This window comes from Elgaria multicarinata, chromosome 8 (assembly GCF_023053635.1).
Source record: "Elgaria multicarinata webbii isolate HBS135686 ecotype San Diego chromosome 8, rElgMul1.1.pri, whole genome shotgun sequence".
NCBI lineage: Eukaryota > Metazoa > Chordata > Lepidosauria > Squamata > Anguidae > Elgaria > Elgaria multicarinata.
This window is the reverse complement of record NC_086178.1, coordinates 12,760,490-12,904,056: the sequence shown is the minus strand read 5'-3', so window position 1 is coordinate 12,904,056 and position 143,567 is coordinate 12,760,490. Positions and strand designations below refer to the sequence as shown.

The following is a 143,567-nucleotide window of genomic DNA, read 5'->3' as shown; positions in this document are numbered from 1 at the left end:
AGGGTTAGTCTGGGAATTAACCCTTCCTGTGACACTTCCTAGTTTTGTTTCTTCTTCCAGCATCTCATTCATTGGGATTCTCTTTTATCCCAGCTGGTTCATCTCTGAGTTGCTCTTATTGATTTTGCTGCTCCCGCTCTCTGGTGTGTGCGCGTGCATGCGCGCGTGTGCTGCCTGCGGTTATTCTAGATGCGAGAAAGTAGGGGGCAGGGGAGAGTTTCAGCAGAGCAACTGCAGGAACGGAGCTGCTAGAAATGCCACCATTTCACTTGGAAAATGCTTGCGGCTGTTGTAAAGATGCCTCTGGTATCCTGGGTGTTGTTTTAGTTAGGATTTGTGCCTCTCGTTGCTAGGACAAAACCAAGATGCCCATAAGAGGAATGTTAGACACAGAGAAGCCTTTCCTATTACAATGGGCAAGAGACCAATTCCCTGAGTGAATCTACCTTCTCACCACCATTGCCACCAGTGGCTATTGCTCCCCATCCCTCTTTCACATCATTGCTAGCTTTGGAAAGTCTGGTGTGACTTCCACCAGAATGGGTTTATACGGGGAAAGTGCAGCAACATGCCATTTAGCATTGGGGGTAATAAATGTATTTAGCATTGGAGGTAAATAGATTTGAACTTCTTTTAAATTGGCTAGAGCCTAATGAATACATGTCTATATGCATTTCATAGAATCATAGAATCAAAGAATAGCAGAGTTGGAAGGAGCCTATAAGGCCATCGAGTCCAACCCCCCACTCAGTGCAGGAATCCACCCTTAAGCATCCCTGACAGATGGTTGTCCAGCTGCTTCTTGAAGGCCTCTAGTGTGGGAGAGCCCACAATCTCCCTAGGGAACTGATTCCATTGTCGTACTGCTCTAACAGTCAGGAAGTTTTTTCTGATGTCCAGCTGGAATCTGGCTTCCTGTCACTTGAGCCCGTTATTCCGTGTCCTGCACTCTGGGAGGATCGAGAAGAGATCCTGGCCCTCCTCTGTGTGACAACCTTTTAAGTATTTGAAGACTGCTCTCATGTCTCCCCTCTATCTTCTCTTCTCCAGGCTAAACATGCCCAGTTCTTTCAGTCTCTCCTCATAGGGCTTTGTATCCAGACCCCTGATCATCCTCATTGCCCTCCTCTGAACCCGCTCCAGCTTGTCTGAGTCCTTCTTGAATTGTGGAGCCCAGAACTGGACGCAATACTCTAGATGAGGCCGAATAGAGAGGAACCAGTACCTCACGTGATTTGGAAGCTATACTTCTATTAATGCAGCCCAAAATAGCATTTGCCTTTCTTGCAGCCATATCGCACTGTTGGCTCATATTCAGCTTTGTGATCTACAACAATTCCAAGATCCTTTTTGTTTGTAGTATTGCTGAGCCAAGTATTAGGAGAAATGCAGTCGTCAAAAATGCATACAGTAGTCAAAATGTGTACAACAATGGATACATGTCCATTTGTATTTCCCTTAATGTTTGCACTTTTGCGCACAATATCTCCCAATGTATGTATTTTTTCTCCACAACGGAGAACCGCACTGAAAAAGCTGGAGAAGTACAAAAACCGACGGATAATTGTTTACTGATTCAGTTATTAGCTTGGGAAATGCAAATTAAGTCAGTTTGTATTAAAATGCGAACCAAACGAGTTTCTCCAAATCCAATGGGTGTTATAGTGCAGTAACATCTGGAAGGCTGCAACTTCCCCACCCTTAGTTTAGAGCATGAGCTATAAGTCACAAAGGTCTTGCTTTAAATGAGCTGAGTCAGGAACTCAGTCATGGCAGAAGGCAGCTTTTAGCAGAGCACATGATGGCATCCATTTCACTGTGAAGCAAAATCATTACAGCTTCAAGAGACTGATGGCAATCGAGGATTGTAATTTTAATTGCTTATTTGCATATATATTTTTTACATTGAAGTAAATATCAAGTCTAGACGATGATTGGTTAGTAACGTTCGTAATAATTATGAGACCGTGCAGGGTTGGACTTTGTCTTGAACTTTACTGTTGAGTAAATTCAGTAAGTCTCGAACTGTGTGATGCGACGTTTGCTTAATCCACAAAGGGGTTTAGAAGATATACATTTTTAAAAAGTTAAAACACCTTAGAAGCCTAAATAAAAACACACAGTTAAATAAAACAACAGTCTAAAGCAGTGGTTCCCAAAGTGGGTGGTATTGCCCCCTTGGGGGCGGTGGGATTGCATAGGGGGGGCGCTAACAGGCAAAGGGGCGGCAGGGGGGCGCTCGAGGTGGTCTCTCCAGAAAGTCCTAAAACCCAGGGACCGAGCAGGAAAGAGCGGCAAATTCAGCTGCTCTCCCCACACTGTTCCTGCTCAGGAAGGACTTTCTCATTCACGCAGCCGCTCCCTCCTCCTATCTCGAGCCCACAGCAGCCCCACCAGAAGTAGTGGGTGGGGGAAGCGCCCACAGGAGGCAGCAGAGCAGGAAACAGCGGCGAATTCAGCTGCTCTGCCCACTCTTCTCCTGCCTAGGAGGGCCCAGGGCTTCTTTCCTGCTGGAGCCGCCGCTGCCTGCTCGCTCTCTCACTTGCTCCCTCGGCCAGAGCTGCTCCCTCTTACAAGCTGCCCCGGCAGACCTCTCGCGATAGTTGCTGCACAAGGCAGGAGCAGCAGCCCTGCAGCGGAGAGGAAGGAGCACGTGGAGGACGGCGGGCAGCAAAGCACCTGCCAAGAACAGCAGTCAGCTGGCAGGCTGGGTGGGGAGCAGGACTGCTTGTGCTGCTGCAAGGTATCACCAGGCTCCCTTCCCCTGTCAGGAGTTGCAGATTGGGGCCATCTCCCCTCTGAGCTGCTGCCCTCCTGTCGTAATCAGCCCGGCAGCTATTGTGAGGCTTGGGGGAGGGGGGGTTGGAGAGAGAGAGGGGGGGTCTTGGAGGGAGGGGGGTTGGAGAGAGAGAGAGAGATGCTGTGTGTCTCTGTGTGTGCTCCCACCCCCAAAAAAATCTGGACTACAACCCTGTGCCTGCTTACCCTACCCTGTGCCTGTTTGCATTCTCTTCCCCTCCTTATTGTTTCATTATGATTTTATTAGAATGTAAGCCTATGCGGCAGGGCCTTGCTATTTACTGTTTTACTCTGTACAGCACCATGTACATTGATGGTGCTATATAAAATAATAATAATAATAATAATAATAATAACAACAACAACAACAACAACAACAACAACAACAACAACAACAACAACAGGATTGGGAGAGAAAAGAAAAGGGGGGAGGGAGAGAGAATTGCAATTCCCCAGGTCCTTCCTGGCTAAAGAAGATTCAGCAGCACCTTTTTCCAGAATGCTTGCTGAAACCATTCCTATCTGCCCTTGCTTATTTCAGGGTGTCCAACCCCCTTTTTTCAAGCGTTCTTTTGGTAAACATGGTATGTGTGTATCTTGTGTCACCATAAAAACAGAGCTGCAACACAATCCTAAGTATGTCTACTCAGAAGTAAGCCCCACTGAGATCAATAGAACTTACTCTGAGGTAAATGTGCATAGGATTCAGCCTGAAAACGAAGAGAGGGTGAAGAAAAGACAGGAGAAAATGAATTGTAGAAATAGAATAGCAAGGTAACTGTGGGATATTTAACCATATTTAAAGACAATAAGTACAGTAAAATTAGTGCCCCTCTACTTCAGTCCCAGCCAGATTTTCCATAGGAAAACTCTGTACCAGGTGGCAGATAATTATTTTTAAATTTTAATTAAAATACATTATCCTTTCCTATAATGGTGCTATATAAATAATAATAATAATAATAATAATAATAATAATAATAATAATAATAACAAAATGGTGCTTACTCCTAAGTAAGTGTGTTCCACTGAAGAAGGAAATCCTATTTGATTCTGTATTCATGCTAGTGTGACATGATAAGTTAAAGGCACAATTTTATGCATGTTTAGACAGAAAAAGTCCTTCAACTCCTAGAATCCCCTCTAAATGGGAAGCACCTGCCCCAGGCTTGCCGAGGGAGGGAGGGAAAAGAGAGCGAACACCTCTGTTTGCAACCAGCATGGCAGGGCACACCAATTGGATTTTGAATAAAGTATTCAATTAATTGTTACTGTTTTGAATTTTATTGTTATTATCTTCCTTGGTGGGTCGTTGAAAACCACTATTCTGAATAATGATTTTTATAGTGTAGGGTAGGGGGGCGCTGGGCATGAGTTTGTGGAACCAAGGGGGCGGTGACCTGAAAAAGTTTGGGAACGAGTGGTCTAAAGTCATGATAATTTACTTGCCCATGTGGTATTTGTGCATCAGACTTGGTTTTAGTGCAATGTTATACATGACCATTCAGAACTAAGTTGCAATGAGTTCAATTAGACTTATACACACATAACTGTGTATAGGACAGCAGTATAAATCAGATATTTTGAGCTGGAGATTTGGGCTGAGGGTATTTTCCCCCTATTGACCCAACACTCTAATTTTCCAGGCACCAGTAGATGACAAGCCAAAAATCTATCCTCAGATCCACTCACTGACAAGTTATTTTATAAAATCACAAGTTGTGAACCCAATGAGTACCTTCTGCCATTATTTTATTTTAATTATTAAATATAAAGCTGCAAAATAGATTGCTAACTTCTAATGGTCATTACAACTCCTAATTATCCTGCCTAGCAATTTAAACTTCAGAATTTAAATTCAGAATCCACTTCAGGGTGGATTCCTGCATTGAGCAGGGGGTTGGACTCGATGGCCTTATAGGCCTCTTCCAACTCCGCTATTCTATGATTCTATGAATGCCGGGGAAGGCAGGGAATGGTTATTATTCAAACGCACAAGAAAATATGGACAACTTCATTATATTAATTATGGACAGAACTATGAGCCACCTTGAAATACAAGCAATCCAGAAAAATGTGAATGCATAGCAGCCCCATGACCTGCTTTCACTCAGCCTTGGTCCCAGATCTGCAGTATGGGGATAAGAAGACTTTTGGCCTACCTTTCAGGATTGTTGTAATGTTTGCTGAATTAATTCAGGAAGTCCTAAAGTGTGTGCTGCAACAGAAATATTCAAAATTCCATAAGAAAGAAAGAGTTTATTTTAGATTCTATACTTAATGGTCTTATGGCATCTACTGCCTCCCTCTCTGGAACTAATTATTTGATGAGAGGGGCCTTCTTTAGATGAATTACGGTGCAATCAGTGGAAGCTGGTGGCATTGATTACAGTGGGGCTGTGAATCAATTTTGGGATTCAGTAAGAACCAGCCAGAATTCTAAAGAAGCTCTCCAAGGTGCTTAACCCTATCCCCAAAATAGGTTCAATATCTTAGATAGCTTCTTAGAGTTCTGGATGGTCTTGACTGAAACCCAGAATGGATTCACAGTAGGGATGTGCTCCGCTTCTAATCGGACCGGAGAAGCAGGAGCGGAGCGGGGGGCTTCGCCTGCCCTTAAGGTGGAGGCGAAGAGGATTGGGGGGCTGGCGGAGTGTGGCGGAGAGGATCGAGGTGAAGGCGGATCCTTCGCCTCGATCCGGAGCTCCGCCGGAAAGGTAAGTGGGGTTTATCGGGCCCTGCCGCTGTTGCTGTCGCCCATGCGGCGACAGCGGCAGGGCCCGGTAACCCCCACCCACCCTCCTCTCCCTTACCTGCCTCCGTCCGCGGTCCGTCAGCGTCTTCAATTGAGCTCGCGGTTACACCAGGAAGTCTGGGCCGCTTGCGGCCCAGACTTCCTGGTGGAACCACGGGCTCAATTGAAGACGGCGACGGACCGCGGACGGAGGCAGGTAAGGTCCCCCTCTCCCTTGGTCCCTTACCGGGCTCTGCCGTCGCCGCCGCATGGGCGGCGATGGCGGCAGGGCCCAGTAACCACCACCCCCCGCCCTCCTCTCCCTTACCTGCCTCCATCCGTGGTCTGTCAGCATCTTCAATTGAGCCCGTGGTTCCAGCAGGAAGTCTGGGCCGCTTGCGGCCCAGACTTCCTGGTGGAACCGCGGGCTCAATTGAAGACAGTGACGGACCACGGACGGAGGCAGGTAAGGTCCCCCTCTCCCTTGGTCCCTTACCGGGCTCTGCTGCCGTCGCCGCATGGGCGGTGATGGCGGCAGGGCCCGGTAACCCCCCCTATGGGGGGGGAACGGAGCTCCGATCCGGATCTGGAGCTCTGAGCGGAGCGGAGTGGGCAGAGGCGGAGTGGGGGTGGGGCGGAGCGGCCCGATCCGAAAATGGCAGATCTGAAAGTGAAGCGGAGTGGGGGGTCCGTGCACACCCCTAATTCACAGCCCTACCGAGAACAGAGCCACCAGCCTCCAGGAGCGCAATCCTATGCATGTTTAGACAGAAAAAAGTCCTACAAACCCCAGCATGTCCCAGCCATTGACCCACCCAGAGGGAGGCAGTTAATGAGGGCACTAGAAGGAACACACTCCATTTGATGCCTATAATCATAATGGTGCTATGATTTAAGTGAGTTTCAAATGCAAATGAGCATATGCTCAGAGTCGTTGTTGTTGTTTAAATAGGGTTGGTAGTTTTGTTGTTATCCTAGCAAACCAGGACTGTAAAAGTAGTTTTAAAGCATGGCATGACTGTTGGAGGGGAGAAGAGAAATGACCATTAATACACACGGCCATCATTCCGACGGTTCTTTCTCCTTCCACCAGAACTGGACTAGATAGCCTTTCAAATAGAGGTCATCTTCAACCAGAGGGGGATCCCCCAGTAGCCCTTCAAAAAGGCGCAGTCCTCTGGAAAAACAAAAAGACACATGGCCACCCTAATGGTGTGGTGGTTCTTTATAGGACATTCGAAGATAGGCATTGGACAAATTCCAGCAGACACTGGAAAATGTTAGCTATATTTATAAAGGTTAAGAGAGTTACAATTTTTATGAACATTAACCGCAAAACTGAAAGTACTCTAATATCCCTGTATTCTCTAATAACCCTTTAATTATTGTAGCAGTTCAACCTCTGTCTTCCCTGGTCATTGAAGATCTGTATCTTGTTCTTTTAGGCCGCTGGTGATCGGTGCCTTTCTCCGTTTTGTTCTTTAGCTGCAGGCCGCCCAGGCCATAGCTAGACCTAAGGTTTATCCCTGGATCGTCCAGGGGTCAAACCTGTTCATCTAGGTGACACACAGGGGATCCAGTGCTCAGGCAGGGGTGAACACTGGATGATCCCAGGAATAACTTTAGGTCTAGCTGTGGCCCCAGTCTACCTGCTCCTCATGTCCATTCCGTCCCATGTCATTCCCTCCAAATGCAGTCCTTTCCCTGTCCCACGGACCCACACACCCTCCACTTCCCAGGACTAGGGTAGTCTCCTTCCCCTTTTCTAACCACCACTTAACTGCCCCCGCCCCCGTCCATCCTCCTCCTCTTCCCCAACATTCCATTATTATAGTACTATTGTAGTACTTGCCGCAATCCCTTCCCCACAGCTGATTTACATGTATTTTATTTTTAAAGGCTGGAGAACCTGCCCCTGGAACTCTTGCATCACCACTGGCTCGGCCCCTGGGGTGGCAGGCCTGAGACAGGACCCAGGCTGAGCCCCGGGAGAGCTTCTCCCTGACTGAGGGTCAGATGGGCTAATGGTCTGATTCGGTATGAACATAAGCAGTACGACAATGGAACCCATGACCTAGGGAGGTGGTGGGCTCTCCCACCCTAGAGGCCTTCAACGCTCTTCCAGAACATTTGAGAACTACAAGCTCAACCGCAGCTTTTAAAGCTCAGCTAAAAACTTTTCTTTTTCCTAAAGCTTTTAAAACTTGATTTTGTTCTGACTTTATACTGTTAGTTTTACCCTATCCAGTGCCTGTTTACCCTACCCTGTGCCTGTTTGCTTTCTCTTCCCCTCCTTATTGTTTTATCATGGTTTTATTAGAATGTAAGCCTATGCGGCAGGGTCTCGCTATTTACTGTTTAACTCTGTACAGCACCATGTACATTGATGGTGCTATATAAATAAATAAATAAATAAATAAATAAATAAATAATAATAATAATAATAAGAGGCAGCTGGACAGCCATCTGTCAGGGATGCTTTTAGGTAGATTCCTGCATTGAGCAGGGGGTTGGACTTGATGGCCTTAGAGGCCCCTTCCAACTCTACTATTCTAGGATTCTATGAACTTATGGGCCTTATGGAGCTTTGTATGGTGCAAAGTCTGATACTTATGGGACTTTGTATGGGTGCGAGTTCTGATAACTTATGGGACTCATTGTCTCAAGATGTTAGCAACCGTTAGCTCAAATCACATTTTAGGAGATTGGCCAATTGTCTTCAACCTTTCCGGAAATAATCAGGCCCCACATTTAAACTAGGGTGGCCAGGTGTCCTTCCTTTTGCAGAGGACCATCCTTTATTTGAAGGGCTCTCCAGTCCAAGCCCACTATAAAGATAAAGAACCATCACAACTGCTTACCCATCACCAGTTGGCACCTATTTATTTATTTATTTATTTATTTATTACATTTTTATACCGCCCAATAGCCGAAGCTCTCTGGGCGGTTCACAAAAATTAAAACCACAGTAAAACACCCAACAGTTTAAAACACAATTATGAAATACAGTATAAAAAGCGCAACCAGGATAAAACCACACAGCAAAGTTGAGATAGGATTAAAATACAGAGTTAACAGTAAAATTTAAATTTAAGTTAAAATTAAGTGTTAAAATACTGAGTGAATAAAAAGGTCTTCAGCTGGCGACGAAAGCAGTACAGTGTAGGCGCCAGGCGGACCTCTCTGGGGAGCTCGTTCCACAACCGGGGTGCCACAGCGGAGAAAGCCCTCCTCCTAGACAGCAGGTTGAGCAGGTAGGCACACAGGACACCTGGTCCCCACGATGGTGAGTGGGGGTGGACTTCTTTTTAAATTACGATACTTATTTTTAAGTATGCATCCATACATATAAGTTAGCAGATGCAAATGTTATGCCAACCATTCAACTCTTCTGTCCTCTTTTTTGTTGATGCGTTTCTCCTTTGGCGATTCCAAAGCGGCCACCATGATTTCAACCCAGCTTCCCTCGAAGATCATTTCTATTTTATTTGCTCCGTCTTTCTCCTTGGCTTGGATCGTCCAGAGGACAGGGCAGAACTCCCTTTGATGCCGGTATAAGTGAGGGGACATCAGCCATCAGCGCTTGTCATGCAGGGGTTCGAAAACCTGCGCTGTCCAAAATCCCTCCCTTCGCATGGGTTAAGGGCAGAGAACCTCTGTTCTCCTTTGCATCTGTTAGTTATGCTTTTTTAGGAATGGGCAGTGGTGGCCAATGGGTGCAGCATCACATTCCAAAGTGTGTCCCCTAACCAGGCCCTTGTCTTGACGGCGTCGGGTCTGTAGTGTGGGGTGGCGCGCCGGGACCTCACTGCTGCGCCCGTCTACAGTGAAAGGAGCGCAGTTGCGGGCTTTCCTGGAGGTGCCGCGACCTTGCCACTGCGCCCGCCCACCTGAGCACAGACACGGCAGTTCCAGGGTGCCTGGGAGCATCTGTGCCCCCTCTTCCATGCTTAGGGTTTGCTTGTTTTTAAATTGTTTAATTTTCTTTCTTTCTTTCTTTCTTTCTTTCTTTCTTTCTTTCTTTCTTTCTTTTAAAGCTGTAAATGTGACGGATCCCATTTAAAGTTAAATGGGGGGGACAAGGGGGGAGGACCGGGGTGCTCCCTCCCTCACAGACTATCCAACCCCCCCCCCTTTATTTTTTTAAAACAAGGTTCCACAAAGCTACAGAGCCTGGCTCCAAGTTAAAAAAAAAATCAGGGCAAGTGCCCCGACTTTTTTAGAGCAGATCTTTGGGGCTTTGCCCCTGGATTGCTTCTGAGTGAAGGATGCATCACCTGCCGCCACTCCGAAGCTACCACAGGGGAAAAGCGCCCATCTAGACAAGCCCCAGGACACCACACACACTCCTGCCGCCCGCCACATCCTACGGGGGTGCTTCCTTCCCCGTGATGCATGGATTAAACCTATTCAGCTTGTCAGACCAATGAACTATCACTGAACAGAGCTGAATGGGCTGTGCCGAGGGCTCACCAATGCCCCCACCCCCTCAAAGGCTTTTGCTCTGCTCTTTGGAAATCAACACAGCACAACACACACACACACCCCAAAAAAAACCCATGTCACAACACTGGGGCCCGGGAAGAATGTTGGGGAAGTTGTGACAGGAGAGAAGAAACACACGAAGAAAATTGCTTGGCATTTGATCCCTGTGTATTGACGTACTGCAAAATCAAACAGTGTTGCCGGAAATAGCAAATACGTCCTTTGCAAGCCGGAGATGCCAACCTCTTTGAAAAATCAGAAGTGCATCTTGGGGCAGGGTGAAAGGCCAAAAGAAAGGCTTTTTAAAGTATTGGGGGGTTTGAATCAGGAAGAAAGTTGATATAGCAACTACGCCCTTATCTGGACAGAGATAGCCTAGCTACAGTTATCCATGCTCTGATAACCTCTCGTTTGGATTACTGCAATGCGGTATACGTGGGGCTGCCTTTGAAAATGGTCCGGAAGCTTCAGCTGGTACAAAACAGGGCAGCCCGTTTACTTACAGGGACTGGCGGGCGAGTTCACATTACGCCAGTCCATTTACAACTTCATTGGCTGCCAGTCCAGGTCTGGGCCCGATTCAAAGTGCTGGTATTGATATTTAAAGCCCCAAACGGTTTGGGGCCAGGTTATTTGAAGGAACGCCTCCTCCCATATGTACCTGCCTGGACCTTAAGATCATCTACAGGGGCCCTTCTCCGTGAGCCCCTGCCAAAGGAAGTGAGGCAGGTGGCTACTAGGAGGAGGGCTTTCTCCGCTGTGGCACCCCGGTTGTGGAATGAGCTCCCCAGAGAGGTCCACCTGGCGCCTACACTGTACTCTTTTTGTCGCCAGCTGAAGACCTTTTTATTCTCTCAGTATTTTAACACATAATTTTAACTTAAATTTAAATTTTACTGTTCTAACTCTGTATTTTAATCTTATATCAATTTTGTTGCGTGGTTTTATCCTGGTTGTGCTTTTTATACTGTATTTTGTAATTGTGCCTTTAACATGTTGGTTGTTTTATGATGGTTTAAACTTTTGTGAACCGCCCAGAGAGCTTCGGCTATTGGGCGGTATAAAAATCTAATAAATAAATAAATAAAATAAATAAATATATTATATAATTTGACTTGGGAATATTTTGTTGGTTATTCCCGAAGATCGTAAAGGCTAGAGACATGAAACTCTCATTTCTTGTGTTGTGGACTCCAAGAATAAAAATCCTCGCTACCGCCCCACCCCCCATCTCCCAGCTTAGCACTTTCAAAGCTGTGCACTGCTAATTTTTACTAAATCTCTGCGGTATGCAAATATAGAGGGTGCTGCTTTCATTCCCATTTTGCAGGTGGAAAAATAGTGGGCTGTTCGGGATGCGCAGAGAGCAACCTCGCCGGAATGGAAAGCTGCAGCTTTATGTACTACATTCCTACTCCTGCCATAAATGCCTTGCTGTTGCGCCTTGTCTTCTGTAGCCATTGTGGGTGGCCAGATTTTTTCGGAGTTCCTCCTCAAGGCCGAAACAGACATCTGTGTCTAGCAGTGCATTTTTAAAGTTTTTTTAAAAAACTTTAGAATAGGTACAGGGAACTTGACCCAGATCCTAAAAGCCCCTTACCTAACCCCAGTAGGGTCCCAATCCAAATTTTAAGGCCCTACTCCTACTCTAGAGTAAAAATGAAGGGGAAAATAGCTGCTAAACACAGGCTATAAGTCATTTCTGTTTTGGCCCTTGATGGGGAGGGGGCATAAAGCCATGACAGTGGGGTGGCCCCGTGGGATGAGGACTGTAGGATCTGATACGGATTGTAGTTTTTATGGCAGAACTCATGCACCTATCTCAGGCAGGAATTCAACAGGTGAAGTCTTTGCGCTGACTGCATCTCCGTGCTTGAAAGAACAGCCTGCCGATGTATCTTCGTCAGGCCTCCTTTAATATACGCAGCATGTATGGAAGCAGGCCTGCCGGAACTACATGGAGCAGGCCGCTGCAGGGTAGATTTTTGCAGCTGCCTCACGGGACACCCAAGTGCGCGAGCCTGTGCGCTGGCAACATGCATAAATGCACTAAGACAAGAGCAACAGTGGCTGAGATATTTTGCTGGCAACTGGTCAAAGGGATAAAATGTCAGCTGAGCCAGTAAAAACTCTGGGTGGCAAACCTAAACCAGGCTCCCATTCCAAGCAAACATTCATTTCAAAACAGGATTGTATTTTTTTATTATGCCATGCAGCAAACAAACAGATACTGTTACCAAATGAGTAAAGACGGCTAAGAAACAGGAAATCCCCAGGCTGAATCTTACTCATTGCCATGAACTGACTAGGAAGCCTTGTGTCCTCATCCCGCTGTCTGCAGTGTTAAAATAATACCAGCCTACCTTACAGGATTCTTGTAAGGATTACAGCAAGAACATGTGTTTGAACTTCGAAGCACTTTAAATGCTCTAAAGGGCCAGGTGAGTGCAAAATAACGTATTGCACCTATGCTGAGTGTTTGACCATTTCAGGGTGGAACTAATGATTGGGGGGAAGGCTGAAACATTTCATATGTCCACCCCCCGAGCTGTGAGAATTGGGGGCTCACATCTGTCAACATCCTCTGCTGCTGCTTCAATGTCATTGCCACCCCCCCTTTGAGAGAGATTCTCTCCCCACTGCGTGATCCCAACTAATCAAGGATCCCGTAATCATGCCGTCACAGTGATGGGCAGCCAATCATTTGATGGCCAACAAAATAGTTTGAGAGAGATAGAAATGCTATCAGGACAGGTGATTAGAATCATCCACATGCGTAGGTTCACCAATTGTCCTCACTCTGAATAAACATTTAGATCAGACTTCCTGAACCTGGGTGGGAATGATGGGTCATACAGGCTGGGGATGATGAGAGTGCAATCCAACCCGTTTGGAGGGTACCAGGTTGGGAAAAACTGACTTAAACCATCTTCTGTGGTTGCCCCACACAACTGCTGAAGGGAGAAGTGCATTTCACTGCTGCTGAAAATGTTTGCAAAAAGGAATCACCGTTACCACTGCTACCACTGTTCAGTCCTCCTGGAAAGGCTAATCCTATAGATAGGTTGAAAGGAGCAAATTCAGCAAGCATCTTGGGTCTGCTGGAGAGAGTGAGGGACATTCAGGGCCTTGCTAGACTACCAGATAATCTGGCCGGGGGTCAGGGCAACGGCACGCTACAGCTAGCGCGCAATGGTGCCCTTTTCCAAACGTAAGACGCGACGGGCAAGGGAAAACCCCGTCGCGTCCGCCATTTTTTTTCCAAGTTAAAGGGCCATGTGCACAGGAGCACACCGCAGCACCAGGTAAGATTTTTAAAGGGGCCCCCGCTCCCCCGCCCCTGATTCCCCCCCACAATGCCTGATGCCCCCCCTGCCCGCTCGCTCACCCGTCCTCCCCCGTCCGCCAGGCCCGTCCCCGTCCCCAATCTTCTCCCCCCCCTACTTGCCCGTGCCCGTGCCCGTTCTTCTCCCCCACCCGCTTGCCAGGCCCGTGCCAGTGCCCATTCTTCCCCCCACCCCTGTGCCCGCTCTTCTCCCCCCGCTTCCCGTCCCTGATGTCCATGCCCATTCTTCTTCCCCCCCTCTCTCCTGCCGGCCTTTTGGGGAAAGGATGCTAGTCCCTTTGTAGAATCTAGCTCAGGGATTGCGTTCTCTATTCCATTTCCATTCATCCATTTCTTTCATTTGTATACCACCCAATACAAAAAAATTCAATCTCAAAGTACATCATAATAAAAACATAATATAGAAATTTGTATCTGGGGCATGGGAGTATTTGGTTATTGGGTTTGGGGTCAGGATCAAATTCAGTGCATCTGTCTGCATAATTATGACCAAATACCATCATAGAAAGGCGATCCAACCATAGTGTCCCCTGAAGCTCTGAGAGATACTGAACTAAATATTAAAGCACAGGTCGGTCGCTCAGTGTGTGTAGCTGGGGCTCTTCATGTCAGACCCCACGGGGGACAATCTCAATTCATGTGTGTTCAAAAGGAACCTGAGTGACACCCAACTACCCTGCTCACCTCCAGAAACTCCACTCAACTCCAGCCTTGGATTCGTCAAGCCCAGCAAGTCGCATGATGTGTTCTGCATACAAGTTGAATAGGTAAAGTGAGAGTATACAGCCCTGCCGTACTCCTTTCCCAATCTTAAACCAGTCCGTTGTTCCGTGGTCTGTTCTTACCGTTGCTACTTGTTCGTTATACAGATTCCTCAGGAGGCAGACAAGATGACTTGGTATCCCCATACCACCAAGAACTTGCCACAGTTTGTTATGATCCACACAGTCAAAGGCTTTAGAATAGTCAATAAAACAGAAATAGATGTTTTTCTGGAACTCCCTGGCTTTCTCCATTAACCATCGGATATTGGCAATTTGGTCTCTAGTTCCTCTGCCTTTTCTAAACCCAGCTTGTACATCTGGCAATTCTCGCTCCATGAATTGCTGGAGTCTACCTTGCAGGATCTTGAGCATTACCTTGCTGGCATGTGAAATAAGTGCCACTGTCCAATAGTTGGAACATTCTTTAGTGTTTCCCTTTTTTGGTATGGGGATATAAGTTGATTTTTTCCAGTCTGATGGCCATTCTTGTGTTTTCCAAATTTGCTGTCATATGGCATGCATCACCTTGACAGCATCATCTTGCAAGATTTTAAACAGTTCAGCTGGGATACCGTCGTCTCCTGCTGCCTTGTTATTAGCAATGCTTTTTAAGGCCCATTCAACCTCACTCTTCAGGATGTCTGGCTCTAACTCACTGACCACACCGTCTGAGCTATCCCCGATATTATTATCCTTCCTATACAGATCTTCCGTATATTCTTTCCACCTTTTCTTGATCTCTTCTGTTTCTGTTAGGTCCTTGCCATCTTTGTTTTTGATCATACTCATTTTTGCCTGGACTTTACCTCCAATGTTTCTAATTTTCTGGAAGAGGTCTCTTGTCCTTCCTATTCTATTGTCTTCTTCCACTTCCACACACTGCTTGTTTAAAAATAATTCCTTATCTCTTCTGGCTAACCTCTGGAATTTTGCATTTAATTGGGCATATCTCCCCCTATCACTGTTGCCTTTTGCTTTCCTTCTTTCTTGGGCTACTTCCAGTGACTCAGCAGACAGCCATCTTGCCTTCTTGGTTTTCTTTTTCTTTGGGACATTTTTTGTTGCCACCTCTTGGACAATGTTGCAAACTTCTGTCCATAGTTCTTCCGGGACCCTATCTACTAAATCTAGTCCCTTAAATCTATTCTTCACTTCCACTGCATGTTCATTAGGAATATTAGTGAGCTCATATCTAACTGATCTGTGGGTCTTCCCTATTCTCTTTAGTTTGATTCTAAATTGTGCAATAAGAAGTTTGTGATCTGAACTACAGTCAGCTCCAGGTCTTGTTTTTACTGTCTGTATAGATGTCCGCCACCTTTGGCTGCAAAGGATGTAGTCAATCTGATTTCAGTGTCGGCCATCTGGTGAAGTCCATGTATAAAGCCATCTTTTCGGTTGTTGGAAGAGAGTGTTTGTTATGCACAGTGAGTTGTCCTGGCAGAATTCTATCAGCCTATGTCCCGCTTCATTTTGTTCTCCTAGACCATGCTTACCTGTAATTCCAGATGTCATTTGACTGCCCACCTTAGCGTTCCAGTCTCCTGTAACGAAAATAACATCTCTTTTTGGTGTATTATCCAGTAGGTGCTGCAGATCCTCATAGAACTGATCTACTTCTACTTCTTCTGCATCTGTGGTTGGGGCATATATTTGGATTACTGTGATGTTAAATGGCTTACCCTGAATTCGAATTGAGATCATTCTATCATTTTTTGGATTGTATCCAAGCACTGCTTTAGCCACTTTATTATTAATTATGAAGGCTACTCCGTTTTTTCTGTGATCCTCTTGTCCACAGTTGTAGATCTGGTGGTGATCTGATGTGAAGTGGCCCATTCCAGTCCATTTCAGTTCACTGACACCCAATATATCTATATTTAATCTTGACATCTCACCAATAACCACATCCAATTTGCCCTGGCTCATAGATCTTACATTCCAGGTTCCTATGGTGTGTTGATCTTTAGAACATCGGATTCGTCGTTCACCACCAGCACCGTCGGCCGCTAGACGTCCTTTCGGCTTTGAGCTAGCTGCGTCATCACATCTGGGGCTAGTTGAACTTATCCTCTGTTCCTCCCCAGTAGCATTTTGACCATCTTCCGACCTGGGGGTCCCTTCTTCCGATGGTATACCGACATATCTCTGGTTGTACTGATCCATTTAGTTTTCATGGCAAGAATACTGGGGTGGGTTGCCATTACCTTCCCCAGGGATCGTATTTATTCTGACCTCTCTGCCATGACCTTCCCGTCTTGGGTGTCCCTTCACGGTTTAGCTCATGGCCTCCTTGAGGTGCTCCAGCTCCAGCACCACGACAAGGTGCTGGTGCTTTTATTGTTGGCTTTTATTGTTGTGTCTATTGCAGTTTTATTGTGTTTATGCTTTCACTGCTTTTAATATTTTAACTGTTTTTAAGTATTTTGTCGCTGTAAGCCACCTTGGGAGGGCTTCTTCCCTGAAAGGCAGCAAAGAAATGTTTCAAATAACAAATAATAATTTAAAAATCTACCTTCCCCCCCCCCCCCATGACTTGCCCAAGTCAATTTAACCTCCTTAGACTCGCTGCTGGCACCACTGTAATAAGCAGATAAAATTCAGCAGCTCAGTTAGAGGGCAAAGCAGCCCTTAAGAAAGAGAAGAGGGAGGGGAACCATTCACCTTTTAAAGGCCCATCATATGCATAGTGCTATACAAACTCACCTGGGAAAAGGTAAGAGTCTAACCAGGCACCGAGGGAGGCCTTTTGCACATTTAGGGTGACCATGTGGAAAGGAGGACAAGGATCCTGTGTCTTTAACAGTTGGATAGAAAAGTGGATAGGGAGACATTTTCCTCCCTCTCCCATAATACTCTCTCTCTCTCTCTGGGGTCATCCCATGAAGCTGATTGGTGGGAGATCCAGGACAGATAATAGGACATCCTTCTTCACACAGCACATGGTTAAATTATGGAACTCACTACCACAAGATGCAGTGATGGCCACCAATTTGGACGGCTTTAAAAGGGGGTTGGATAAATTCCTGGAGGAGAAGGCTTTCAATGGCTACTAACCCTGATGTTTGTGTGCTATCTCCAGTATTGGAGGCAATAAGCCTGTGTGCACCAGTTGCTGGGGAACATGGGTGGGAGGGTACTGTTGCACCATGTCCTGCTTGTTCATCCCTGGCCGTTGGCTGGTTGGCCACTGTGTGAAAAGAGTGCTGGACTAGATGGACCCTTGGTCTGATCCAGCATGGCTGTTCTTATGTTCTAAAAGGGAATTTCAGCAGGTGCCATTTGCAGGCATGCAGCACCTGGTGAAATTCCCTCTTCATCACAACAGTTAAAGCTGCAGGAGTCCTACCCTCTTTTGTATCTGGTCACTCTATCCTAGTGTAGCTCATGCAATTGTTAAAGATACAGGAACCCTCTCCTCCTTTTCATATCTATCCTCTATCCTAGTGTAGTTCATGCGATTGTTAAAGATACAGGAACCCTCTCCTCCTTTTCATATGCTCACATTGGAACAGTGTAAAAAACAAAACAAAAAATGAAACATGCACACTGGAGGCTTCACAGGTTTTTCTCCCATGAGGTGAGCTCAGTTCCCTCCCGCCTTTGCAATGAAAATGACAGATGTACTTAACAGTGGTTTCATATGATGATTCAGTTGTCACACCTGCCTCTGTATTTATGCAACAGGTGTGCTTACCGCTATATATATCTGCCATACATGTTAATTTGTTTTTAATGTTCACTGTTTTAATCGTTGTGAACCGCCCAGAGAGCTTCAGCTATTGGGTGGTATATAAATGTAATAAATAATAATTATAATAATATAATCAGTCACACTGGCATCACATCAAAAAACTATACAGAAAACCTTCAGAAACTGAGCCTACCAAAATACATCCACACCAACATCCAGAAAGCAGTCATACTTAAAACATGCTCAATTGTCAGGAAATTCCTGAATCTGTAAAAGACAGCATGACTTGGCAATGCCCATCATGTCCATCTAGAAAAACCGCCATGAGCGAGAAATAATAATAATAATAATATTTTTTTAAATCTTCATTTGTCACCTTCAGATATCTATCTATCTCTCTATATAGATATAGATATATTTCTAAAGCACACTTAATTCAAAGAGTTGCAAAACTGGGAGAAGTGGTTTGATAACATCACGGGCACCAGCCTACTAGAACTGTGTAGAGAGGGCTTCCACTCCAAACTTGCATAACCGGGTTTTTCCTGAGCTCAACTCCAGAGAGAAGGCTGTTTATTTTGAACAGAGGGCAATGAGTGTGCTTCCAGTGCAGCTTCACCACTCAGATCATGTTTTGTTTGTACACACAACCTAGGATACATTCATTTACAACAGCCTCCCCTCCCCGCCGGGATCTGTCCCAGGAAAAGTTGGTGCAAACATTCACCATGTCCTGGATGACGTCACTGATCACTGCTCCTCTTCCAGGTCAGTTGTGAAAGAAGTGAGTTTCTCTTTAAAGAGGATCAGCACTTCCTTGCAATATTTTGAAAGATATCATTCTGAACAGATACTGACAGAACTGATCTCCTTGCTGGGAGCCCCCTGGGTTGCTGAGCCTTTTCTAATTTGATAGATCTGTTGCATATGATTAGATCTTATGGCTGACAAGGACTCCATTTCAAGTGGGAAGCTAGGGCCTCCTCTGCAAGTAGATCTATTATGAGTAAGCACGCAAAGGAGGGTATTTATTTTTCTCTCCTGAAAAACAATAATGGCCTATTGCATACGCACACATACATACACTCAGTTAGTCAGAACTCAGTAACACACCCAAATATGACATCATCTTCCAGTGTTCAAATTTTTGTTTATGAAGTTTAGATGCATGCAACAATTTAATTGCAGCTACCTATTAAATGAATGGAGAATGCAGAAAAGGCGAGACCACAAATTTAAAAGATCCTCCCAATAAATGTAATGAGTTGGTGGAAAACACTGCCCACGTCTCTTGTTTGGGGCATGTTACCGCAAGGGACGAGAGCCTGCTGCTGATATGTTTGCAACGTTTAAGGCGATGCAAAAGCCAAAACAAAATGTGTGTCACTGGAGAAGAAAATGGCATTTCAGCATGTGTCTGCCAAAAATGTTCAGACATCACAGAACACGTGCTTGCCTTTGCCTCGTTCCTGATTCCCAGTTCAATTTGCACCAATTTTCTCAGCAGACTGAATCAGCTCCGCTTTAATCTATTGATTTATTTTATTTTATTTATTTCATTTCTATACCGCCCAATAGCCGAAGCTCTCTGGGCGGTTCACAAAAAAAATCTAAAGAGGAAATTTGTGCAAACTGGGGGAGAGTTGGGCAAATCTCTCGTTCGATCGCTGATTGATTTGCACGAGATTCCTGCTTGCAGAAAGCAAGTCGCAGTTGCAAAGGTAAACTGGAATCTGGCACGAGATGAGCGGCGAAATGGGGTTCGGAGAATCCTAGCGGTCCCGAACATTGCTCATCCATCCATCCTTACCTGTGGTCGGATGGTGCTGCACCAGTGAGAAAAAAAGTGCTGGGATGGTATAGTGGTTGAGTGTTGGACAGTGGAAGCTGCAATGTCAGTGGGGCAGTGAATCCACTCCAGGTTTCAGTTAGAACCAGCCAGAACACTAAAGGAACTATCCAAGGTACACCTTGGATAGTTCCTTTAAAGTTCTGACTGAAACCCGGAGTGGATTTATCATCCTACTGACATCGAAGCCACTAGCTTCCCCTGGTGTTGGACTGTCTTGGGTTCAAATCCCCACCCAGCCAACAAACTTACTTCAGGGATTCAGAACCTCTGGCCCATGGACCTTCTTGGATTCCCCCTTGAGAAACCCCACTGTTATCTCCCACTAGAGGGAATATATATATCACTGATATTAACAGTTTTCCTTTGGTTTCCAAGCATAAATTCAGAATGCTGGCTACACAGTCCTAAATTACCTGTGATCAGAGTTTCTGAAGGACCTCCTCTCTGATATAAACCAGACCATAAATTAGGATCATCAGTGGAGATCTTGCTACAGGTGGCTCCACCAACTGGGATTAGATAGGTGGCAACTGGAGACAACAGAGCCCTGCCCTCTTTTGTATCTGGCCACTCTAGTATAGCCCCTGCAGCTTGAGCTGTTGTGATGAAGAGGGAGTTTCCCCAGGTGCTGCATGCAAAGAAATGACACCCGCTGAAATCTCCCTTTTTATGCAACTGTTAAAGATACAGGAGCTCTGTCCTCTTTTCCATAGGGTCACCTAGGGTGACCAAAGGAAAAGGAGGACAGAGCTCCTGTATCTTTATCAGTTGTATTGAAAAGGGAATTTCAGCAGGTGTCATTATTATACATGTAACACCTGATGAAATTCCCTCTTCATCACAACAGTTAAAGCTGCAGGAGCCCTGCCCTCTATTGTATCGGGTCACTCTAGTATAGCTCCTGCAGCTTTAACTGTAGTGATGAAGAGGGAATTTCGCCAGGTGCTGCATGCATACAAATAACACCTGCTGAAATTCCCTTTTCGATGCAACTGTTAAAGATACAGGAGCCCTGTCCTCCTTTCCATATGGTCAGCCTAAGCAGTTCCCCTGCAAAACCTTTGGGCTAAATCATGGACGGTTTTAATAACTTTTTCAGCAACTCTGCAAAGTCTTTTCTGGGTAATGCTTTTTCTTTCTTTCTTAATTAAGGGGAGAATTGTATGAACCACCAGAATTTATTTTCTCTATAATTTTCTCCTTGATTATTTTGCCACTTTGCAAATTGTATTGGATTTCTCCTGCAGTCAAGAGATTTTGCATCTGAATAGCTTGGGAGGGTCTCCTTTATCTCCCAGCTAATTGCAGATTGCAAGCAAAGCCAGGGTGGCACTGCAGCCTCCTCTTCCTAATGACACGCGGTTCTGTCAGTTTTACATTCTTACTGCCGGGAGAGGAGTTTGCATTGCATCGAAATTGCCTTCATTTCTCTGTCTTCATGGTTTGTTTGTTTTTTAAAAAAATCTTCCTTCTCCCTTTTGGGGGTGGGGAGGAGCAAGATCTAGTGCTTATTGTATTTACATTAGAATATGGGAAATGGCAATAAAGGGAGACATCCTCTACTTATTTAGCATTTATATTGCACTTTGAAGCATCCAAAGCTCCACACAGAATTTTGTTGTTGGCCCAAAAGTCGCATGCCAGAGGTGGGCTGCCCAGCCTGTAAAAAGTGAGTGTGGTCAGGTCTATGTGGAACCATTCCTGCACCACAAAAAAGAGCATCCTTAAGAAAATAAGAAGTTCCCTGCTGGAGCAGACCAAGGGTCCATCTAGTCCAGCATTCTGATTTATTTTTATTTATTTATTTAAGGATTTTTATGCGGCCATTCAGCCAAAAAAGGCTCTCATGGCGGCTTACAAAAGTATTTCTTGAAAGTCCCTGCCCACAGGCTTACAATCTAAAAGACATGACACAAAAGGAAAGGGGATTGGGAGGGAGGAGGAGGAGGGGGGAAAGGAAAGGAAATTCAGGCACTACAATCTTAGTTGCAAAGTTCAGCAGTTACAGGTGACAGCAGGAGGGAGGGGGCTCTGAGCTGGAGCTGGACCCAGGCACGGTGGAGAGGTGCCTGGCTGCTGCTTCCTCCCTCACTGGTGGCCTCTGCAGAGACAGTTGGTAGCAGGAGGGAGGGGGCTCTCAGCTGGAGCTGGACCCAGGCATGGTGGAGAGGTGCCTGGCTGCTGCTTCCTCCCTCACTGGTGGCCTCTCCAGAGACTGTTCACACAGTGGTCAAGTAGCTGTTAACCAGGGACCTCCAAGCAGGACATGAGTGCAACAGAACCTTCCCACCCATGTTCCCCAGCTACTGGTGCACCTAGGCATACTGGAGGTACCATATAGCCAGTGTGGTGTAGTGGCTAAGGTGTTGGACTGGGAACCGGGAGATCCAGTTTCTACTCCCCACTCGGCCATGGAAACCCACTGGGTGACTTTGGGCCAGTCACAGACTCTCAGCTCAACCTACCTCACAGGGTTATTGTTGTGAGGATAACATGGAGAGGAGGAGGATCATGTACGCCGCCTTGGGTTCCTTGGAGGGAAAAAGGTGGGATATAAATGTAATAAATAAATAGCCAACAGGAGTAGTAGCCATTGGTAGCCTTCTTCTCCAGGAATTCGTTTAATTCATACACATACACAACACAACCACACAAGTGGGAGACTGAGGCCGTAGCTAGACCTAAGGTTTTTTCCAGGATTGTCCTGAGGTCAAACCTGTTCATCTAAGTGCCACACAGGGCATCCAGCGCTCAGACAGGGACAAACCCGGGATGATCCTGGAATAAACCTTAGGTCTAGCTCAGCCTGAGTCAGGTTCCTTCCTCCTTTATGAGAAGCAAGTCAGGACTAGGGCTGTGCACTGCCTCGGGCCAAATCTTGCTTCAGCACTGCGGTGAGGTGGGCAGTTCCAGAAGCACCCCGAATCAAATCGGGGCCATTTTGGAGGCTCCGAAACAGCCTCCAAGAGAGATTGGGTTGCTCAGCCAGAGCTGTGTTGAAATAAGAAGCCTTCTTATACTCCTTCCTATCCAGGAGGATCCAATGGGCAGTCTTGGAAGGCGGAGTCATCCAGGGTCACAGGGTATGTCACTAAGATCCCACCCCCTGCAGTTCAATGACTCCCCACAGGGGGCAGTTGTGCAGGGATTCCAGCGGCTTTTGACAGCCAGAAGGTCAGATAATCTGACATAGCATAGGTAGGGATGTATGAGAAATATGGGCCTGTTCAGACGACACTTTAGGCTCTGTGGTTAGCGAAACTGTGGTTCTCTGGGATTAACACCAACCCCAAGCTGTGCTGTCGTACACAACACTTTAAACACTTTTTTTAAAAAGTCCTGAGCTGTGTGGAATTCTAAAGGAGCTATCTGCTCTTTTAGAGTTCTGACTGGTTCTCGTGGAAACCTGGAGTGGATTCACCACTCCACTGACCGCAGCCACCAGCCTCCACTGCCTATTCCCTCTCAAACAGGAGGGTGAGTAAGACTAGAGCCGGAATGAGAGAAGGCGGGTGGGTGGGGGAGGGGAGGCCAGGGAGATTCCTGCTTTTATTTCAAAACCAACCAACCACTTCGGATGCCCCTTCATCCCAATCCACATCAGAAAGATGGAGCACCTCCTGCAAGAAAAATGGCTTAAGAAGAAGGGGAGGCTTTGAGATGTAGCGAGAAGGTGAAAGAAAGCAGGGATATGGCAGGGGGTCACAAGAGGAAGGGTGGCCTCGGAAGAGGGAGAGAATAGTGGGGGGGAATCCCCTCGGAGTTCTAGAACTCACAATCATCTAGTCAGATTGACTAGAAATGGGCACAGGATGAACAAAAGGAAAGCTTTAATTATACAATGCATAATTAACTTATGGATTTTCTCGGCTGCAACAGCAATCCATTGTCGCGGCCTGAAAAATTGTGCAGGACATGCATGCGAAGGGTAGATCTATTGGCAGCCCCAGTCAGAGGTCAATAGATGCAGCTGAGAAACCAGGAAAGATGTTTTGTCCGTCATGACCTGCGTGTGATTTTCCCAGAATCCCTGGCTGCCTGCTGGTGGGCATCTGACTGTTGGACCTTGGCTAAGGTGACCATATGGAATGGAGGGCAGGGCTCCTGTATCTTTAACAGTTGTAGAGAAAGGGGAATTTCAGCAGGTGGCTTTTGTATGCATGCAGCCCCTGGTGAAATTCCCTCTCCATCACAACAGATAAAGCTGCAGGAGCCCTGCCTTCTTTTGTATTTGGTCACTCTAGTATAGCTCCTGTAATTTTAACTGTTGTGATGAAGAGGGAATTTCACCAGGTGCTGCATGCATACAAATATAACCTGCTGAATTTCCCTTTTCTATACAACTGTTAAAGATACAGGAGCCCTGTCCTCCTTTTCATATGGTCACCCTAACCTTGGCTTTGAACCAGCAACTCTAGGCAAGTCTTACATTCAGTAACGTGGAAAGGGCATTTGAATATAGTTTGCAGCGGTGAAACTAGTAGGGGGGAAAGAATATATCTTACAGGTACTGTTAGGCCTAATCTACACCAAGCACTATGAAAGCACTGAGAAAGCAGGATATAAAAGAGAGCCAGTGTGGTGTAGTGGCTAAAGTGTCAGACTGGGAGCCGGGAGATCTGGGTTCTAGTTCCCACTCAGCCATGGAAACCCACTGGGTGACTTTGGGCCATTCACAGACTCTCAGCCCAACCTACCTCACAGAGTTGTTGTTGTGAGGATAAAATGGAGAGGAGGATTATGTACACCGCCTTGGGTTCCTTAAGAGGAAAAAAGGGGATATAAATGCATTAATATATAAAAGTAAAATAAATAAAAGGCAAAAGCCACATAAAGAGTGTGGCTACTGCTTTATAGCAGTATTGAAGTGTTGGGGCCCATTGACACATACCATATACCACTTTCATACTGCTATATCCAGCTTGGTGTAGCTCCTGCCTTTTATATACCGCTTTCATAGTGCAATGTCCTGCTTGGTGTAGAGTAGGCCTTAGTCTTAGCTCAATAGGTCCAATTTTTCTCCTTCCATCGCATCAAACTCTAGCTTGTCTTGTATTCCGGCACCCAGTGAGTAGTTAAATGTGACTCCTTTAATACAACCCAGCACTGAGGCCAGATCTACACCAACAGCAGACTTCTACTGTTACTTTCTACTGTTAGTTTTTCCCTACCCTGTGCCTGCTTACCCTTCCCTGTACCTGTTGGCATTCTCTTCCCCTCCTTATTGTTTTACTATGATTTTATTAGATTGTAAGCCTATGCGGCAGAGTCTTGCTATTTACTGTTTTACTCTGTACAGCACCATGTACATTGATGGTGCTATATAAATAAATAATAATAATAATAATAATAATACACCAAGCAGGATATAACACTTTACAAGGGGTTTGAAAACGGTATGTGAAATGTCTCCTGGGCCCCAACAGTTGTCAGTACCATTATAAACTGTTATAAAGCTGGGGTGGCTATATGAAAAGGAGGGCAGGGCTTCTGTATCTTTAACAGTTGTATAGAAAAGGGAATTTCAGCAGGTGCCATTTGTAGGCAGGCAGCACCTGGTGAAATTCCCCTTTCATCACAAACTGCAGGAGCAGTTTGTACCTGCTTTTGTACCTGCTATACTAGAGTGACCAGATACAAAAAGAGGGCAAGGCTCCTGCATGCATACAAATGACACCTGCTGAAATTCCCTTTTCTATAGAACTGTTAAAGATACAGGAGCCCTGTCCTCCTTTTCAGAGGGTCACCCTAATAAAGCTGTAGTGTAGGTCGTACATAGGACTCCCACTCTCACTTGCTGCAGTAGAGCCCTACCAAGGAGCTGTGGTTAGTTACCAACAATAGTGAGGAACTTAAATCCAGAAGTCGAGATAGTCCTGGCTCCAGGTTTTGAAGGCTCCTTGGGCCTTAGCTAGGCCTACCTTTTGTTCCGGGGCAGAGGAGGGGAGATCTCACCTTGGGATTAATGGGAGATCTCTCCCCCCGGTTTACATGTAAGGTGCGACGACCTCAGGAAGAGAGGCGTCGCGCCCGCCATTTTTTTATTTTTAAAGAGGATGTAGCGCACGAACGCTACTTTTGTCGCCAGCTGAAGACCTTTTTATTCTCTCAGTATTTTAACACTTAATTTTAACTTAAATTTAAATGTTACTGTTCTAACTCTGTATTTTAATATTATATCAATTTTGCTGCTTGGTTTTATCCTGGTTGTGCCATTTATACTGTCTTTTGTAATTGTGCTTTTAACATGTTGGTTGTTTTATTATGGTTTTAATTTTTGTGAACCGCCCAGAGAGCTTCGGCTATTGGGCGGTATAAAAATGTATTAAATAAATAAATAAATAAATAAATAAGTCTTTTTTAAAATTTAATTTGGTTTCGCCACTGCCCCCACCCAACCCCGATGGGCGCAGAGCGCCTGAGGAGTGCTGTGCCCTGTGCGCGGCTCCCGGCTCCGCGTGAGTAATCGCACGGAGCAGGGTCAAGCTGAGGAAATGGGACAGGTTTTTCACGGCAGAAAAAGCAGGGCCAAAGGGGAGAACTATATCCCTGGACAAGGGAGGGATCATCCCTCCCTGATCTCAAGATCCCCTGTGCGTCATCTGGACGCAGAGGGATGATCCCGGGGTTCGCCCCAGGATATAGCCTGGTCTAGGGTGACCATATTTTGGAAACCAAAAAGGAGGACAACATGGTCGCCCCCAAGGGGGCGTGTCCAGTACCAAGGGGGCGTGCCCACCCGAACATAGCCTTGGTCACATGTCTGATTTTACAGCACACATTTAAGAAAAACCTGTTCTACATAACATCTTAATGTTAAAATCACTGAAATAAAGAACAAGTGAGAGATTCAATGTATCTGAAATTAACTTCACTCACTCCTACTTTTGTAGGTTTTGCTGTACTTTGAAGCTTTTGCTATACTCTGTGTGTTACATTCTCCCCTTCCATCAAATACCTTTTCTGACTGTATCTTCACTCATTGCAAGCTGCTGTTGTTATTAACAGGGTTTGCTACTGCCCCCAGATCTGTTTCAAATTTGGTACAGCTAAAGCTCTACCTAAAAGCTTTCATGGTGCCAACTTTCAGCTCTTTATCTTTAAAAATGACAGTTTAAATAATAATAATTTTAAAACCTCATTTTTAAAAAAAATCCTAAAAAATCAATGGATAAACGGATCTGTTTCAAATTTGGTGTGGCTAAAGCTCTACCTAAATCCTATCATGGTACAAAGTTTCATCTCTTTATCTTTAAAAATGATGATTTTAAAAATAATAATTTTAAAACCTCAATTTTTAAAAAATTCCTAAAAAACCAATGGATGAACAGATATGTTTCAAATTTGGTGCGGCTAAAGCTCTACCCAGATCCTATCATGGTACAAAGTTTCATCTCTTTATCTTTAAAAATGACGATTTAAAAAATAATAATTTTTAAACCTCAATTTTTAAAAAATTCCTAAAAAAATCAATGGATGAACGGATCTGTTTCAAATTTGGTATGACTAAAGCCCTTCCTAAGAGCTACCATTGTGCCAAGTTTCATGTCTTTATCTTAAAAAATGACAGAGTTATAAGCATTTTTGTTAATTCCCATTAGAGCTGCTCTTTGAAAAAAATCCGGATTTCCCCCCTCCCGGATTTGCCATCAAAAACCAGGACAAATCCGGTTATATGGTCACCCTAGGGCCTAGTCTAGCTAAGGCCTTTCTCTGCACTTTTTCCAGCTCTGCAATATCTCTTTGGGGGTGATGGGTTCCTGTTTCTGACGACAGGCAGTGGCCAACCTAGCCTTTGCAGAAAAGTGTCCTACTACCAGCAGCTGAGGAGGCGGCAGGCCTTGGCAAGCCTCCTCCCTCTCCTGCCTGCTGAGGCATAGAAACCCTCCAGACCGGCCTCTCTCTCCTTCCGAACGCGCTTGACACCTGCGGGCTGGAGGGGAAGGAAGTGTCAATAACTTCCTCTCTCAACTCCCTCGGTGCCGAATGAGCTGCAAGCCTCATCTTGGGCTCTTGGCAGATGGAGGAGGAGGCAGGGACAGGTCAGGTTTCCGTTCGCCCTCGATAAAGGCAGGCTTCCGGACGCTCCCCAGGTTCACCGGCAGGAGCCTGCCAAGGGCAAGGTCTCCAGGAACAGCAGCCGCTTGGGGGACGCTTTCTCCGGGCCGAAGGCCACAGCCGGGCAGCTCAGTTTCTGGCAGCCCTCTGGAGAAGCCAGAGGGGCCTACGTTGAGCCACTCAGCGGACTGCAGAAATGCCACACTGGGCGATTGTTTGTCAGGGAAAGAGCGAAACAACCTGTTGTCCATTCAGGAAGGGCTTTGGGCGGATTCACACGTGCTTATCGAGGGGAGACAGCGATTAATCTGTTGGCAATATGCAGATCAGAAGAGTGGCCCAGCGGTTCTGGAAAAATAATTCTCAGTGTTTTAGGACAATATTTCTCAAGCCTCGTCAGGAGCTGGGGCAGAATGCAGTAGCTCAGCTGTTGTCAGGAGCTGTAACTCCTTTGCTGAGGGAACTGCACTGGCTTCCTATTCGCTACCAGGCCAGGTTAAAGTAGGGTGACCCTATGAAAAGGAGGACAGGGCTCCTGTATCTTTAACAGTTGTATTGAAAAGGGAATTACAGAAGGTGTCATTCGTATATATGGAGAACCTGGTGAAATTTCCTCTTCATCCCAACAGCTAAAGCTGCAGGTGCCCTGCCCTCTTTTAAATCTGGTCACTCTAGTATAGCTCCTGCAGCTTTAACTGTTGTGATGAAGAGGGAATTTCACCAGGTTCTCCATATACACAAATGGTACCTGCTGAAATTTCCTTTTCTATGCAACTGTTAAAGATACAGGAGCCCTGTCCTCCTTTTCATATGGTCACCCTAGGTTAAAGGTTTGGGTACTAGTGTCCAAAGCTCTGAACAGCTTGGGACGAGGATACCTGAAAGAGCGCCTTCTCCTTTACCAACCAGCCCGGTCAATGTGGTCATTAGAGAGCAAGCTCCTGGTGGTTCTACATGGACCTATGGTCCAATTGGAGTCCACCCAGAGAAGAGCCTTTAGTGTGGTCCCCCCCCCTTTTTTTTTTGGAATTCCCTGACTCTTGAAGTCAGACAGGCACCAACACTGTGGCCATAACTAGACCAGGCCTGCATCCCGGGATCATCCCGGAATCATCCCTTTGCATCCAAGGCAGGATCTACACTATTCATTACACCGTTGTTTAAGTGCATTGTTGCGTCCTCCCTTGCTACGTTACAAAATGCAACTTGAGCCCAGTCAATCGAAATACCTTTTCTTCTATCGTTTTACCCCAGCACACTCTTCTTTAGAACGTTCTTCATTATGCTCATACCGGCTCTGAAGGAAACCTCCTTCTTCCGGTGACTCTGAGCTAGACCTGCCTGGATAAGCCGGCAGGGAGGCGGGGCGATGCGTAGGGACGAGGGAAGCCCTGCAGCGTCTTAAAGGGGCCACGTGCGCCCCGAAAGATAAGCGGTTTTTTAAAAAAAATTAAGCCTCTGTCCCCTCTTTCACCGCCCTCCCTCCCCCTCCCCCTCCCCCTCGTCGCGTTGTGCCAGCTCTCCCTCCCCTAGAAAAGCCCTCACTTGTCCTAATCAGGAAGTAAAGACCATGGTCACGAGACATGACTTTGAAAGACGGCATTGAATACAACGAAAGGTTGGGGCACGTTGTTAGTTTTAAAATGATTTTAACAGAAAGTGGAACTGTTTTAAAAGTCAGAAGAAACGTAACAACAACAGCATCACGTGACTGCTGACGTCATCTCTGCCAACTTGTTACGTTTCATCTAGACAAGTGTAGACGGGCCCCATATAACACACAGGGGATCCCGGGAACAGGCAGATACGACCCCTCCATTTGCCTGGGATAATCCTTAGGTCTAGCTAAGGCCTGTGTTGTTTCTGGCATCTCCTGTAAATATCTTCATTTCAGGAAGCTTTCCATGACTGACCAGCCACGATTTTTATTGATGTTCTTTTTAAAATAAATATATTTTAAATATAGAGTTTTATTCTTTTATCTTCTTATCGTTTATTGCTCCCCACTCGGGACTCTCTCAATGTGGAGCAGTGTAGACATGTTGTAAATAAATAAACACATGTGCAAGGTATGTTTCCCTAGTAAATTCATAGCAGGTAGCCTGGCCAACAGGGCATTATTTTACTATTTATATATCTCGCTTTCCTTTACAATCCAGAAACTCAAAACGGGCTAGAGAAACAGAAATGAAACACAGAAATGCAAACGCCACAAAGCGGTGATCACAAATAAACCTCACTGATTCCTGAGAAAGATGAGAGAATTTGAGAGTTGGGAGCACCGCTGGAGTTCATCTAGTCAAACTGCTCAGGACAGGAATCTTGAAACTACAGCATCCTCGACGGATGGCAGTCCAGCCTCTGTTGAAATAACTCCAAGCATCAGGGAGCCCACCACCTTCTGGGGCGGTGTGTGTCCACTGATGAACAGCTCTTTCCATCAGGATGTTTCTCTTAAAGCTTAGCCCAAATCGTCTTCTTTGCCATTTCTACCAGTGGGTTCTTGTCCTGCTCTGCTCTGTCTTCTGAATGGCGACCAGTTCTGATACTTCAAGAGCGCCGTCAGGTCTCCCCTAGTGGAGGCTGGTGGCTCCGAAGTCAGTGGGGTGGTGAATCCACTCCAGGTTGCGATCAGAACTCTGTAGGAGCTCTCCAAGAGCTCCTTTAGACTGGTTCTGACGGAAACCCAGAGCAGATTCATTGTGCCACTGACATTGGAGACACCACCTCCACTGGTCTCTCCTTAATCTTTTCTTCTCCGGGTTCAATGTTCCCAACTGTTTTAATCAGCAGCTTAGAGCACTGATTATGCACACACTCACACACACACACATGCCCGCCCCCGCTCCCAAAACAGGAAAAGCCAAGGAAGTCAGGGAGCTTCCAGAGGTGGCATCGTGAGCAGCAATCCCCGCAAGATGTGTGATGCTTTTCGCACCCGGGATCAAAAGGAAATGAGATGTGATCAGCCTGGCGCTCAGCTGTCATTGCGCACGAGGCTGAATCAGAGCCACAGCCCTGTTTATCTTGCTCATGTACCCGGGAAGATGCAAATGCGTGCCAACGCAGGCAGGGCAAGTTCTACCGCTGTTGCCAAAGAAGGAAAAGCGGAGCGGAACAGTCCGGTATCTGTCAAGCTGGCAGGTGGAGCTCGGCCAAAACGGAGTCAGATCGCATCTGTAAATGAAGTTTCATTTCCTTCACCTGCCGCACGATCCTGACCCAAGGTTGATTCTTGCAAGCTGCAGCACGGGGATCTGCTGGTGTCTCCCAGGTTTCATTTGCAACATGCATGCCTTGATGCCTGCTTGGTTTTCAGTGTCAGATCATCGCTTCCACCCTGGAAGCTGTGAAGCAAAATGGAGCAAAAGGCCTCTGAGCATGTGCAGCGTGCCTTTCCGTCCACCATTGAATAATTGCAGTCCACTCCCCTTCCCTTTCCCTCTACTCCTTCACTGCCTGCATTTATACTGTAAGCGCCTCAAGGCAGAGACCTGTCGGTCGCTGACGTTACCCTGTAACCCACCTTCCATGCACAGTTGTGGCTCTAGAAAAAATGATAAACTGGCATACGTAATACAGAGGTGGGCTAGAGGGGAGGGCTTAAATTTTACCTGGCATTGTTTCTGAGTGTCAAGGTGCAATCCTGGCGCCTATGTCTTAAGTTGATGGTATTGCCTCTGAGCAGGTACAGAGTCCATTTTTTTCTCACCAAGGAAGGCCAGTCTGGGTGTTACATTAAATCAGGGATGCAAATATACTGCCTTTCAGATGTTGACGGACTGCAATGCCCATCAGCCCTAGCCAGCATAGCCAGTGGTGGGGATGATGGGAGTTGCAGTCCAACAACATCTGGAAGGCCATACATTCCCATCCCTGACCTTGAATGTGTGGCTGCTGTGGTTACTGTGCCCCGTCTTCTCCATGTCGCCTGGTGACACATCCAGCTGAATAGATGTGAGGTTGTCACTCCCTTCAGCAGTTTCCGATCCTGAACGACTCCGTTTGCTGCTGCGTGAAGGTGGGGGGAAGGGCCGGCCCTACCATTTGGCAGAGTGAGGCGGATGCTTCAGGCAGCAGGTGATGGGTGGCGGCAGCAAGGTTTTAGAGAAGAGAGCTGTGGGTTTCATGATCTGCTCTGCACCCACTACAGCCAGATCTACCCCAAGCAGGATATAACACTTTGAAAACAGTTTGAAAATGGTATATGGAGTGTGGCCTGGGCCCCAGGTTCAGCCACCAGCCACCAGTCCAGCTGGCTTTTGTACATGGAATGGGAGGGGGCGCCATCTTGTCCTTTGCCTCAGGCAGCAAAGTGCCAGCCCTGGGGAGGGATGCTGATTGCAACCGTGTGCCGAGTGTGTCTAAGGATTTAGGGACAAGCCAAGTTAACCCCTAATATTATAAGGAGGACTCTAATATGCTGGAGATAGCTAAGATGAAATAGTTTTGGCTTTAGTCTGGTGGAAAGTCTGGTGTGATTTACAGCAGAGTTGCCTTTGACAGACAAAGCGTGGCAACACCGCGTTTAGTATTGGAGGCACTACGTGCAAACTAGAGCCAGTTTAAAAGACGATGAAATCATGTAACGTTGCTAGTGCTTTTAAACACATCTTCAGAGAAGGCTGTCTAACATTATCTACAAGCACCCCCCCTTCCGTTCCCCTTCCTATTATAATACAATACACTCCCTTCCCCACTATTGATAATTATGGGCCTCAGCAGCATGTCTTAATCCGGCCCTGCTTAGATATTACCTCAGGGATGTTGAGCCTCTTTCAGCCCCAGGGTTGAATGCGATTTCAGAGAAGCTCTCAAGGGCTACATTTCAGTGGTGGGTGGGGCCAAAGGCAGAAGGGGCGTGGCTAAAGTTACCCAACATACCAGCAACGTTTTATCTTAAGCCCAGTAATGAAGCCTTAGGAGAGGCATTTCAGCATTTTCGACTGGAGGGGGTGGGTAAAGAGAAAACCAGGAAACTTTCAAATATTTGGCAGTCAAGGGGGAAGGAGGGTGGGGACAGGAAAACCCGGAGTGGGACACATCTCGGATCCCCCATCTTCAACTGCCCTGGGACACACTGGGAAGGGATTTGGATCCCTGGTAGCCGCACACTGAAGCCAGGGGTGGACAGCAACTTCAGATGTCCTTGGAGTCCAGTTACCATCATCTCCAGCCAGCATGGTCAGTGGTCAGGGATGATGGGTGTTGTTGGAGCCCAACAACATTTGCAAGGACACAGATTCCTCGCCTCTGATTTAAGGCAATGTCTAATTTGGAGCTGAGCGACTACGGACCCTGTTGTAAGGGAGAAAAGCTTCCAGGGCGTTGCTGCGGACATAGGTGTGCACGAAGGGTGTGCCAGGTGAGCCCAGGCACACCCTAATGTCTCAAGCAATAAGCGCTGAATTGAGGGGGCCATTGAGTAGGGCACCAGAGGAGGATCCGGACACAGCGCAAACGGTCCCCTGGCCGCCCTCCAGCTGCTTCACGGTCGCTGCCATTGCTCCCTGCAGCAGGAGTGAAAAGGAATCACTCCACCGGAAGCTTCTCTGCCAGGATCCAAACTTCAAAGAGGCCAGGAGGAAGTCCCCCCCGGAAGCTAATAAGCCCCTCCTCCAGCCAGTGTCGCCACAAACCCCCACCTGCAACGGCCTTCCTGCGGCCAGACAAGCTGAACGCAGAGCAGGCCTCAGTGCCTACAGTGTTTAACAAATAAATGAATAAAAATAATGTCCTTTATGACTGAGTATTCAATAAATGTTCACCTTTAAAGGAAAAATCCCAGGGCGCACACCCTAATGAAATGTGCTGCGGATAGATTTGAGTGCTGGATCCCCTTTTCCTACAACAGGGGGGATTCCACACATCGTACTGAGAGCGCTTCCATGCGCCCCCCAGTGCGCCCCCAAAGCGATCGTGTAGCTTGCCTGTTCGAAGAGACGAGGCCGCCGCCACCCACCTCCCTCCTCGCCGGCCGGGTCGGAGAGCTCGGCGGAAGAAGGCGGGGTGAAGGCGGGGTGGAGAGCGGCTTCTTCCGCCGAGCTCTCCGACCCGGCCGGCGAGGAGGGAGGTGGGTGGCGGCGGCCTCGTCTCTTCGAACAGGCAAGCTACACGATCGCTTTGGGGGCGCACTGGGGGCGCATGGAAGCGCCCTCAGTACGACGTGTGGAATCCCCCCAGAAAACACCCCCCTCCCTCCACCGCTGTCTCATCCCATCTCAAGGGCAGGGTGAGGCTGTGGCTGTGGCAGGAGTGTCTTCCACGCGCTTCCTCCTATGCAAGACGCCCGGGCATGATATTTCCTTCTTTTCTCCACCCGCTCCGCATTCCTCCCACCGGCTTTTCCCATCTGTTTCCGTCTCTCACTTGTCGTGCCGACCGGCTGGGATTCTCCTTTGGGGATCCGAGATGTGCACAAATGCGGAGCTCTGCTTTGTGGTCACTGACTTGGAATTTGGATCGGTTGTGGGGTGTGCTTTGCGAGGCTCACCTTTAGTAACCTGCACATTCCACTGAAGTGAGGTCAGGAGCCCCACCTGCTCAACTCTGGGGAAATCATGGGTTTCGTGTGGAATTGCTCCCCCACCCCACCGCAAATGGGGGCGTTTTGCCACCCTGTGGCCACAGGTAGCTAGGAGGGGCTTATCCCCCCAAAAAATTTTCTCTGCCCCTCCCTCATTTTTTTTATAAGCAAATAATTAAAACAAGTTTATAATTTTGTCTCTAAAAGGCCTGCAAACCAAATGAACGGTCCTCTCCTTTTTTGCCTCCCCCCCAAAAAAACTTTTAAGACGGCTATGGGCCTGTGTTTTGCTACTCAGTTACCTAGGGAGGTTGTGGGCTCTCCCACACTAGAGGCCTTCAAGAGGCAGCTGGACAACCATCTGTCAGGGATGCTTTAGGGTGGATTCCTGCATTGAGCAGGGGGTTGGACTCGATGGCCTTGTAGGCCCCTTCCAACTCTGCTATTCTATGATTCTATGATTCTACTCAACCCTTCCTTTACCCCTCACCCCCCACCCCCACACCAAGTTCAGCAGATTCTTGGCACCAGAAGAAAAAGGAGTCCCGGATCTCAGCTTCATGACAAGAACAGAAATGATTGCACATGCTTCCTGTTTGCCTGCCTCAACGCTTAGTAAGCTCCTTGGGGCAGGGAGCTGTCCTCTTGTGTCCCAAAGAGAGCCCTGAACAGCGCTGGTACTTATATAAATAGATGAAGCAGAAACAGAAGAGAACGTTATTGAGCAGAATAAAAACATAAGAAAGAAAGATGGCGATGACTCTCTGACATCAGTGTTCCAGAAAGGGACCCGTGGTAGTTTCTTTCCCCATGGAGGCAAATCTTATTTGATTTTAAATGCTAATTGATTCACAATGGCATGATGTGTGTGTGTGTGTGTGTGTGTAATTGTTAGGTTTTTATCGCATTTGAATGTATTGTTTTATTCTTTCAGTCAATGTTAATTGATCCTGGAAGCTGACTTAAGTGCCATTTTTGGGTAGAAAGGTGGGGTCCAGAATAAATAGATAAATAGACCGGAAGCTACTTTGTGGAAGGCTGAGATGTGACAAATGGCACAGGCCACAGAAGTCTGTACCACCCCGGGAGGGCTAAGCTTAACCCAGCGCTGCAGGGTTAAGACCTGCACACCTCCCTCCCCAGCGCTGTGGTGGTGCCTCTTCCTCTGCTGAAAAGACCCCGCAACCTCCCACGTGCTGGGGATAATAGGAGTTGGAGTTCAACTCCTCTGAAGAACACAACCTTGCCTGCCCTAGTACTAGAGGCACAAATCGTCAGACCGAACGAAAGGCAGCTCCCTAAGTTATGGGGAGAAGGGCCATAGCCCAGAGATAGAGCCCCCTGCTTTGCATGCGGAAGATGCCGGGTTCGGTCCCCAGCATCCCCCAGGTAGGGTTGGGGCAGACCCCTGTCTGAAGCCATGGAGAGCCGCTGCTGCCGGTCAGTGCCAACAATGCTGGGCTAGATGGGCAAAGGGTCTGACCCGGGATGAGACAGCTCCCCGTGTTTCCCACGGTGCTTCTGCACGGGGCATTGTTTGCACGCTTCCAGCACACCCGATACGGCAGCGCATGGGCTGGCCCAGCTGATTGCAGTTTGTACTCAAGTGCTACAGTCTACCCAGGAGAGGCTTTCGGTGGGAGGACTCCTCCTCCACTGCAGCCCTTTCCTAAAGAGGGAGGTGGGCTGACTTCTTGCGTGTTGAAATGCAAAACTGGGAATGCCTCCTATGTGGGAAAGCTGTCCTTGCCCACCAGACTTAGAGGCAGGGGAGGCCAGTGGCTCCGCTGTCAGTGGGGCGGTGAATCCGCTCCGGGTTTCACTCAGAACCAGCCAGAACTCTAAAGGAGTTTCCACACCTTGGAGAGCTCCTTTAAAGTTCTGGGTGGTTTTAACTGAAACCCGGAGTGGATTTACCACCCCACTGACAACGGAGTCACCAGCGCCCACTATGCTACTACATACATACTACATTTCGATGCATTTCCTTCCTTTCAGAATAACGACTTACTCCTTCCCCAACCTGGCGCCCCCTCACATATGTAGGACTATACTACTCTCATCATCTCCCAACCATCATGGCCATTGGCTGGCTGGGGAAAATTGTATTTTGTAGTCCTGGGGGGCGCCAGGTTGACGAAGGCACTTCTACCTTATTGGAATCCCTTCCCCTCCCCCTCCCCATGAATGTGAGTAGTGGGAGCCGGAGGGCGGCATACCCATTAAGCGGATACTTCCACTCTCGGCCGCTAGGTGGAGCGCTCTCCTCGCTGTGCTCATGGCTCGGCCAATGGGGGTGGATGAGAAGAGGAAAAGGGCGGTTACAGACCCCGTTGATTGGCAGGGCGTCCCCGCCTCTTCTAATTCATTTTTCTCCGGAGCCCAGCCTCTTGGGCGGAGCCCCTCCTTCAAAGGCGGCAATCCAAAGAGCGCCTGCCACCCAATCAGCGGGGCGCTTGGCGTTGCCAGGGGCGTGCCCCCGGCCTGCCACTTGCGCCGAGTGGGCGCCTGGTTGCCAGGGGCGTGTTCGGGAGCCTGATGGGCAGCCGCGCCCCGCCCCCTGGGTCTGAGCCGCGGCGGCGGTGCTGGAGCCCCCAGAGCGAGAGCGTGAGCGGCCGGGAGAGGATTCCGGAGCGGGGTTGGGGGCAAGCTGCGTCCAGAGCCCGGGGGTCGCTGGCAGCCGGCGTGCACGCAGCCGCCCGGGTCTCTCAAGCCGGGAAGGACCTACCGCGGGCGGACCAAACCGGGGAGCCCCCGCCGAGCCCGGGTCAAGGCTCAGGACCGACCCCAGCCGCCCCAGGGACGCCTTGAATTTCGCCCGCGCCCGGCACCAGAGCGGACTGCGCTCCAGGGCCGGGAGGAGCTCGAATCGGTCCTGAGCCGGAGCGTCCGCAGGATCAATCGCGGTGCAGCCTCTGCGCGGTACAGTTTGCAACTCCCCGGTACTGGCCACACCGGCATGCCTGGATAAGCCCCTCCGGTCGGCGCCGGCCCTGGACCGTTCCCAACGCACCGGACCCGGCCGAGGAGGTCCCGCTTCGGCGAGGCTGGCCCGCAGTGGCCGGGCTCGGCGCGCCTCGAGAGAGGAGCGGGGCGCTCGCAGGACGCCCGGGCGGCCCAAAGCCCCGGGGCGCTCCAAGTGCCGCCCTAGGTCCGGGCGGCCGAAGGGGAGAAGAGCATCCATCCCGCCGTGGGTCTCGCCCAGCGCGGAGGGAGCCGCGCGGACTACGAGCCGCCTTGCCTGGGCAGCCCCGCGCGGCACCGGCCGGGAGTACCGGATCGCCCGCAGAGGAGTTTAACGCCGGGAGACGCCGAACCGGGAGCGGGGGCCGGATCCTCCTCCGCCCGCTACCAGCCGCGGCAGCGCCGAGATCCAAGCCCGCCCGGGGCTCGGGATTGCGTAGCCGCCCCGCCGGGCTCCGGGCTCGCGATGGCCGCAGCCCGCCCGGGGGCGCCCCTGCCGCTGCTGCTGCTGCCGCTTCTCCTCCTCCTGCCGGGCGGCGGCCGCGCGTTGGAAGGTGAGCTCCGCCGAAGGGGAGGCCGAGGCGAGAGTCCGCGGGGTGGGTGGGGGGGTGCGCGGGGGAGGGCCCGCGGGAGCCGGCGCCTCTCCCTGGGGCGCCCCGAGTGGCCCGTCCCGGAGGGGCAAACGAGCCACCTCTCCGCTGCTCAGCCGCTGACCAGGCAGCCTGTGCGCGCTTACTTCGGAGTAAGTCCCATTGAACTCAGCGGGACTTTCTTCTTCGTAAACATGGCGTGGGGTCGGATTGTGAACGCCAGGACTTTAACGAACTCTCCCTTTGTTGTGTGTTTATGAGGGCGGGGGTAGTTTTGGGTAAGCACCCCACTCTTTCCAGCAAGATGCCCAACTTTGGACCGAAAGGCCGCCTCCAGGGGCATTTAGTGTCCAGTGTCCATACACACACGCCTTCGGACCCATAGCCATTGTCTTGGACAGGCGCCTGAAGAGAAGCCATTGTTCCTGTCTTTTGGGGATGGGCCCTGGCTGTTCTTCTCCCACCCCTCTCTCAGGACCACCCCATAATTAAGCCTCTGTTTCCTGGGCCTTTTCCCCAGCCCCTTGGACTTGGTGGTCCCTGTCCAGATCTCCGACAGTCCTCAATGAAAATAGGAATGTCCCAACCTTGGCCAGAGATCCAAACCATCTCCAGTTGACGTGGGCTTTCTTGGGTCTTCCGACCCCTGTTCAAAGAGAGGCATTCGGTAGGACCCCAATAAACTTGGGGTTTCTGATCCGTGTTACAACCTTACGCAGTTAATTTAAAAGGTTCAAGGGAAGGCAGCTCAGAACCCAGCTCTGTGTCCTTCCTAGAGAATGATGGCTTTCCCCTTTGCGTGGGTGGTGGATAGTCGAATTGGTTCGGTTTCGGAGGTGATGACTGTGTTATGAGTGGCAGGTGAGAGGGAAGAGGCCTCAAAACTGTCAAGTAATACCGACGAGTCCTTGGCAAACCATATTTCAACCGTGTGCAAGTTTAAACCGCTCCGTAGCTTAAGGTTCAAGTTGCATTTTTGCCAGATAGCTAGACTTCTCTGCCTGTTCCTGGCTGTAGCAGGGCACGGCGTCTTCCAGCCAGAAGGAAAGGAGGCACACCGGGCCTGGCCACTTCGCCTGTATTAAATAGGTGAAGCGGCTGGTCCATCAAGTTAGCCGGTGCTAGCCTTAATAACAAAAACAGGACAAATTGGGAGTTCAGCCAATGCTAATTTTTTAAAATTGTAGTTACTTCGAATGGTCCTGTCGGAGCTGCATGGAAGCCTCAAAATTGTAAATGAGCGGAGAAAGCTCCTGGCTTAATTCTAATTGTTGCTCATCTTAGCACGGAGAAGGTGAACATTGTTCTGCCAGTGGAAGCTCAGATTCTGTGGAAGCCACTTGAAGAACGTCTATGGGGTATCTCTGCAGCCTGGTTCTGTCCCGTTCCTGTCTCAAGTCCGAAGGATATTTCTGTAAAGCACAGAGCAATTTAGTTTAGGCAGGGAGGCTTGCATTCCAAATGGAGACCCTTCCTCCTAATACTTTCTTATCTCCACCGAAATGGCAGTAGCCTTTCTGTCCTTCTCCTTCTCTTCTTGGTACAGCTGAGCTTCAGATTCTTTCTCCTTCATCTTGAAGAGCAGAAATACTGCTGATGCTTTTAAAAAGTCTCGCAGAATTCCTGAAGGCTGATGTTTCAAGAACTGGGCGGGCATGCTTACAACTCTGTTGGATCATTCACCGGAGACGAGGGCTGAGATGGTGGGGTCTCGCCCTGCCTCTTGCAGAGCTGATGGAAGTTTTAATTTCAGCCCCTTGCATAAGGCATGCTGATGTATCCTCGTTGGAAAAGGTGCTGAACATCCGATGTATCTCAAGAAAGCTCTTGTCCTGTGTCGTCCTGAACCTTAAAGCCAATGTCACACAGGAAGAAAGAAATTCCAAAGCACGCTTTCAACATATTCAAGGGGAGCGCTATAGAAGCTGGCAGGTTTTAAGATGTCGTTTGATGTATTCAGTTTTGATGCAACTGAAGCTGAATTTTAAGGCTCAAACTGTATTCTCCAAATGCGCCCCACACCCACCAACTTATAAGGCTGTAGCATTAAAATTGGTTTCTGGGAATTTCCTGAAATACATCAGCCTGTTCAAAAGACACCTTAAACCAGGGCTTTAACCCCGGTTAAAGCCCTGGTTTAAGGTGTCTTCTGAACAGGGCCTAAGTGTGTCTCCCTGTTCGCTGAAAACGTCTTTAAACCATCCATCATCAGCATCTTTTTTCCTTGGGATTTGTTCAAAACATGATTTTTGACTTCTCCTTCCCCCCCCCCCCCCCTCCTTCCCTGTTCAATGCTGGCTTTAAGGTTCCTTTCCCAGAAGCATTCTGTTGCTGGGATAGCAAAAGCGCTTTATTTCTGGTGAAATGGAAGTTTGCGTGTGTGGCTGGGAAAGGAGGATTGGGAGGGGGAAATGAATCCGCTTCCAAGCTCTCTTGTAACTTAAGAGTTTCCTAGAAAAGTAAAGAAACAACCCTTCCAAATTACCTTGGCTCTTGTAGAGAGCCGTGTTCGAGGATTTTCTTTCTTTCTGGAAAAAGCATGATCGCTATGCATCCTGTAGAAATCATGCTGCCACCTTCTTTGTGGACTACCTAGCCAGCGAGGCTTCACCCCCTCAAATAGTTTAAGGCCTGTAAGAGCTTTTTCATGCAGGGGCCCTTATACTCATAACTGTATTGTTGGAGAGGAACAGTTTCTCTTACACATATATGTAGCTACAGCCATCCAAACCTGGAGGTGGGAGAGATCCTTGTCCTAGCCATGATGATAAAGTATATCTAAAGCTCTCAATACCCAGTAAAGTTTACTGCCTCCGTGAATGGGACATAACACAGTACTAAAATTGGTGTTGGTATCCCCGCCCAAGTTTGTTCAGTCTTATCATTGTCTAGGTTCTCCTACAAACTTGTATATTTGTTTTTAATGTTCACTGTTCTTAACTTTTGTAAACTGCTCAGAGAGCTTTGGCTACGGGGCAGTATATAAATGTAATAAATAATTATTATTATTCTCTGGTTGACATGTTTTATGGGTATGGCGTTCCCCTGTTCCATAGCCTATTCCTTCAGTGCTGAGCCTAAGACTTCATTGTGGAAGGCCTACCTGTGCTCCTAATTTGGCCCTGTTTTGCTTGACTCACTGGGGTGACGGCGGCCTCTTATCTGTGAAGTTCGGAGCCTGTTGGCCAAACTCTTTATTCCAGACGGGTAGGCGGCAAAGTGCAGGTTGCAGAATTTGGAAAGATTCGCTTAGCAATAGCAAAACAGGCCTCACGAGAAGCTCGTGTTGGGTGGTGCCAGTTTGGGGTCTATGCATTTGCATTCGAGGCGGGAGGGGTGGCTCTGAAGGTTGGCTTTCTAACCTACCCTGCTTTGTTCTGCTTTTGTTCCAGCTGGACTCCATGTAAACTGATTGATCGTGCATATTGCATATGCTGTGACTTAACTCTGTGAATCAGGGTCACTTGACCCTAGATCAGCAGAAGTGTGTGGCTTTTGCATTTTTCTTTTTTCTCTCACTCTTTGGCTTTCTTTCTTTCTTTTTTTTTTAAAGGTACATAGGTTAAAAAAAATAGGGGTGGGGGAGGCTATTCACAAAGCTGCTTCCTGACGCAGACTTGTAGCTTTCGAGCAGTTACTGTAAATCCAGTGTATACATTACTTTTAATGCTAATAATAAATCCATAGCAGCAATAAATCCATGCGCGCACACTCTATATAAACCGCAGCTGCTAGTAACACAGGATCCTGTCACTTCGCTCTGCCCTGTCAAGTTTGGGTGCCAAAAATGTGTAACTCCCAGCTAGTTTTGTTACCTTCCTGCCTCGACCCGTGAGACTTGGGAGTTTGTGGTCGACTGGTGTGCGTGTGTGTGTGTGTCTGTGTGTATGCACGTTTTTAGACTTGTCTGGCATTTTTTTTTATTGCAATGAGAGTCTGTTGCATTGTGCTCCTTTCTCTCCACCCCCCCTTCCTTAGCCTGACCTACAAGGGTAGCGTGGAGTGTCCGGTTTCTTTGCAAGGGCGTGCAGGAGGGTGGGTGGGGGGGACGACGACAGTGAGGGTTTTCGGAGGGGGACCCGCGTTTCAGCAGCAATTCAGTAAGAGCTTTGTACGGCTGGGAAGAAAATGGTTTCTTCCCCTAGGTTTCTGCCTAAGCGTGCTGGGTCTGTTTGAAGTTACAATGTGTTTTTCTTCTCCGGTTCAGCAGCGCCTCAGCCTGCTGGAGAAGGAATGCTTTGGCGCAAAAGCAACCCCAGCGGCTTTCTCTGGCAGAGGAGCCTGAACGCAAAGAGGAGGCTAGCTTGGCCAGGGAGCCAAGGGCCCCTTCGGAATAGCTTTTTTTCCTAGCTCGGCCAAAGAGCACGGGAGGGAAAGGAGCTCTCTCCTTTTCAGTCTTTCAAAAAATGCAAGCTTTTTTTTCTTTCCCTTTTGCCCAGTTGTTGCTGGCTGCGTTGCCTCGGGCTGGGAACCCCAATCCTGTGTCCCGGGAAGCCAAGCCTCTAGTCTGAGAAAGGAAAAATGAGATGGTATTAATTTAAAGTGCATCAAATCACATTTTCTATAGCTCTTAGAGCTTCTGATGCAATTTCCAGGCGGTGGGGTGACCCCCCTTGCCCCTTCCCCACCCCACCCTGGGGCTGAGCATGAGGGAAGGAATTAATGTTGGTTTGGGAGCAAAGGCAAGCAGCTTTTGCCAGTTTCTCTCTGGGTGCAGGTGAGTGGACTTGTAGGGAGAGAGGACTGAGGGCAAGGCAGACAAGATGAGCGCCTCCAGATCCCTGCCTGATTTTGGAGGGTTTCTCTTCTCCTTTGTCTTCTTTGGGCTGCCTGGCTGGGGCAGATTTCAAAGGACTGGTGCTGTGCAAAAGCCCCAGGTCCAATGTGAACTAGCCCACTTTGCCGAGTGGGTTTCCTGTACTCGCTCACGAGTGGATTCATCTTTTCTGGAACACTGGGAAAAGATGGATATTTGGGACGAATTGGAAGAACGGAACCTTTTGGACTGTATTCCAAAACGTCTGAGCTTCAAGGCACCTAAGTAGCATCACTTAACACAGAGAAGTTATCTCTTAAGACCCTTTAATCACTGTCGTGGTAGTTAAAGAGTGCTTAAAAAGATGGATTTCCCATACCTATTTGATGCATATTTGTGGGCGCAGTGGGAATTCAGACGCAAGCATGGAACCGGATGGTGGTAGAAACTATCCCAGGCTAGTTTAATGTGGAGCAAGAGGGTGTGTATGGGACCTGAAGGGGGTCACGAGGAAGAATAATTCTATCCCTTTCCAGTTTTGCTTGGGTTGGAAGAGGCACAGGCAGATAAAGGCTGGTTCGGACGACACCTTTTAGCTCTCTAAAGGCTGGCTGATTTCTGCCACATCTTTATTTCTGCCCTGATAAACTCCCCAAATATAAACACGTTTGAACGTGATGCACACACATTTATGCACGCACTTGATACGGTGTAATGCGCACGCATATGTATGTGCACATACGATACGGCATTCTCTCCTCATGTATATGCTGTCAGGTATTTTCTTGATGGACGGAGATTTGCTTTCTTTTTAATTACAGTTCAGTGAACTGCCTCCTCTCTCAACAGGGATGTGAGGCCTGCTGTTTGTTGATGCTTTGGGATAAAGCTGAGAGATATCTGGTCACAGAACTCTGGAAGCCCAGGCCGTGCTCATTAAATCTCCCATTCCTTGCAAGCTGGCTCATCCATATGGGGGAAGGAAAGGCTGCTTCTTTGTGCCCGGAAAAGCAGACAGTTAATTGGCGAAGAGGGCAAACTTGTAAGGCACGTTGCAAGCGCCTCTCAGGCTCCCCCCCCCCGCCCCCCGATGCTGTTCTCTGTACTTTTCTTACTCTCATCTTTTTCTTTCTTTTTTTGGAGCCTAACGAAGCTTCACCTTGGGTTACGCGGGCAAAATGCTGAGCTGCCTGGGGGGCGCTGAAACTCTCCGGCTAAATTGTCGCACGTTTTCTCCGTGTGCATCTTACGATAAGGACCGCTTGCTGCTAACGACTGCTTCCCCTAGCTGCCTCGGTGTTTTTCCTACGAACTTGAGCTGAGGCTGACACATCGCGCGAAATATTTGGGGAAACCAGTCGGTTGCCGTTTTTCTTTCCACAGGCCGGTTTGGTTGTTTGCCGTGGCTGGCAGTTGGGTACTTGGGAGCTTTTAATTAAACATACCAAGGAAATCTGAATCAGAGGCTCAGATGTTGGTGGTGTGTGTGCTGTTGTTGTTATTTCATCTTTCGCTCTTTTGAATTGCAGCTCAGCCTGTTGTGCTCCCACAAACTGGTTTGTCCAGATTATGCGTCTCCTCCTATTGGTGCCAGGCATGAGGGGAGGGGGAGGCAGGCGTTGGTGCGCATGTGCGGGCAGCCAGATCCTCGTCATTCGGGAGCATGGAGTAGAATGTTCCAGAACCAGCTTAGGTTGGCCGCTGGGTTGCTTTGTTTTCACCAGTTTGGGGTACGACAGCATTGCCAAATAGGCCAGTAGGTTAAACCACCCGCTTTTCTACTTCAGCTTTTGAGCCACACTGCGTGCTTTGACCCTTTAAAGCAGCCTTCCTCAACCTGGGGCGCTCCAGATGTGTTGGACTGCATCTCCCAGAATGCCCCAGCCAGTGGCTGGGGCATTCTGGGAGGTGCAGTCCAACACATCTGGAACGCCCCAGGTTGAGGAAGGCTGCTTTAAAGTGTCTGCTCAGAGTTTGAGAAGGTTGCCGGCACTGGCTAGATTCCTTTACGTGAGCTCGGATACCCAAACCATCTTCCATAGGGAGCCTGCCGTCTAGAAATACATTCAATAAATCAATGCAAACGCATGGCGTGTGTGGCAGGGTTTTTTATTAGTCGAGCAGGAATTTTTAAATTTTTATTTTGCTTTGTTTTGTTTGTTTCTTCTTTAAAAAAAATAATAAAAAATGGCGGCCTTCCCTTAGCTGTGCTTTTGTGTGTCACTAAAATGTCGCTGTGAGGAGACACAGCTTTAATGGGGAAGCAGGTGATTGAGCTTCACAAAGGATGCGTCTGGGGAACAAAAGTTGGTGGGATGATTGGTCTTGTTGGAGAGGATTGGCTTGGGGAGTTGTTGTTGTGTGCTCCACTACTGGGTTTTTAATACTCGGTGCTTTGCTAAAATTAAACAAAAGCAAAATCTGTTCGCTATCTTGAAGGCCTGCCCTCCTGTGTCCTTAGGTGTGTGCGTGTGGGGGGGGGGCATGCTTTACAGCAGAAGAGGCCCACTTAGCTGTGGTGAAGGGGTTCTGAAGTAGAAGCCCTCACAGACAGAAACAATGGGTTGGGGGGAGAAACAATTATTTCTTGTTCCTCTATGCCTTTGTACCTTGGCTGTGGTCTCAGTAAGATTACGAGTCCAGTTTGGTTCAAGGAGGACTGGTGTCTTCATTTGTAGTCCAAAAGCCATCTGGGTCTGCTTTGTGGGCAGCAGTTGACCAGGGGAAACATGGTTTGTGTGTGTGTGTGTGTGTGTGTAAGTAAATTGAAAGGATCTCTGTTGTATTTTCTGTTGAGATTATGTGAGGGACCAAATGGAAACCTGCAGGGCTTTGAGCAATGGGTTGGTTTTTTTTGAGTCAGGCGAGCTGCATGGGAACGACTTGCCGCTGCAACTGAATTATAGCTCGGGATCCCGTTTGGCTACCCCTGACCAGTGCTGGCATCTACCGTCTTTGCCTGCTCCTTTCCTAAGAGCTGCGCTTCGTGCATGCAGTGGAGCCAGTGGAAAAGAAAGAGCTCTTCCGTGGCTGTTGATGGTGCTCTCGCATTGCCGATGCTTACCTTCAGGTCGGGGGAGGAAAGATGGGAAGTTTGCAAGGAGCTGGAAGTGTAAATCCGTTCTGGAGAAATGGGGGTCTGAGGGTCTGAGGTGTAGCATTTGGACACTGTCCTCAATGCCGAAAATGCAGTTTAAGCCATATGTTTTCAGCCGTGCCGTTGTGTAGGAGCCCTGTGTGTATATGTGTTTGTGGTTTCTCCGGCCCCCCCTCCATGTCTCTACGAGCCCGCAAGCTTCCAAACACCTGTTCCCCAGCCCCCACCTTGGAATGCAAAATGTCAGAAACGTGTAGGGAGTCAAGACCTGGTTTATAACCAACAACATGCATGCACAACCCTGGGTTTGGGAGCGGAGGGCAATTGATGTGAAAATTGCGTGGATTTTCCCAAGGATTCAAAGGAATCTTTATACTTCTGAGCAGCCCTCTCTCCGCCACCCACCCACCCACCCCGCTCTTCAAAGATGGCTGGAGAGGCCTGTCAGTCATAGCGAGCCCTTGTCATCCCAAAGCCGCCTCTTTCCTTGCGGTATGGGGAGGCGGAGGCGGCAGCTGCTTCGGCATTTGCTCTGGCTAGTTTTGCGAGTGAAATCCATGCTAGTTTGAGGGAGGGAGGGAGGGAGGGTCTTCCTTGCAACTCCAGTTCTTCTCTTTCCCTCTGTCTGCGTTTCTTCGATTTGCCCCAGCAAAAGCCAACGAGAGAGAGAGAGAGAGAGAAAGAGAGAGAGAGACAAACTACTTCAGGGATTCGTGGGCAAGAGGGAGCATAGGTGTTGTCACTGGTGGTGTCATTCTGTTCTGCACACACCAACAGTGTGGAATCTGAGCCCCCCCCCTCTATTAATGAGAAAAATGTGTGGGGCTTGACCAATTGCCAGGACCAGATTTATTCTAGTTCCCCAGAAATTAAACTGAAAATGAAGAGTAAAGAGAGGGAGACAGCCAGGCCCTGGCACTGTTCTCTGCACTCCGTCTTTGTGCTTGTTTTAACTTTGGAAGAATCTGAGTTTTGACTGGGGGTGGGGAAGAGAAGGATATTTAGGTTTAAACAGTTCCAGATGGGTTTAGCGTTCGCACGTTGGGAGGAAGTGAGCTGAGAGCCGCGTGGAGATTTGGGTAACTGCCCCAGGCACAAGACGGGAGGGAAGACTTGGCAGAGGGTTTTTCGACCCATGTGCTTGCCAGCTAGTTGTTGACTCGCAGAGTCACTCTGTCTGTAGGGTGAGCCCTTCTGATAATGTCTCCTGGCACCGTCTTCCCTCTTCCCCACCCCCAGATGCTTATTTTCTTCCTCCTCCTCCTTCCCTGGACGGCTTCCAAGAGACGAACCTGCAAAAAAGAACTGGAGAAGGAGGCCTCTCTCACCTCTTCAGTTCAGAAGTTGCCGAGAGGCCAGCAAAACGGTGCCCGCTTTGGTGTTCATACAGGCCCTGTTCGCAAGTTACGAAGGAGGCATAGGTGGATGTTGGCTTCTGCAGTCTGCCAGCATCGGGCTTATCACTGATCACAGTATGGATGCTCCTTGCCACCACCACCCCTCACACGTGGCCACTGTGGCCCAGTTCTGAGAGAGGAGTCAGAGAAGGAGGCTTTATCATTGAACGCTTTGTGTGAATATTATCAAAGCAAGGCCATCCTCCACCTTTCCCAGGGTGCCTCTTTATTCGTCGAGAAAAGGATTTCTTTCTTTAGAAAGCAGAATGAGGGAGAGTGTCAGGATATGCTTGCATGTGCTCCTGTACTTAGAGGGAGAGTTTATTCAGCCTTCCCCCTAATCTGGGGCTTCTAGATGTGCAGAACTACAAGTCCTGTCATCCCCAGCATGCTGTCTGGGAGTGGGGAGAGTTGTGGTCAGACATGTCTGGTGGGGAAAGGCTGAATTTAGAAAGACACTGACTTTGGACAGGAAGGTTCTAATTGAATTATCATGGCCTTTGATAGCCTTACCCATGAATGGGTCCAATTCTCCTTTTAAGAAACAAAAGAAAGAGAAAAGGCCACCTAGGCTACTGGCCATGACTTGTGGCAGCAAAATTTCAGAAGTCTATTTATGCTCCAGTAGTTCAAGGCAGCATAATTCATATGTGCGTTTCATGCAGCATTTCCTTTGGCCCCTCCTGGATCTACCAGCAATCAATGTCGTTTGATGACTCTTAAGTTCTAGTACTGCAAGAAGAGGTGTCTGTTCACTTTCTCCATCTCATATACAATTCTATAAACCTTTTATCATCTCGTTTTCACGGTCTCCCCATCCATGGTTGCCTGTAAACCTAAAGAGGCCACAAGCTGTCTTCACACCAATGATGCAGTTCTGTTATCACTTTTGATGTCCTTTTCTACACCTTTTCCTCTTGAATGATGCTGAAGGGCAGCCTTCTCTAGCCTGGATCCCTTTAGATATTTTGTACTAGGGATGTACGAGTATTTTGTCTCTGTTTGCAAATCATGCAAATTTGTCCTATTTGCAATCCTGAACTGAGCATTTTCACGCTTTAGTCAATGGAGGGAAAGTTTGCACTTTACAAAAAAAAAAAAAGTGCACAGAAATGCACACTTTTCCTGTTTGAAATGCACACTTTCCCCATTCAAATGAGCTAAGAAGCAGGTCAAAAATGAAAATGGCAGGAGTCAAACAAGCTTTGAACTTCTTTGGGTGTTTTTTTGGAGAATTTAGGTGAGCTTGAAAACTGCTGGTCCTCTCCTTACTATTTTGGGCTATAATTCAGCCCAGCTATTATAGCCATTGTCCAGGAATGATGGGAGATGTAGGCCAAAAACACCTAGACCAGCCTTCCCCTAACTAGTGTTCAATGTATGTGTTGGCCTTCAACTGCACCAGCAAGCATTGGCCAATGGTCAGGAATGCTGGGAGTTGTAGTCCCAAAAAATCTCAATAGACTCTTGACAGTGCAATGCTATACATGTTTACTCAGAGGCAACGCTGACTATGTTTAGTGGAGCTTATTCCCTACTAAGTGTGTTTGGGATTGCAACAGAAGTCTCACCTAAATGCATTTCCAAACACCTGTTCTTCCTTTTCACACCTATAAGGCGTACATTTAATTTTAGGTGCAGACCAAAACGAATTGTATGAACACACCCAAATGCAACCTTTCTCAAGATAGTTCTCTCCTGTCGAAATTATGTGCCCTCTCCGCCCCCATATAGGCCTACAAGTTGGCTTCTAACAATGAGAGAGAAACAAATTAGGAACAAAAACAACAGGAGCGATGTTAAATTTAACAATGAAAATCTTTAATGAGGATAACCAAGTCAGTACAAAACTGTCTACAGCAAATTAAATTAGCTAAAAATAGCTGTAAATGCAGCAACCGGCTAACTTAAACGCTTTCCAAATACCGTACTCTCTTTCGAGGCTTTGAAAAGACAAGCCAAAGCATCTCGCTTTCTCTGTTAGAAGAAATTCCAGAGGTCAGGTACTGCTGCAGAAAATGCCTTCTCTGTTTCCGCTACCGGAGTCTTGGGAGGCTGAAGCAGTTTGCTCAGGGCCCCTCTTAGCTTCCTCATCTTCATTCCCTCGCGTTAAAGTCTGGGTTTTTCTTATGGACCGCCTCTGTATTCCTTGCTGAGCTCGTATTGAATGGTTTAGCATAGGGAAGAAAGGTGTATGTGGTATTTGCAGAGGCTGGTGGTTTCTAGCCCACCCCACCCCCAGAAGCAGGTATAGGCTAACTGACCCTCCTCCAACCATGGAGCTTCAGTGCTCTCTTCCCGGAAAACATTGGCTGCACTTCTGCAAGCGTCAGGGCATGTTCACCGTTGTTTTGACTGCTCAGCGGCCGAACAGTTCACCACAAGTGCCGTTTTTTGTGATGGAAACGACAGAGTTTGATTCGGCAGGGGGAAATCCTTGCCCAGGGCCTCTGAGGCAGCAGAGGAGAAGGTGGGGCTGTGAGGGGGAGGTTTGGGTACGATGGGTCAAGGTGTCAAGCAGTAGCCAGGAAGGCCAAAAAAAGTCAGGGTGGAGTTAAATTCCGCACACTGATTTGAATTAATGAGACAGAAGCTTGGCTCCCAAGTTTCTGATCGTTGCTTCTTTTGTAATGAAATAGAATTTTTTTTAAAAAAACAACAACCACTGCTTTGGTGAAATGCGCCGCTTTTGTACCGGCTCGTGTTATAGGCGGGTTATTTCTGTGGCAGAACTGGGTGGGGGGCGATGGATGTTTCTTAGCATGAGGGCGACTGCAAATCACTCCCTTCCTCAGCTTGCCTAGTGGAGCTTGGGAGGCCGCCACGGCTTCGGAAGGAGGGGAAATGTAGTCTGCGAGACTGAGGGAACTGAAGAGAATATGCAGCTCCCCTCCTGCCTTTCCCACAGCGCAGGGGCAAGTCTGTGATTGATGAGTCGGAGGTGGTGGTGAGGTCAAGCAGGGGGAGCTACGGGTCAGTGGTAAGAGAATAGCGGGAGGGATGGATGGGCTGGAACCTGACTCTGAAAGCATGCAAGCCAAGAGGAGCGAATGAGAATGGGGCATAACGTTTCCCTCAGCCGTGGCTCAGGCCTACTTCTGCCTCCGACTGAACCTGCGGGAAGTAATGAGCGGCCACGAGGCAAGTGTGGCTCCTCTCGCCAACCCAGAGTTTTGGCGGAAGGAGGAAAAGCGTACGAATCCTTCTTCACAACTTCTGGCACGCGTGTGTGTGGTTCCTCACCAGGTTTACCCGAAAGCTGTTCGTATTTAAGAAGCCGTCGTGGCACAGGGTCGTTTTCTACGCCTTCCTTTTCCTTGGCCGTATTTCGTAACCCTTGTTGCGTCTCTTGGAGGAGCCCAAAATGGCGGCCGCAGCGCTTCCGTAGAGAGACAGTTAATGGCGGCCGGAGAGTGCTAAACTATGCATGAGCCAGAGCGACTTGGCGCTGTGGAGATGGGAGTCAAAGATTTCACGTTGATGCATGCTGGGGTTATGGAAGCAGAAGGCCAAATGCCCGATATCTTGTTAATTTGTGGTTTCCAAGGCACTGATTGGGCCCTGCAAGCAGACGCTGTTTCTCCAGGAACCTGCTGTGCTTGTAGCTTTCTGGATTCTTTTCTGGCGTTGTTAATGCAGTTCTCTGCTAGAAATTATTTTTAAAATGGAACGGACGAAAGAGAGTTTGGCTCCTTTCTCTGTACTGCTTCATCGAGCAAAGGAAAGCAGTGTAAAGGCTCACCTCTTCTTTGGGTGGTGCTTTGACCTTCCTAGTTTTCGTCCCTCAGTATTTTTAAGTGATCAGCACCCTGTTGGTCGTGGAGCGGCTAACCTTGGTTGTCTCCTAGGCCTTTGAATTCAAGGCCTTTGAATTTGGGGCTGACTTCCTGTAGCTGGAGGTGTGTTTCTTTTGGATATCTTTTAGGGACTGTATGTTTGATATTCCACAAAGCGTTTGCTGGAGAGTGATGTTATTAAAGGCCTGTTTCTAGGTATTTGGCTGGCCAGTTCAATGTATATCGAGACTGTATATATTCAATTGGCCAGGCACAAAATCATAATTTAAGATCAGGGCTTTTTTTCAAGCTTTCAGGATGATGTAGACCAGACACCCAATTTTGCCTAAACAGGTAAATATCATGTGTATTGGCTCCGCTTCTAGTTTCCCCCCCGTGTAACATTTTCGACCATACATGCTGCAGAAATTATTTCTTGATGCAACTGTGTCTACCTTGACAATTAATAATATTTAGAGTATGATCCAGTGTCCTCCGAGTCTTCCTGTCGGTTCCTCTGTTTCTACAGGGGGGGAAATCTGTAATGGAAATTTTCCCACTGCTACATATTCCTGTTACATTTCTTTTTCTTCTTTTTTTAAATAGCAGTTTCATAAAATTATTAACATAAAGAAAGGGTACAACGTGGATCAAATTAGGTCATTTTAAAGTTGTACCATTGTACACTTGCATGAGGCCAGTTTTCAGTGATCCCCTCCACCAGCCCACTGTGCCATATCCCAAACTCTTCTAGAGGGTCCCCCAATCCAGCTTTTTGGGGTTTAGAGTTGCAGTGGGTAGGCAAAAATGGGGTACTCCACATTTTAAGAGCTGGATTGCTTTCTGAGAGCACAAAGCCATCATTGGATGCAACCCATAATTAACTTTTATTCAGATGAGAATCTTTGGGAAGTGTGTGTATATATATTATACTCGTTAATGGTAACATACAGCCTTATTTACTTGTACAGATGGGATGGGGTAGGAAGGGTGCTAAATTAAAACAAGAAGGATGCATACCACAGACACGCATAATTCAAGCATGCTTAATAGATTCCAATCTGTTTAGACCATCCTTCCCCACTTTGGTGCCCTCCTTACGTGTTGGACTACAGCTCCCAGCATGCCCCAGCCAATCATGCTGGGAGTTGTTGTACTCCAACCCAGCTTGAGGACACCAGGTTGGGGGAAGGCTGAGCATGAGTGGGCAGAAAGTAGGCCCCCGGATGTTTTTGACTTCATCTCCCAGCATGCCTGACCACTGGCCATGCTAGCAGGGGCTTCTGGGAATTGAAGTCCATACCACTGGAGATCTGCCTTCTGCCCACCCTGCTCTAGAGTAACGGCATTCTCTAGGCTGCTCAAAAGAAGGGCACCAGGTTGTGGGGAAATCAACATGAGGGCAAAGGCTTGAAGTCCCTGTGCCACAGCCCAGATCAGGGGTCTCTTCTCTCTCTCTCTCATATTGCCCCCCTAGCTGCTTTTTGAAGAAGAAAGGTACTTTGGGAATCCCAACCTAACGTGTAGTTCCCTAAGTTGAGCTAAGCATGGCCTTATAAGCTTGCCTCGAAGACCAGGGTGGGCAACTTGTGACCCTCCAAATGTTGGTGGACTTCAACTCCCATCAGTCTTATCCAGCATATCCAGGGGTGATAGGAGTTACAGCCATGCCTGCTGTAAAAAATTGCTTGAGTCAGACAGAAGGAAATGTGAGACTCTAGTTCAGTCCTGGTGTCCTCCAGATGTATTGGACTTCAACTCCCATCATCCCCAACCATAATGGAGAATGGAATTATAAGAATTGTAGTCCAACACATATAGAGGGCATCAGGTTGAGGGAGGTTATGTCTGTAGGCCTCTGGTGACTTTTTCCAAGGTCTTGTACATGAGGTGCTGAAGGAGGATACTGGGGACGGGAACCCAGATGGTAGAAATTAAAAGAGATTGTATATGTATATTGCATTTATATCCCACCTTTTTTCCTACTTAAGGAACCCAAGGCGGTGTACATAATCCTCCTCCTCCTCTCCATGTTATCCTCACAACCACAACCCTGTGAGGTAGGTTGGGCTGAGAGTCTGTGACTGGCCCGAGTGGGGACTAGCACCCGGATCTCCTGACTCCCAGTCCAGCACTTTAGCCACTATACCACACTGGCCCTCCCACTATGCCACACTGGCCAGAGATTGGGCAGCTATTCCACCTTTTCCTCTTTAATGGGTAGTTTCTGTTTTTTTGTTTTTTTGGGGGGGGGAAAGAAAAAGAGGGAAGAAGCAGTGGAAAAATAGGGCAGAGCTACCAATTTATTTATTTATTTATTTATTTATTACATTTTTATACCGCCCAATAGCCGAAGCTCTCTGGGCGGTTCACAAAAATTAAAACCACAGTAAAACACCCAACAGGTTAAAACACAATTACGAAATACAATATAAAAAGCGCAACCAGGATAAAACCACACAGCAAAGTTGATATAAGATTAAAATACAGAGTTAAAACAGTAAAATTTAAATTTAAGTTAAAATTAAGTGTTAAAATACTGAGTGAATAAAAAGGTCTTCAGCTGGCGACGAAAGCAGTACAGTGTAGGCGCCAGGCGGACCTCTCTGGGGAGCTCGTTCCACAACCGGGGTGCCACAGCAGAGAAAGCCCTCCTCCTAGTAAAGCCCTACACCACTGATGAGGTGGTGTAAAATTCTGTGAATGGGGCCAGACGATTGCACAGTAAAAGCAACGGTGCTGTGGCACCCCTGTTTGTCTTACCTAGTAAGTCCACTTTTGCCAAGGTTCCAGGACAACTTCCTCTCTTTGCCTCTGACTCTAGGTGTGTCCTTGGGCAAGTAACTTAGCTCCTTTCTTGCCCATCTAGCAAAGCAGCTACTAATCCACCTTCTCTTTCTTCCGTCAGCCCATTGTCCTGTAATTAAAAGAGTTAGATGCAGGGACCAGCACTCATTGTTTGGTTCATAATGGGATTCTGCCGGAGCCGGGCCCTTTAGGCGCTGCTGTAATATGAGAACGAATGACGAAAGACTGCTTTTAAAATGCTCACCTTGTTTTGTAGCTCTAAATGGAACACAACCTTCCCATGCTGCAGGTGGGGCATTTGACTTGGATTTGGGCCATCAAAAGTTTGTGCTTGGGACAAGGGCGACCTCAGTTGGGACGCGGGCTGGCTTGCTTGCTCTGCTTAGGGCCAACTCTAAGAATTTAAAGGCGTATCGCAACGGCGGTTTATGCTAGCTGGCCGTACATGCCATTGCCTGATCATAGGAATGAGCATTAATGTGTTTTTACTTGAAGCGTGTACATAGGCAAGAGCCCTACTCTGGGGTGATGTTTGCATGTTCCCTTGTTAACCCCGTACACGTGTATGAGGTCGTCTTCCAGACCGGAGACAGAGTGATGTAGACTAATGCAACTTCTCTAAGCACCGTATGTTGTTGACTACAGTTTGTAACATCTCTGTCTGCCCTTCCTATGGGCTGCCTCATCCCCGCCGATTGGAACACCGTCCAGGAATGTGCTTGCACGAGCATACATAATTAGGGGAACAGAGCATGTGGACAAATACAATTGATGCATGCGCACTGTACAGTGAGAGTTGCTCCGTCCCATGAATACTCTTGTGTGCAGTATATGTTGTGTTGGTAGCAAGGGTTTAATGTAGGGGCTTAATTCCATCCATGGCTCGCAAAATCTCCAGGGAACTTCTGCAAGTCCTGGCTCCAGAATATATGATGATTTCCTTTGAGAGCACCCTTTCCCTTCATAGTCCGGAAACTTCAACTAGTCCAGAAACTTCAAAATATGGCAGCCAGGCTGGTCACTGGTACACCTAGGGGTGACCATATTACATCAGTTTTAAAATCTCTTTGTTGGCTGCCAATTAGTTTCCGGGCAAAGTATAAAGTGTTGGTTATCATCTTTAAAGCTCTACATGGTTTGGGTCCAGCTACCTGCGGGATCGCCTTCTCCCGTACAATCTGCCCCTCACACTCAGGTCCTCTGGGAAGAATTTACTTCCGCCAGTAAAAACTAGATTAACAACTGTTACCCAGAGGACCTTCTCTTCTGCTTCTCCCAGACTGTGGAATGGCCTGCCGGAGGAGATTCATCAACTTTACAGTCTTTCAGCATTTAAGAAAGCTATAAAGACTGATCTATTCTGGCAGGACTATCCAGTGGAATTTTAGGATGCTTTTAGGGGTGTTTTAACAGTGTATAATATGTTTTTAATCAGTATTTTATACTCATTGTTGTTCCCTGCCTTGATCCAAACGGAGAGGCAGGTAAGAAATAAAATTATTATTATTATTATTATTATTATTATTATTATTATTATTATTATTAGCCTAACCACAGCCTGTCTTGCATAACTGTGTTTATTGCATGTGCCTTTTAGGCGAACTTGTTCCCCAATACTTTCCCCTTAGAAATTAACCTCTGGCTGCGTGAGGGGTAGTGGTGGTAGAGTAGCCAGGACCAGTAGCCAGCCAGAATTCATGGTCACCATTGTCTGTGTTACCCTTGTGATTCAGGCAAGGGATGTGGGATCTTGTCTCTGAGGCTGGTCTGAGATTCGAAGGCACTTGGCAGCAGGAAAGTCTCCTTGGCCCCTTTCTTGCTGTGGGCTGGGACAAGCTCCACAAATGCGCGCTTCAGAATAAAATATGTGCTTGCTGCTGGCAAGTGTGTTTGGGTATCCTTGGGGATACTGAAGGGATCTCAGCCCTGCTTAGTTTGGCCACGTAGGCATCATCAAAAAAGAGAAAATGCATCATAGCCATTGATATGAAAATGACTAGGAAATTACTAGTAGGCGCTCATAGTTTTATCCTCCCTGAATTTGTCTAATCCTTTTTTTAAGCTAGCCAAGCTGGTGGCCAACAGTTTATCTTTTGGTAGCAGATCCCACAGTTTATGTGCTGTATGAAGAAGGGCATCCTTTCCTCCGTCCTGAAGAACCATAGATCTGTCTCGCTCAGTGTCTCTACACTGACTGACAGCGACTCTCTAAAGCAGCCTTCCTCAACCTGGGGCGCTCCAGATGTGTTGGACTACAACTCCCAGAATGCCCTGGCTGGGGCATTCTGGGAGATGCAGTCCAATACATCTGGAGCGCCCCAGGTTGAGGAAGGCTGCTCTAAAGTTTTCAAGAGAGAAGACTTCCCCAACTTGCCTCTGCAGGATCAGGGCCAGGTTAGGGCCAACATTCCTGGAGGAGAAGGCTATCAATAACTACTACTTCTGATGGCTATGTGCTACCTCCAGTTTCAGAGGTAGTAAGGCTATATGCACCAATTGCTGGGGAACATGGGCGGGAGGGTGCTGTTACACTTGTGTTCTGCTTGTGGGTTCCTGGTTGACAGCTGGTTGGCCACTGTGTGAACAGTATTGGACTGGATGGACCTTTGGTCTGATCCAGCATGGCTCTTGTTATGTTCTTTCGTTCTTACTTGCCTGGGGATACTGGGAATTGAATCAGAGACCTTCTGCATGTCCTCTTTCATTGAGCTATGGCCCCCATCCCAAGTTGATAGGAGTGCACCAGTTTGGGCAACCCCCCCCCCCCCAGCCCGGCCCCATGAAATATAGGAGAACTGCTTTCTTTGGGAGTTTGGAGCAGTTTTATTGCAACCCTCGTAACCTTGGCAGACAATCCGAGCTGGGGCTTGCAAGTGAACGTGTTGTGTGTTGAAAAATGTGGCTCTCCTCCTTTCCTCCGTCTTTAAGGAGTGGCTCAGGACTCCTAAACTCTGTGTGATTTGTGTCTGTGTGTGCAAAAGTTGCTCCGCAGAATAACAAGTTCCTATCTGATGGTATGTATTGTTGGGAAGGGAGGCGGGTGTCACGCCCTCCATGGTGAGTGATGCCGCGCTCTGTCTGGGTAAACACTACCTATCCCCGCAATGTGGCTGGGAGCAGGAACAGGGACAGGTTGGGGCCTATGTTGCCTTGCTTGAGTTGGGATGTGTGCCAGATTGTTGTTTAGGGGTATAACGTGGGGCTCTGATGCTTCCCCCCCATCTTCCCCCATGCCAAGGAGGGATACCCAAATGCAGAGGAGGAGGGGTGTTTGAGGTGTACCCTGACTCAGCAGAGCAGCTGTGAACGGGATTTTCTAAGCATTATTTTGGAAAATGGACTATGTGGGAGGAGGAATACAGGTGAATCAGTCAAAGTTGATTTCACACAGGTTCTCATTTTTCCATGTTTAAGTTTGTTCCGTCCCGTTTCTGCATCGGATTGTGAAATACTTTTTTGACCTGTCTGCATGAAAATGTGTGTGTATTTTCATGTGTGTTTTAAAAGAATATACACATTTAAGTGTATCCAATGTTTTGTGGGGTTTTTTTGCACTTTCAAGGTATGTATTTTTTCAAGCAATTTCCCCTTCATTGAATAAAGTGCTTTGGTGTGAATTTTTTCAAAGTTTACGCATTTTTGTATTTACGCACTTTTGTTTTCAAAAGTCTGCATTTTTGTACTGTGTGTGTGTGTGTGTGTGTGTGTGTGAAGTGCATCACAGACTTGGCTACGACCTGTATCTGAGGCAGTCAGCTTATATACACTGGTTGCTGGGGAACATGGGTGGGAGGGTGCTGTTGCACCGTGTCCTGCTTGTGGTTCATGGTCAACAGACGGTTGGCCAGTGTGTGAACAGAGTGCTGGATTAGATGGACCCTTGGTCTGAGCCAGCTGGGCTCTTCTTATGTTCCTATGACATAAAATATGGATTTCGAGATCCAAATGCATTCTGATTTGTGTTTAGGTTTGTGAAGTGCAAAATATGCACAGCAATGTGGACTGAACACATTTCTCACCCATCCCTAATTGTCAGTGGGGGCGGGGCAGTGACAGGGTCTGTTTCTGAAGAGGAAAATGGGGAGTTTGTGCTATTTGGGGAAAGTGTTTCCACTAGCACTCTTTGTGGGTGTGCATATGTGCAAATCCTTCTTCCTAAAAATTATAGAACTGGATCTTTGAATAGCCTTGTAAATAAGCCCATGGAAGGCATTAGTTTAGTTTGTGGATTCTTTTTGTTGTTGTTAACCTGCTAAGAGTTCCCATTCTTGCCATGGAGAAGGGGAGTCTCCTTTATTTTACCAGCATGCTAAGAGGCTAGCTAAAATAAAAGAAGGGCATCTCTCAAGTAGACTGGTGGAGAAGAGGCAGGATGCTCTTTTAGCCCACCTTCATCTGCTATCTGCATCTCTGTGGATGCTGGGAAACCCTCTCCTCTTCAGCTGGCACAGAAACCCAAGGACTGTGGGGGGAGAAGGGACAAAGCGATCTGCCCTCCAACACCACCCCCACTCACCCACGTTGAATTGCTAGTCTCCAGTGGCAACCAGGTGAGTTGTTAAACTCAAGGCTGCATTAAAATGTTGATTCTAAGGATGTATTAAGGTGGATTCCTGCATTGTGCAGGGGGTTGGACTCGATGGCCTTATAGGCCCCTTCCAACGCAACATTTCTATGATTCTGTAACCACTTCATGGAAATCTGGTCTCTCTTCGTTGTGTTTTGTTACAAAGGAATGGTGCCCTATAAGCTTCCAATACACCAAACATCATTCTGGAGGGTGCTAATTAAATGAGACGTGCTATAAGAACGTTCTACTGATCATGTAACTCAAATATGAATGGGAACGGTTTCTTTTTATATCTTTTATTTGAATAGTTGACCATTTCTTTATTTGTTGACTGTAAGCTCCATTGTATTATGCACAATAATTCAATAAAACAAAATTGTTGTTGTTTTATTAAATACTTCTGCAGCTTTAATCCCAAATTCTTCCTTTTCTTGGCCTCTGGGCAGAAACTGGGCCACACCTGCATTCTTACATACCCTAGCGCTCTGTTAGGGTAAAACAGCGAAGTTATGAACTTGAGCTTAGTACGGATGGATTTGATTTGTTGAGAAAAAGGCTGTTTTTAAATCAAGTAACCCGTTGGTATTTCATGGCTTTCCTAAACAATGTTGCATACTAATTGGTTAATCTAACCATGAAAACATGTTAAGTTAAAATTTAACAGAGCTTTTGTGCTATCTGAGAGAATATGCTTTGAATAATTTCATATATATATATATATATAAATATATATTATCTTGATATTTTTACTAGCTTTAGAAAATGTTAAACAGTACATTGCTTATTTATTGGATAGCTGTTAATGATGTGTGTTAAGCTGCAGTGCATTGGGAATGTTAATTGGAAATAAATTGCATACACAAAACAGCACATTATCTTTTATTAATCAAATCAGACTTTTCACATAGTTGTGCCCTTCTTCTTTCCAGTGCTCTGATTCGATTCTGTTCTTTCACCTGTAATGCATAATTATCATGGCTTCTCCTGTCCCAGAAACACAAATTAGCTAACAATCCAGGTTTTCCTCATTGAAGCCAGTGTGCTTTTGTTTGTTGGTAGACAATTTAAAGGTCTAGAAGTTTCCAGCAGCAAGGGCTGTCTGCTTAGTGGGCACTGAAGTTTATTTCCACAAGACAAAAAATAAATGCCCTTTTGCTTGCATGTTTTTTTTTTAAAAAAAACAAAAAATGTAACACTACAATCTTTACATGTATACTCAGAAGTAAGACCCATTGAGTTCAATGGGACTTGCTCCCAGGATTGCAACCTAAATACTTGTAGTTTTAAGAAGTGAACAAATTGCAGAACCAAGGTACTTAAAAAATATAAGGAGTATAAAAGATCACCCAGTTGTGGATTCTCCTGATTAAACCATCCCCAATTGTAGGGTGACCATATGAAAAGGAGGACAGGGCTCCTGTATCTTTAACAGTTCTATAAAAAAAGAAGAATTTCAGCAGTTGTCATTTGTATGCATGCAGCACCTGGTGAACTTTCCTCTTCATCATAACAGGTATTCTAGAGTGACCAGATACAAAAGAGTGCAGGGCTCCTGCAGCTTTAATTGTTGTGATGAAGAGGGAATTTCACCAGGTGCTGCATGCATACAAATGACAACTGCTGAACGTCTTCTTTTTTATACAACTGTTAAAGATACAGGAGCCCTGTCCTCCTTTTCATAAGGTCACCCTATCCAGATGTTTGGACTATCAAGTCCCTGAATCCCCCAGCCGGTATGTCATGGTTCATAATGCCCCATCTCAAAAAGATACCCCCCTTCTTTAATTACATAGGAAAGCAGCCTTTATTCAAACATTTTTGATGGACTTTGATTCAGTTCTAAGAGACTGTGAGTCCTATCGATGCAGATTTAATGTTAACCAGGTTATTTGTTTTGTTTTTAAAGAGTAACTTAAGATATTCAGGGCGGAAATTGGCTTTTTTTGGGTTGTTTAATTCAAAATTCTATCCACTCTGCTTTAGCTAGGAGTAGCCAGCTTTTTTTTTAATAGCCTCACCCTTGTGCTTTTGAGCAGTCATCATTTATCTCCATGCCAGGAAAAGCAGGTTCATCTGCTTAAATTTATGTGTGCGGGGTTGCTGTTAAAGGCGCAGGGACAGTGGAAAAGACGGATAGCCTAAACTTAGCATGAAAGAAGCCCCTGTGTCTGTGCTTGTATGGACTACTGGTAGAGCCCCTGGGCAGCTGGTGACTCCCTGCGAGCCCAGTCGGGCAGCGCCCCGTGTTTCCTAGCCTTCGTGTGAATGTGCAGGTATCGAACGTTGCATATTAGTGCTCAGATTTTCTGTACTGATATATGAATCGCCTTGACTAGCAGCCTGCCGTCATTCAATAGTTCCATTATGACCTTCCGCACAGTTGGCTTTCTTTGCGGGGGGAAGTATTTTCTGCGATAAAGAAACCAGGTGTAGTTTTTTCCTTTTTTTTTTTAAAAAAAAAGAAACATCTGTATTGGGATGATATAAAAACCTAGCTGAGCCTTGTTGTGGTTGTTGTTTTAAATCTTGTAGGAAAGCGGTGGAGCAGCAGCAAAGAGTCCCGCTCTCCAGCTAGGCTGCAGCGGCCTCTCGTCTCCTGCAGGGGGAGCTGGCACACAGCCTCTGTCCCCGCAGCGGAGACAGGTGGGTGGGGTTTTTTCCAGGCCCCCTTTGAAAGGCTGCAAAGAGAGCCGGTGTTCAGGGGTCACAGCCTTTCATGGGCCTGGAATAGCTTTGCCCTGACAGCTCCAAGAAGAGTGCTAGGCAGGAGCATATAAAGTGCACATGTCCCGCACTCTTAACTGCACTCTGCTTTTCTCTCTCCTCCACCCCCCCCCCCCCCCCCGGGTCCCCTTTTTTCTTCGCCGCTCCTGACATGCTGTTGTTGCAGTCCTGGTGTCGGGTGCTTGGGCCGACCGCTGGGCCTCCTCCTGGCCTTTCTTTCCCTCTCCTTTCGACCTCGCCATGGCCGCTCCCTCCACATGCAGGCCTGCTGAATCCTTCATGCCAGATGCATTGTCAGAGGCGAGGCTGCTCCGTCCAGCACGGGGCTGTGAGGCAGACAGGCAAGGGTTGATGGAGATAGGAAGTCTGTGTTTTGCCTCTCTGAGTAAGGTCGACTTCCGAGACAATTATCCAGCAAGCGTGTGGGCGGAAGCAAACATGCTCCAGAGCTTTGGTCCCTTTTTAGTAAGGGATATTTGTGAGGTTTATTTGGAGGTACAAGGCACCGTCTCCCTACGGTTGTTCAATGCTTCGGCTCCAGATGCGAATTCCGAGCTCGGTCTGAAGCGCTTTGGATCCCTGTGCCGTGTGAGTCCCCCTGGGTTCCTTACCTCGACCCGTCGTGAGTGCTGCAGCCTTCAGGGCCATTTTAAAATGGCGACTCCCTTGAAGCGGCCTGGACGGCTGCAGATGCTCACAGTGGGTCCAGGTGAAGAGCAGGGGCTCTTGTGGGGGCGGGGAGGCTTGGCAGGTGCCCAGGAAAACTGGGCACCACCCCTTTGCCCAGCATGTCCAATGTCCTCAAGTAGGTAGGTTGGCAATGGAGGCTGGTGGCTCCAATGTCAGTGGGTCAGTAAATCCGCTCCAGGTTTCAGTCCGAACTCAGAACTCTGTAGAGCTTTCCAATGTGCAGAGCAAGGTGCAAAGAAAGATCCAAGACTGGGCTGCTGTTTGAGATTTATAGATGAGTAGAAGAATCCAGAGAGCCAACCTTCTTAACCAGTAGGGTCCCCATCCGCTATCCCCGCTGTTCCGTGTTGGTATCAGGATTGAGGCGGGGTGGCTTTGGCAAGATGTCCTCTGTGGGGTCTTCCTCCTAGAATGCCCTTCTTCTCCTAGGTCCAGCCTTCTCTGCTGCCCAGAAGAAGCTGCTGTTCCTTCTGTTCGGTTTTTGCATTGCTCACGCACTTGGAGTGAGCTGGAGAATGGAGGGGAGGGGAGGGGAAGGCACAACAGAGAAGGGGGAGGACCAGTGAGACCGGAGGGCTGGTGACCAGTCAAGGCTGGTAGCTCTGATGTCTGTGGGGTGGTGAATCCGCTCCGGGTTTCAGTCAGAACACTAAAGGAACTATCTAAACTGCTTTTTTTAGAGTTCTGATTGGTTCTGACTGAATCCCAGAAAAGATTCACAGTCCCGCTGGCATCGGAGCCACCAGCCTCCACTATAGGTTGAGCTGCACACCTGAGCTCTGTTCCATCCAAGGTTTGGTTGCACCTCAAACATAACCACTGGTTTTGAAGGGAGTGTGCGTGGAGGGGAATTGTACAGCTGTTTTCCTCTTCTTAAAAATAAAGTGGGGATAGTTGTGTGCTCTAGTGCAAAGGGCCTTCAATTTTTGCCCCTGGTCCCAGCCAACAGTTCATGAAATTGGCAGGGAAAGGTAACTTTGTTAGTGTTATATAGCCCTTTTTAAAATGCAGGTCAGCAAATGATACCGTAGGTGGAGGGCTCTAAAGTTGAGGGTTTTTTGGTTTTTTTAAGTGGTGAAGGCTACCAGAAGGAGGCGTGATACTGGTACCAACCACCTGGTACCTGTGATTCTTGTGCAACCATATTCCACACATCCCTTTCAATAGCATTGCCTGTGCTAGCTTGAGGGATGCATCTTGTGTTTCAGTTTTGTACTAGAGAGGAAAATTAACGTTTTTTGTTTCTCCTGCGGCAGAAGCATTACCTTGAGGCAAACTGTCTGGATGCCTCCTCCCCAAAGAATAGCAGCACACCTATCGCACACGTGAAATACCCACTCATGAAACACCCTGCCGGATGGGTGACAAAGTTAGATATTCTTGTTAGTCCAGCAGTCTTTTGGTTCCAGGGAGAACAAGTCTGGGCAGACGGGGAAAACGAAGGCTCCTTCTGAATGGCAAGAGTGTCTCCTTAATAGAATGTAGGTGGGCATTTCGACTTTGGGGATCAGCATGTGGAAAGAGCCTCCCCTCAGGGGTTGGGCCTTCTCTGCTGTCGCTCTGTGTGGTGGTGCCTTTGTGTTTGCAAAACGCATGTCAGCGGGAAAAGTGCAACCTCAGGTTCGCTGCCACAGGCAGCTTTTTGTCTCGGACAAAGGGCCTCACTTCGTAGGCCTTTGTGCTGCCGTTCAGAATGTTGCTGGGATTAATTGTGCCAATAGGTGCCTGAATGCAGAGAGCACAAGGCGGCTTGCTCCAGCCATAATTATCTCCTGAGCTGGGCAGGGAATCAAAACTTGGACAGGGGAGGTTCGTGCTGTGGTGGCAGCAGCACTGGTTTGATGCTGTCCTTGGGACTCCCTCAGCTAACATGCAGTTTCCGTTGCGGTGATAATGAAACACATCCAGTTTCTCCGTCTCTCTCTTTCATGTCCTCACCTGGGTGAATCCCCACGCAATTTCAGAAGTTGAAACTGTTGTTTTTACTGTGGAAGGTGTATATGTTGATTCACTGGCGTGGCAATTCACTGCCAGAACCTTTATGAATGCTGTTGAAAGAGTCCTTGTCTGTGCAGGCTGCAGCATAAAGAGCCTTTGGCTTCTCTTGTATTTTATTTTATTTTATTGTGAACCTAACTAGCCTAATATGATCAAAGTGTGAGGGTCCCTTGTTTCTAGTATTGTACCCATTCTATATGGGTGGCAGTTAGGGATGCCAGAGGTATCAGTGTTTGGGGCTGGAGCTCAGTGAGATTTTGCTAGCTCAGCCCTCCAGACACCAGCTCGCAGATCTTTGATCTGGCTTGATTCAGTGTGTACTGACTTGGGCAAGCTTGTGGTTTTCAGCTATTTTATTATTTGTGCAAATCACAATGTGGGCAAATCGCAATTTGCGCAGATTTGCCTCTGGGAACATTGCCGGAAGTCGGAATTTGCGCAAAATTGCGACCGTTAATAGCGCAATTTGTGCAAAATTGTAGGTACAAATAGTCCTTTGTGCCTGCATTTTTATGGAAATTGCACGGTTTATGGCTGCAATTTTGCAGCAATTGCAATTTCCATAAATATTCCTAGCTGTGAATTTGTGCAAATCGCAGGTCTTGGACAAAAAAAAAGAAAGACCTGAGCTCTTGCCACGTGCCTGCAGACTGCCCTGCAGACTGTCCTACACACATGCTGGGGTCAGGCAACTGACGGGAATCCGGTGAGTGGAGCGTGAACAGGACACAGGGCGGGGGTTCACCCATTCCTAGCGTCAGTCCACAATTTTCTCTGTATTTTGGTCTCTGTCTACAACAGCACTCGCTTCAAGATATATCTGCATGATAAGAGGTGGCAAACTCTTTGTCCTTGTCCTGGTATGTTTTTCCTGGGTCATTCAACATGCATTTCCTACTTACACACACAAAGGGCAGCACACAAATTGCACTCTTGAGTACATATGCTAGCCTGCTGTGGTCCTGGTTGGAACCTTTCCATGCAATCAAGGTGCCTTGAAGGTAGGAGTGCCAATTTGCTGGTTGAGATGGCAGGCTGCAACACCTCCTCGCCAGTGCGTTTACCTGTGATGGAGCACCCCAGCCTGCCATGTTACCTGCCAAGAACGTTGCAGAGTTCTGTGATGTCAGTCCAAACAGTTAGTACCTCTTAATGTGGTTCTGACTTGCCCTCGGAGTCTTAATCAGAGACACCACCCATCATGAGATACATGCTGCCTTCCCCAGTATGTTGTCTTGGGACATATCCCAGGAAAATCGGCTGGTGCAGCCACACCCTTTGCTCTGTGGTCTGTGCTGGCTTCTCCCCTTTAAGCTTCTTCCCCTTGGCTTGGCTGTGGTTGATCTCTTTCATCCCCCATAACTTTCATTCCCTGTAACTCCTTTTCTGCTTGTCTTCATGAAGGTCATACCTAATCTGTGGGTTTGCCTATGCTGTTTCAGAGCTTCCAAGCCTGGCTGTTCAGGCTTAGTGGGTGTCTTGAGTCTCTGCTGCTCCACATAATAGACTTGCTTGGGCAGACCTGTGCACATGTCTGTGCACTATGGGGTTCGCTTATTTATTTATTTATTTATTGCATTTACATCCTGCCTGTTTTCCTCCAAGAAACCCAAGGAGACCTACCTAATTCTCTTCCTTCCTCTCCATTTTATCCTCACAACAACAACCCTGTGTGGTAGGTTGGGCTGAAAATCTGTGACTGGCCCAAAGTCACCCAGTGAGCTTCCATGGCCGAGCGGGGACCAGAACCCGGATCTCCCTACTCCCGGTCCAAAACTCTGACCACTGTACCACACTGGCTCCCTTGGCTGAGGGAAGGTCAAACGGCGTCTCTCTGGGATGCTTATTTCCCACTTGAGGAAAGAATGCAGGAAATTCCATCAGTCCAAGTCTCTTTTGATAAGATCCACCCATCCTGTGTTCCCCCAACTCCTTTTATGTTACACATTTCATTACATCCCTATTAGCAAATGCTTAATTTCTAACAAGGGCCACATTCAGAATTGAGCAAAGCCTATAGGGCCAGGAATGCTTGTTCCATTCCACCAACTTGCTCCCATGGAAACCGTGATTCCGGCAAAGGGTCCTTTTTAATCTCCTTCTTCCCTCACAGTGAACAGCAACTGAGCCATAGCTCAGTGACAGAGCACATGCTTTGTATGCAGAAGGTCCCAGGTTCAATCCTGGGCATCTCCAGGTAGGGCTGGAAAAACTCCTGCTTGAAACCCTGGAGAGCCGCTGCTGCCAGTCAGTGTTGACAATACCGGGCTAGCTGGACCAATGGTCTGACTTAATGTGAAGTAGTTTCCTATGTAGCAGTGGTTCTTCTGGCAGAGTTCTCTCTTTGCATACCTCAGCTGCTGGCTCTCTTTGGCCTAGCTGAGGGCCAAGCTAGACATGGTGGTAAATGTGAGAACGCTAGTTTCCCCCTTCTGTAACGTCTAATAGAACTTGGCTCATTTGCGATATTCTGCTTCCATCTGCCTTCCAGTCCACATTGTGGGTGGCCTGTTGATAGTGTATGTCCGTGAGGAAGAGGAGCATGCTGGGATGTTGTGACATGAGGTACGTTCGGTTAGAAGTTACCTGGATGGCCGGCAGACACTAGATCAGTGGCTGCCATAATTGGTTTGGCCTTTGTATATAGAAGGAGAATTCTATGGCAGAATCTCTGCTCAAATGAAGGATTAAAAGGCTGAGTTCAGACGACACACTCATCAACTGGTGTAATAGGAACAGAATGGGAAACAGCCGTTGAGTAGTGTGTCGTCCGTACTCAGCCAAGGAGTCCTCAATTTGTGTTGTAGCTCAGGTGGAAACAGCTGAACTGCATGACAGTGGAGGCTGTGCTGGCAAATAGGAAGCAACTGGTTGCTGGATTAGACCCACTCATCTACCTATTCCTGCACTATGTCTTTTGTATCCACTAATTTCTGGGCTGCTGCCTTGGCCCTTTGAAGGTGTCCAAATTGCTGAAACTTTTCACCTTTAATTTAAAGCAGCCTCTCTCCTTCTGTCATCTCGGCTTCTCATTCAGTTCTTTCTCATTAACTCCAGCGTTCCTCGAAGCGCTCACATTTCTGTAGTTATTCACATTTCTGCAGCTGCTCATCTAACCACATCTGTCTTCCTGGTTGCCCACAATCCCAAGCCACCTCAGTATAGGTGGGTGGGTGTACTTAAAACAGCAACAAAAATGCTCTATTGACTCCCTTTTTCTGCACCAGTGCTCTGCGTTATGGTATCGGTGGAGTAGACTTTCTTGGAAAGGCAGAGAGCAGGCTGTGATCCAGCAAGGAAGGGAGTGTGCCAGATTATCCCAAGGCCCAAGATGGGCATGCTTCACTTGCATGATGAATCAGTATGTGTATAATTATTATGGGTCAACATACGGAATTACATTGGCCAGTTCATATGTAATGCTAAACCATGGTTTGGTACCATAGCAATGTGTGTTTTGTGGATGTGCTGACTCTATTATTATTATTATTATTATTATTATTATTATTATTATTATTATTATTACTACTATTTTTCATGTGTTCCTCTTAATTAGTTAGTTTCTAGCTTTCCATTGTAGGGGCAAACTATTGTTTGTGCTTGCTTGTAAGCCAGGGGTTTGATTTGGTTTGGGATGTTGATTTGCAGGGCAGGTGCAAACCACATTTGCTGATTCAGATCTAACAGCAAACTAGGAAGGGGAAGGATGGAGGAGAGTGTGCACACATTCCTGTAACACCAAACTATGGTTTGACACGACATACGTATCTTCCCAGGATGTTAAATTTAGTGACTTTCTGCCTGTATTCCAGGAAATGCAAGGCTTTCTTTGACAGTTATTGGGTTCTCCATGAGAAGATCTGAACATTAGTTTGCCAGCGCTCTGCTTGGTAGTTTTCAACTATGGAAGTTCATAGGAGTAGAATTTCCTTTAATGATTGAAGTCACTTCACAGCTGAAATTCACTCTCCAAATCAGTGTGATGAAGCCAACCTAATTCATGTTTAAAGTTTAGATTTGCTTTAGATTAACTGTCTCTAGGACTGCTGAGATAGACACCAGCTCCATGGGGGCTGCATTCAGAAGACCAGGAAGCATGGTAAAGCCACTTCAGTGCTTGCCTGTGGTGCCTGTAGCCAGGCATGGTGGGATTTATGATCATCTGCAGCCTACGGCCACATGTTTAAGCCCAGGGAGAGGGGTGCAAGGATGTGATCATAGGCAACAGCCTCTCTGTTAGGTTACAGGTTTCATGTTGGTGAGCTTGAATCAACCCCTTGACTTGTATTGGAGTATCCACAGGTTTTGCTTCAATATGCCAAAACTTGTTCTAAAAAAGAAGCAGCCTGAGATGACTTGGCCCAGCATTCCCCAACCTGATGCTTTCGGACTACAACTTCCATCGTCCCTGACCATTGGCCATGCTGGCTGGGCCCGAGGGGAATTGTGCTCCAGGACAGCTGGGGTGTGCCAGGTTGGGGAAGGCTGATTTAGGCATATAATTTAATGAAGATGTGACAGAGGTGGTACAGACCAAGCAGGGTAGGCGGTGGAGGTCCAGTTGATGGTATAGCCTTTGCTGGCAGATGAATCCCCTGGATCACCTTTTGCAATGGCAGTCCTTTCTCACAGTCCCTTGGTGTGTCCTGTGATAGACCTGAAGGGAGTCGCTTACTTCTCTAGATTTACTGCCTATTTTTGATGGCATTGAAAAGAAAAAGGTTCTCCTGACAAGCAAATTTCCTTGCTTCTTGATGTGGCTGCTGAACTTTTTGAAAGAGGAGGACTTCCCTGTTTTACAGTTGGGAGCAATAAGGCTACAATGTGATGGTGACTGAAGGTTTTATTACTCTCTGCATTAACAATGATCAACTTGTGGTGTTCATCTGGTGGTTGGCGGAGGCGGGGGGCTTGCCTAAATACATGAAAATGTTCAGGAAAAGTGGGAGCATTCTTTTTGAAATACTTTGCTTATATTAAACCAAAGGTTTTCCATTTTACTATATCATGTGATTTAGGTGGACTTCAGATAACAGAGTTGATGATATAGACATAAATTAACCTTTTCCGAACATGGTTCTAACTAGAATCATAGAATCATAGAATAACAGAGTTAGAAGGGGCCTACAAGGCCATCGAGTCCAACCCCTGCTCAATGCAGGAATCCACTCTAAAGCATCCCTGACAGATGCTTGTCCAGCTGCCTCTTGAAGGCCTCTAGTGTGGGAGAGCTCACAACCTCCCTAGGTCACTGATTCCATTGTCGTACTGCTCTAACAGTCAGGAAGTTTTTCCTAATGTCCAGCTGGAATCTGGCTTCCTTTAACTTGAGCCCGTTATTTCGTGTCCTCCGAAGGCAGAAGATGCTCCAGTTTGGGGAGAGGAAAGGAATATCTAAATTTTAAACAAATTTCACTTAATTGTTTTAATGCTCTCTGTTCATGCATTCTGTCACCACCTGGAGTCTGTGTTCCCTGATTAGCTGGAATCACTGTGTTCAGCAAGAAGACTGTTTGTTTCTTTTTTAAAAAATGATGCCAAATTAGCTGTAGCGAGGGGTAGTGGACAAGCCCCGACAAGGCAGGCATTTGCAGGACTTCTTATGAAACAATCCCCTTGCCCACACTCCTGCCACACATGCACACACACACAGCTCTCAATTTGTTATATACATCTTTGCTTGCTGGATTTTAAGGTCCATCAACAGCTCTTTGCTCCGCAAGTCGTAGTTTGCCCCTGCCAATTTTGTGGCAGTGTTTCTTTAAAAGAAAAGAAAAAAGCTACAAAAAAATCTTGCATAATGGAACATCGCACAAACCATAACCAAAACACAGCATAATATTGGCAGCGAGACAAAATATACAATAAAATATGCATTGAAATATGCAAAAATAAAAATATGCCAAACATGCATTAAAAAAAGAAACATAGTGAAGGAAAGAGGAGTGGGGAAAGCACGTAACATTCAAGTCATCAGAATTAGAACTGGAGGCGGAGAAGGCTTGGTTTTAAGGTCTTCCAATGCGATATGTTAGTGGTGACCTTCAGCTGATCTGCTAGTGTTGAGAGCCCGTGAAAGCCTGAAGAATGGCAGCCCCTTGCCTATAGCTTGGAAAAAACGAGGCTAAGGGGAGATATGATAGAGGTGTACAAAATTATGCATGGTGTGGAGAATGTAGGGAGACACTTTTCTTCCGCTCTCAAAATACTAGAACCCAATGGGGTCATCCCATGAAGCTGATTGGTGGGAGACCCAGGACAAATAAAAGGAAGTACTTCTTCACACAGCGCAGAGTTAAATTATGGAACTCACTACCACAAGATGTAGTGATGGCCACCAATTTGGATGGCTTTAAAAGGGGGTTAGATAAATTCCTGGAGGCGAAGGCTATCCATGGCTACTAGCCCTGATGGTTGTGTGCTCTCTCCAGTATTCGAGGCAGTAAGCCTGTGTGCACTAGTTGCTGGGGAACATGGGTGGGAGGGTGCTGTTGCACCATGTCCTGTTTGTTCATCCCTGGCCGATGGCTCGTTGGCCACTGTGTGAACAGAGTGCTGGTCTAGATAGACCCTTGGTCTGATCCAGCATGGCACTTCCTATGTTCTTATACTCAGCTAGAGAATCCTATTTTATGGGGCAGGAGCTCCAGTGTAGATCGAAAACGCATGTTGTCTTCATTCTGGCTTCCAAGGCTCTGACTAGTCATTTCTCAGAGGAGAATGACATGAGAGATGGACAGGACTCATAAGCTTGGGATAAAATTTACCCAACCTAGTACCCTCCAAATGTACAGCAACTCCCACGATTCCCAGCCAACATGGACAAATAGCAGTGGGGGTGCATGCCATGCACAATTTTTTTGGCAAGAAACCAACTGTTCTGGATCGAGGCCCAACATAACTATTTACCTTTCAGATTAGAAGTAGCCACCTGAAGCAATCTTCTTCTTGTTGTTCTAGAAAAGCATAAAGGCTCTGCATGCCCATACTAGAAAGGATTTGCCCCGTTGATTGTTTTGCCTGGGCCTTTAAAGCCAGAGGAGCGCCGCCAGAAAATGACAAGTTGGCAACCCTATGACCACCTACCTTGGAAAATGTTAGAATGGGCTGAGGGTCCATTGCTGTTTTTTCTCTTCTCTCTTCCCCTTCTCCCTGCCCCCATTTTCCCCCCCATTTCAGTGGTTGAAAAGAACCTCGCTGGCTTTTCCTCCTTTCTCTTTTCATGCTTTCTTTTTGTGGTTGGCTGCTCACTGAGATTTCTAATTATTGTAAGGATGGTTTTTTTATATATATATTTTTAGCTCGCTCTGTAGGCTTGTGCCTCCTTGCTCAGCGTCTGCCTCTCTCAGGTGAGCTCGCAAATTCTGACAAAATCAGGATTCAAGCGGCACATCTCCTGTCAGAACGCAGCATCTGTCATGGATCAGCACACTCCGGCTGAACATACTTCTGAGAAGGGCATTTCCTGAGGGGGCTGCACTCTGTGTGTGTGTGTGTGTGTGTGTTGGCTTCACATTTTGGACACGCACTGAACAGGAAGGCAAAGTTGACGGGAAGCCTAGGAGTTTCTGCATTTTTCCTTTTGGTTCATTCTGCTGGCTCTCCCCAGGCAGGGCCCTTCTTGCTCCCACCTCTCCGGTGGGAATGAAGCAGGGTTGAATGAAGCATCAATTAAAACAAGCATTGATTTAATCATTAAATCAATGATTAAAAAAAAATCTGATTTTTTAAATTTAAATTGGATTTTTTTTTATTTAAATTGGATTTTTTTAAAATTTAAATTGGATTTTTTTAAAATAAAATGCTTTTTGAGGAAAAATCTATCTAAAGATAGTTTTCTGTTTAAGATACGTTATAGTCCAAAGGTTATTCATCATGAAATAAGGATTAGTTTTTAATTATGTAGCATGAGGCTGTTTAAATTTTTTGGTAAATGAACTCCATTAATCCATTCACAATGTCATGCTCTTCCAGAGGTTTCTGTAAGATTATTTTTCTCTTTCCAATAAAGTACAGCAAAAAAGTTGTCCAAATATGAATGATTAAGCTATTAAACTGGAGATAATTCACCTCACAATAATTTCATAATTATCTATCTATGATGTAGTTCTAATAGTATAACCAAATCAGCATTGTTTTTGATATAACTGTAAAACTTATCTGAAAAGTTGCTATTCTAAAAATGAAACCTTCATCTGGTTGTAAATATTAAGATTATACCTGCAAGAATGAGTCTTTGGTAACTCTGAGTTGTGTGAAATACAGCCAGGAAGAGTGCACTTTTTTTTTTCTAAAGCTTTTAAAACTTGATTTTGATCTTACTTTTATACTGCTAGTTTTACTCTACCCTGTGCCTGTTTGGTGCATTCTCTTCCCCTCCTTATTGTTTTATTATGATTCTATTAGACTGTATGCCTATGCGGCAGGTTTTTGCTATTTTATTGTTTTACTCTGTACAGCACCATGTACACTAATGGTGCTAAATAAATAAACAAATAAATAATAATAATAATAATAATAATAATAATAATTAAATCGAGTCTTTCTGACTAGTGATTTAAATCGTGATTTAAATAATGATTTAAATCAAATCCACCCTGGAATGAAGCAAAACAAACCCGTGAACAAAACAGATTCTACCTCCAAGTGGAAGGAAGACTGTCAGGCACAGGCCTCATAACGCTAAGAACTTGCTTTGTTTTGAAATGGTGCTGAAGTTACCTCAGCTTTGCAAATAATGTTGGTATTACACCAATGTCATTAGCACTGCTGGCTCCAGGTTTTTGGGAGCCCTTGGTCATAGAATCATAGAATAGCAGAGTTGGAAGGGGCCTACAAGGCCATCGAGTCCAACCCCCTGCTCAATGCAGGAATCCACCCTAAAGCATCCCTGACAGATGCTTGTCCAGCTGCCTCTTGAAGGCCTCTAGTGTGGGAGAGCCCACGACCTCCCTAGGTAACTTATTCCATTGTTGTACTGCTCTAACAGTCAGGAAGTTCTTCCTGATGTCCAGCTGGAATCTGGCTTCCTTTAACTTGAGCCCGTTATTCCGTGTCCTGCACTCTGGGAGGATCGAGAAGAGATCCTGGCCCTCCTCTGTGTGACAACCTTTTAAGGCTTACTAAGTGGCCCCCTCCCTCAGTAAATCTACGTTCTCATTGCCACTTTCACGAGTGACTGTTTCTCCTCATCTTCTTATCATTGCTAAGCCCCTGCTTTCTTGACAGGCAGAGAGCCAATGAGCAAGCAGGCCGTGGCATCTTCACTCTTCCTTCTCACCACCATGGTTGTCTGGGCCAAAACGAGAGGTGGGTGAAGAAGCCGGTTGCAACGGCAGAGGAGAAGCAACTTCGGGGGATTCTTGCCAGTAGGCCGCTGCTTAGGACGGTGCCCAACCACACCTACCCTTAATAACCCGCCTGGTTATTAGCCTGCAAAAAACATTCAGTTGCCTGCCCCACTTGTGAATTCTGGCACAATAAAGGTCTCGTAGGAAAATATATTATTTTTCAGTTTATAGAACCTTGCGTTCTTTGTTGCCTGGAGACTTTTCTGCCTCACCGTAGGAGACCACATGTTCGGCTCTTGTTTACAAGTCTCCATTGCACATTTCCAGTTCTTTAGCCTTGGGCATATCAATTCCCCTGGGGGTTCCCCCAAGTTGTTTTGTCTGCCAAAGATGCCTGCTGCTGAGCTCCTTGATTTGAACGAGTATTTTAAGTATTGGGGCATGGTAGAAAAGCCATGGTTTTGTGGTGGGACCTGCAACAAAATTCTGCAGTGTGGCGTGCACATATTCAGGATACTCCGTTCCACTCTCCATCATTCCACTCTCCGTTCCATCATTTAGGGTATTTGGTTTGTTTTTGTATTTCAGTATATCCTTGCTTTCCCCGGGTCTGCTGATAACCTCCCTCTTGTGCTGCTACTCTTATCAACCTGATTAATTGCAAATCCCAAATCAGGAGCAATAATTGGGATTAATGAATACACAATTCTTATGCATGTGGCGTTGATGAGAAAAATAGAAGAACTTAAAGTATAGATTATAGGTTCAGTTCAGGCAGCTATTCCTTGTGAAAACAGTCCGTCTCTTAGTGAATAAACTGGGTTGTTAGATGCTTTGGCCAAAGGATTTGTTTCCTCAGAGAGCCGGATGCTTGTTCCGGGGCTGGATTAACCACCATGCTAAGTAAGCTACAGAATGAGTTCCCAGTCAAATTACGGGCTTCTGCTATATAATTATTAAGGAGCACTTCTGTGAACAGATTGGGCCTATCCTGCTTGTTGTGTTCTGCTCCTTTTTGGAAGTTACCACAGGTCAAAACAGAGATGCTGTTTATGACATGGCAGATGTTGTGTTTTCTGGCTATGGTGGAGGCTGAATAACATCTGCAGCATAAAGAGCTGAATTATCAGTCCGCTTTAAACCATGGTGGATTTCTGCCAGAGAGCTAAAGTCTGTGCCCTTCTGAGTGCTTTCTTTTTTGGCTTGTCTCAAAATAAACGCATTATGTATGTTTCTGAATATCCTTGACCGTCATTGGCCTAAGCAGCAGAATTATGAATAACGTCCTGAGAATGGATGAAAGTTAGATGTGCCTTCTAACATGCACACACATTCAAATTAGCGGTGATGATGATGATGATGATGATGATGATGATGATAGCAACTTATTTGGGTAAGCCTCAGGTGTTGGAACAGGGAGGGAAAGGTTCAGCATGAGCAGTAATAGCCATAGTTTGTATCTTTGCCTATTGTAAGATGAGCAGAAACACCCAGCCATCTTGGATGGCAATGTTGGAGGTGCTTGGCGGCACAGCTGTGTTCCTCATGCAGTTTTCCCTTACCTACCCAGGGCATCTGTAGTGTAGTGGTTAGAGTGTTAGACTGGGACTCAAGAGACCAGAGTTCTAGTCCCCACTCGGCCATGAAGCTCACTGGGTGACAAGGTGGATCGTGTTTGATATCTTGGGCTTCTTGGAGGAAAGGCGGAGGATATACATGGAGCAAATAAATTTTTTAAAAATAGCTAGAAGACCGTAAACAGACACGTTCTTGTTTTCACCACAAGCTACAAATCAGGACTGGTTTTGTGACCTGCTTTTGCCACATTGCTGCCAGTGTCGCAAACTGTTTGACTCTGTGCCTCTTGGTCTTTGCGGCAGACTTCAGTGGGCTTTCAAAAGCCCGCGCTGCTTTGGGGCCACCCTTATCTAGTTACGGTCCCAGCAGCTTCCCAAACGAACTGTTTTCAGAGCAAGTGCTCTCTCTTTCTCCGCCTGTTTGTCTGTCTGTCTGTTTGTGTCAGTCTCTTTTCGCCCCCAAGTCTGGGGCTGGGACTTGGGAGGTTCTGTGGGGAATGCTGACGGGGAGGTTTGACTGCTAATCCGCTGCTGGAATGTTGGCCAGACGGTCAAATTCTTCTCCCTTATTTTAAAACACACACAAGTGAGCAATATGGGGAAGGCTCAGAGAAGCAGCCTCCTGTTCCTCTGCTGCTGGATAAACCTGCTTCTGGGTTGCACCGCCCTAGTCATGGGAAAAGAGCCGCTTCAACCGGAGCATCGGTAAATACACACCAACGCCGCCAAAGTGTAGGAGCAGGGGGGAGGAATAGACAGCTCTTCCTATTTGCTCGGTGCAGAAGAGAGGAATGGGATAAGCTTGAAAAGGGCGATTGTAATAAGGCTAGACCAAGGGGAAAGTGGCAGTACATTCTTCCAGCCATGAAGTTCAACCTTTACATGAGACCTTGTTGCCTTGCAAGCTTCATCTCGTTGCTTGTCCTTTAAGATTCTCTTAGAGGCAGCCTTTACTGTTTGGAAATGTTCTCCCTAGGCAGATTCCCCTCACCAGTTGTCTTGGACTACAACTCCCATCAGCCCCAGCCAGCATGACCAGTGGTTGGGAATGCTGAGAGTTCCAGTCCGAAACATCTCGAGGGCAGCAGTTTGGAAAAGACCATCTCAGGGTTTTTGTGTCCGGGTTACAGCCCTGTTGGTTGGTTTGGTTGTGTGACACCCCCACCCCCGAGCATATGCAGAGTGCCTCCCCTGGACCGCTGTGTCACCACAGCCCCACATTCCCACATCTGGCTTTAGTAGTAAGCCCACACTTGCTCATCCCATCTCCCCATTAGCACCCAATAGCACGGAGGCCCAGGGCCACGTATTCTTTCTCGTCCCTATTGTGGGTTACTATTTATGGTGTCCAAGATGAGCTTCAGCCCTTTTTATTTACTTTTTGAGGAGCAAAATTGTCTTTATGAAACAGTGACCATAAAGCTGTGTTTTATTTCCCTCTCCCTCTTTCTTCCACCCTCTAGAAACACTGATGGATACGAAGTGGGTGACGTCTGAGTTGGCATGGACAGCTCATCCAGAGACTGGGGTAAGATGTTCCATTCGCCAGAGAGGGGGGTTGGAAAAGAGGTTGAAGCCTAAAATGGATAGAATAATCAGCCAAAAAAAAAAAAAAAAAAAGTATCTCCTTGCTTTCTTGTGAATCTCCCCAGCTTAATGAATTCATCTCTCAGTGGAACCATACAAAGCCCTAGCAGTTGCCAAGGTTCACTCCGAAGGGCCCTGGTAGACCATGAAGCCTCACTAGCCCCAGAGGTTTAGGCCTGTAAAAATGATGTGAATTGGACATTGCAAAATTTGCCTTCTGGGGAGCATTCACAGTTATCCATGCTCTCATAACCTCTCATTTAGATTACAGCAATGCGTTATACGTGGGGCTGCCTTTGAAAATGGTCCAGAAACTTCAAGTGGTACAAAACAGGGCAGCACGTTTACTAACAGGGAATGGCCGACGAGACCACATCATTGGCTGCCAGTCCAGGTCCAGGCCTGATTCAAAGTGCTGGTATTAACATTCAAAGCCCTAAATGGCTTGGGGCCAGGTTATTTGAAGGAACGCCGCCTCCCATATGTGCCTGCCCAGACCTTAAGATCATCCACAGGGGTCCTTCTCCGTGAGCCCCTGCCAAAGGAAGTGAGGCAGGTGGCTACTAGGAGGAGGGCTTTCTCTGATGTAGCACCTTTTTATTCTCCCAGTATTTTAACAGTCTATAAATTAATTTTAACTTTGCTGTTTTAAATTTGTGTTTCTGGACTGCTGCTGATTTTATCCTGGTTGTGCTTTTATATTGTATTATATATTATGGTTTTATACTGTTGTTTTATACTTTGAATGGTCTTAATTTTTGTGAACCGCCCAGAGAGCTTCGGCTGTTGGGCGGTATAGAAATGCAATAAATAAATAAATACACGAGAGTGACATTTACTGCATTCTTAATATAATCTGTGAGGGTTTTTTTTAAGAAGAGTTTTAAATTGTGGGGTCTATGATTTTGTAGCAGTGCTTGAGGAAGAGGTGGAAGTAGTGTAGGCAAGGAATGGTGAGGTGTGTGGATAGATGTACGTTATCTGGACTCCATGAAGGGGAGAGAGAGAGGTCATTGTAACAGGAAACAGAGGTTTACTTTTCCCCTTGGAAAACCAGGTCCTTATGCAGAAATCGCAAGTGTATTTTTGAAGATGCCTCCACAACCCCTGGAAGTAATTTTAAAAAGTGCCCTTTGGGCAGGGTGCTTTTAGAAGGAGAAAATGCAGTGTCATTATCCAAGTTCTACTTGTGCAGAGAATTTTGGGTGTGCAAAACCGAAGCCTTTGGAGACTATGTTGGCTCCCATCGTATCACCACATTCTAGTGTAACACCATCACACCTATTTTTTTCCCTCTGGTTTGTCTCCACGTTTTTTACCTCTGTTTCATAAGCATTGCAAGGGCTCCATCTCACACGGTCCCTTTCACATGGGTTTTTGCTTGTTTGCTCTTCCACTCCACTCTGCCCCTTCTCCTTCCTCCTCCAGTGCAGTGGTTGTGGTACTCTGATGGGCGTGGGCTCTTTTCCTACTTCGCTCTGTCTTTGTTATCTAGCGATTACTTCAAAGTTTCATCTGGGCTCCGTTTCTGTGGGCAATGGAGGACGGGGTGGTTGGAGCACTAAAAAGTCCATTCAACCGACTAACAAGTCCCTACGACGACTGCGCTGGAGGAGAACTGCCCCAGCCTTCCCTTTCGTCAGCAAAACTCCATTAGCACACACACCCAACAAAGGAAAAAGCGAGAGGGGAAAATAATCCAGACTTTCCCCGCACCAAAATAAAACAGAACAAGAGAGGGGAACGGGCAAGATGAGTGCAGGACAGGGACGATGTCATGTGAGTACTGTGCTGCAAAACCGCATACCAGGAATGGTGAATGTGCGACGAATCACCGGTGTGATGGAGCTCTTAACAAACAGGACCCACAACACTTTATTTATAATTGTTTCTAGCTATTTTAAATTGTTCTGTACTCTGTATGTTTTAATTTTGTTTTAAGTCACCTTGAGTCTTTTTTTTTTTTTTAGGAAGGCACCTGAGAAATTCAACAAATAATAATAATTATAGGACCAGGCTTAACATGTTTAGCCAACTCCCCGTGACGCACTTCAGTGTCCCCATTTACTTTTTCTTTCACATTTGGATTCAGTCCTATGGAGAAAACTAAACTGTTGCCTTGGAGATATGGCGCATAGGCTGACCTCGGGGTAGATACCAAAAAGATGTTATAATAAATAAATAAAAATCAGATTTTACATTTTTTACCATATTTCTTCGATTCTAAGACACCATCAATTGTAAGTCACACACTAATTTCAGTACCACCAACAGGAAAAAAAAAGCTTTGATTCTAAGAAATAATAAACGCACTCGCGATTCTAAGACACACCCCGTTTTTAGAGATGTTTATATGGGGGGAAAAGTGTGTCTTAGAATCGAAGAAATACAGTAATTAGATTTTTAAAATTTAAATCTGTTTTTTAAATAATAAAGAAATACTAAATTTCTCTCACTTAAAAATTGTAACTGTTGTAGCATAGTTACGATTAAAAACAGTAAACCTACACTTACAGCCCTATAAAAATGAAGTTACTTACCAATAAAACACAGCCATTCATTTCGTTTTTTCAATTCATGAAAATGGCTCTGTCCAGTCTAACTATCAGCTCTTGCTTCTTGAAATATGGGATTTCATTTTCTTTCACTGAAGCCGTATGTGTAAAGACACAGGCTAGATGGGTTCGTTATTCTGTGCTTATGGAGTTGGGTCAAGCAAAGCAGAGACGTTAGCTAAGACAGAAAAGCAATATAGCAGAGTAGGTTAGAAAGCATACCCCAAAATAAGATTTTTCAAAAAATATAATTATTATTTCTTCTGCTTAGTGACGACCAAGCCTTGCTTTGACCTGTCATCATGTTTTTTGTTCGTGTGTTTTTGTGAGGCGAAAATAGAGTGAAGGAAAAGGAGCAACACTAGCAAGGAAAGATGCACCTTCTTGTGTTCCTATACTAATACTAAAGCTGCAATCCTATACCCACTTACCTGGAACTAAGCCCCATTAAACTCAATGGGACTTATTTTTAAGGAGACATGTATAGGATGGTGCTATTAATCTCAGACTGTTGTTGACCCTATATGGAAATATTTTAAAGGAAGTTAAAAAAAAAAAGGAAACCATTCTCATCTCTCTCTCTCTCTCTCTCTCTCTCTCTCTCTCTCTCTCTCTCTCTCTCTATATATATATAGTGAGACTATATATATATATAGCGAGACAGAGAGATGCAAAGCCTGCTTGTAAGAATGAAGCCAGGTAAATAATACTTTATTCAGTTGTAATTTGACGTGACTGAGCGGTCAGATTTGCACCATTGATCAGGAAATATATGAAAACGTTTAAATCAAACTTTTTTCTTGCTGATTTTAAATCACCTTGATTAAAAAGAATCCACCCTGCTGACCTCACCCTTACTTTGGGGGATTCCCCAGGTTGGGTGTGTGTGCATGCAATGTACATACCTGTAATGTATATGCAGGTATACAGACACACACACACACACACACACACACACACACACACACACGATACTCATCCATGTTGTGCATTTTGCTAGCCTCACAACTCCTTGGTTGCTCCTTCTTGGTAACATCAAAAGTAGCCTTGATGGCGCTGAGTGACCTCCTGCTTGTTCACTAATATTATTAAATCATGTTGTTCCTTAATAACTTTATTGGCTGTGTGACCGCAAAAGAGGCTTTTGCAAGTTGATACAGGCAGATGTTGCCTGGTTTATTTCTTCTCACGGCTCAGGCTATTGTTCCTGCAGTTTGATTGGAATTTTTTTTATTTTATTTATTTATTTATTGCATTTTTATACCGCCCAATAGCCGAAGCTCCCTGGGCAGTTCACAAAAATTAAAACCATTCGAAGTCTAAAACGAACAGTATAAAAACATGATATAAAATACAATATAAAAGCACAACCAGGATAATTTTTCTCTGCCACTTTTGAGCGCTAGGAACTTGATGTTTTGTTTTCCAGCCTCACCCTCTCCCCTAGATAATGAATGCTCTGCATGTAGGGCCCTATTCTGCTCTCCACAGCACAATTGTAACCAAGCAGGTTCGGGGGAGATCTTTCTCACCTTCCATCTCGCGTAAGGATGAGCTATGTGGAATCAGCCCAAAGACCTAACTAGCACTGCCTTCTGCTCCCACAGTAGCCAGAATATCTCTATGGGAATCCCACCAGCAGGACCTGAGTGCAACAGAAGACCCCTGTTCATGTTCCCCAGCAACTGGTGTTGAGAGACATACTGGCTCAGTTCAGACAACACATTTCTCAATAGTGTGTTTAGAATTCCTTGGTGGAGTTTTTGCACCACTGTTGAGAAATGTGTTGTCTGGTGGGAAAACTCCACCCCACGGTGGAGTTTTTTTTGTGTGGAAAACACTCCATGCTGAATATCCACGCTGTGCAGAGGAGAGTTCCTGCACAACCAGAGTGCTGCATGTTATGTGGAGAGCTCCATGGAGTTTCCCATTGTGTTTCGTGGATTTTTCCAACCGGCCACGGAGTTCCCTGGCAAGAGCAATGAGAGGAGCAAGTGCCGCTCTAGGAGAGTCACAGGGATTGGTTGTTTTGCAGCAATGACTGATAGTATACCATCGGGAGGACCAGGGGAGGAGAGAGGGTGGAGGAACTGTCAATCAAATGTCGTGATGGATTTTACTCAACTCCACGTGTTGTCTGAACTGAGCCACTGCTTTGATATCACTGAAAGTAATATATAGGCATCCTGATTAGTTGGATACCTTATCCTCCATGAATTTGTCTTAATCTCTCTTTAAAGCCATCTAAGTTGGTGGCCGTCACCACATCTTGTAGTAGCGAAATCCATAGCTTCAGCTATGTGTTGTGTGTAGAAGTATTTCCTTTTGAATTGCTCACCTGGAAATGTACTGATAGGCCTTATTCTTTTTTGACCCTCATTTATTCATGGTATTTTAAAATTGCCCTATAACAATCAGTTAAAAGAATCCAATCCAATACAAAAGGACAAATGGCACAGGAGTAGATAAATATAAAGATCTAAAAACTTAAGTCTCTAACAAAATGTAACTGCCTAGAGTTGCCGCCATTCATATAATTTTCAGTTTGGACTTCATTTGAAGACAAGATCGCTAATTGATGCTTATGCAGATTTAGTTTTTAATTCTGCCCAGTTTGCTCTTCCAGGCATGTGTGTTCCTGTCTTTGCAGCTAATCCTCTGTGTAATGGATTTTAGTGTTCATTTAATAGGAGAGGAGTCTTAACTCTGTGGTGGAGCAAAGCCTTTTGCAACTATAGCAGCTCAGGTTCATTCCTGGTATCCCCATTCACAGGATCTCGGCAGGAAAAAGCTTCAGGTGGAAACCTCAGAGATCCTCTGTCAGAGGAGACCTACAACAGACTATGTGCTATTTGCCCAGATTCGGACAACACTAGTCCTGGCTTGAATAGGCAACCTGGCAACCAGGCACCCATTGTGGGTTAAATAAGCCACAGTGGGCTGGGGTGATCGTGCGAACCAGGACAACATAGGGTTAGATGGACCATTGATTTCAGACTGCATGAGTATGGCTTGCCATCGCAGTGGAAGTAGCACTGAGTGAAGAATCTGGTATTCTAAGCATCTCAGATATAATTTAAAAGGGAAAACCAATATAGTTCTAGCCCTTATGGCTCAGAAAGCAGGGCATGGCAGTGTGTGAGCTGTTTCTGAAATTTTAGGAGCCAGAGAGGTGACTAAAGTCCATCTCCTGCGGCAAGACACAGAGCTTTGGTATTCTGCTCCGATCCGCCCCACACGACTAGTGAAACCAAAATAAAGTGTATGTAATAATGAAAATTACAGAGTAAATCATGCGAAGAAAGAAGAATTGTGCAAAGTTGCTCAATTTTCATAATTGATAGAGGTCTCAGAATTCACCTTTCTTTTATTTCTTTTGTTTTTAACTGGCTGGTTGTAGAATTAATACCGTATGTCAGGCAGTATTGTTTCTCCCTGCCTTCAAACATTTCCAGTGGAAAGCCACTTGCTTTTAAGAGAATCCCAGTGACACTTATAACTATCCTGATTCGGTTTGCCTTTCTCCCAACCTTTTAAGTGTCTCCCTTATCTTTTCTTTGTTTTAAGCAATGCCATTTTTATTTTGTGCAGTGGGAAGAAGTCAGTGGCTATGATGAAGCCATGAACCCCATCCGGACGTATCAGGTCTGCAACGTTCAGGAAATGAACCAGAACAATTGGCTGAGGACCCAGTTCATCCAGCGCCGGGACGTCCAGCGTGTTTACGTGGAGCTGAAATTCACGGTGCGCGACTGCAACAGCATCCCCAATATCCCAGGCTCTTGCAAAGAGACCTTCAACCTCTTCTATTACGAGTCGGATACAGACTCCGCCTCTGCCTCCAGCCCCTTCTGGATGGAAAACCCTTACATCAAAGTGGATACAATTGCTCCCGATGAGAGTTTCTCAAAGCTGGAATCTGGCCGGATGAACACCAAGGTGCGCAGTTTTGGGCCCCTTTCCAAGAATGGTTTCTACCTGGCCTTCCAGGACCTGGGGGCTTGCATGTCGCTCATCTCAGTCCGTGCCTTCTACAAGAAGTGTTCTAGCACCATCGCTGGCTTTGCCATTTTCCCTGAGACCTTGACTGGGGCAGAACCAACCTCCTTGGTGATTGCTCCAGGGACCTGCATCCCCAATGCGGTGGAAGTATCTGTGCCCTTAAAGCTCTACTGTAACGGCGATGGGGAATGGATGGTACCAGTGGGAGCTTGCACCTGTGCTTCTGGGTACGAGCCGGCCATGAAGGAGACTCAGTGCCAAGGTAAGTGGTGACCTTTGGTTTAGCATTCCTCTGTTGTGTTGTTGAGAGGCCCAATGGCTGTACAAGTTCCTGGTATAAGCAGTAGACATTTCCAGAATTCCTGACCATTGGCCATGCTTGCTGGGGCTATTGGATGCTGAAATCCACCACATCTGGAGGGCATCAAATTGGGAAAGGCAACTTTAGGTAATAAATCTTGATGCCAACGGTTGTGCTCAAATTCAGACGCCATGTTCCTAGTCTTCCAAATCATAATTTGCAGAATCAGGAATGTGTCTTTTGAACTAAACATCTGAGGCCATGCATGGATCAGAACATAGAACCATGAATAAAATGGTTCTCCAGTTGACTGTCATCCCTTGGTCACTAAGTAAGCTCAGACGTCTCCAGTCCAGTATGGAATTCCTTTCCATAAAGGGAGGCTGAATAAATACTTCAATGATGGTTTAGGTCAATCTTCCCCAAATGTTTTGGACAACATCTCCAGGAATTCCTGACCACTGGCCATGTTTGCAGGGCCTGATGGGTGCTGAAGCCCACAACATCTGGCGCTTGAGGCAGAAAGTCCAAATCTCTCTCTCCTCCATTCATCCACCTGGCACCTAAACCATGTGCCTTGCTTCTCCTCGTGATAGGCCGGCCCTGTGTTAATGATGCATACCATTTCCTTATTCCCAGCCACCATGTTTCCATATTCCACTGTGCAAGTGCCCTGAGGCTGGGGCACTGACAGCTACCACCAATGGTCAATATTGCTGCAGGGGCAACAGTAATGTTAAGGAGAGAAGCAATAGAGACTTGGAGGCCCTGCTGCAGCGAGCCTCATGTGGCCCATTGGCTGCCTGTCTGAGCAGCAGGGATCCATCCGTTGTTTGATCGTACAGCCTAAGGCCTACAAATTTAGCGTGCCCCTCTCTGTAAATGTGTGAAGAGCTGCTGAGAGGAATCAGGTTGGAGAGATGGAGCAGGATCTTCTCTGTGTTGGCCCCCCACATTTTAGAATTCCCTAAAGAGATAAGCATGTCACAGCCCAGCATTGCAGGTTTTAAAACATGGGTGTCCCGAAGTCCCATTTTCCAAATTACCAATCATTTGGAGGTTTCTCCGCTTGGGTGCAGTTTTTTTACCATTTTTTTGTCCGTCAGAGTGGTAAAGCAGCAGTTTCTGCAGCTGAAACTCTCCCCACGGCCTGAGTTTGATCCCAGCGGAAGCTGGTTTCAGGCAGCCGGCTCGGGTCGACTCAGCCTTCCATCCTCCCAAGGTCGGTAAAATGAGTACCCAGTTAGCTGGGGGAAAGGTAATAACGGCCGGGGAAGGCAACGGCAAACCACCCCGCTTATAAGGCCTGCCAAGAAAATGTCAGCGAAAGCTGGCAACCCTCCAAGAATCAGTAATGACTCAGTGCTTGCATGAGAGGTTCCTTTCCTTTCCTTTTCTGAAAAATTAAACTGGCTCTCCTAAGGCATAGCTATTGGTGGTAAGAGATTTAGGTTAAAATATGTTGGTGTTTTTGTATTTTGGCCCCTCCCTCTTGCCATGGGCCCAGCCCCTTTCAGCTTCTGCTCCACCCACTCCCTGCCGAAATGCAGAACTTAATTGCTTCTCCAAAGCTGAATTTGACTTGAGATCTTCCACCCCTCTTTTAAAAAATCAGCGACGCATTGTCTAGATAGCTTTTAAAGGTGTGTATGTGTGTGTGTTTTTAGTAGATTTGGGAATTGCTGTAAAAGGATCTATTGTGTGTTTGTGTAGTTTACTTGATGCCGATCTATTTTAATATGTATGATACCTGAATTTTCTGAGATGGTTGCCGCCCTAAATTGGTAGAAAGGTAGAATGCAATCTGTTGATTTAAATAAATGGGGGGAAACGATAGTATAAAACTGAGCGTAGCCCAAGACTCGGGTCGGCAGGAACACTGAAACAAAGCCGCTTGTGAAAGCTAGGTGGGGAAACTTAGCAGAGACAGGAAGGGCGTTCTGTGCATGCTCTGAGGCACTGTCTTGAGCCATTCAATTTAAAGATCCCAGTAGAAGGGAACAGCCTTTTAAGGCATCTTAACACCCGTACGATGGTTCAGGACTTTATATGATCAAAACCAGCACCTTGAACTATACTTTGGAAAGATGCCCCTGATCCAGCTTCAAGGCAATTTCTCTCCATGTGTATGGAAATGACAGCTCACAAACGCCAGCCCCCGTTTTGAGCCTGGCCTCTTGACCTCGCCGCTTTAAAATTAAAAGATCTGTGTTTCTGGATCTCTGCCTGAAAGCATTAAAGCGTCCAAGGTTTACACAGGCCTTGTCTAGCTAATATCTTTTGTGACTGGATGTCTGGTGGGTGTTTCAAAGTCTAGCAGGTAGCCAGTGATGCCTCTGGAAGCAGATTCTCAGTCTTCTTTACCCCCCTCTCTCCATTCCCCCCCCTCCACCCCCACCCCCACCCCCCTTAGCTTTCCTTCCTTCTGGTCATGGAACGCTTGTTCCAGCACCTGGAGGTTATCTCCTGAAGTGTAAATCCAATTGATTCTGAATCAAAAGAAGCCTGTGGTATTGTCACCGCCAGGGCTCCACTGAAGAGCAGCGAGCCGTGGAACAGGAAATGGCTTGCAGGGGAAGCCAGAGGAGTTTGCAAGCGAGGGCTGGCTGGCTGCAGCCGGCTTCGAGGCAGCGAAGCTGTTGTGATGTTTATACTGATAATATAAATGTGGCACCTACAGGAGTGCATTGTCCCTAGGGTGACCCTATGAAAGGGAGGACTGGGGTCCTGTATCTTTAACAGTTGTACAGAAAAGGGAATTTCATCAGGTGTCATTTGTATGCATGCAGCACCTGGTGAAATTTCCTCTTCAACAGTTAAAGCTGCAGGAGCCCTGCCCTCTTTCATACCTGGTCACTCTAGTATAGCTCCTGCAGCTTTCACTGTTGTGATGAAAGGGGAATTTCACCAGGTGATGCATGCCGACAAATGGCACTTGCTGAAATTCCCTTCTCTATACAGCTGTTAAAAATACAGGAGCCTTGTCCTCCTTTCCATATGGTCACCTTAATTGTTCCTGCCCGACTACCATTCATGGTGTGTGTGTGTAAAGAGCTGCAGGGGGGAGGAGTCTAACTTCCAAGTTTACACTTCAGCACTTCTCAGATTTCCCAATGATTTGGCACTTGGAGGGACAGAAAGGTGCAGAAATGGAAGGGGGAGGGAGAAACCATTAAAATGAAGGCACGCTTACCTTGAAATTTCCTTCAGATTTTTTAGTGGCCTGGAAGCTGAATTAACTTATCTCTGTGTTTTGTTTTTGTTTTAGTCCATTTATCGTAATTTTTCAGATACGTTTTCTTCTATTCATTCTCATTCTGGAGAATTCTGTAGAGTATTTTGCTTTTACAAATGGGGAAACTGAGGCTGGGTCTGCATTGCACCCAAGGATGCTAACTGAAACACATTGGTGGACTATTCTGGCAGTTGCGTACCTGCCACTCACACCAAAGTTCTAGTGGCTATAGTTTGATTGATCCTGAAGGCCCCTAAAAGAGACGTAGGGCTGTTGGTTTCTTCTCCTCCCACCAGCCAGATATTTTACGTCTGTACTTAACTTGTTGTGACTCTTCTCCAAGCCTTCCGGAGGGAGCAAGCGAAGACTCCTAAATCAATCATTCTTGAAGAACTGCGTTGGCAAGGGGAGAGGAATAAGGATGCCAGCAGGGTAGACGGCAGTGACAAGGATTTGTGAGTGTTTGGCACTGGTGGCTGCCAAGCTTTAACTTTGAAGCCCGCAGGGTTTTGTACATTTAGGAAGAGAACTTCTGAAAACCTGTGCTTCAGCGGGGTGTGATCCCACCAGGTCAGGCCACATAGAAATGGTATGGAATTAAATTGATCTCATTGTGCTTTGTTGCGGTTTTGGTCTTGGACAAACAAAATTATTCAGGTGAGATAAGGATGTTGGAGTGGTCTTGCTGGTTAAAGTCCATTAGGGCATCATGATTAATAGCCATTGATACCCTTCTCCTCCATGAATTTATCCAACCCTCTTTTAAAGCCATCCAAATTGGCGGCCATCACCACATCTTGTGGTAGTGAATTCCATAGTTTAGCTATGCGCTGTGTGAAGAAGTCCTTCCTTTAGACTCTCTGCAGGGTTATTGTTAGGACACACAGGGGCCAACCAGCTATAAAACAGGGAACCACAAGTAGGACACAGGTGCAACAGCACCCTCCCACCCATGTTCCCCAGCAACTGGTGCACACAGGCTTACTGCCTCAGATACTGGAGGTAGCACGTAACCATCAGGGCTAGTAGCCATGGATAGCCTTCTCCTCCAGGAATTTATCCGACCCTCTTTTAAAGCCATCCAAATTGGTGGCCATCACTACATGTTGTGGTCGCAAATTCCGTAGTTTAACTGTGTGCTGTGTGAAGAAGTCCTTCCTTTTTTCTGTCCTGAATCTCCCATCAATCAGCTTCATGGGATGAGCCTGGTTCTAGTATTAATAAGGGATCTGCTCACAATTTACTTTCTCCACACCCTGTATGATGTATACGTAGCCTTGGCTCCTAGCATTCTACCATTTGGCCTTGCTGTGTTCAGCCATTTTGTTGGGCAAAGCAGGAGAGGATTGTGCAGTGTGCTTACAGTCCATTTGGGCACGTGCTTACAATTTGACAGGTGTAGACTTTGCTGGGGAGATCCAATTCATCATCCAGGCAGGTTCTTGGTGCAGATCCAATACAAACCTTCATTTGCTACCTCATACATTGGGTAATTTAACAACAGCAGCAATGAAAGGCCAATGTACATGTGTGTCCCCTTGTGCCTTTGGGGCTGGAGATCGTCCATGTGAGGATTTCACATCCGTAAATGGAAACAGATTTTAAGGATTTGCAAGGACTTGAAGTTAGCCAGATTTCCTGTGAGTTGTGCTGGGGCTTTGAAAGCATTCATATACACCTTGGGTAAATCTGAAATGTTTCTGGCTCTCGACTCACCCTTCCATTCCACTCTCTTAAGAGAGAGATGTCTTTCTCATCTGGTTATGCATTCTCCAAAACCCTCCCATAAAAGGCTTGCGTGCAAAATTGCAATTTGCAAACCTAACCTTTCCAAGCCCTTCACTGATGGGGAGGAGGACACTGGTGGTCTTGTTAGCCATCTGTTGTAAAATATTGCTGATTTTAATACAGCGCTGCAATTTATTTTTAAAAAAACACAGTCCTACAAGAAAAAATACCAATCCAGGCAGTTATTCATTGTTAATTATTATTAAAGGCATTTTTAGCTCATCCTTCCTCCAAAGTATTCAAAGCGGTGTATGTGGTTCCTTACCCCTTGTACCCTCACAGCAACCTTGTGAGGCAGGCGAGGCTGAGAAAAGTGGCTGGCACAAGATCACTCAGTAAACTTTATGGCTGAGCAAAGATTTGAACCTGAGTCTCCAAGTCCACCGTTCAAACTACTACAGCATGCAGGGAGAGCAAACTCTTCCTGTGTGCAAAATCTAACCTACATGCTAGTCTTACTAGCCAGGTGCAAGCAGTAGCTTGGCCACTCTCAAGCCTACTTTGGTAATGTTGAAGTTGCAGGATAGAGGTAAAACACACAACTGTTGTGTTTTTAGGAACAAAGTACCCCAGGCTATGATACTGTGGAGTCAACATGCTGCAGGTTTCAGTTGCCGCATTTGGAGCAAGCTGTTTGCTGAGCATGTCTCCTGAAGTCAGCAGCTTTAGACTTTTTTGCCCACAGAGAAGCTGTCAGCAATAGAATGTTAACAAACACCATAACTTCTGTGAGGTAAAGAAAAAGCCGGTTCCGCTTGTGGGAGCAGGGATTATTATTATTATTATTATTATTATTATTATTATTATTATTATTATTATTTATATCCCGCCTTTTCCCCAGTACTGGGACTCAAGGCTAGGGAACCCAGAAGCTAAGCGGCTGAAGGAAGAATGACAGGTTAAGGAGTGGTCTTAGAACTGGAGAGCAAAGGGAAGTGAAGGAGGCAGATAACTGGGGAGTAGGAAAGGGCTAAGAAAGCGCAAAGTGGGGTGGGTAGGGTGTCGAGGAGACATGGGTGCTGAAGAGAGCAGTCACATAGGGCCAAAGGCACAAAGGCGGCTCTGTGCTGTTGGCAGGAATGGAGTGGACAAAAAGGAGGGGCCTGAATTTCACACACCCATTGGAACTAGCCAGCTGGATTTTGACTGCGAGCCCCCCTGTTAATTCACAAGCTTTTGCAGGTTAGGAAAACGTAGGACCCCAGATGAAGGAATACCGTTGATGCTTCCTCCCCTAGTGTTTCCTCCATTTCTAGGCCAATGTGCTCCAGTGAATAATCTGGGGTTACACTTCAGCTGGGCTCAAATCCTTGACCTGGGCTCCTCAGACCCTGGTTCAGCTATGGAACTCTGACTCAGCTCAGATGGTTTACCTGTCAACATGGCTCAGGGACTCTTTGGCTCAGTCCAGGAAGTCTGGACCCGGAGGCTGGGACCTACTTGCCGGGTGAGCTACAAGCCTCAGAGCCCTTCAGGCACTGAAAGAAAATGGAGCGTGCAGTATGGCCCCCTGTAATTTGGAAAGCCTCTGGATTTCCCAGGCTCAGGGATTGGCCCTTTGCCAAGCCTTGACCAGGGAGCTTTTGGTCAAACCTTCAACTTCCAGCCTCGAGGCCGTTTTTGCCCTTCTAATTACTCATGGGTTCTCCCCCCACCCCACCCCGGCTGTTCTGAGAGCGCTTGATGCTGCCTCGGCAGCAAATACCAATAAAACTGAATTGCGGCTCAGAATGGATTTACAGCAAGGTCCTCTCCGCTCCTTTCTAAACTTCCTGGTCTTTTGAAGATTCCCCTGCTTTCCTTTCATCTGCCGACCCACTGAAGGCGAGATAGAAGCTGCCTTTCAGGGCGGTTAACTCTGGAAATCCCAGAAGAGCCACTTGGACACGGAGGTTGCTGTCATGGGCTGGTTGCATAGCATCCTTGGGTTTTGTGTGGTTTTTGTTTGTTTGTATAGCAGCCCACCTTGCGAGGCTCATTAGCACTCATTTAATTAGCACGTAGCTCTCCTCCTGGGGTTTGGCTTGCTTTTTTAAATCTTTTGAGGGGGGTGGGGCGGGGAATGGATCCATAGAGACAGTCTTGTCAGGGGGAGGAGGAAGAGGCAGCAAGCAGTGCCTGCAAAGAACTACGGACTGTTCAGAGTATAGAGCTTTTATGTGTGCTTCCCATGGGGTACAAAGGAGAAAAATGAGGCGGAGGGATGTTTAAAAAAGAGAGAGAAAGAAAGTGAATTCTTGGGAGGCGGAACTGTATACACTTGCTTCCATGTTTTGTGCTTTTTCTGCATTCTTGAGAAATTGTTGCCTGAAAAGCAAGAGGGGGGGGGGGGAGAGAGAAAATGAAAAAGTCCATGCTTCAATCTGGTTTTCCAACATAGGCATTGTTCTCCACCTACATATTGCTCACTGCATAAACTCCAGAAATCCCATGTGCACTGTGCTCAAAAGCGAAGGCCATCTTCCCCTAAATCCAGTGGAGGCTGGTGGTTCCAATATCAGGGTGGTGGTGAATCCGCTCCGGGTTTCAGACAGAATCTTAAAGAGAGGTATCTGAGGTGGTTCACAGCCTCCACTGCCTGAATGTTACTTTTGCTCATATCCCCTTTTAATGTAGTATTTTCCAGACCTGGCACAGGTGAGGCAGGTTTTTTAGCTGAAATTCCAAATTTTAAGAATTACAATCCAAATGCTTCGTTCTGCATCTAAATGATTTTGTTTTCAGTGTGAAAAAAGTAAGAATGACCTGCCGTCGGCTGTCTCTCTGCATGAGTCGCTGATCTGGGCGCATCTCCACTTCTTCCCAGGATGCCTCTGTCCACCAGAGAGAGGGCAACTGCTTTCTTTCTGGAAAGCAGAGCAGAGGAGAACTCTGGGAGACTGTCATGTGACTTCGCAGAAGATGACCCCTGTTGTTGGAACAGTGGTGAATGTGCCCCAAGTCTAAAGTAGAGCACAAGATATGACAATGCTGGTGCACGCTAGAATAAATAGGCAGGCTTTCATAGAATCATAGAATGGTAGAGTTGGAAGGGGCCTATAAGGCCATCGAGTCAATGCAGGAATCCGCCTTAAAGCATCCCTGACAGATGTCCCTTGATGTCCTTTCATTCTAGCCTACTGTACTCAGGAACAATCAACTAGGGATGGATGGGAATTTCGTTCAGTTTCTTTTTATTTGTGATCTGCCCGGAGAGCCTTGGCTGTTGGGCAGGATAAATATGAAATAAATAAATAAATAAATAAATAAATAAATAAATAAATATTAAGATCTTACCAAAATGTGCAAATCTCTTCATAAATGGGATGGAAGGAACTTGAGATTTAGAAGTTCTGAATGTGGAAGAAAGTAGAACTGAAAGACCCGCCCATCTAGGCAGAAGCTTCAAGTGCTTAGCTCTTAAAAGTCTGGCTTTGTATGGCTGTCTAGTCAACCATGTTGTGGTCCTGAATTAGGGCTGCCGTCTCTCTTTTTTCCTGCCAAGTTCATAATCTTTAACTACTACATGGCAGGCAAGTACAACATGGCAATAGCTGTACCTGTTGAATTTGGCTGGTGCAGATGAGTGAGAATTTTGCTCAGTTCATTTTTTAAAAATATATGAACTTACTGATATTCACAATTTTCTTTGTACACAGCATAGCTGGGCAGCTTCTGAACCTCCAGATGTTTTGGCCTACAATTCACATACTCCTCCATCATTGGCTATGCTGGCTAGCGCTGATGGGATAAAACATCTGGAGGGCTACAAGTTGCCCAGCCCTAATATACGGGCCAGAAAGAACTTATGAATTTAAAAACTCAGAGGTGGGAGGAAATGAACCTGACAGACTCGTCCAACCACCCAGACAAATGGGCAAGTCTTCTTCCTCCTGTCCACGTGTGCCACCGTCTCCTGCTGTCTGAGCCACTTGCATGATGCAGGGGCCGTCTGTGTTTTGGGGAACACGTATGCACTGCATACTTACATGAATAGCACAGGCATGAGCCAACCCTCCTTAAACCTTGTTTGCATTTGGTCCACATGAACCCAGCACAACATATGGCTGTAAAACCTGATGTGTATTTCAGAGAGCTTTCCTAGCGTACATGCCTCCGAAATCACTGCTTGCCTCATTACCGTTGCGATAAGACTTTAATGTTGATGTTTCCACAGCGTGTGGGCTTGTGTGCATGTGTGTTCCTTGATGCCATCTAAATGTTAAATAAATCATATCAGTGCCAAGGAAGATAATGCATTGAATGTGCGTAGTTCATGTTTGTGCTTCCTGCCTTTGGCCATCAATGGGATTTTTATCGCAATCAAAAGCAGAAGTGGTTTTCAGGAACTTGTTTCTCCGCACTAGACTCTCTTTACTGGGTTCATTTATGTGATCCTTTTTAACCACAGGGTACACGCTACATCATCCCATGTGATGGTTGGAGATATATAATTCACACACAGCAAATTATTTTGAATATGTGGGTACTAGGGAATTATGTTTTTGGGGTGGTGGAGGGGGGGAAGAAAAGTAACTGCAGTAGCTAGATTCAAAACCATCTGTTAGCTGTGACACGCTTTGCTAGGGATGGACAAACAAGCAAAGTTTGATCATGCCAAGTTTCTCTCAACAACACCTCATCTCTTCAATTTGCACTCGCATTTGTGATTGCTCTTCATTTGAACAAAACGAAGAGCTATCAACCATGAAAGTTGCACACACAAAAAATCCAACCTTGTGAAATGGTCCCCCATAGACTAAAGTGTATGGGTGATTAAAAATGTGCTCATTTTGGACATAATGTGCTTCTGTTTATGCTTAGGATTGCGAATGGGGCATTTTCAAGTGATTTACAAACTGAAACAAAATTCTTATACATCCCTAACCCTTGCTGCCAAAAAGATTGGCTTCTGGGGTATGTAAAAGTATGTCCCTTGGAGGAATTCATCTGTCTCTGTACATGAGTCATTTGACCGGGGCATGCCCCTGATTCAAAGGAAAAATGCAAAGAGCACTGACTCATGCAGGGAATCAGCAGGTATATTCTTAATTTTGCTGCGTTTTAGGATTGATTGGATGCTCCAAACATGGCAGATACAGAGATAGGTCAGAATTACCCATCTCCTGGTGGGCGATTGAGAAGAAGGCAAAGCTAGAGCATTTGACTAATCCAGAGGCACAGCAAGGTCCCTCCTCCCTGGCTTGGTACTGTTGGACTCACAGGAGCCTTTAACTATTTTTTTAAAAAAAATCTTACAGTCTGCTAGCAGTTCTCCCGTGGCCCATTAGTGTGTTCTGGCGCACAGCTTGGAAATTACCACTCTAAATGCTCTCAAAGCTTTATTTAGTTGATGGATAATTCATGCACTGTATAAAATATGGTTGGTTCATGCATATGTGACTTTTGAATGCAAAAATAAAATATACTTAATGAGGCACACACCTGACGTTAGGAGAGCTGCAGTTATAATAATGCAACCTTACAAGGAAATATACGAAAGCAACTAGGGGCCAGACAATGTAGTTTGGCAAGCCTGCTTATACTCCCACACCAATGTTCATAGAACCACAGAATAGTAGAGTTGGAAGGGGCCTATAAGGCCATCAAGTCTAACCCCCTTCTCAAAGCAGGAATCCACTTTAAAACATACCTGACAGATGGCTATCCAGCTGCCTCTTGAATGCCTCTAGTGTGGGACTGCCCACAACCTCCCTAGGTCATTGGTTCCATTGTCTTACTGCTCTAACAGTCAGGAAGTTTTCCTGATGTCCAGCCGGAATCTGGCTTCCTGTCACTTGAGCCCATTCTTCCGTGTCTTGCACTCTGGGATGATCGAGAAGAGATCCTGTTAGTCATTTATGATGCATGGATCTAACACCGTGGAGAACTGCTGCTGGTCAGAACACACAAACTGGGTTTGATTGACCTATCTAGTCCAGTAGTGGATCTACTGGATTTAAGTGCAAAATTGAGAAGGACCATAGCTTAGTGGTAGAGTGCATGCTTTTCTATGCCAGAAGTCCCAGGTTTTTTAGGAAAAGAAAGACCCTTGCATAAGACCCTCAAGGATGGTTGCCAATCGCAACACACAGTTAAACCGTGGAATTTGCTACTACAAGATGCAGTGATGGTCACCAATTGGGATGGCTTTAAAAGGGGGTTGGTCAAATTCCAAAGGAGAAAGCAAGCAATGGTCATTAGTTATGAAGGCTATATGCTCCCTCCGGTATCAGTGACAGTATGCCTCTGGACACTAGTTGCTAGAGAACATGAGCAGGAGGGTGCTGTTGCACTCATGTCCTACCTGAGAGTTTCCCACAGTCAGCAGCTTGGCCACTGTGTGAATAGAATGTTGGACTGGATAGATCCAGCATGACTCTCCTTGCATTCTTAGAGTAGACAGTACTGGGCTAGGTGGACCAGTAATTGGAGGCAGCTTCATATGTTCCTGTATAATCATATGATTGGTTAAAGCGCACTTTAGAGAGAACCAACTCTACTCTGGTTCACAAGAATTCTGTTGCCTAGAAGTAATTCCAACTCGCCCCAGGTGATCAGGCAAGTGGCAGGTTTCAGCCTTGTGATGATAAGATTTATATTAGCACACAAAGTAACTTCAGTTGCTGAATATTAGGTGAGGGGTAGTGGCCCATCCCACTGGCAAGTTTGCAATTGAAAAGCTGTATATGAGAGACAGAGGACAATAAAAGTATAGAAATCAGAGACTTGAGGAATTAAAGTTCTGGGTCTACATTTTTTCTTTCTTTCTAAAACCAGAAAAGAACTGGAGGAGATAAAAGAGCCGTAAGGGATTAGTAGAGAAGGAAAATACTAATCAATGATCAAGGCCGCACACAAAAATTAAGTGGTGAAAGCAGGACTGAGAACATATATTTTAAGGTGCTTTTTTTTAAAAAAAAAAAAAACAGAAGAAGAAGCAGTCGAAGAAGGGAAGCTCAGGCAAAGAATGGATTTCGGATGGCAGCCTTGCAAAGGACTCTGTAATCAAAACTAGCCGCCTGAGGCTTAGATTCTCAGACTCGAGGATTGGTCCGGCGTGGGTGGGATGATGCAGGACAGCTGGAGAAGGGTGGTGGTTGTGCAGATCAAGGAGGGAGAAGATCCAGAGGCAGGTGGCGCCTTCCTTCTGCCGTTTGCCAAGGTTTTGCATTGGAGTCAGTACGGCCCCCGAAGAAGCAGGCAAGATGCAATGGTGGGGCAGGAGAACAGCTGTGAAGCTCCAATGTTGAGGAACCTGTGGGTTTCCAGATGATACAACTCTCATCATTCTTGACCAGTGGCTTTCCCACCTGTGGCTGATGGGAGTTCAAGACCACCATCATCTGGAAGCCATGGGTTCCCCATCCCTGCCGTAGAGTGGTTAGGATTCTGGGGCAAGGTAAAACTTTATGTTGCATCTGACTTTTCCTCCGAAGAGGAGCTTTGGTGAAGTTCCAGATGAGCTCCAATCCACAGATTCTCTCATGCAGCCTTAAACAACATCATAAAAGGAAGCTCATTGGATGGCGTTGAGCCGGTTGCTATATCTTAGCCTGACCTCTCTTTCACAGGAGAGCAAAATAAGAGCGCTCCCACAGACACCACGCTGAGCTCCTTGGTGTCTCATCCCTGGACCTTCGTGGCCTCTACTAGGCCTAGGGGGTGAGTGGCAGGGTGTATTTAGGCAGCGAGAAAGAGGGCCAGTATGGATCTCAGAGTATGTGAGTGGGTCTCCGGGGAACTAGGGGCTACAGCAAGAGGGCACAGTGGAACAAGCTGCTGGTGTACACTGCACACAACTCAACATGGTGGAGAACCATGCCAGAGAGCCAGGGTGGCGTTCAGTGCGCAGAGTGTTGCATTTTGAATGGGGAGACCTGGGTTCAATTCCCTATTGAGTCTCAAGGTGGCTGTGATGCTAAAGGATGGGTCAGAAATATGTGAACGGCCTGAGGTCCTTCAAAGAAGGGTGGGATAAAAGAGAACTTTGGCTATTGGGTTATAGAGAGCTAAGGTGGTGTAGTGGCTAAAGTGTTGGACTGGGAGTCAGGAGATCTGGGTTCTAGTCCCCACTCGGCCATGGAAACCCACTGGGTGACTTTGCGCCAGTCACAGGCTCTCAGCCCAGCCTACCTCACAGGACGGTTGTTGTCGTGAGGATAAAATGGAGAGGAGGAGGATTATGTACGCCGCCTTGGGTTCCTTGGAGGAAAAAGGTGGGATATAAATCCAAAAATAAATAAATAAATAAATGAAATGAAATGAAAAAATAATAATAATATGTTATTTTAAAAAAATAACCACAAGGCTATGTTGACTTGGCAGGTCAAGACAGAAAGGCCTTATGTGCAACTGTATTTCTTGCAGGTGTGTTTGTGTGTGTGAGAGAGAGAGAGACAGAGAGAGAGACAAAGAGACTGATTGATTGTCTTTTCTAATGCCTTATCTACACTCATCCATCTGAATCCTGCTTTGTTGACTTTTTTAGGAAACTGTGCAGGACCTTTTAAGCCAACCTCTGCTGGGGCGAAGAGTTTGATCTTTGTGGCTGAACTCCTCTGCCCCCTCTAACACACACACATTACTCTCGTCATCCTTTTGTGTGTTAATTATTCATTAAATGTGGCTTTACCAGGCATTACACATGAACAGGCCTTTGGGCAATGACAGCATGTTCTTAGAAGATATCTATTAACAGTGCCTTATGGACCCCCCTCCCCAACCCTCCCCCCCCTTGCAGAAATCCTGATGAGTGTTGCAAACAAAGCATTTGAAACTGAAGCTGTATGTGGCCATCAAATCAATGGTCCATCTCTGACCTGTTCCTGCCCGTGGGTGGATGCTACAGATGATGCCATAATGGAGTGATCCATTCTCCTTTGTTCAGCTTTTGACAGTGGGATTTAGCAGTTCCTTTTGCAAAAGAAGAGAAATGAAAATGCTATGTTAGAAATCACTAGATCCTGGTGGAACGACAAATCCCAATTTGCCTTGAAGAGAGGGAATGACAATTAAACAAACATAAGCCTCTTTTGTAGATATGACTTTATTGTCCTGTGGATAATTCAACGAAGTTGCCTGACTTTCGAAATTTCTTCTCATTTGATTTGTGCTCAGTAGTTACGTTTGGGGGAGAAATCTCAACCCAATCTGAGTCCTGAACTGTGGCCATGATTGTTCTGTTCGTGGAAAGAAAGATAAGAATTTGGCCAGCCTTCCCCAAACTGGTATTCTCCAGTGGTGTTGGATGGTAACTCCCAGAATCCTCCCAGACAACCAAGCTGGCTGGAGGTTTCTGGGAATTGTAGTCCAACATAACTTAAGAGCACCAGTTTGGGGAAGGCTGAAGGGTATTGTATTCATTTTACGGGCAGGCAATGTGTACCCCAGAATATTTGGAGGGCCACAATTCCCATCATCCTTCAGAATTGGTTATTGCTGGGAGCTGTAGTTCAAAACATCTGGAGGGTCATAAGTTGCCCATCCCTGATAAATTTGGACACATAATCTGTCTGATCTGTTCCCAGAAAGAATGGGCATGTGTTGAGGCAGACGGTGACAGACTTTGTATTCACATTATGGGCCTGTTCAGACAACACACTAAGCTGTGGTTACGCCCTTTTGCAGCAAATGGTTAGTGAGCGTGTTTAAACCATGGTTATGTAGCCACCATGGTTAGGAATGGTTCACATGACACGCTGAGCCATAATGTTTAGCTCAAAATCCTTAACCATGTGGCTTCATGTGCCGTCTGAACAGGGTCAAACGAGATACAGGTTAATTCATCTCTATCTCACCCTCCCATATACAGAGGAGTGTGTGCACACCTGAGGCTCTCACAGGATTGAGAAAGTAATGAGTGAACAGGCCCTTGAACTAAGATGAACTTTGTGAGAGTTGATAACCGACCATTTATCAATAAGGAATATGAGACCGGGCCAATGTCACTGCAGTAACAATGCCACTGCAGTAACATGGTGGTGCTGAGTTCCCATGGTGGGAAATATATTTTCTTTTGAGCAATCTCTTATTCAATTTCTTATGTTGAAATACGGTGGCTGGAGAATTTGTTTTCTGGAAACTCCCTGACATAAGACTTCGATATCTGATTTGTCCAAACTTAACTGGTAAGTTGACTGATCAGATATTTTTCAAAATGAATTTGCTTTCATAAAAGGTGAACTGATTATATCCTTTTAAGTAATAGTTAGTTCAATTATTTCCTTGTTTTAGATGCCACTGTCTATCTTTCCCTTGTGATCCACTCGTACTTAAGAAAACATCCTAGGGACCCTATAGCCCATCTCTGTCCTGAAAAATATTCTCCATGGCCGCTGGGATGTTACAAGGATTAGAAATTACATGCCGAGTAGATAGAGGCTGCGTTTGGACATTATGCTAAGCCATGGTTTAGTGAGACGTGAACCAGCCTAGCTACCTCTTGCCACCTAGCTCACACACTGCCCCCGCCTCTCCACCTCCAGCACAGCCATGAGGAGGCGTTCATAAGCTTGTGTGTCTGCTTTCGATCGACTGCAGTTTCCCATGTCATCCGAACCCAGAACAGTGGTTAATCGTAACCGTGGTTAGTTTAAATAAGCCAGCTAACGTTTGAAGTTAAAGCTCCTTTGACATTAGCCATAGTGAAGATTAACCACAACTTGTGTGATTTGGTCACACTGTGTGAGGAGAAGGGGTTTTTGAGAGCGCAGGGGGAGTTTGGGTTTGTTCACAATGGTGCTTCACCATAGTTTACTGTGCTGTCCAAACACAGCCCCGCTGTTGTTAATTTTGCCGCAGCCAAAGCTGGGCCTCCTGGCATTCAACTCAGGCTCTGAGGCTGGGCTCTGCTGAAGCCCGTTTCTAATTAAGCCCTTCCCAGTATATATGACCATAAGAGTGACTTTCTGAAGGCAGCAAGAGATGAATAACCATCATCTATGGAAACTGTGTGAGGTAAAAAATGAGGCCATTTAGGTCTGGCTTGGTTTGAAGTGAATTTCGAGAGGAATTTCTTGGATTTGATTTTAGTCAAATAATAGGCCCCAGCTGAATGCTGTGTCAATTGATTGCCTTCTCAGGCTTACTTCAGTGCTTTAGGTTCCACCACCATCACCCCACTCCTCATATCCTGCCTATCTCTCTTTCCTTGCCCCCCTCCACCCCAATTCCAAAAGTAACAGCAACACTCTGGAACTGAATTAGATTCTTCAACCTAAGGGATAATGCCTCCACAAATCAAAAGCACCTTAGGAAAAAAATAGCATTTGGGGCCGAGAGGTGCCACCTCATCCGTAGCTCAGGCTCCGTCACCACTGCCCTATTCCATCTGCAACCACTTACGGAAGAAGGATGGGAACAAGCAGCTTAGGTTCAGAAAGCGCAGCTTTTGCCAGCTGAACCTGATTGCTGCCTTTAACAAAATTGCAGGGTTGCCGGACAAAGAGATGTGATGGCTTTAATTTATCTCCAGGACTCCCCCCCCCTCTCCCCCCCCCCACTTTGTGCTGGGAGAGATGACACAGAATTTGGAAAAGGCACTGTTTAGGATTAAAAATGCTGTAACGTTGGGGGGCGGAAAGCTAGCAGGGGCCTTAACCGGGAAGAAGTCCCAGATTTTATTTATGTCAAATTGGGAATTGTAAGCAAAAATTCACAATTTGTAAGAGCTGGAGCTGACTGGGACAAGAGAGGAAATCTCAGCTTTGTTAATGATGTGCAGCCCAACTCTGGGGAACTCCCTCCGTCTTTAGGAAGGAGGGGACCCCGACATTTTGGTCAAACTTGGCTTTCAGGGACCATGTGTGTGTGTGCGCGCACGCCTCTCTGTCTTTGCCAAGTCTTCTGTGTGGTAACAAGTGATGTATGAGTCACTTTTGTGTGTGATTTTCTAAGCTGAATTATTTCAGGGTTGTGTGTGTGTGTGTGTATGTGTGTGTGTGTGTTTAAAAGCACAGAACTCCCACCCTTGGCCCTTATTCACATGGGCGAGGTCTCTATTTTGTAAGAGAGGCTTCCTCAAACCAGACCACCAGTGTGCTGTAGGCCCAGACTGGTTGTCTTTGCTGTAGCAAGTTGGGTTGGGCCGATGCTTAGCACGGAGGCATTGCTCAAGGAAAGCCCAGTTTACCACAAAAGATGTGGCATTGTTGTTTTTGGGCTGCTCCCTCCCTTTCTGAGATGATACTCAAAGAATAGTTCATTTCATGCTGTCGGTGCTGTGATTCAGAGAAGGTGCTAAGCTGCGATCTCTTGGCCTGACGTGGCCTCCTGAAGTACACTCAGATGATCTATCGAAATCTGTTTCCTTTCTCAGAATTGAGAAACACACTGTGCAGTTTGTTAGAACAGCCTTCCCCCAACATAGTGTCCTCCAGATGTGTTGGATTGCAACTCCCATAATTCTCAGCCAGCATGGCCAATCTGGAGGGTGTTGGGGAAAGCTGTGTTTGGGTAAGAACTAACCACCGCTGTGTTTCTGCATGAATCACTGCTCTGGGTGTGCATCCTCGGAGGGCGGGTGATCCTACTGCATTTCTCCATTGGGAGGGATTGAATGATCCAAACACACCTGATGCAGGGACACAGCAGAAGTATCTGCCTCCCTCCCCATCTCTGCTCCCCAACAACAACTGATTGGAAAGAGCCATGTCCGGAGCAATAGATCATGCAGAGACGCTGCGGACAGCCTCATCTGTGGATAGGTGATTAGGACTCATGGAAGCCTTTAACTTCTAAATTATTTTCTTGCAATTAATGGACCTCAATGAATGATATATCAGTGGTCCTAAATGAAGATTTCTCTCTTTATATTTTGTCTAAATATCTGCTTGAGTGTCCACACACACACACACCTTTCCCTCCTAACAGGAATGTTCCTGTTAGAATGCTGCTGTATCCAGATTGCACAGAGTTTCTGTACGGAAAGCCTGCCGCTCCCCGAGGTTTCTTGGAACAGTGGATGATGTTTCTCTGTCTCTGATTTCACGTAGCATTTTACAGTACGGTTCTGTGAATCACAAACTAGAGCTGGAGAAATGCTTTGTTCTCTAAGGGGTTTCCTTCATTTGCCACATTCCTTGTCTCATCTACGTTGTTTACCCCCAGCTATATTCAGTTTCACAGAAGTCACTTTTTTCTTCTCTGGCTGAGCCTGTTTGATGTCCCCCTACAGTTTAATAAGAAGCAAGTTCACAAAGCATTTTGTATTTATAAAACATCAGTGTTTCAGTTCCTGTGCAGACGCAGTGCAGCTGATCTCTGAACTATGATGGTGATACTGGCAATAGGCCACTGAAGCCCCTTCCTGCCCTCTTCAATAGAGATCAGATCTTTCCCTCCCTTCATAGCCAAGAGTAAGAGATACCAACAATACTGTTAATATTAATTAGCACAGAACAGGACTTCAGCAGCGAGCCTTTTAATTTCATTTATTGTCAAAAGCACCTGCTTTTCTTTTATTTATTTTTAGTGTGCTTTCAGCCACTTTCCTGATTTTTATTTTTGGTCAAGTTGTAGGCATTAGAAAGAAGCTGCCCAAAGCCATCAAAGGCTGAATTTTACAGCTTTGGGAAACTCAGTGGGGGAGTTTGGACGATCGAAGTGAGGGCACCAGGCTGGGGAAAACTGGGCTGGAGGGTCTCCATCATTTGAACTTGCACGTTTTGACACAAAATCAAAACTGATGGATGTTCAGCTTCTTTCTATTTAAAGGCTAACACAGATCCCTTATTACACTAGAGCTGTCACCCAAGAAATCTTTGTTGATTAAGTGTATGAGTTTTAATTGATTGATTAATCAATTGCATTTGCACATGGGTTAAAAACAAAAGCAAAAAGCACAGTCTTTTGTTGATGCCTGCCTGTGTTGTAGTAGGAATCATCTTCAAAGGGGCACATACTCTTTATGTGAGAGATGAAAAGGAAGAGCCGCCTTTTAAATGGATCTTGCTAGCTGCATTTTTTAAAGCACTTGCATTTTTTTAAAAAAATAAATAAATTGGCTGCCTGATTAATTAGAGGATGTTTTTTTGTCAATTAAAAGGATTTTTTTATTGGTCTAACCAATTAATGTATTAAATGTTGCACCTCTACTCCTATCCAGGATTTGAAACCAGCTTGGAACCATGGTTCCAAATCCTCCTTCAAGTGGGAACCATGGTTAACTATGATGTCAGATAGGGCTTGTTCAGACAACACACTAAACCATGGTTACGCCGCTAACCCTTTTGTAGTAAATGGTTAGTGAGCCTGTTTAAACTGTGGTTATGTAGCCATCATGGTTAGGAATGGTGCACATGACCTGCTAAGCCATCATGGTTAGCTCAAAATGCTTAACCGTAGTGGCTTAGCGTTTTGTCTGAACAGGGTCAAAGCAGGAAAGGGAAGGAACTCCTTGCAGAGAGGGAGTGTAACGTGTTGCAGTCCATTCCAAGATTCTAAGAAGACCCCTGCTGGATGAGACCAAGGGTCCATCTAGTCCAGCATTCTGTTCACACAGTCGTGAATCAGATACCTGTGGGAAGCCCAAAAGCAGGACGTGAATACAGTAGCCCCCTCCTGCTCATGTTTCTCAGCAACTGGTATTGAGAAGCACAGTGTGTCTGATACAAGAGTAATCTATCGCCATTGATAGGCTTATCCTCTCAACAATCTCTCTCAATGACTGAAAGATTGCGTCCTTTGCATCTTCACTGGGCTATAAAGTGGGATGATCCACCACTTCCAGTATCAGAGGCAGTAAGTCTATATAAGCCAGTTGCTAGGGAACATGGGTGGGAGGGTGCTGTTGCACCCATATCCTGCTTCTGGATTCCTGGTCGGCAGCTGGTTGGCCCCTGTGTGAACGCAATGCTGGCCTAGATGGACCCTGGCTCTGATCCAGCATGGCTCTTATGTTAGTTATGCTTTCTCTGTAGACTCTGGCCAGCCTGTTTAATCCCATGACTTGGTTGCCAATCCCAGTACAGTGCAGGTACAACAGGTTGGGTGTGCATCAGCATTAGGCTATTGAGCAACCAGCCCCTGCACCTGCACCTGTGCGGAAGTGTCCTGAGAACACTAGACACAGCCAGGTAGCTCTCAGCCTGGAGGCATGACAGTAATTTGCTGTCATTTTACTTTGAGCACCTATTCTCAGGGGGGTGGGGGCAAGTGTCACTGATGGATATTTTTTGACCGCAGTCAGGGACTACCCAGCCCAGTCCGCTCACGCTGACAAGCCTGACTGCTCTGCCGGTGGTGGTGACAGGATTGCATCACTCCACAGGCAGATGGAACTGGGTGCTACTGAGCATAATTGGGACAGCCCCACTCTGCCACCCGTTACGTCACAGTAATACAGGCAGCGGAGCTAGCGGAATTACAGGCAAACCGGCTGGCACTGTGCTCATGTGGGCAAGAAGTTGTGTGTCTCTCTCTTTTCCCCGCCCCAAATGTTGATATAACCCACCCAGCGCAATGGAATCATCTTGAGAGAAAGGGCAAGCTGGCAGCAGGCATTTAGAACATTCGGAAATTCCTTAAACTGAATCAGATCACTGGTCCATCTGAGCCCCCGCTATTAGTATTTTACTCTGTCTGGGAGGAGTACTTCCTCTCCTCCAGCTCTGCTACCTGAGAGCCTTTTAATGTAGGAGTGGGCAATCTATGGCCCTCCAGATGTCTTTGGACTCCAGTTCCTGTCATCCCCAGTCAGTGTGGCTAGTGGCCAGAGATGATAAAAGTTGTCATCTAACAAGATCTGGAGCAGGGGCAAGAAACGTGTGACTCTCCAAATGTAGATGGACTGCAATTCCCATTAGACCTAGCCATCATAGCCAGCGTTGCACTTCAACAATGCCTGGAGTGTCACAGATGCCCATTCCTTGCCTTAAATGTGTGGTTACTGTGTCCCACTCCTGTTTTAACGGTTGATCCCAAGGATTGGTCCTGCAACATTAAATCTAAAAAGACCATATTCTGCTATTGAGTTATTGCCCCTTCCCAGAGCCAGAGGAGTGTTGGGTGAGTTTCATGCCTCTCTAGAAAGGCCTGCGCAAGCCAGTGTGGCATAGAACCTCATCAAAGTGCTATGATGTGGAAAACACAACGTTCAATCCCTTCTCACCAAGGAACCAGTTACCTAGGGAGGTTGTGGGCTCTCCCACACTCGAGGCCTTCAAGAGGCAGCTGGACAACCATCTGTCAGGGATGCTTTAGGGTGGATTCCTGCATTGAACAGAGGGTTGGACTCGATGGCCTTATAGGCCCCTTCCAACTCTACTATTCTATGATTCTATGAAAAGTTGTCTTCTCTTTCTTAGCAACCACACACTACTTGAGTGAGGATAAAATGGGATCATTCTGTGTGTGATGTATATATTTTTATATTTTTTTACAGCTCAATGGTTCACAAAAATTAAAACTACAAAAATGATATAAAATATAAAAGCTTAAAACTACAGTATAAAAATGCAACCAGAATAAAACTTAGCAGCAATGCAGAGATTTAAATTCCAATATCAGATTTAAAATGGCAAAGCTAAAAGCCTAGAATGCTAAAATGCCTGGGAACCGCCCAGAGAGGTTCGGCTATTGGGCTGTATAAAAATGTAATAAATAAATAAGGTCTTCACCTGGTGCTGGAAAGAGTACAACGTAGGTGCCATGCAAGCCTCTCTAGGGAGCTCATTCCACAGCCAGGGTGCCACAGCAGAAAAGGCCCTCTTCTTGGTGGCCACCCACCTCACTTCCCTTGATGGGGCTCCTGGAAAAAGACTCCTGCAGATGATTTTAGACTTTTGAGCTTACTCAAGAAGAAGAAGGAGATCTACCAAAAATGTCTGCAGTTGGGTGGGGGGTTGTTCCTCTGGGAAGTGGGAGTACATTCCATCTCCAAAGAAGCTGGAAAAATGTACGGTGAAGAGGAGGAAATGTTTGCTGACATTTCACATGTACAGAACTTGTTTCCTGTAGGGGTTTTGTGGGGAGGGGTGCTTCGCTGTGTTAAAATAGCAAAGTTTACTTGCACAACTCAGGGTTCCTTCCTTGTCTTCCCTCCAGTCCTGTCTCTCCCCACTCCCATTTCTGCACCCAATGCAGCTTCATGTGACACACCCACTTTACAAACAGGTGGAGCGATCGTTCTGTTTAATTGTTTCACTTATAAGATGCTGTAAACAAGATGGCCTGACGTTCCTGATTTCCAACCACGGCCGAGAAATTAGGAGCAGGGTTCAGGATTTTGCGACCCCTCCCATCTCAGGCACAACCTCCCCTCTCCCCCACGCCTTTCCCCTGAGAGTCTAAAACACACTTAAGGATTACGCCTGCATCAGTTTTATCCACGACTAAACATTAAGTAGATTTCTTCTTAACCAAGGCTTACAAACCACATTTAATCTCTGGTTTTATACCTTGACTATGAAAGGAACTCTGGTTGGCGTTAACCTCGGATTAAGGCCAGCACAGATGCTGAGGGAAGGGCAGAGGGAATTCGATCATGGGAAAAGGAGGGCCTGGGAAGAAGAAGGACATGATCCTGCAGTTCACTTCCAGTCTTATAACCATGGTTATAAATCAGGACCATTACACTGGCACAGGGCTGTATTATGCAGTTATAAAGTTGCCCAAGAGATGAAAGGTGTCACATCCTGATAAAAAAATTAATCCACGGCAGAGATACAGACATCTCTAATCTGGAGGCCACACAGAGCCACCCTTCTGTTTACATGTAAGTAGGTGTGTTTTTCAAACTGCATGCTCCTCTAAAGAACCAAGCTGTGCAACCTGAATTTACATGTTTATCAGGTGTCTGCTTCTTGGATGGGGTTCATGTTGGGTTATTGTGCCAGAACTTTTCTCCTTCTGGAACTCTGTTTGTGCTCAGAAACAAACACACATCACGCAGGTCTTACACAGCAGAGCTGGTTTATTTCCTTCAGGCTTCTGTGCAGTTCAATTCAGATCAGTTCAGATCAGCACACTGAGGCATACACAGAGAGCAGTGATCAGAGAGCAGTGATCAGTAAGCAGTGATCATAGAGCAGTGATCAGTTCCATTTTACACAAGTGAGAAACTATATACAGATCTACACAATTCTTATCTACATTACATACAGCTGTGATGAGGCTAACTTAGAATCTTGGCAAGGTTCCCAGAACAGCCTCTATCTCAAGGTAATTGCCCACAGATAGATTTTCTCTGTTTAACCCTGAGATAGCCATACACACACAATTTTAATGACTAAGCAAGTATTTCTTTTCATATACTTAACAGTCCTCCTCTTGCACATGTTGTTTAAATTGTGTTACAATCTGAGACCCAGCTTTAAAAGCATCTCTTTGTGTTTTACCATTGATACGTTCCACCTGTCCTGTCTCATTTTGTTTTACTTTGAATACCCATTTACAGGTAATGGCTTTACGACCTTCAGGTAAAGGTACTAGCTCCCACGTTTCATTTTTTTCCATTGCTCTGATTTCCTCTGACATTGCTTCATGCCAGCCCTGAGCTTCTGTAGGTTCCATTTCCTGAATTTCCTCAAATGAAGTAGGTTCATAGGCTATTAGTAAAGCTCTATGAGAAACCTGTTTGCTTTGGTATTCATCTGAGTAACGAATTGGAGCTTTGCGTTCCCTTTCTGATCGTCTTGGCATAGTTACAGGCATAGTTTCCTCCTTTACAGTTTCTTCCCCCTCCCTCTCTTGCTGAGATTGTTCAGGAATTTCTTCTGTTTCTACAGCTTTCTGTTCTACAGGCAAACTTACATACTGTTTTGTTTCCTGCATTTGTTCATGAAAAACTACATCTCTGCTCACAATTACACTTTTGTGATATGGAGACCACAAACGATAGCCTTTTGTTTGTGTATCATATCCCAACAGTTTACATTCCAAACCTCTTTGAGCTAGTTTTCCTGGTCTGTTTTCTTTCTGAATATGAGCAAAACATTTACTTCCAAAAACCCGTATATGTGACACTCTAGGTTTTCTTTTGTAAAACATTTCATATGGAGTTTTTTCATGTACAGAGTGGTAAAGCCTGTTTAACAAATAATTTGAGGTGGACAAAGCTTCTGCCCAGAACAGGTTAGACAATCCTGACTCTTTCAATAGAGCTCTTAACATGTTCTGCAAGGTTCTGTTTTTCCTTTCTGCAACTCCATTTTGAAATGGTGAATATGGAGCAGTAAGGTCATGTTGTATACCTTCATCACTGAGGAATTTTTTAAATTGGTTGCTGAGAAATTCACCTCCCCGGTCCGTTCTTAGATTAGCTATAGGTTCTTTAAATCTATTTTTACTCCACTTAACAAACGCTTTGAACTTTCCAAAAGTTTCACTCTTCTGTTTTAACACATACACAAATCCAAATCTACTGTAATCATCAACAATAGACAAGAAAAATCTGTTTCCTCCTTGACTTGTCTCAAAAGGACCTGCAAGATCTGCATGTATTAATTCAAAAATTCTTTTTGTTGTTCTCTCACTATGTTTTGGAATGTTTGACTTATGACACTTGGTTTCACTGCATACATTACATTCTACATAGTTAGAACATGGTTTGATTTTCACCCCTTCACACAGTTCTGGAATCTTAGAAATTGTTTTATAGTTAGCGTGACCAAACCTTTTATGAGTTAAATGGATGCACTCTTGGTGTGGTTTGCAATTCGCTATTGTTTTTGTTGTGACTTTGCTGGCTACAACTTCATTTTCTGTACAAGTATTAATCACATACAAAGATTCTTTCATTATTCCCTGCACACACACCTTGTTTCCCTGTTTTATAGTACAATTTTCTTCAGTAAAACAAACCTCATACCCCATTTCTGTTAACTGAAACACACTTAGAAGGTTTGTTTCTAATTCTGGTACATATAAAACACTTTGTAGTTCAACTCCCAGACAATCAAAATATACATTACCCACACCACAAATCTGGATTTTTGTTCCATTTGCAAGGGTAACACACTTTTGCTTTGAAGTAGAAGTTTCCAAGGTTACAAATGAAAGTTTGTCTTTTGTCATACTTATTGAAGCCCCAGAGTCCAAAAACCAAGGATTCATTGTCTCTTTGACTCTTGCTAGAAGACACTTCTTTGTTGATTCAGCTTCATTCATGTTGTTCTCTTCTCTCCACTTTGCTGTCGACTGCTTTTTCTTCTTCTTGTTGCAATCCCGCCTTAAGTGTTCTGTGGAACCACAATTAAAGCATTTCCTTGCCTTTAATGCAGCCACCACGTCAGAAGATTTATGGCTTTGTTGAAATTCAGCCACAGGAAGTTGAAGGCTCTGTTGTTTTGAAGCTTGTCTTCTTTCATAGGTTTCCAGTAGTTTTCCAGCTACATACTCGAGGGTTAAATTTTTCTCCTCTTGACTTTCCATCATGGTGACAACCACGTCGTACGATGAATCAAGACTTGACAAAATCACATAGACTTGGTGTATAGTTGTAAACTCCATCCCTCGTGCCCTGAGTTGATTGAAGATTTCTCTCATGCTTTTCAAATGGTTTGACATAGACTCCCCTGATTTCAGCTTCATTCCATACAGCTTCCGGGTTAGAATTACTTTACTGCCCGCTGTTTCTCTTTGATATACAGCTTGTAGCGCATTCCAGCACTCTTTTGATGTATTCAAAAACTGAATGAAGGAAATTTGAGAGTCTTCCACAGCTAATGCAATAACTGCCATTGCTTTTGCATCGTCCTTAAACCATTTAGCATTCTGTGGATCTGCTCTATCTGGTGGATCCTCTGTGACTACATACCACAGTTCAGCCTGAATCAGATACATTTGCATTTTGTAAGACCATAATGCATAGTTAGAGTCATTCAGCTTTTCTAACAATTGATGCAAACCAGACATATTAGCTCCTGCCATTCCCTCTGCTTTAGGAATTGGTATCTCACCGTCCTCCTGCTCAGAGTCCTCCTCAGAGTCAGCCGACTGAGATTTTTCCTCACTTTGCAGCACTGGCTTTAGCTTGATGTCTTCCTTCATCAACAGTTTTCTGTTTTAGCAGACTCCTGGTTCTGATACTGCACCGTTCCCACCAAGTTCTGGTTCTTCTGCCTGGATTAGGCTGGCGTAGGCTGGTCTAGGCTAGACTGGGCTGGGCCCATAACCTTTGTTGGGTTATTGTGCCAGAACTTTTCTCCTTCTGGAACTCTGTTTGTGCTCAGAAACAAACACACATCACGCAGGTCTTACACAGCAGAGCTGGTTTATTTCCTTCAGGCTTCTGTGCAGTTCAATTCAGATCAGTTCAGATCAGCACACTGAGGCATACACAGAGAGCAGTGATCAGAGAGCAGTGATCAGTAAGCAGTGATCATAGAGCAGTGATCAGTTCCATTTTACACAAGTGAGAAACTATATACAGATCTACACAATTCTTATCTACATTACATACAGCTGTGATGAGGCTAACTTAGAATCTTGGCAAGGTTCCCAGAACAGCCTCTATCTCAAGGTAATTGCCCACAGATAGATTTTCTCTGTTTAACCCTGAGATAGCCATACACACACAATTTTAATGACTAAGCAAGTATTTCTTTTCATATACTTAACAGTTCAACCCATAAATATAGGCAGGGCAGTTTGTGGGTTTCAAGGGGAGGCCCCAAAAGTCAAGCTATTTCAGTTCAAAGAGAAGTTGGGGGATTGCCATACCCCAGTGGGGAAGCCTGACTGCCCAAAAAGACATGGAGACCATTCTAGGTACCAGATGGGCAGCTGTTCCAGCCTGCCTCTGTGCGCAGAGAGTATTGATGCAACTGTTTGAGAGAAGATGTGAAGCCATTCCTTAGCCCTGGCACAGTTTGGGAAGCTCAAGTCTCATCCATTTGCGTGGGGCTGAATCCCCTACTTTCTCATCTTTGCTTCAGGGATAGGGCAGCAGCCTGAGAAAATAAGGTTATTTCATGCCAGTTTCCAGATCTATGGAAGATAGCAATTGAGGGGAGACATGAGAACACTCTTCAAATACTTGAAAGGTTGTCACACAGAGGAGGGCCAGGATCTCTTCTCGATCCTCCCAGAGTGTAGGACATGGAATAATGGGATCAAGTTACAGGAAGCCAGATTCCGTCTGGACATTAGGAAAAACTTCCTGACTGTTAGAGCAGTGCGACAATGGAATCAGTTACCTAGGGAGGTTGTGGCCTCTCCCACACTAGAGGCCTTCAAGAGGCAGCTGGACAACCATCTGTCAAGGATTCTTTGAGGTGGATTCCTGCATTGAGCAGGGGGTTGGACTCAATGGCCTTATAGGCCCTTCCAACTCTACTATTCTCTGATTCTCTCTCTCTCTGCCCTTGGGCTTTGATTATAATTTTTCTGCAAGGCAGAGCCACCCCCAAACACTTTGACACTTGATCCATATAGGACTTCCCCAACATACTAACCTGGCACACAAATCATACTAACCTTCCTCTACACAAGGCTCATTCAGAAGAGCAGAAGTTTTTGCTCAAGAGCATGTCCCATTCCTTTCAGGGACACTTGGGCATCAGCACACTCTGTTGGATTGCATCCTTAGGGTTGCACACCTTACCTCGCAAACTGCTCCCCTTATTGGTGCCCAAAGTCACATGCCTGAGGTGGCCATCGCTCCGTACCTCCTTATATGACCACCCCTGCTGCAAGTGACATAAGTACTAAAACATCCTGCAGACAAATCCATAAAAGTCACTAGCAGCCTGCCTAAATGAGAGGGAGGTCCAACTTTTGTAAAATATCCCTTCCTGGTCGTCTATAGACCATCTTTACTCACCCCAGGTGGTTGGGTGTGCGGCTGTTTTCATGCCTGAACTAAAGGTGCATGCATCTGGTGCTGTATTATTTTGTTTTAATAATATTGTGCTGATTCACATGTTGCTAGTTATTGCTATTGATGGTTTGCTGCTATTTTATTGTTATTGGCTTGGATTTAGTCTAAAATAATTGCTTGAATTTGATCCCACTGGAAGCCAGTGGGACAAGTTAGTCATGGATCAAGTCTGATTCATTTCAGTTGGAACTAAGGCCACAGCTAGACCTAAGGTTTATCCTGGGATCATCCAGGGTTCACCCCTGCCTGAGCACTAGATCCCCTGTGCGTCACCTAGATGAACAGGTTTGACCCCTGGACGATCCAGGGATAAACCTTAGGTCTAGCTGTGGCCTAAGTTAGTCTAGATCCAAGACACTGATTACTACTGTCTTTTATGCTACACCTTATAATATGGTAGTTTTGTTTGTATTGTCATATTGTATTTATATGATGGAAGTTGCCTTGTGAGGGGTTGGCTCTAAAAGATGGTCTGAAAATATTTTAAATAAAGAAATGCAGAACCTTTTTTTCTCCAAAGAGCCATATGCCGTAGCCCAGTTGTGGCTGGGCAAGGAACCTACAGTGCATGGTGCAGCCTCCCGAAGTTCAACTGGAGAAGCAATGTGGGATGTATTAGCAGAAGTGGCAGAATAAAGGCGACTGAATTCTGAAAGTGAAGGGCTTGATAAATGTTATTGAGTCGTAAACAAACAGTCCCCTGGCTAAACAGCCAAAACTGTAAACCAGGAAAGCAAGTCAGGCCAGTTTTTTAACAGAATGAAACCACTACAACTGCAGAACATAGTGAACATGTTAGTCTTTCTATACACAAGAACATCAGAAGAGCCCTGCTGGATCATACCAAGGGTCCATCTCATCCAGCATTCTATTCACATGGTACCTAACCAGCTGCCTGTGAGAAACCCTCAAGTAGGACTTGATTGCAATAGCACACTCTTGCCCATGTTCCCCATCAACTGGGTATATAGACATCAAGACTAGTAGCCATTGATAGCCTTATCCTCTATGGATTTGTCCAAACCTCTTTTAAAGCCACCCAAATTGGTGACTAGCTCTCCGCCTCGTGGTAGAGAATTCCATAGTTTAACTATGCGATGTGTGAAGTTTTTCTCTGTCCTGAATTTCTCACCAATCAGCTTCATGCGATGACCCCAGAAGGAGCAAAATGTGTCTCTATCCACTTTCTCCACACCATGCATAATTGTGCTCTGCCAGTGAGCTCTCTCCCATGTTCCTGAGCCAGAGCATGGAGTGGCTCAGGGGAACAGGACACAGGATTCTGGAACAGGTGGAGAGTTATCTCTTAGTCCTCCATGGTGGAAACCTTGTCTGCAGAGGATCAGGTCCTCCTGTCTCAAAGTCTCATTCTGTGATGACTTGGAATCTGCTGTGGTGGACTCTCTGGTGATGATTACTTCTTATCCCCTAGCAGAGAAACAGAGGAGCTATAGCTCAATGGTAGAGGACCAGCTTGGCATGCAGAAGATTGCTGGTTCAATCTTGGTAGGGCTAAGAAAGAATCCTCCCTGGAGAACTGCTGCCAACGGTGTTGACAATACTGAGCTAGATGGACCAATGGTCTGACCTAGTATAAGGCAGCATCCCATGTTCCTAATGAAGGGCTAGAAACTCCCCAATATGAGAGTATTCTTTGCACAGGGATTTAGTGTGTGTGGTGGAGCCTTCCATCCTGTGAGTCCTGACCGGTAGACCAAACGGGCTTTCTGCCCCAGGGAGAACTCGGCCTCAGCCTCTGAAGTGAACCTCCAAGCGCCCTGCCTCAGGATCAGGCCAGCTCATCCCATGGCTCTTTGATCAAACAAAACTGAAGCAATTTAAGGAGTGGTTTTCTCGGGATAACTGGTTGTGCAAGGAAGCCTCAAGAGATCTACCTCGACACTGAGGCAGCCAGAAGAGGATTGCAGCAACGAGTAAAATAACCTGAGCTGTGGGTTTCACCTCCCAGCGCTTGTTGGCTCACGTGACCCACTGCAAAGGACGTCTTCCTCCCTCTTGATTTGTGGCTGGACCACAGATCACAATGTTTTTGGATGCTTCATCTTCCAGATTCCTTACTCAGCCGGGGACCTGGGAGAAGGGAGGGAAGGGATTGATAGCAGTTAGGAACATTGGCTAATTAAACGCTTTAGGTCATCTGGTGAGATTTTTCCAGAGCGAGAGGTCTGAGAATTGCAACACGAGTAAAGCATCCTAATAGATTGGCTCCGTCTTTCTTGGCAAGTTTCTTTGGACTGGCGTAACCCAGGCAGTACGTGAGCATCTTCGAACATCCACTTACATACTGAGTGTTTTGTGTTTTTTTGTCTCTGCGGGATGTTTCCACTGCATGGACATATAGGGGACTGTAATGCCTGGTTCCCCCAAGATGTTTTGGACTTCAACTCTCATTAGCCCCCAAATGATCTGACACCATGGGAGTTTTAATCCAAATATCTGAAGGCTACCACATTAAAGAAGGCCACAACCATGTGTTAAAGTTCACCACTTGGCTTCCATTTATTCAGTGCTGTTTAGGGTTGGGGCAGATACAGCCCTGGTCAGTCCCTCATCTGTGATGAAAACATTGGAAACAAGCCGTGGTAGTGGTGGTGGTGGTGGAGGGGTTACACTGTTCCTGTTCCTCAGCTCCTTTCCTCGCCCATGTGCATATTTCCCCTCTCCCTCATTATCTGCAGTTTTTGTATTACATCAGGACTAAAGATAACATTGCTTATGGCTGACTTAAGGCCCCCTCTTAACCACGTTTTGGAGATGGGATTAAAAGGGAAGGCAAACCCTGGTTAGCGTTTAGTTCTCAGCAGTACTGATGTAGTGCTGATCAGTCCGGGAGGTATGGGAGAAGCAATCCCAAGAGCTTGGGGCTGGAAGCAAGGTCCATGCCCTCCTGGGCCGATCCTGATCACTTAACTGTGGTTAAGAAATTAATAAATATTACATCTACCCTGGCCCTGAGAAACACAGGAATCATTGGAAGCTGCCTTATACCGAGTCAAACGCTTGGTCCATCTGGCTCAGTATTGTCAACACTGCATTGTGAACTGCCCAGAGATCTTTGGCTATTGGGCAGTATAAAAATGTAATAAATAAATAAACAAACACTGACGAAAAGCGGCTCTCCAGAGTTTCAGGCTAGAGTTTTTCCTGCCCAACCTGGTGATGCCCAGAATTGAACTTGGGACTCAGCAGGGGGGGTTTTAAGCAAATTTCCCAACTGCACAAATGCCCTGTCCCCCACCCAAGCCAAACACATTATTTCTCTTTCACGACTGGACAGATTCTCAACAACACTAGTAACACCTTAAACTTAAAGACAAATTGACAGGGCCAGATGGACACCCAGGAAGGACGACAGACCAAGGGAAGGACACCCCTGGTTGTCACCTACAGCCCCCAATTGAAACCATGTTACATGCCATCCCTGACATTGTCTGTTGTTAAGTTCTTAATAAACACAACACGTGTCTTATTTTTTTCACCATTTTTCCAACTGCACATTATCAGATTTCCAACTACACATTTTTTCCCCAACTGCACATTTTGTGTCCAACTGCACACTAAAAACAACCCTGAAAGCAGGTGCTCTGCTACTGGGCCACAACCCCGCCATCTCCATTTGTAAATGATGTTGTGGATGCCTTAAAAAGTGGATGGATGAAGCCAGCTTTTTATGGCCCCCACTTGAATTAATTCATCCACTTTGAATCTTTTTTAGGGGGAGGGATGTAACTTCTTCCCCCTCCCCGTCACTACAGTCACGTCTGTAACAAAGGGGTTGATTAAAGACGTGAATGGATGGCTCTGTTCAAGGGTTTGGAATCAGCTACCCACAGCTGTGGCCTCTGGCATTTATCGTACCTCTGGAAGAAGGTCATACACGCGGCTTTGTTCCAGGCCAAGATCAGGCGGTTGGAGCTAGTCTGCTGCTATAGAGATGTAAAATTTCCAGAAATTTTGAAGCCATGGGGAAAAAACGCCAGACTTTTTCCGGGGTGGGGGTGGGGGAATGGAAATTTTTGGAAAAATTGAAAAAAAATGCAGTATTAGCCCTTTTTTACAGTTGGAAAGTCACTTTGTTACTTTAGGAACCTAAAAGGTAATTATGCACAAGTTGGTTTGGCATAAAGTTATTACATTTGGTATATTAAAAGTACAGTGTGTACAAACAATTTTTCCAAATTGAATTTACTTTTTTTAATTTTTACTTATTTGGGTAACAAATGGAGCTACAAGCTCCTGAACTGTAAAGAACACCTGAACTTTAAGGAACCTCTTTGGTTTTGCCAGTTTATGAGGAGCAGGCAAAAAAAACAATTTAAAAAACAACAATAGAAGAAACCCATCAACGTTAGTAACAAAGAAAATTATTTATGTCTCCTCTAGTCCTCCACAGTGTCAAGCAGTCTTAAAGCCCCCATTCCCATAAAAATAACTGGGAGGGGGGACCAAGATTCAAGTAATATGCTTGGAATTTAATCACTCATTTTCTGAGCTATACTTATCACTTTCAGTTTCATTCTCTGTTTCATTGACTGTGCCCCCTAGAGGCAGAAATGCATCTTGCTCTTGCGTTCGAGAGCTGTAGTCTCAGTTTGCAACCTAGGTCTTGCTTCTTCTTGGTGCACAGAAATTGTAATTATCTGATATTGTACATAGTTTTTAGAAATCATTTGGAGAAGTAAATATACGAACACCTTGTCTTAAACATTTTATTCACCATGCTAAAATAAAACATTCCATAATCCATTTTCTTCATTTCTTTTCAATCTAAGAAGGATAGAGTATGCACTTGCCATTCTGTATCAATTGAAGATACTATTCATGTACTGAGATCATGTATAATGATCTCAGAACCAAATACATTTATCTGTTGTTAAGATCATTCAAGAGAAGGCCATCCCTTGTTAAGGCTTGTTTCCTATTGTCTGATGCTGAGAAGTATGTATCTTTTAGAACTTCCAAATTCCTTGTCAGTGCTCTACAAATACTTGCCAAGAAGTCTAAAAGCTGTATGGAAAACTATTCAATTCTTAATGGTTTGTTGGTGGAGTTTTAAATTGTATAGTGTTTTGTTCTGTGTTTGATTCTGTGTTTGTGTATAATGGCAAATTGCTAAGACACAATAAAGAACTTCTCTTTCAATCTTCCAGGGGGTGGGGTGGGGGAGACAAAAAAGGCTTCGGGGGGGGGGGGGGAATGGAGAAAAATGCTTTTTCCGAGCCTTCACATCTCCAGCTAGATAGTCTGGCAGGCTGCAGCAAGAAGGCAAGTGGTGTCCTGTTCTGGTGACCAAAACAGGTGGAGAGTAGACCTCTCTCCCCAGTGACTGGGAAAAGGCCTCAGAAGGGAGGGACAGTCAGGGTTGTGTGTGGTGGTGGTGGATGGAGGTCAACACTGGCTTTGAATCTCTGTCCTATGGCATTGCCCCAGCCTACCCCCATGTGTCTCCTCATTCCATGGCTTCCATCAAGCCAACATTTCTTGGCCCTGCATGGGATTACTTATTTAGATTGTTCCTGTCCTAGGAGAACGGCTTGAGGCAAGTTGCAAAGCCGTTCTTTTGATCGAGACCTGGGTAGCGTAATGGCTGAGCCGGCGCACTGCGAATGGGGAGACGCCCTGTTCAGATTTCATCTCCAGCACATTTGCACCTGGTCAGCTCAGGCAGGCCGTTATTCTCTCCTATCGAGGTGACAATTGCAGCTTTACAGGTCTGTTGTAATGGTAAACCAAGACTGGGTGTGTGAAATGCCGGGAAGACATGCAAAATATCTCACGTAAACGCGAAGTGCCATTGCTGCGTGGGAAAAGCCATAACACGGGCGGCAGAGAACTCGGCTTGTAGGTTTAAGGCTCTGTGCTAAATCCTTGGCATTCCAGGAACTAACAGGACTAACAAAGACCCGAGCCAGGCCGGGTCACTGCCAGTCATGTAGACATCACTCACCTGTAGGGGTCTGACTTGATATAAGGCAGGTTGTAATGGGAAGAGAACGCTGAGACATTTTCTGCTGAAATCGCAAGCGACCCAATGAAGTGCGCATACAAATGATTTTGCTTTGCGAAGTTACAGAGAACCTTCCTCCACAGCTTTGTTGCAAAACCAAAACACAACGGCCCAGGACGTCAGCGGTGTTAGACGCCTCATGGGCGTTGCTGGAGGTTTCAAGACTGGTTTCTGTCAGAGTTGTAGAGCAGCATCCCTTCTTATATTGCTGTTGTGGCATATTCTCCTCCTCCTTGCCATTCACCTCCGCATTCCTTATCAAAATAAGATTTAAACATAAATAAATAAATAAATAAATAAATAAATAAATAAATATTCCAAGGGGTGTTGAAGTCTTCCGACCTGAAGGCCGGTTTCCCTTTTCGAGAAGTTCTCAGGGGCTACATTCCATCAGTGGGTGAGGCCAAAGGCAAACTAGGACAGGACTAGAAATACCAGCTTATTTTACCTTAAATCTTTGACTACCAGTAACTAAAGCGTTAGAAGAGGCATCTCAGCCTTTTAAAGTGTGGTGGGAAACCATGTGAGAGACAAGAAACTACCAAATGATCAATACTGGGTGTGTGTGTGGCAATCTAGGCCCCCCAGCCAGGCTGGATTTGGCCCATGGGCCTGAGGTTCCTCACCTCTGATAAACAATATGCAAATTATACCCATGCTTGTTGATGATTTGGGAACGGAGAGGGTGGATTAGAGCTGACTGTGGACGTTCTCGGCCTCGAGGCTGAAGCTGTTGAAGCTGTATGTTGTCTGGCTCAAACTGGGCCAAAGCTATTAAACTGATAAAGTGGAGCTGAGACACGGGCGTGGTTATTAATTAATTTGTGCACTGTTACCAGACTACACGGCATGTTCTAGAACAGTCTTCTCCAACCTGGCGCCCTCTGGATATCTAGGACCGCACGTGCTATTATTGCTAGCCAGCATGGCCAAGCTCCATGCTGGCTGGGAATGATGGGAGTTGTAGTCCAGTACACCCAGAGGACACCAGGTTAGGGAAGGATGTTATAAAATAGCATGAATAAGATTAGGACCACCATACGACAACTTTGGATTCATCCCACGGTTCACTGAAATCTAACGCTAGACACATCAGCTTCCCATCTTAAGGCCAATTCATGTTACCCTTTTCGTGGCAACTAGCTGCAGATCTATACCAAGCAGGATACAACGGTTTGAAAACTGTATATGGAGTGTGTCCTGGGCCCAAACAGTTGTCACTACTGTTATAAACCGTTTTAAAGCAGTACTGTAGATCCGTTATAGGCATCAAAACTTAAACAATTTGGGCTCAGATCCAAAGGCCAACCAACAGAGATCCAACAGTGTCTCCTATAGTGGCCGGCCTGGGAAGCCCCCAGGAAGCTTACAATTTGGACAAAATGGGGAGAGCCATGGTTGCACATCTGGTAGTCAAAGGACTATGAACAGAGAAAGTCCATTCGTAGGTATTATTGTGACTCATAATGGCCTGCTCTCCATGCATTTGCATAATTGGTTTTTGTTTAAAAAAAGAAAAGAAAAAGCCATCGGACCCAAGAGGCCGTCATTGCATCATGTAGCAACAAATTCCAGAAGTTAATGATTGTTGAGATCTGGGCCATGAGCAGTCTAGAAGTCTGAAGCAGAAGATGCTGGGAACAGGCCCTGAGGGTGATCAGCCAGACGGACGTAGGAGTCAAGGTCAGCGCTAGGTTGTTGCCCAAGCAAAGCCCTACCCTGACCTGGAAGATTTTTGTTCCCTTCTTTTCAAGGTCGAGGGGAACTAGTGGGGCTTCCTGGGCAGAGGGACAGACCCCTTAGAGTCCAGGAGGGCATTGCAGCCCTAAGAACCTGTCAATCCCCAGCCCCTCAGGGAAGCAGAACCCAGACCTGGAGGTTCCTGGTTCTAGCGCTCCCTCGGCAACTCATGCATCTGCAGTGAAGAGCACAACTGGATCCAATGTTCCCTACAGATTGTGGATTGCCCTGCGTTGACTGTGCCAGCGCCTGTTGAGCCACTTTTGGGGAGCTGTAGGTTAGTGGATCTGCAGCAATCATGTGGTGAACCATGACCTGCACATTCCAGGCAAGGCAATATCAGGGATACATTTCCTCTGATTCAGTTGGCGTCACGTGCCCAGGGAAGGAAGGAATCATTATCATACAAGTGGACGTGTTAAAATGTTTCGGTGAATTGGGTTCTAGCCACCGTAAACAAAGGGCAATAATGCCAGAGGAGATACCTCTCTAAGGCGGACCCACGAAGTCAATAATTGCAGCACAAGCCACTATGGGATGGCCAAGTGCTATAATATAGCACACCGTTCTCTATATAGTCATAGTTGCTTTGTAGGATCCACCCTATGACAAAGGGTCATTTGAACTAGTGGTTTCAAACTGCGTTCCAGCGAGCCCTGGGAAGTGACATACCAACGTGGGGAGCTGTTTTAATCAATGTCAGGCTATTTGTCCATCTAGTCCAGCCTTCCTCAACCTGGGGCGCTCCAGATGTGTTGGACTGCATCTCCCAGAATGCCCCAGCCAGAGCTGGCTGGGGCATTCTGGGAGTTGTAGTCCAACACATCTGGAGCGCCCCAGGTTGAGGAAGGCTGATCTAGTCCAATATTCTCTACTCTGACAGGCAGGGAGAGAGGGCCTTTCACGGTCTCCTTTTAACACTGGAAGTGCCATGGGTTGATCCTGGCACTTTAGACATACAAAATACCCCAATCTGGTGCCCTCCTAGCCAGCATAGCTAACGGTCAAGAATGCTGGGAGTTGTTGCCCAAAACATTTCCCCAACTGGGGAAGGTGGCTATATACGCGTAGGAAAATTGTTCTCCAAGCATGGATCCCACCAGCCAGGCTCAAGAGGGTTAGTATCAGCAGGCTTTAGGGAACCCCAGATTTTGTGGAAAGTGAAAAAGCCAACTTTGGGTGATGGGGGGGGGACACCCTGAGGTGGGGGTGGGCTCCTCAAAATCAGTTGATTAAGAACTGGGTGTGCTCAGTGGCCAAGAAATGTTGGCTGACTGTGGCGGTGCGGGGGGGAGGGTAATGGAAAAGCAGGGGTCGAGGCACGATGGACTACAAAAGGATTTCCCGTGGGCAGCTGGTTGGCCACTGTGTGAACGGAATGCTGGACTAGATGGACCCTTGTTCTGATCCAACATGGGTCTTCTTGTGGTCTTATGTTCCTGCTGCTTGGAATCTGCCCTCATACCATCCCAAGAAGAAGAGATGTGCCGGATAGGCCCAGGGTGGGGAGGCTGAGGACTGGCCATTTGCAATAGGCCAATAATGAGTGGGATTTTTTCAGGGTTGATTCAAAGTGGAATCAAAATATTTGGGGAGGGGTTTGTTGCTGAAGATGAGGGAGAGTGAGGGAGTGTGTAGCCAGGGGTCTAGCAACGAGGACGGTGGGATGGGAATCATGCACCATGGGGCTAGACCACGCTTGAGGCTGTTTTCTTGCAGTCTAGGGGAGATGATGGCCTGCCTTGCTCATCCCTTGACGTCTTTCACCACCAAACGACTGGAAAGGGAATGCAGAAAAGTCAAAAGGTTCTGTAAAATATTTGCATGGAGAAGACTGAAATTGCGTGTCTGGTCTGAGCTTGGCAAGGCGGCCAGGGCAACAGAGTCGCTGCCTTTGGATTCCACCCACTCTGGTTTCAGTGCAGTCCGGGCAATTTCCTGTCGCACTCCAAATTCCTGTGGCACTTCTCTGTGGCTAGCCATGATGAAGAGGGCTTTGCCTTGGAAGCGATTGGCTGGGCCGGCAGACATGGGCTGGGCCCCTGAGCCGACCGCACGTGGGGAGGATTCCATAACCCGTCCTGTTTATTGCTATGCAATCTCGTCCTGCCCTGGGTGGGTTGGATGTGTGCTTTTGCCAGAGAATGGGAATCTGGGAAACCTGCATGGCTGCAATGAAGCATTACAAGTCTTGAAATCAGAGCTTGCGGTGCAGGTTCTGCTGCATCCTTGCAGAAGCCTAAATGTTTACAAAAACGGTGTGTGTGTGTGTTTCTAGTCCTCAGAGCTACAAGGAAAAAGCCTACAGAAATACTGAAGGCGGAGTGAGCTGTAGTTATGAAATCTTGGGGAGGTTATTATTATTATTATTATTATTTATTTATTTATTTATATAGCACCATCAATGTACATGGTGCTGTACAGAGTAAAACAGTAAATAGCAAGATCCTGCCGCATAGGCTTACATTCTAATAAAACCATAATAAAACAATAAGGACGGGAAGAGAATGCAAACAGGCACAGGGTAGGGTAAACAGGCACTGGGTAGGGTAAAACTAACAGTATCAAGTCAGAGCAAAATCAAGTTTTAAAAGCTTTAGGAAAAAGAAAAGTTTTTAGCTGAGCTTTAAAAGCTGCGGTTGAACTTGGTGGGAGCTTTATTCCTTGCAGCTCTTTCTGGGGGCGTCTACACCAGCCGTTTATTGCAGGATTGTATCGTAGGCGTCACTAACCGGCCACATGCTGTTCACCTGCTCCTGCGGTGATCTCCGCTCCACCTCTCCCAGAATATCCCTGCCTGCTTTTGTCTCACGTTTCTCCCAGCTCTCTAGCTTTCATTGTGAAGAACGTTTGCAGTGTTCCCCCCAGCCCTTTGTGAGGCCGTTGCTGTTCGCCGTGAGTTTCGGGTGCAGCAAACAGCCAATTAGCTGAGAGGGGTGTGTGCATGGGTATCAGCCAAGTGTTTTTTTTTTTAATATAATCATATCTCTGCGCAGGACCACATATTCGGCAGAGTTCCTATCCCCCCATGTGTTGCTGCGCGTCTACGCTCCTGCGCATCCCGAACGAGTAATTTTTAAAAAAATCCTGTGCCCCATAGCCATCTGCCTAGCCCCGCCCACTTCTACTGATACACATGCGGAACCGCCGTAACGGGACGCACATGCTCCCGCCATGGCACTCCTCTATTTGTGGCACAGATCAGTCGCGTGCGCCCCATGAAAGGCAATCGCAGAAGCGGTGAACCTTCGGGAGCATGCCTTTTCCCTTGTGAAAGGGCTGCAGGTGTAGTTTAGCCCTCTGTCTCCCCATGGACCTGAATCATTCCCACCCCTCCTGCCCCACACATCCACTGCTGCCTGAGCCTTTTCCTCCACCTCTTCTCTCCTGTTCCTGTCCCCAAGATTAATAAAGCCTCCGGGTGCTACAAAATGAACCATCCTAGTTTGCAACCAGCTGAACTATTGAGATGAAGCATCTTGATGCTGATTGATGCAATTTCCTGAATTTTTCTCTAGGGAATGGGGCTGGTCTCCCCCGCTACCAAGCCAAGCAATGGAAGGCAGGAGGACACATTGATTGATTGATTGATTGATTAAAGGATAGATGGATTCATTGATTGATTTGGTTTGCACCCCATCTTTCTACCAAGAAAAATGGCACTCAAAGCCGCTTAAAATCATAAATGAAACTTGATCAAAACTGTAATAAGACAATACAATAAAGGGCAAGAGAAACACAACAGCAACAAAATGAAAACAGCATCCAACCCAACAGACTTGCTTACATGCCAAAGGCCTTCTTGGATAAAGTGGTCCTTGCATGCCAGCACAAGGACAGCAGAGAGGGAGCAGACGTAGCCCTCCCTTGACGCTTTTTCTGTAAGCGACACAGGCCGGGAAGTTGTGATTGGCTGCAGTCTCCTCCGTGAATGTCCACTCTTGTTTTGGGGACATGTCTCTCCCCTTCAAATTTTGCATGGATGGGGAACACCAGGGTGAAATTCACCAGCCAGGTGAACTTTCCCTCCTCTATTTATCCAGTGCCTCAATGTTTTTGGACGTTATCTTGAAGGTTGCTGCCAACTCAAGATTATGAAGTACTTAAAGATGCTTTTCACAGTTGGATCCTCTGCATGTTTATTTGGAAATCCCACTGAATCCAACGGGACTTATTCCCAAGAGAGTCTACATAGGATGGCAGCCATACAGTGATACGGTACAATCTTATGCACGTCTACTCTGAAAAAACCCACTCAAGATGGCAGCTTTGCCATGCGTCCCTTTTGATTGCTCCTAGCTCAAGCAATCAAAAGTCATGGTGCAGCTATTTCATCTTTTTCCTTCTTAATGGATCCTTTGAGGAATGGGGGGAAAAAAGCAGCTGTGGGAAAACACAGGAGGGTGTGCAGTCTGGGATTCTGTGTTATGTGTAGATCAGCTCTAATAATTACAAATCTGGTGCAAAGAGTGGCCCTGTTTGGAAGATCATCTCAGTTTGTTAAGCTGAGATTTGAACTGGACATGCAGCCCCTTCACTCTGCTCTTCACACAAGCAATCAAACCACGAACTTGTACAGTTTCTCATTTCGCCCAAACCAGGAAACAATAAAGACTTCTGAACAAGCTAGGATATTAAGCCAACTTTGAAACATGGCTTAATATCTTAGCTTATCCCCAAACTACTAACCATAATTTTCTGGTTTAGGTGAAATGGGAGGCTATAGTCTTCCATTGTCCTGGTTTCATTGCTTTCTCATGCAAAGGGTGAAGGAAGGCAGCTGTGCACTTAGCAAAAATACTCGTTCGTATCTCAGCTTATTAAGCAGTGATTAAAATCGGCTTCAGTTCTGCCTCTTTCTCTGTTAAGAGGACCCTACGTAATGTGGGCTTTTGGAGTCTGCAGGACTGTTTGACCTCCAATCTCAGTCTCTTTGATGCATTGGACCCAAAGTTTAAATCTGCAATTAATTTTTTTGTTGATTGACCAAGCGATTTGAATCGATCAAAGCTGTCAGCAGTGAAGTTATTAAAGCAGACGTACTTCATGGTCTTCGCACTGTTCCATTACCCACCCACCCCGGGGCCTGGCAATTTTTCATTTCTCCTTCTGTGTATTTCTTCTTTCTCATATTTATTTTAAAATACAATAAAAATTAATATTAAACCAGGGCGGGGAGGAGAGAAAAGAAAAGAACCTTAGAAATGACTCAGCCAGCCCTCCGGGCAAATCCTACTGTGAGCGAGGTTGGTTGTTCCAGGCCCTAGGGGACTGGAGGGTGAAAAGGAAAATCTTTTGGCTCTCCCAGAGCAGCGACTCAGCAACTGTCAATTTGCTCCACAGAGGCAACGCCGAGGTCGGCAGAAATCCCAGAGCGTGATGCTCCTCTTCTCTGCTGGGATTCCTGCGGTAGTTAAAAAAAGACGTCGCCAAAACAAAAAGAAAGCACCCAAAAAACCCAAGCAGGCAGGAGCCTTATACCAGCGCCTCTGAGGCTCCGGAAATTGTTCCCACATGACACTGGGGAAGATTTAAAGTCCTCAAAATGTTGTAATGCTGCAGATTCCTTTGTAAAGCTCCCACTAAGTAGAAGCTGACCAAGACATAAATTTCGGGGGTATGGCAGCTAGCAGAGGGAGTGCAGGGGGGCAGACGAGCTCTTTAAATCAGTATGGCAGAGGAAAAACATTGGGTTGAGTTAGCCTCTTATGGATTCTGATTTGCAAAGAGTTTTGCAATTTTTTCCGTTGTGCCTTCACGACAAGCCTGTGGGGTAGTATAGGCTGCACCTTATGCCCTTTAATGGATGGCAGACCGGAGTCGGGGTGGGGGGGAAGAGAGAGAGACTAGCTCAGGGCACATCCACTCTACGAATCCATCCCAGAGATGACCCAGTTGCGCATATCCAAGCCAATACCTCATTTTTACACATGCATGTGTATCGTGGGGGATCACCAAGAGGGTAAAGGAGTTAGGTGAGAAATATGAGTGAGAGGAATGCCAGGCAGGAGGAGGGATGTCTGAAAATTTCGTTTCAGTTCACAAATCACTCGGAAATGCCCTGTTCGCAACCCCGAACACCAATAGGAGCATGTTCGCAATTGCCTTCGCGCCTGCAACATATGTACTTGGAAATCGCATAACTTCCTTAAGATGTGCAACTCTTTCAAAAGGCACACACTTTAAAATCAGCCACATTTTAGTCTATGTGGGAAATTTGTTCAAATTTGGGAATTGCTTTTGCAACTTCCGCATTCAGTCGCTGTTCGTTTCGTGCAGTTTCCCTGTTCCCTCAAAACAAACAGCGGTGGGAATTGCGAGCGCAATTCGAGGAGAGACGAGCAATGAGCTGATGTTTGGAGAGCCTTTGTGAGCTTGAACCACGCTCGCTTGCTCCTCCCGAAGCAGGGCAGCCTAAAACCTAGGGTGCTGGTTGGAGCGGGGTGGGGGGGAAATCTAGTGTTTTGGGACTGGAATGTTGAAGGGGCAGAAAGCAGAGAATAGACAAATGGCTTTGCTGTGTCTGGGACATGCTGGGAAAGGCGTCTCACCCTGAAAGGCATGAGAGCAGAGTTGTAAAGGACAGGTAAGGGCATGAAGTGTGGGCTAGCACTGCATTTTCTTGCAAACCACTCAGAGCCTCTGGAATCGGGTGGGCTAAGAATCGAACCAAATGCATGAATGAAAATTACTCATCACACGACGACTCGCACCTGGGCCCAAGGCCCACATTTATTTATTTATTTATTTATTTAAGGATTTTTATGCCGCCATTCAGCCAAAAAAGGCTCTCACAGCGGCTTACAAAAGTATTTCTTGACAGTCCCTGCCCACAGGCTTACAATCTAAAAGACATGACACATGAGCAGCAGAACAAGGTGGTGGAGGGCTGGGGAGGCAGAAGAGACTGCTGTGGGGTGGACAGTTGTCCCTTTTGAATGTCCTCTCACATTAAACATACACACACACATCACATATCAGTGCTTTTAAAAAAAGAAATCTATAGCACATAAGAGAGAAGCTCTAACTCATCTGTTTCCCTTCAGTGCTGCCTTTCTGTTTGCAGGGTGTTTAAAAGTGAAGGAAGAATTCAAAAGTGGCTTTTCCTGTAATCTGAAGAGATGCCATCCGTCCTGCCATTTCATTCCCTTGGCTCAAGGGCTGAGCTGAAATGGCCTCTCCCCATTGGCACTGTTTGCAGGCTGTCGGGGAAGCTTTGCAACAAGTCGACTCTCCAGTGCTCCCCTCTACTGCTAGCTGCGTTTTCTTTTTACCCGCAAGATGCCAGAGTGTAGGGAAAGAGCATTGCCCTCACTCTGATTTGGCTTTATGACGACACCATGTAGCCAATGAGAGCTGGGCTACATGATGATGACTGAAGGCAAATCAGAATGATGGCAACGTTTCCTACTCTCACTTTAGGGCATCTTGTGGACGCACGCACGTACGGAACGGCAGCAGAGGCAGCAGAGGCATGCTATTTCTGCCGACACAAAGAACGGTGAAACATGTGATAGCCAAACAGCTAAGCAGGCAGGGATGGGCCTTTGTGAAGTCTTCTGTCACACCACCAACACACACAAACACACACCCCTCTTTCAACCTGGGAAAGTTAAGCCAGCGAACTTTCAGCTCGGCATTAGAACTGATTTCATTGAATAGTTCCCTTGGGTTCCAAGTACTTGATCTGTGAGCAGCTCGTTGATAATATGCTAGCGATCACTTAATGCTGTGGTCGTGATGGTTTTGCTTGTTTTATGATTTAATTTTTAAATGCCTTTGGGAGGGAGATGGAGAGGTTGCAACTGAAAGTCAGAATGGAAAGTTGATTGATTCATTGATTGATTGGTGCGCATGTGAATCATCTCTTTAAGATCTCTTGTGTGCTGGTAACTTAGCTCTCTTTCTCTGTGTTTTCTCTTCCAGCCTGTGGTCCCGGCCACTTCAAATCAAAACAAGGGGAAGGTGTGTGCTCCCCCTGCCCAACCAACAGCCGGACCAGCTCTGGGGCAGCCACCCTCTGCACATGCCGGAACAACTATTTCCGGGCGGACACCGATCCCCCCGACAGCTCCTGCACCAGTAAGTCTGTCATTAGAGGATGCTCTTCTTTTATTCTTAGTGTTGACTTATTATTCCACTCTGTTTCGGGAGTCTAGGTTAGGGTATCTTTTACACTAAATATAATATACAAGAAATCAAACTGAAACCCCAGCAAATCCAAGAAAGATGAAAAATGTCCAACTAACCATGTGCACACAGGGCTCCTTGCAGCTTCTCTGGGCCCAGCGCTAAAGCCTGACTGACTTGCCCTCTGGAGCTATCTGGGAAGTCAGGACTAAGGATCTCTGAAGGCGAGGTCTAAGAAGCTCCCTTTTCACTTAAGAGTAGAGTGACCATATGGAAAGGAGGACAGGGCTCCTGTATCTTTCACAGTTGTAATTTGTATGCATGCAGCGTCTGGTGAAATCCTCTCTTCATCACAACAATTAAAGCTGCAGGAGCCCTGCCCTCTTGACCAGATACAAAAGAGGGCAGGGCTAATGCAGCTTGAACTGTTGTGATGTAAAGGGAGTTTCACCAGGTGCTGCGCGCATACAAAGGACACCTGCTGAAATTCCCTTTTCCATATAACTGTTAAAGACATGGGAGCCCTGTCCTCTTTTCCATATGGTCACCTTAATTATCGTAACACTAATCCACCTTAGGGGGAAGACAGATGTAGCGTTTCAAGAAGAGACACGACGGTGTGATTCCAGCATTGAAAGTTGCCTTCCACTCACAAAGCCTTGCAAGTCCAACTGTGCATGGCTCAGCCGTCAATCTGTCTGCCCCCCTGTACTTCAAGCGGGCTCCCTGCCCTGCCTCCCACCCACGCCCCCGTTATGTTTTTAAAGCAGCACATGGATTCATTTATATGCTCATGCATCACTTTATTAAAGAAACCCACAAACATTTCCAAAATACTTGCAAAGCTGCTTCAGGAATGTGGGGGTGGGGGAAGTTAGTGATGACATAAATGCTAGCCAGTTGGTGTCCTCTGCAGACAGTTTTTCCCTCCTTCAAACTAAACCAGCCCTCCCTAACCTCCCGAAAAGTACATTTGCACAGAAAAGTGGGGAGGGTGCTTCCAAACCACTCTAAATGCTGCTCAAAGGACATTACTTCTGTCTTCTCCCTTACAAGGTGGTTATAAGAATTACTGAGATAAATGTAGTCTAGGGCAGGGCTGAAATTTATCAGAAAACAGACACTTGTATATTTTCTATTTTGAGTGCCTCTAGAACTGTTGGGAGACTTTCAGTCCTTCCCTGAAAAATATTCAGCAAACTCTCCTTCTCGGTTTCCTTGTCCGTAAGTAAGATGTAGAATTTGGAGCTGTAATTGTGGACTGGTTTAATATGGTTGAAAGCAGCAATCAGGCTGTTCCCTACACTTTCCAGTCAGCCTGTCTTAGCCTGTTGCTTCTTTTCATTCAGTATTCACTGAGCCAAAATTTCTTAGAAGATCCTTTGCTTTCTTCCCAGACGCACACACAGTCCCACCAGACATTTGGAGGATTCTGCCTTCACCCAAAGAATGTTAGACCAAATGGGGATTGCTCCAGCCCTGAAAGGCAGCCTAGCAATATTTTAAATAAATAAAATAAATAATAGCGTGTACACAAACACACACAATTTCGCAGCCCACAACTAGCAGGGAGAATTTTGGAGGCTGTTTTCACTCACCCCTATAAAATGTGCACGCAATGCCTTAAGCTCTCTCAAAGCTCTTCAGTGTGGTGTAGTGGCTAAAGTGTTGGACTGGCAGTCGGGAGTTCTGGGTTCTAGTCCCCACTCGGCCATGGAAACCCACTGGGTGACTTTGGGCCAGTGACAGACTCTCAGCCCAGCCTACCTCACAAGGTTATTGTGAGGATAAAATGGAGAGGAGAAGGATTATGTATGCTGCCTTGGGTCCCTTAAAGAGGAAAAAAGGAAAGGAAAGGAACCTCTCATGCAAGCACTTGAGTCATTGCTGACTCCTAGAGGGACGCCTGCTTTCGCTGACGTTTTCTTGGCAGACTTTGTAGCGGGATGGTTTGCCCTTGCCTTCCCCAGTCGCAGTTACCTTTCCCCCAGCTAGCTGGGGACTCATTTTACCGACCTCGGAAGGATGGAAGGCTGAGTCAACCTGAGCACCTGAGCAGGATCTGAGCAGGATCGAACTCAGGCCGTGGGGAGAGTTTCGGCTACAGTAACTGCCACTTACCACTCTGTGCCACATGAGGCTCCTTAAAGAGGAGAAAAGGTGGCAGTAAATAGATAACTAAATAAATAAATATTATGGTGGGAGGAGGGAGGCGTCGGAGAAATCCCACTCTTGGACAATGAGGGTAAAGCTCAGCTTGAGCCCTTTTGATGCCTTTGCAGGTGTCCCCACGGCCCCCCGCAGTGTGATTTCTAACGTGAACGAGACGTCGCTGGTGCTGGAATGGGGTGAACCGCGGGACTCGGGCGGCCGGGACGACTTGCTCTACAACGTCATCTGCAAGAAGTGCAGCGTGGAGCGCCGGCTGTGCATGCGCTGCGACGACAACGTGGAGTTTGTCCCCCGCCAGCTGGGCCTGACCGAGAGGCACATCTACATCAGCAACCTCATGGCCCACACTCAGTACACCTTTGAGATCCAGGCCGTGAACGGCGTTTCTAGCAAGAGCCCCCATAACCCCCAGTTTGCTTCGGTCAACATCACCACCAACCAGGCAGGTGAGTGTTACGCGAGAAGAGACGCAGGTCAGGTCGGTCCCCAGGAACGGGTGCTTGGACACCTCCGGACAACCTCCGTTGAGCAAGAAGCAGCGAGGTGGTGGTTCCGCCATGCCAAATACAGCCTTGAACTCGAAACTTTGTCGCTGCCCTGGAATCCAGGATGGGGGGAGGAATCTGGTCTTTCAGATTGCAAATGTCTTGGCAGTTCTGGTTTAAAGCATTCAGATGTGAGAGACTGTTGCAGTAGGCTCTGTTCCTTATTTCTGAACTCTTGGCCTTGGCAGCCTTAACCCAAGATTGATTGTTTACGAGTTTGGATGAATTCCCTTGCATGCAATAAAACAATCTATTTCAGGGGTCCCTAAGATTGTTTTATTGCATGCAAGGCAATTCGTTTTTGGACCCCTGGGCACATTTCAGATGTTGAGGAACTGCTGTGGGCCCCACCACAAAATGGCTCTGATGGAGGTTGTGGGTAGTCACAGAACGGCTGTCATGGGGGGCCTGGGTAGTCAAAAGTGAGCTAAAGGGGGGCTAGGGAGAGAAATGGTGAGGCTATAAGCTGGGAGGGACGAGGGGGAAAACAGCACGGCAGAGGGGGAGAGGGGAGAGAAAGAGCAAGGCTAGAGGCTGGGAAGGACGAGGGAAGCAAGAAGGAAAGGGATAGAGAAAGCAAAGGTAGAGTCTAGGAGGGGAGAAACAGTGAGCTAAAGAGGTTGGGGAGCAATAGCGAGGCCAGAGGATGGAAGGAAGGGGAAAATAGCACAGCAGAAGCGGAGAGGGGAGAGAAAGAGCAAGGCCAGAAAGAGAGTGAGAGAGAGAGAGAGAGAGAGAGAGAAGGCTGCTCTTTCCATGTTTGTTTTTTGAAGGTGGCAAGGAGGAGAGAGTTTTGTGGGCACCGCTGGAGGTGCCCACAGGTAACATGTGTTGGGGACCCCTGATCTAGTCTAAAGCTGGCTGAAAATGGGAAGGATACAGGAGAAAACAGGGGTCATAACTTCTGCAATCCCCCTTTTTTGTTGGGCAGCCTGCCCCAACTTGGTGCCCTGCAGAAGTGTTGGCCTACAGATCCCAAACTGGTCCCCAGGAACAGGGGTTGGTATTGGGATGTAGGCATCAGAAGAGGCTATAAGGGTTTTCTTCCGGGATAATGGGTTGCATCTTCCAGCTGGGTGGCTGCATTCTCTTACCTTTGTCAACGTATGGGCATGGAGGGCCTGTTTCACACGCCCCTTTCGTTACGTTGAATCGCACACAGGTTGGCTCTTCCATGGATCTGAGCCCTTGGAAGTGGCCATGCGGATGCATTGGCGTGCGGCCAGTTTATTGCCTGGGGCTATTTGAGTCTTAGATGTCTTAGGACAGACTCAATACATCGTTAGTGCCTGGGGCCAAAGGTGGTGGCTACCTCTTTAGTTTCTTGAGGGGAAAGAACTAGTGTTAAGTTCATGGCTGTTATTTCTGCTGAAATGGAGAGAGGCTGACCCTCCCCCCCTCCCCGTCCTGTTCTGCAGCTCCCTCGGCAGTTCCCACAATGCACCTGCACGGCAGCACAGGAAGCAGCATGACTCTTTCTTGGGAGCCACCCAAGCAGCCCAATGGGATCATCCTGGACTATGAGATCAAGTACTTTGAGAAGGTAAAGCTTATCTGTTGGTTAAGGCTGTGCTCAGGCAGGCAGCTACACATCCATTTAACAAGTGCTGAGCATGCTTCGTTTCCTGCTGAGAAGTGCCAAGAACCAGTGCTGTGCAGACCTAGTGTAGCGAAAGACATTGAGCTAGGGACCAGAAAGAACCCAACCGAGGTCTTCCTATTTCTCCCCTCCCCGCAAAAGTCTGCAATGTGGGGACGATGATGAGACCGTCAGGGGTGGGGAACCTCTTTCAGCCCAAGGGCCGGACTCAATTTCAGAGAAGCTTTCGTGGGACTCATTCCAGTGGTGGGCGGGGCCAGAAGCAAAAGGGGCGGGGCCAAAAATGCAAAGCATGCCAGCATACTGTAGCTTAAAGCACAGCCTGCCATTAACAAAGCGTTAGGGGGGAGACATTTCGGCCTTTTAGGACGGGCGGGGAGGAAACGGCACAAAAGCCAGGAATCTGCCAATCAGTCGCTGGTTTGTGGGAGGGGGGGTTGGGCTAGGAGAAGGAGGCGTCGCCACCCGGGGAACCCTGAAGGGCCAAAGTGGGACCCCGGGTGAGGTTCCCCACCTCTGCATTACAGGGGTTGTAAGGATAATTTATACGAATGCTTTCAACAACTGAAGATGCTTGTTTTTATAGGAGTGTCCTTTGCTAGAAAATCCGGCCCTTTTGGGGGGGCTTGCCGGGTTTTGTGCAAATGTCTGTTTTTGGGAGTGGGGGGAAATGGAAAATCCACCATTTGGCCCAGCTCATTGCAGACCGAGTCAGGGCAGCTGGCAGAATTCGGAACGGAGTGGGGGGGACCGAGCTGAGGTCCACCCCACAACCGGATTCCTCCATCATCCCTAAATTTTGGTGGTGAAAGGACAAGTTCCTCTTCCAACGTCGTGGAATTGTGCATTGAGCAGGGGGTTGGACTCGATGGCCTTGTAGGCCCCTTCCAACTCTGCTATTCTATGATTCTGTGAAAGCCCTTTGCCTCCATTAAGGGGCCTGCTCATGGGCCGACAGTAGAGCAGGGCTGGATTTGACCCTGAAACGCACCTTCCCTACTTTCCCGCAGCAGGGGCAGAGCGACGGCATCGCCAACACCGTCACCAGCCAGAAGAACATGGTGCGCTTGGAAGGCTTGAAGCCCAACTCCGCCTACACGGTGCAGGTCCGGGCACGCACAGTGGCCGGCTATGGCCAGTACAGCTTCCCAATGGAGTTTCGGACGCCGGTGGAGGATGGTACGAATCTCTCGCACGCATGCTCCTGTTATTCCTCCGGGGTCCCGCCTTCCGACCCTCCCTCTGTGTCATCTGCTGCCTCCTTCCCGATGCTCTTCCTGACTCTTCCCCTTCACCTCACAGGCTCCAGTAGCAAGAGCTTCCAGGAGCTGCCTCTGATCGTGGGCTCGGCTACCGCAGGCCTCGTCTTCGTGATAGCTGTGGTGGTGATTGCCATCGTCTGCTTCAGGTACTGGCTCTTGAAGGGCTTGGGAGGCAGGAAGGAGCCTCAGCTCCATGGAGGGGAGCAGGGCCGGCTCTCCCGTTAGGCAGAGTGAGGCAGTCGCTTCAGGTGGCAGATGCTGGGAGGCAGCAGCAAGGTACTCAGAGAGAGAACAGTGTGCCTTGTTGCCGACTTTGCACTCCCTGCCGTTAAGGTGACCCTGTGGAAAAGAGGACAGGGCTCCTGTATCTTTAACAGTTGCATAGAAAAGGGAATTTCAGCAGGTGTCATTTGTATGCATGCAGCACCTGGTGAAATCCCCTCTGCATCACAGCAGTTAAAGCTGCAAGAGCCCTGCCCTCTTTTGTATGTGGTCACACTAGGCAGGACTCCTGCAACTTTAACTCTTGTGATGACGAGGGGATTTCACCAGGTGCTGCATGCCTACAAATAGCACCTGCTGAAATTGCCTTTTCTATGCAACTGTTAAAGATACAGGAGCCCTGTCCTCCTTTCCATAGGGTCACCCTACCTGCTGCTGCCTTCAAATTCAGTGGAGAACGTTGTCCCATTGTTTGTGTTGAAGGCAGATTCATCTGCCAGTCCAGTCGGCTTTTGGACATGGAATGGGAGGGGCGCCATCTTGTCCATCACCTGAGGCAACAAAATGTCTTGGACCGACCCTGGAAGGGGACGGAAGAAGCTACGGACCCTTGTTCCCTCAAGAGCTGGGTCTGAGTTCTCCGTCTCCCTAGTATTCCCAGGGCGAATTGAGCGTTCTCCAGCTGTTCTCTGTGCATGGCTGGCAGTTCTGGCTTGAGGACTTTATCGAAGAGGTGCGGGGAGGAGGGCGGGGAGGAGGGGGAATTCCCAAGCATGGATGTGGAAATCTCGACGTTGTCATTTAAATTTTGACATTAAAATAGATGTTTAGCTTTGGGGGAATGGAAGAGGAGATTATAGCTGTGTGTGTGTGTGTGTGTGTGTGTGTGTGTGTGTGTGTGTGTGAGAGAGAGAGAGAGAGAGAGAGATCCATTGCTCAGCTCTTCACAACAAGATGACTAGAAGGGAAGTAACACTGTAATGTATTTGATCCTTCCTTTCTCTTCGGGCAGGAAGCAACAAAACAGCACAGACTCAGAATATACAGAGAAGCTGCAGCAGTACAGTGAGTATCGACCTGGATGTGACCCACACAGCAGGGTTGCAAATGCATGCGGAGGTTTCCTGGGAGGCTCTGCAGATGCTTGCTTGCACCTGCATTTACTGCAGCAGTGCGGGGACTTTGATTTCTAGGTTTCGCTTGCATGCATGCATGCCTATGCTCTGTAGCAACAAAGAGAGCATCGCTCATGATACGGCTGGTCTAGAAGGCTGCTGGTGTGCCCAACTTTCTCCCAATTCGTTCAGTTTTAGATGGGAAAAAAGAGGCCGGTTTCTAGTCCTCATTGTAGTAAGGGAAAGCTCTCCAAGGTATCCAGAACAGTGCGGGGTTTTCTTTAGGAATGTCAGTTAATTAAAGAGTTGTAAAGTATATGAATCATCTGCCTATTCAAGTTGTTTTTTAAAAAAATTGCATAATTTTCTGCCAGATTTCTAATCTCAGGAATAATCAGGAATAACATAGGAGAATCCAACTTGCATGACCCTTAAATATGCCCCATTGTACTGCTAACAGGTGGCACCTTTCTCCCTCTCTGCCCTTGTAGTCACTCCAGGGATGAAGGTTTATATTGACCCTTTCACTTACGAGGACCCCAACGAAGCTGTCCGGGAGTTCGCCAAGGAAATTGACATTTCCTGTGTGAAAATCGAGGAGGTGATTGGAGCAGGTAAATCACCTGAGTGCGGCCAAGCTCATGTCCACAGGAAGAGGAAAGGGGGAGGCAAGCTCTAGCAAGACGTCCAGGTGGCTGACTATATCGCTATTCTTCTCTGCCCCCACCCCCAGGTGAATTTGGAGAAGTGTGCCGGGGCCGTCTCAAGCTGCCAGGCAGGCGGGAGATCTTTGTGGCCATCAAAACCCTGAAAGTGGGCTACACGGAGCGACAAAGGCGGGACTTCCTGAGCGAGGCCAGCATCATGGGGCAGTTCGACCATCCCAACATCATACACCTGGAGGGCGTGGTCACCAAGAGCCGGCCGGTCATGATTGTCACAGAGTTCATGGAGAACTGTGCCCTCGACTCCTTCCTGCGGGTAAGAGGGAAACTGCGGGGTCTTTCCCAGAGCTAACGAGTCTCTTTCAACAGATCACGGCCACATTTTTCTGTACGGTTCTCCCACGATGCATTGCACGGTGGCGTATTTCTCAGAGCAAGCTACGGTCTTTTTCACTTGCTATTTCCCTTGCAGATTAAAAATCCCAGGAAGAGCTGTGTATACTACGATAGATAGAAAGATATAGGGTGCGTGTGTGTGTTCTCTGCTAAGGAGAAAAATGGAATTCTTGTATAAATAACACAGTTTAAAGAACTTTGCATAGGTTTGCTTATTTCGCATAATTGATTCCCCCTCTGCTAGCCATGGAGAGAGACAAAGAGTCCTAACTGGGCGTGGGTAACCTGATTCTACTGGAACTCCACTCATATAGTTTCTTAAGATTTTGACCAGGCCTCATCCCTCCATTTTCAATCCTATCTTGCTGGCCCCTAAGGCCTAAAAACTTGCCTTTCTTTTTAAAAGAAAAGAAGCTGAGATTCTCAGTATACCAAATTCTGCACCTCATGTCTGCATTGCACAGGGTGATCACAGAATAAGCCCATCCCCACCCCCCACTCCCATCGCTTGCTTAACTGGGAAATGCCCGTGGCTAAGTCAGAAGGCCTGTGCGTTGCTTACAGAAGATGCCCAAATTCAGTCCCTGGCATTGCCATTTAAAAAGGATCAGGTAGGAGCACACGATGAAACAGACCCCTGCCAGAGCCCTGGAAACTGTGTCCTGCTTGACAGGTCTCCTACTTTGCACAGGACAGTCCTCTGTTTTAGAGAGTTGACAGAGGACAGTTCTCTGTTTGAAGATGTCCTCTTTTGATGGGCTGTCCAGTCCAGGTCTGGTATAAAGATAAAAAAAACCAGAAGGATATGTGATGCTGACATCTGTCAATCTGAACTTCCTTCTGATCCGTGCCTTAGTGGTCAAGGATGCAGTCAACTGGGATTTTATTACTACTACTGCTGCTATTTTATTTATTTCATTTCTATTCCACTCTCTCGGTGGTTTGCTACGATTCATAAAAATATAAATGACCTCATAATAAAAACAGCCTAAAATTTTTAACTTAGAAAACTTAAAACAATGTAAACAGCTGAGCACCATTTAAATAAACCATGTTTTTCATTGTAGAACTGTTGTAAAACAGCAGATACCTCATCATATACTATTAAATGCCTGGGAGTTTAGGGTGGCCTTTTCCTGATGCTGAAAAGATGACAGTGTCAGCACCAGGCAAGCCTCCATGGGGAAGTCATTCCATAATCAGGGGGCCACCACTGAGAAGGCCCTCTCCAACATTATCTAGGGTTCTTCCAAAGGACATGGAGTAAACCTTAGTCCTTGTTTCTAGCACAGGCACCAGTGCAGGACATTGTAGCCAACTTTGGCTTAACCGACGCTCCAGGCCATCATGCAGCTGCCTTCACATTTTTCCAGTTGCTTTTCCTACAAGCACATAAGCCCATTGGTTTGTTGAAGAGGCATCATTGGGTCATGGTTGCATTGGGACAGAGAGCTAGGGACCAGCTGCAGTCTCTTCCTAGTGTTGCAGCTCAGGTGTTTGAACCTTTAGACAAAGGCCTGACCCCAAAGCTACACATCCCACCAAGGCTGGAAGAATCTCCAAGAAGCCCCCACGATGCTTACATGTGATGCTGACATCTGTCAATCTGAACTGCACCCCCACCCCAGACAAACGCAGGGCTATTACTTCCCACTGCCTGGTCTTTCCAAACCCTTCTGTGGGCAAAGCAGAGTGGTTCTTTCTGCCAAGACTCTCTTGACTTGTCCATGCTTGGTGTCCCGACAGCTGAACGACGGGCAGTTCACGGTGATCCAGCTGGTGGGGATGCTGCGCGGCATTGCAGCGGGCATGAAGTACCTCTCGGAGATGAACTACGTTCACCGGGACCTGGCAGCCCGCAACATCCTAGTCAACAGCAACCTGGTGTGCAAAGTGTCGGACTTCGGGCTGTCTCGTTTCTTAGAGGACGACCCCTCAGACCCCACCTACACCAGCTCATTGGTATGTGAAACTCTCGCTGGCACACGCCGTCCCTTCCCTCTTGGGAGAGACCTGGCAGGGAAAGCTAACAGAAGCCTCATCCCAGGGCTGATTTCAGATCGGAGATCTTGAGCGGAGGAGACCCACAGCTGTATGTAGCTGATGGCTAAGAAAAGTTTTCCTGAAGTCAGGATTGGATTGACGGGAGATGTAATTGGGAGTCATACAGTGATATTGCTTCCCAGCCAATTTGGGAAGGACTAAACCAGGGATGGGCATACGCAGCACATGTGACCTCCAAGGGCCATTTTTGCAACCTGCTTAATTTGCAAACAAAACAAAACCAGAGATTTTACAAGGAAATAAGGCATGCAAAGTGTCCCGGAGCGGGATTCTGTTTACAGGCAAGGTTCGTGCACCTCACACACCTTGCTTCCATGTAAAATAAGCACCTTTTCTGCTGCAGCCGCAGCGAATTCATCAACAGTTTCATCAACAGCTAGTTTGGCAGAGATGGGGGGCAGGCCCCAATGGGATCTGGGGAGGGATCCCACCAGGAATCCCACTGGTGGGATCTTCACCCCCCTGATCCCTGGAACATACCCATCCCTAGACTAAAAGAAGCATTTCTTGACACAACACGTCATTAACTTACGGAACTCACTGCCACAAGGTGCAGTGATAGCCTAAGTTGCTTTAAAGGGGCCTACACAGTCAGCAACCCGTGCAATGTAATCTGCTCCTGGACTAAGTTGATGGTTCAGTGCTATTCAGTATCTCGTGTTGTTGTTTAACTCCTAAGGTAGATTCTAGCCTGGCCTTCTCCTAGATGTGCTAGGTTTGAAGGCTCCTTTGCGCTGTCTGGGAGTATTCAAACATCCTAGTCCACCCCTGAAACATCAAAGTGGTACAGTCCAGCAGATAACGTCATGTGAAGCTGCTGATCCTGTGCTTGTCTCATAGTCAAGTTTGCAGCCTTAACCTGCAGGCCCTCCTTCCCCATGGACCTTTAAATCGCTTCTGGAGCGCTAAAGGGAATAATTGGGAGAACCCTGAGGAAACACTGAATTAAGAAGCAGATTGGGGGGGGGGGGAGCCACCAGCATTTCTAACTTTTCTGGGAACACAGCAGTTCCCACCCCTCTGTATTACTCGATCTCCAAGGCATCGTGGGGCAGCCCCCCATTTTCGGGGATGGGCACAGGGGAACACGCACATCAAAGGGAGACGCCCCCACACAGTTCCTTTCCGAGGAGCCGAGGCAGCTGAAGGTCAGGGCTAGCAGGAGCTGCAGGGGAGGCGAGAGGTTGGCACTAATTAATTGTGTCAAGTGTATCTTCCCCCAGGGCGGCAAGATCCCGATCCGGTGGACCGCTCCGGAAGCCATCGCCTACCGCAAGTTCACGTCGGCCAGTGACGTGTGGAGCTACGGGATTGTCATGTGGGAGGTGATGTCCTACGGCGAGAGGCCTTACTGGGACATGTCCAACCAGGACGTAAGTACGCCCGCCAAAGCCGGGGTGGGGTGGGGGAGCCTGCCGGCTGGAGAACAGCCACAGCCAAGTCCCGAGTAACCGCGGCCTGCTTTCCGTTGTCCCCGCAGGTGATCAATGCCGTAGAGCAGGATTACCGCCTTCCGCCCCCTATGGACTGCCCGACGGCACTGCACCAGCTCATGTTGGACTGCTGGGTGCGTGACCGCAACCTCCGCCCCAAGTTTGCACAGATCGTGAACACGCTGGACAAGCTCATCCGCAACGCCGCCAGCCTGAAAGTCATCGCCAGTGTGCAGTCTGGGTCAGTGTCGTTTGCCCCCTCACCCTCTCCAAGCACAGGCAACCTGCTGTGTCTGGACTAGTATTGTCAAGTCTGTAGCTCTCATGTTTTTTGGCGGAAAAAAAAAACTGGATATAACCTTGGGGGCTGGAGGCAGGCAGCGACCGGGGCCTGAGCGAAGAGCAAAACGGGTGGACAGGGAAACGGATTTAGCCGTTTGTGCGCCGCAGGACTGCCCGGCTTGTCCCCGGGGCTCGGCCACCTGCAGCCCCAACCCACCCTGGGCATTGCCTGACCTCTGGGCTCTCTCGTCCTTCGCAGCGTTTCTCAGCCGCTTCTCGACCGCACCGTGCCGGATTACACAACCTTCACTACTGTGGGCGACTGGCTTGACGCTATCAAAATGGGACGATACAAGGAGAATTTTGTCAACGCCGGCTTCGCCTCCTTCGACCTGGTGGCCCAGATGACAGCGGAGTAAGTAGGGAGGGATCTCCGAAGGGACTTGGGTGGCAGGTGGCGGCCCACAGTGGCACGTGCGGAGTCAGTGCGACGAAATCAGGGGCCCTTTCGGTGTGCTTGGGAGAGCGCTCGCCAGCCATGGCGGGCTTTGAGAATTCAGGTTGGGCTCTGTCCCTGGGGTGAGGCCAGGAGTGAGCTTCAGACTTGGATGCTCTCACCCCTGCCCACTCCCTTCACTGCGGAGGAAATGTAACACTTGAATGGAGAGATCCCGTATTCAAAAAACGTTGCGTCTTTCTAGTTGAGCCAAGAGCACAGGAGCGTTGAGCCCTTTTTTTCAGCCGGAGGGCCGGGTTCCATTCCAGACGAGCTCTTGGGGGTGGAGACAACGGCAAAATGCCAGTAGGGAAGGCTTAGGAGAGGCGTTTCAGCCTTTTAGGATGGGGTGGGGGAAAGGCGCTGAAAAGCCAGAAAACCATCAAACGATCCATCATTGGGAGAAAAGGGGCGGAGCCAGCAGAAGAAGGTGTGGCCATATAAGGAACTCCGGAGGGCCAAATTGGAATCCCACATGGTCCAAGTTCTGCCTTCTTGCAATAGCAAGATAACGGGACCAAAATCCACTTGTGTCTTCACCTGGGTACAATCTCGGTGGCCAAGTGACGACCAAGTCATGCTCTGGGGAATTATACATGCTACAGGCCATAGATAAGCAGAAGGTAAATTGTTGTCCTCCCGCCAATTTCTGGTGGACCACCTAGTTTGCGAGGAATGCCAGACTAGCTAGATCTTGGCCTCACCTGCAAAGAGCTCCTGATGTTCTTAAGCAAGGGTGTTTAGACCCAGGACAGAGATATCTCGACTCAGTTTAGTCCTGCCTTAACTGTTGGCGAGTTCCACAGTTAATTTAAAGCCAACCAATGGACTGAAACGGGGAATAATAATAATAATAACAGCAATAATAATAGCAATAATAATAGCTAGGGATGTGCTCCGCTTCTAATCGGACCGGCGAATTAGAAGCGGAGCGGGGTGCTTCGCCTCCCCTTAAGGCAGAGGCAAAGAGGATTGGGGGGCCGGCGGAGCGTGGCGAAGAGGATCGAGGTGAAGGCGGATCCTTCGCCTCGATCCGGAGCTCCGCCGGAAAGGTAAGTGGGGTTTACCGGGCCCTGCCGCTGTCGCCCATGCGGTGACGGCGGCAGGGCCCGGTAAACCCCCTCCCCGCCCTCCTCTCCCTTACGTGCCTCCGTCCGCGGTCCCTCGGCTTCTTCAATTGAGCCCGCGGTTCAACCAGGAAGTCTAGGCCGCACTTGCGGCCCAGACTTCCTGGCTGAACCACGGGCTCAATTGAAGAAGCCGACAGACCGCGGACGGAGGCAGGTAAGGCCCCCCTCCCCCTTGGTCCCTTACCGGGCAGGGCCCAGTAACCCCCCCCCCCCGCCCTCCTCTCCCAGCCTTACCTGGCACCACTCCCCTCCACTGCGGAGCTCCGATTCGGAGCCGGAGCTCCGCAGCAAAGAGGAGCAGAGTATGGGCGGAGCGGCGCGGAGCGGGCCGATCTGAAATTTTCAGATCGGCCCGCGGGGCGGAGCGGGGGGTCCGTGCACCCCCCTAATAATAGCAATAATAATAGCAGCAACAACAACAAACCTTGCAAGACTGAAGCCTGGCAGCTCTTACTGTAGGCTGAGTGCATTCACCTCTTTGGATGTTTGCTGAAGCCTTCCTAAGCTATATGTTCCACTGAAACAGCCCACTTGTACTGACGTCAACTCTAAAGGGGGGGAAAGGCTTTAAATTGGCCTTTTATTAAGCCAAGCACTAAGAACTGAAAATCATATCTTCAGTGTGTGGGAAATACACAGAATCTCCCATGCGCACACAGAGTGCCCCAGCTCCTTCGAGATGAACCCTGTACTCTTCAGGAGTTTACAGACATTACTAGGGTGACCATATGGAAAGGAGGACAGGGCTCCTGTTTCTTTAACAGTTGTATAGAAAAGAGAATTCCAGCAGGTGTCGTTTGTATGCATGCAGCACCTGGAGAAATTCCCTCTTCAAGCTGCAGGAGCCCTGCCCTCTTTTGTATCTGGTCAAAAGGGCAGGGCTCCTGCAGCTTTAACTGTTGTGATGAAGAGGGGATCTCACCCAAGTGTTGCATGCCGACAAAAGACACCTGCTGAAATTCCCTTTTCTATGCCACTGTTAAAGATACAGGAGCCCGGTCCTCCTTTCCATATGGTCACCCTACGTTAGGGTGGATGGGACCGGAGGAGGTGGAGCTTCAGCAGACTTGGAGCTTAATTGAAGAAGCCAATTCATGAAACAAAGTCAGTTCATGCCACTTAAATAAGTATGGCAGTTCGTATGGCAGTTTTCAAGTTCGTGGCTGAGGCAAAATTTGAACCCAGGACTTCCCAGCTCACACCTCTTCGCCAAGCCACTACACACCTCCAGTTCTCCTTGGTATCTCCGGTGGCAGGGAGTTCCGCAAGCCTGCTGCACATATTCCCTGGAGATCAGCCCTTCCTTCAAGTTGTTCCCTTCTGCGTGTTGCTCACGTCTTTCCTCCTCTTCTTTTCCCAGGGACCTGCTCAGGATAGGGGTGACGCTAGCAGGACACCAGAAGAAGATTCTGAGCAGCATACAGGACATGAGGTTACAAATGAACCAGACACTGCCGGTTCAGGTTTGACCGCTGAGGACTCTGAGTTTGGAACGGACCCAACGGGGGAGTCTCCCTAGGATTCTAGTTTGTGGTGCTGCCCAGCTTCCTGAGTTTGGGGAGGGGGGCCTTCTCCCTCCTCCCCCCACCCCCTTATCTTCACGTGGAGCTTCTTGCCTTGTCAACAGACGTATGGTGGAACGGACTAGGATGAGCCTAGCTAGATTAACGGCACTCGGGGGTCGGGCCCCCCGAGAAAGAACCCCGCCTCTCCCCTTTTGCTGTTGCGCACTCGGAATTGTGTGCCAGCAACGCAGAGTCTTCATATTGAAGACAGATTATGGAGTTGGGGGAAGCACTAGGCCTCTCCCGGCCCTTTGCTCCCTCCGCTCTTCCTGACGTTCACTGTCTCCATCTCCCTCCAATGGCGCCGGCGGCCTTCAGCCCTTCTGCCTCTTCAGGTTCCTCTAACTCGGTGCCCGCCGGAAGTGGTGCCCGCCGGAAGCACACTCCTCCGCCTCTATCCATGCCAAGAGGAAAAGGGATCCCAAGCCCACGAATGAAGGAACCTGCTAGAGCTTCCCCTAGCCAGGAGAATCCGGCGGGAAGCTTCCCCCGCGTGGCCTGAGACGATGTGCCGAGCCCAGCTTCTCCCGGGCAGCCCCGGGAGAAACGTCTGCAGGGGGGGGATCGTCTTCGCTCCGGTCGGGCCCAGCATTTGGGGGACTACAAAGCTGGTGCCAGCTTCTCTGCGGGGGCACTGGGCCTGCCGGCTCTGCATCTTGCATCCGCGGCCCCGAGGTTTCCAGAAGCCCTTCAGCGCAAGTTTGCACAGAGATCACACGGACGGACGGACGTTCAGGGCAGCCTGTCTGCCCGCCCGGCGGGATTCGAGAGAGGGAAGGCGGAGCGGAGCGGCGGAGCGCCACAAGCTGCCTTCTGCCCCACCTCATGTTTTATGCAGGAAGGCGCAGGCTCTGTCAGCCGCACGCCCAGCTCTGCGGATCCGTGGGTTGACACACGCTGTGATTGCTGCCAAAAAGACTGGAACACTTCTCTTCTTCTTCATCATCCTCTTTTTTTTTTCTTTTCTTTCTTTTTTTGGTTTTTTGGTTTTATTTTATTTTTATTTTTGCTTTCTCTCCGAAAGCTTCTGCAGCCCTGAGCCGAGGGAGCAGGAGGGTCCCTCGCAGGGCGGGCGAGCAGCTTGCATGTGTAAGAGTGCGTGTACCGGGCCGTCTGAACCGTGCAAGAGGGCATGGGCAGAATAAAGACAATAACCATTTTACTTGAGTTTCCTTCAATCGATCCCTCTCTCTTCACATCTCTTGCTCTCGCTCTCCTCTGCTGTACAGTACCCACAACACACAAAATGTCAAAGCACTGCCCTTGTTTTCCTTTGTACAGGTTTTTTTTTCCCCTCTCCCCTCCCCTGGCCTCTGGGAGCAGGGTTGTGTAATTCTTTCCTTCCAGCCCCAGGCTAGAAATAACGAGACCTTAGGAGGACGTCGTTTTCAGGCGCGGGAGGTGGGTTGCATTGAGGCAAACTGTAGGGCGGGACCCTTTCTCTGGAGAGTCGCAGCCTCGTCCCTCAGCCTCTCCACATGATGCCTCGTTGGTCTTACCGGGTTGTTTTGTGAATGCGCGTGCGCTTTAAGTCCCGTTCACCTATGTCCTTCGTCCCCACTCCCTTCCGGCCTCCTGGGCAGTTCTGTCCAGCATTGTGGTGAACTCATGTGGACCTGGGAGTAATGAGAGCAGGGTGGGAGAAGATCGACTCACCTGCAAAAGTAGAGGATGAGGCTCACGTATTGGAGACGTTCTTTTAGGGCCCTGCCGTGCTAGAAGGGGAACTACGGCAGAAAAGGGTAAAAGCTACAGAAAAGCAAGAAAAAATAAAAGACATTGAGAGCCAAATGCTCTGTGATCTCTCTCCCCCCACCCCCCAAAAAAAGCCAAAATGGAGTTGGGTTTCCCTGACCAGCCTACAGGCTTCTTCACAGGGGACCTGGCGTCATTGTCAAAGTATGGAAGAGCTCCCGCAGCGTTACCAACATTCTCTTCTTCCCATCAGCACTCTCGGC

At 46.9% G+C, this 143,567-nt stretch overlaps 1 protein-coding gene across 4 annotated transcripts; it reads left to right on the top strand.

Annotated features, from left to right (window-relative positions):
• Positions 1-37,717: 37,717 nt before the first annotated feature.
• On the top strand, positions 37,718-142,768 carry EPHB3 (EPH receptor B3). 4 transcript variants are annotated; one of them, XM_063131891.1, is made up of 16 exons: positions 37,718-37,776; positions 75,959-76,023; positions 82,229-82,901; positions 126,459-126,614; positions 128,945-129,280; positions 130,798-130,922; positions 131,993-132,158; positions 132,282-132,387; positions 133,476-133,528; positions 134,070-134,192; positions 134,312-134,559; positions 136,386-136,601; positions 137,927-138,076; positions 138,184-138,377; positions 138,678-138,833; positions 141,405-142,768. In XM_063131891.1, exons 2-16 carry the CDS (start codon positions 75,967-75,969, stop codon positions 141,511-141,513), a joined length of 2,868 nt encoding a protein of 955 aa, XP_062987961.1. In that variant the 5' UTR covers positions 37,718-37,776; positions 75,959-75,966; the 3' UTR covers positions 141,514-142,768. The 4 variants fall into 4 exon arrangements, with proteins under 4 accessions (XP_062987961.1, XP_062987959.1, XP_062987960.1 ...); XM_063131889.1 differs by having other exon boundaries at positions 137,912-138,076; XM_063131890.1 differs by having other exon boundaries at positions 131,990-132,158.
• The last annotated feature ends 799 nt before the right edge of the window (positions 142,769-143,567 follow it).

What these genes read in the sequence shown, in the direction of transcription:
- EPHB3 (XM_063131887.1), top strand. Translation starts at nt 75,967, where the DNA reads ATGGATACGAAGTGGGTGACGTCTGAGTTGGCATGGACAGCTCATCCA. An exon ending in TCGGACGCCGGTGGAGGATG is followed by an intron (nt 132,159 to 132,281) that starts GTACGAATCTCT and finishes TTCACCTCACAG; the next exon opens with GCTCCAGTAGCAAGAGCTTC. An exon ending in ATTGCCATCGTCTGCTTCAG is followed by an intron (nt 132,388 to 133,475) that starts GTACTGGCTCTT and finishes CTCTTCGGGCAG; the next exon opens with GAAGCAACAAAACAGCACAG.